The sequence below is a fragment of the Myotis yumanensis genome, unplaced genomic scaffold (genome assembly GCF_028538775.1).
Source record: "Myotis yumanensis isolate MYYU_CA2020_CCGP unplaced genomic scaffold, mMyoYum1.0.hap1 SCAF_6, whole genome shotgun sequence".
NCBI lineage: Eukaryota > Metazoa > Chordata > Mammalia > Chiroptera > Vespertilionidae > Myotis > Myotis yumanensis.
Genome location: NW_027223757.1, coordinates 58,810,186 through 58,951,266, shown reverse-complemented (window position 1 = coordinate 58,951,266; position 141,081 = coordinate 58,810,186). Strand labels below are relative to the sequence as shown.

Below are 141,081 nucleotides of genomic sequence, written 5' to 3'. Positions count from 1 at the left end.
CGAACTCTCGAGGGGACAATTTGCATATAAGCCTTTTATTATATAGAATAGTTTCTGGGGATATTTTTTTGGGGGGTGGGGGGGAGGCGGTGGGGAATGATACAGAGAAGGAGTTATAGTCCCTCCCAGCAGCTGACAGGATTTGTACTTTAGAGATAAGCTCTGTGCAAACTTTAGAAATAAGGTTTTTGTTTGCATGAACTTTGGAACCAAAGCTTGTCAGAAAATTCTACTTCAGTTATTCCTGAAAAGCACATCATTGTGAAGGATCCTTTTAGTGACATTGTTGTGCAGTCCCTGAAGGAATGTGAGTGTGGGCATTAGGTGACATGAAACAAGCAGCTGTGACCAGAGCCTGGCCAGCGGGCAGTGAGAGGGAGAAGCCACACTTGCTGCCCTGAGCACTGAGAAGAGACTACACATAATGCTGTGGCTGACTGATAGTAGGAACTATTGTTTTTTTCTCCATGAACATTTTCTGTCCTCTGCCCCCCCACTTCTCCCCTTCCCAGTTTCATTGCCTCAAAAAAGGCTCAGGGCAAGGGTCTGTAGGCCCTTCTGGGTTTTGTTTTCCAAAATTCAAACCCATGGAAGAGGACAGGGTTTGAGGGAGAAGCAGAGAGAGGCCTGGAGACATCGGAGGGAGAGCAGGCCCAGGCCTAGATTAGAAAGGAGATTTTCCCAGGCCTTTGCCCAGGGAAAGAAAGAGCACTGTGGGCCCTGCTGAGAGCTGTGCAAGAATGGGGGGCTCTATTCTGAAGAGGGCACAGGGCTTCAGGTGGACAGCATGTGTGCCCGACACGTGGCAGAAGCACAATCACACGACTCTGGGCCTGGGGCCACTTGGTGCTGGCACCGAGGTATGGGCTGAATATGGGTGTCCTGCCAATATTTGTACACTGAAATCCTAACCCCACTGTGACAGTATTAGGAGGTGGGGCCTTCAGGAGGTAATTAGGTTTGGGTTATGCCATGATGGGATTAGTGCCCCATAAAAAGAGGAAAAGACACCAGGGTGCTCTCCCAGCATGCACTGAGGAGAGGCTGTGAGCACAGCACGCAGGTGGCCTTCCGGAGCTAGAGGAGAGCACTCATCAGGAAGTGAATCCCCCGCACCTTGATCTCGAACTTCCCAACCTCCAGCACTGTGAGGAATAAACGTCTGTTGTGTAAGCCACCCAGTCTCTGGTATTTTTTATAGCAGTCTGAGCTAACTAGGGCACACAGACACTACATCGAAGACCATTATTTGGAGAACTTTTCATCATTTTTAGCTCTCTGTGAGCCTCCCTCCCAGATTCTGATGCAACCCTGGAAGGGGGAGGAAAGGCCCCCAAACTGACTAAATGGAAGTGCAGGTCTATTCACGTAGAAGCTTGAAGGAAAGATTAAGTTGATGAATAGATAACAGAAGAAACAATATTTCTGGCATATGTACATTTGAACAGAGAGTCGTATCAGCAGGAATAGGTAGCTTTGGAAAGTTGGAAATATTCTATACATCTTGAATTTTAGAGCTGAAAGGGACTTAAAGAGAAGCACTTTCAATCTTTTTGACTATGATCTACAGTAAGATTACATTTACATATGACCCAGTGTGGACACACACACACACACAAACACACACACACACACACACGTGCTACCTAATGTATATATTCTATTTCATATAACTGTTTGTTATTTATTCTATTTCATATTTTAATGTTTGTTTTGACCTGTTAAATTGGTTTCTTGACTCATTAATGGGTCATGACTTGAAGTTTAAAAAATACTGCTATAGAGATAACAGAGCCCAGAATGATGAAGTGACTTGTCTAAAGTCACACAGCAAATAGCTACAAAGAACAGCAAATTCCAAGGCAAGGAGGACAGAAACAGACGCAGTGGAGGTGGGTGGAGAAGAGGGAGTGAAAGGTAGGGAGGTCAGTGAGGCCCAAACATGAAGCTCTCTGTGCCCTAACACACACACGTGCTCACACACGCAAACTCCACGAGCAATGGGAGACAGGGAAGGATTTCGAGTAGGCAGCTAACCAACAAAGTTTATGTTTCCAGCTTTTGGTGGCCAGAGCACTGAAGATGCAGTGGGGATGGAGAGCAGGGGAGAGACGATCTCTCCTTTTCGCATACCTTCTGTCCTTCTTTGTAACAACATCTTCCAATCCTTGCACCTATTCCCCTCTGAAGCGAGGATCTCATCCCTGGATTCCCTGCCTTCCCAGGACATCCCTGGACTTCCCAACACCAACCTTGATCCCTTAAAAACCCACTTGGATGATCCCTCCAACGTGAGACTTCATAGGTCTGTGCTTCCCGGCTCTGATGACCTCCATTCTACCTTTCCCACCTGAAACAAGGCCTTGCCTGAAACCCTCCCTGTGCTGGAATCTTATCCTGTGGAACTGTCCATTTTCATTTCACTTCTCCACCCACCTCCAATTCCAGCAAGCATTTACTAAGTGCTACTATGCGCTAGGTAATCTATGAGGAGTGGAAGTTACCACGTTGTATAATACACAATCCTTGTGTTCAAGAAGATCCAGTCATGGGATAGACAGACAAATAAAGAACTACAATCCATGCTGCTGCTGCTGGGGGGCACTAACATTAGTAATAGTAGCAATAATTAACATCTGTTCGGTGCTTTCTATGACTAGGCACTATGCTAAGTGCCTGATGGGTAGAAACTCAGTTCTCTTAAGGAAAGTTAATTTAGCTGATAGGATTCACAGCCAGACAGACATTCTAGCTCCAGAAGCCATGCTAGTAACCCCCACCCCACACCATCAATGATGAAGAGAGACACGTGCTGCTGTGGGAGCCATCAGGGGACACCGAATGGAAGCCATCCTGGAGAAGAGGACTGCGGACATGAGTTTTGGGAGGTAATTTAGATTTAACCAGTTGGAGATTGTGGGTTGAAAGGAGGTGATCCAGGTAGAAAAAGCAAAGATTTAGAGGTGAGAGTGGTAGTGAACATTGTGGGTAAAGCAAATAAGTTAGCCTGGCTGGTATGTAGAATGCATATGTGGGAAGGGCAAGAGATAAGGTGGGCAAGATATAAATTTTATTTGTTTTTGTCCCCTGGCACATAATGTTTGGGGCTCAAAAATGTTTTAAATGCTATGTCTTTGAACTCTTTATTCCTAACAAACAGAGGCTTCCTTTCTCTCTTTCTTTCTTTTTCTCTGTCTCCCCCACTCTCCCTCTCTCTCACCCAAATAGCCTTTTTGTTTGGTGCTGTTCTCACAGTATTTGCATTGGGCCTCGCACTGTAATCACTTCCACCTGAGTCTGACTTTCTGCTGGATTTTAAGGAGCACTCTCTGAACCTAGAGCAGAGCTTTTCACAGAGTAGACACTCATTTATTTACTGAACTAGTTCCCGGAAGGATTCAGGGGAGCTTATGAGTACGCATTTGGCACATTGTGTACAAAAGCCTCTGATTCAAACGGAGACAAACCCAGAATCAGGTCTGTGGACGGAAAGGAAGTGTGCATTTCCTGGTCATGTGGAGGTCAGTGGCCACAGCAGAGGGGAAGGGTGGTTTTAGGAAGGACTGGGACTGCAACTAGGACAGACAGCAGCCAGGTACATGGAGAAGAGGAGGGCTAAAAGCCACTTTCTGACTTGGTGCGACTCTGGGAGCAGAAACAGAATCATAGTGGTGACTCAAGGCAGCGTGGGAGTTCATTCCCTGGGAAGCCGTTCTGCTCCAAGTAAGCCATGTCTAGGTCCCCTCTCAGGGCTCGGCCCAAGGGCTGCTGGCACAAGGGACTGATATGGACACGGCCAGTCCAGAGGACTCATTATTAGCATCCGCAGTGGCCAGTGGCCTCAGCACCAGCATGAAGACACTCTTGGGTTGGTTGGCCGTGGGGCCCCGAGGTTGCTTTAAGTTCATAAACCCCATTGTGGGGATCACAGCTCCTGGAGTAAGAAGAGTGAGGGCTCCAATGGAGCTGGGGTTTCAGCCAATCAGCCAGTGGGCTGGACGACTTCAAGAGTTTACACATTGACTGTACTCCCTGGTGATCTGGTCAGAAGGACAGCTACCGCCGGTGACCTCTGTGGGGCCACTTCTGCGCAGGATAACTCCACAGCCTGCAGCACCGTATTGGTTAATGGAAGTGCAGGGGCCCAGAGACAAATGTGCCTCTCTGCAGCTGACTAGACAAATCGCCTGGCATGCTCCTCTGTGCAAGGGGAATAGCAGCTCCCTCAAAGAGTTGCTATGATGATGAGTATGGTCACACCTGTAAAGAGCCCAGGGCAGCAACCGACACATACTAAATACTCCACAAGTCGTAGCTATTTATTTTTTCTTCAAGTGCCCCAGGCTCCTCCTGCCTATTGCCCGTAGCACACAATAAACTGTACCTGTTTATCGTCAAATGATTTCCAAGCTTGTATTTTATTAATACCTTGTATTTCTTTCCTAAAAATCTGTTTTAAACCACCCCTGATTTCTTCAGAGTTTTATTTTGTAAGAATGTGCCCTGAAGCCACCTTCTTTTGTCGTGCTCCTGAGGCATGAGGCCCTGAACAGCTGCTAATGTCTGTTCCTTAACACAATGGCACAGCATGGTTACCTTCAGATGTCAGGGCACGGCAGCCACGAGGAGCCCCCTGGTGCTATGGTCCTGCACCTGGCCTTTCTCATGAAAGCCCAAGTGAGGTGGATCTGAAAAGCTGGAGGAAGGAGCAAGATAGAGGGCGGTGAGGAGCTGGAGGCCAGAATAACAAGAACCGACATTCACTGGGATTCTTGGCTATGTGGCAGCTCTGCTCTAGGCTCATTAGACACGTTTTTCTCACTTGGTCCTCAAATTTTGACTGTGTGAGAGATGGCTTATCATCCTGTTAGGGAGATATAGGAAGAAGACATGTCTCAGCAATGGTAAGTGACTTTCCTGAGATCACACAAGGGGCTTTGTATCCATGTCCTCCTGGTGCCAGAGCTCCTTCTCTTACTGGGGAGAACAGAGCCTCAGGAGACGGGTCCTGAATCTGCACCAACAACTGTGTTTAGGGACCAGACCTCATCTTCCTTGTGGTTACATTGAGGGGTTGGACTGATGACCTCCACAGTCCCTTCCACCTCTCACATGTCACTTTGGGAAGTTCTGCTCAGTGATTTAGGGCAAAAGAAAAATGCCTGGAGTATTCATTTATTAAGTTCCAGATGTTGTTTATTTAATCCATTTATAAATTTTCAGCTAACTTTAGATTATGAAAAATATCCAACTTTGATTCAATAATTATTAAAATTTGGTCATATTTGATTCCTTCATATCTACCTATCTATCTATCTATCTATCTATGTACCATCTATCTGAATTTTTGAAATTATTTAGTAGACATCCTGAGGTTTCACTCGTAAATATTCATCCTGAATCTCCTAAGAATTAGGACCTCTTGCATAACCATATACCATTATCACACCAAAGAAAATTAACAATAGTTCCCTATTTATAACCAAGTTTAATTGCCAGTCCAAATTAAAATTTCCTAATCTCCAAAAGCTTTTAGAGCTTTATTTTTTTCAATCAAGATCCAATCAAGCTTCACTCATTGTATTTGGTTAAGCAAATTAAATAAGAATAGTTATTCAAACTTTAGTATATTTGTTTGTTTCATGACATTGACTTTTAGTTGACTGAGGCCAAAGCTTGGTAGAAAAACCTATATTCTGCATTTCTCTGATAGTTTCCTTGTGATATTACTTAAACACGTCCCTTCCACCCTCTGCAATTTTTCTGTAAACTGCAAGTTAATTCTAAGGGCCAGAATGGGAAATTTGAGAGGGACATTTCATAAGTGATTTGTATTTAATATAACCTCAATCAGGAGACAAAGAACGCCACATTGTTCAATAACAGCGACGTTACATACGGTCACCTGGCTAATGTCATGACCCACAGGCCCTTCCAGTGTAAAGCTGGGGGATTCCCTTGAAAATCTGCCTGGCAGGTGCAGATACTCTGTCCCACAGCAACCTCATGCTGAATGATACATGCATCCGTTGACATGTATTCGATTGCATATATAATTTGACAGTTGCAAAATGAGGATTTTTCTAAATTGTTTATTTGCAGGCAGACCTCAGGAAACAAGAGCTTTTCCTTACCTATTGGGGACGAATTACAGTTCCTTTTAAAGGGGCAGGGTAAGAGCCTCTTTCTGTTTGCTAACTTTCAGAGTAAGAAGTTGCTACAGTCACTTTCAATGGTGGCAAATCAGTTTTTTTTCTGTCTCTCCTGTTTGGGAGAGTCCTATGGACTTTTATTGATTCAACTTTTGTTTATTTACTCAGTTTTTATTTTTTTTATTTGTTTGATTTTTATAATTAGTTGCAGTCATTGTTGGTGCCCAATTGCCCCAAATTTGGCCAGCAGTTGCTCCTTCACGCTGGTTGGCTCCTATGTCTTTTGAGATGTCCCATCATTCTCTGTGTTCTTTCCTGTTTGGGGCACATGGAAATGTCCTTGTAACTCCCACCCCCTGACCTGGAACCATTCATTTCTCCAAGGAGCCCTGGGACCTTTTATTGGAGAACAGTATCTAAAAACCAAGATCTCTGAACTCAGTGAGCTCATTGCCATTGGAGTATCATTGCCTCCAAGCTCTTTGGTGGCTAAAGCTAAGAAATGTATTTATTTAAATCACAAATTGATATAATACTTCCAATTCAAATTTAATATTACATGGTTTTCCTTAACTTTTTTATTTTATATTTGTACTTATTTTTTCTGACATGGAAAATCTCAGTTTCTAGTATCAATAACATATTTACTTACTTGCTATAGTCATATATATATATGATAGATTTAAAATTGAAATATCACATATTTTCTTGGTGAATTTTAGATGTTGTGGGATGATTTCTTTTTTATTCTTAGAATATATTTGATTAAAGATGAACAGTAAGAGTACTGTGTTCCAAAGTCACTTGAAAGAATTCTTTTCTATGTATGTCACCCATATGATATATAGTTGGAATAGTTTGTCAGTTTGATTTCAAATTTGATTTGCTTTTATTTTTCTTTGTGATTAAATTTTATTTTTGAACTAGAGGCCCAGTGCACAAATTTGTGCACTGGTGGGGTCCTTCGGCCTGGCCAGCAATCGGGGCTGATTTGGGGGGTGGCGGGGAGCTGGCCTAAGCCGGCAGTCAGACAACCCACCCGCAGTCCAGGACCCCTCACTCTTTACTGCTGCTGCTGCATTCACCAGCTGTGAGCTGGCTTCTGGCTGAGCAGCGCTCCCCCTGTGGGAGCGTGCTGACCACCAGGGGGCAGCTCCTGCATTGAGCATCTGCCCCCTGGTGGTCAGTGCGCATCATTCCGCTGTTTGGTCGATTTGCATATTAGGCTTTTATTATATGGTACTAGAGGCTCGGTGCACAAAAATTTGTGCACTCAGGTGGGTCCCTTAGCCCGGCCTGTGCCCTCTCGCAGTCTGGGGCCCCTTAGGGGGTCCCTTGCCCTGGCTGCTGGCAACAGTTTTCCTCCAGTGCCCGGAACCCAGGCTTTTGCTCTTTGCTGCACACAGGCCCCGGGGGCATGGCAGAGGCCGATGCAGCGGGCTTCCCTCTTTGCTCTTTGCTCGCCACGCTGGCCTTCACTCGCTGCTCCTGCCCGGGGCCAGCCGACTTCGCTCCATTGCTTGGTGCCTACATATGCAAATTAACCACCGTCTTTGTTGGCAGTTAATTTGCATATTGCCCTGATTAGCCAATGGGAAGCATAGCAAAGGTACGGTCAATTACCCTTTTTGTCTTTTATTAGATAGGATATCCCTGAGAATCATAAAAGTAAGTATGTATCATTCTCATTCTTTTTTGTTACTTCATATTTTATTTAGCAGTGCTATATTGTTGTTATTTAGTTCAAAACAAGCAGTTTCCTTTGTAGGCTTTTACTGGTGGCCCTTTTTGCCTTTGTTTATACCCTTCTGGTCCTCTCAGGCATTTGAGGTTTTGACCTCTGCCAAGGGCTGTCCCACAGGGTGGAGGCAGGAATGCGAGGCACTGTTGATTTCCACAGGACTCATCACATCCACCCACTTTCCTGTGATGGAGATACAGGTAAACAGGAATGGAACTGTTGCTATTTTCCCTCAGACCCAGCCCCAGGTACCCTGGGCTTCTTCCTGTTTAGATGGAGAGCTGGGAGTGATAGATGAGGGCAGGGTGTGGCTTTCACACGGTTTGGTTTCAACTTCTGCATCTACACCCTTTCCCTTGTCCAGTAGGAACAAATGGGAGTGATTTTCTTCTTGTGCTAATTTAAAGGCATTTTTTTAAAAAAGGAACATGAGATTTTACTAACATTCAGAAGTCATTCCATTTTGTTGAAGAAAGATTTTATTGCATACTGAAGCTGCGCTTCCATTCTCAAAAATAAGTGTTTCAGATTTCTCAGAACAGCTTTAAATACAGTGCATATGAGTTCTCTTTATGCTGACCCCTCCCCTCCCCCAGCTCATTTTCAAAGCTCATAACACACATTGTCTGGTTTTCTTTTTCTGCTACATACCATTCATCAATTTCACATGAGCCAGGTGCTGTCTTTTATGAGCTGATAAACAAATGGTCTTTCCTGCTGGTAATTCTTTAGCAAGACTATTTGTTCAAAGCTCGTTTCTTAAATTATTTGTCCTATTTCTGCCCTACTCTTTTTCAAAAAGGTGAATAAACCAATTTGGTTAAATTAAAATATTTTTGCCTTTCCCTTACATGATTTTCTTCTGACCTTTATGAGAGTGGTATGGCAAAAAAATAAACTAATGCGATGAGGTGTGCTTATCATCTAATCCACACATGCTAGGTGCGTGACTGTCAGCTGGCTTGTGAATTACGTATGCTTTAGCACATGCAGAATAAATTAAACCAGCGCTGAATATATCACCCATTAGTCCTTGGAGGATAACTGTCTCCAGGAATCTGGAGAGTCCTGTGTGAGGGTTTGCATCCTTGTTAGCCTTCAAGTCAGGAGCAGGGTGAGACAGTGAGAATTTCCTGGCCTGAAAGGAAGGGGAGGGGGCCACCAGACAGAAAAGAAACATATATGGGAAAAGGAGATGGAAGAGAAAAAGTGGGGAGGAGGGAGAGAAGAGAATGAGAACAAAGGAGAGAAATGGGGGTGTTGCAGAGAAAGAATCAAAAGGGTCATCTAAAATGTACCACAGACAGCCCAGCCGGCGTGGCTCAGTGGTTGAGCGTCGACCTATGAACCAGGAGGTCACAGTTCAGTTCCCAGTCACGGCATTTGCCTGGGTTGTGGGCTCAATCCTTAGTGGGGGGCATGCAGGAGACAGCCAATCAATGATTCTCTCTCATCATTGATGTTTCTCTCTCTCTCCTTTCCCCTTCCTCTCTGAAATCAATAAAAATACACTTAAAAAATATACCTCACATAAGTCTGGTATAAAGAACCCTTCTCTGAGGATTGGAAGCATGTTTTCCAGCTCTATAATTTCTGCACAGGGTGCTATTCAGGGAATCTGAGGAATCTGGTTGTAAAGCATGCACTCTGAGAAACACAGTGCCTCTTTTTATTAGCAACTAATATTTATGAGTGTGTAACATGTACCACTAGTTTATTTAAGCATTTGGCATAATTATGTGATTTAATTCTCACCCAAGCCTAGGAATTAGTGTGACAATTTACCCAAGGTCACACTAAGCAAACAACTAGCATCACTGTTGTCACTTACTGCCCCCACTGCCTTCCTTGCTAAGAGAACCCCAGTAGTTTGAGTTGCCAATATGCCCACACTCCACTCTATTCCTGGGGGATGAATGATAACAGACCTAAACCCATCTTGGCTCTTGCACTGTCCTTCCTAATATACATTTTCCAGCCTCCTTTGCTTGGCAGGTGACCCAGTTCTGAGCAATGAGGTTTAGGGAGACGTCTGCTAGGAGGCTTCTGGAAAAGGTTTTCTTCTACGATAATAGGAAAGCATGTTTTCTGCTTGCCCTCCTCTTTCTTCCTACTTGGATGGTAGTGTGAAGACGCCACCCTTGCGCTGCGGTTGCCAGCTTGCAACCACGAGGCAACAGGCCCCAGGAAGAACGTGGTCTCGCTAACGATGGCAAAATGGAAAGTGGAGAGGGCCCTGGGCTTTGAGGACTGCTATGCTCGTCTGGATTCACCTCCCTGCACTCTTCTTGTGAAACAATCCAATGTCACCATTACTGCCAGAAATGTGTCAGGTTTAGCCAAACTTGTAACTGCGTTTATATCCACTGGCATGGGAGCAGGAGTGGATGTTGGACAGGCTGTCCTGGTTTTAAGCTGACAGGTTGCTATTCAGAGCTGCAGAACTGTCTCCTCCAGCACCTGCACCCTCAACCGTGACTCCGGTATACAGTTGTTCCTCTTAACTGAGGAACAAAGACAAGATGGAGCAAATTACAGGAAAACAGACACTGATGAGATGTTAACTACATACAACATTCCGTTTTATACCTAAAACAGAAAGTAGAATACAATTGATACATATTGCAAGTAAATCATACTTTAGATCATACCACAAAGACTCCTTTCAAGGGCCCCATATGCCATGCCTCTGCATTGCTCTCACACAACCACTCACTCACAGAGCTTTGTACTTCCACCCAGGACTTTAGTTTGTGTCTGAAATAGTCTCACCCCACCTCTGCCACACACTCTCTGTTTAATTAATCTTCATATTCCCCACATCTAATAGAATGCCTACTGCCTAACACATTCGATAAATGCTTTTAGTAAGGTATTAAAATAGCATCAGACCCTCCTATTGAACAACTATCAAAGTCACAGGTTTCTTAGGAATTACAAGGACCTAGTAATAATTTTCTGGTCTTGAGATATTATTTCTTAATCATTATTAACGTTTTAAATAAATGCAAATTGCTGAAGAGAGGAAGTTTGCTAAGTTACTGACAGAGAGCAGGTGTTCAACAAATAAAATGAACCAAATGGATTGGGCTTTTATATTATTTTATTTTAAATATGTTTTTATTGATTTTTTACAGAGAGGAAGGGAGAGGTGTAGAGAGTTAGAAACATCGATCAGCTGCCTCCTGCACACCCCCTACTGGGGATGTGCCTGCAACCAAGGTACATGCCCTTGACTGGAATCGAACCTGGGACCCTTCAGTCTGCAGGCCGACGCTCTATCCACTGAGCCAAACCAGTTAGGGCTGGATTGGGCTTTTAAAAACTACATATGCTGGACAAATGTAAACTGTGCTTAAGGTAAAAATAAGGCATTTCACTACACTGTTCCTGGGGCAAGAAGAATTTAATGAATTTTTAAAATATGTCTGGTTTACAACCAGGGAGCAATTAATACTGGATGGATTAGAATTCCACTATTAAGTACTTTATTTGTCATAAACTTAGTGATATCTTGGCCAGTTCATGGCTTCTGAATTCAGTAAGTTGCATTTATAAAGGAGTCTTGCTCCCTGGTATCAGTGTTAAGTGGAATTTCACTTAGTGAAAAAAAAAAAGAAGGGAATTTCTCTTCTCAAAAGATTCCGTTTAAACCCAAAGGCTCTCATTGCAGTGGAGACCCAGGTGCCATGGCGTGATATCCGCAATTGAAGCTGCTCTGAATGAACTAGCAGAGAACTGAGGAAAAGAACCAGGAATCTAAGGTTGAAGTGCTTTACAGTTTTTCTCATCCTTTAATTTCACTTTTAGGAAAGATTTGAGGAATTTAAAGGTAAAAACCTTTACAAAATCGTTATTTTAAAAAGTTAAGGTTCAAGGTATTAAAAAGTACTTAAACACAAATGTTCGTAATTTCCATTCAGTAGGCCCTTCAAAATTATAGGAAAAAAATGTAATAAAAATAATTGCTACAACAACAACATTTTATGTTTGTTTAAACTGACTTCCATTTTCTCTAATTGTAGTTATATATAAACATTTTCTTATATTTCTTTTGTTGTAATTACTCTACATGGCCTTTATGCCTAGCATAATGAGAAATTATAATGAGAAGACTGACTCATAGCAATGTATTCATGAGAAATCAAAATGTTTCAGAATTCAACCATAACCTAATGCAAATGTTTGTTTATTATAATATGGTAATCATTTATAAAGTAGTGACCTAATAACCAAAATATTGTAGCGTATTAGAAGTTTCTCTAACTTATGTTGCCTAGAGCTATTTAAGCAGTATCAACTTGGAACCCTTATTTTGTTATGGCGATGTTATCTCCTGACCTATGATGTAGTCTTGTTGGGGATATATATATATATATTTGATTAGGAAAGTCCTACAAGATTAACAAAAAAGCAAAACAATAAAATCTAGACTTTTCCTTCAAGCACTTAGCATACGCTTGTTCAATTTTCATCTTCCCAATTAGCCATAATCTCCATGAGGGTAGGGACTGTGTTTGCTTTACTGCTGAATCCCCAGCATCTCGCATAGCATCTGGCACAAAGTGAATGAATATAACTGCAAGAAATGAACAGCACACAAGATTTTCAGTTCATCCTGTGGTTACCAGCAAATCTCAAAGCCTCCTTGTTACGAGTTCTAAGATGGTGGCTTGTGCCATTCTCTCGTCTCATACCTTTTATCTAGTGGGAATAAGGCATTGGGGAAATAAGAGTGTTTTCTCCTGTCTGAGAGGATGGGCAACCCTACTGGTTGGGTTGAATGTGAACTGATTCAAGACTTAAGTCCTGAATGTTGGTTTCATGCTTAATTCCTTGCTTTACAATTTGCCTCCAGGTCTTTAACATGAATGTTGAAAGTTCCATCTAATGCAGGGATTACTTAGTATGGTTCCTGTTAATTAATATTTTATTTGATTAAGAATAAACAGAAGGGGGCTGAAGCAGCAATATAAAAGCAGTGGATGAATTCTCTTAGGAAATTCAAGCTACATTATTTGACTTTATTGCTGCTTCATTTCATGACTGCTCCTTTTATCTTAAAAATGGCCTCTAAACTTCATAACATCAAAGAGTTTTTGTTAAGTACTTTAACTGCCCATGACACTGTACAAAGAGGCTTATACAACCAGATCCTTGTTATTTAGAATGTTAAAATCACAGACATGAAACAAATGTTTATAGGATTTGTTTATGCAAATGAAGGCCACCCCTGTTTTACTTTGCATGATTAATAATAGTTCATGCTTACTGAGTCCTAACTATGTCCCAGGCACTGTGGGAGAAGGCATTTTATATGCATCTTCTCCATTAAGCCCCCCAACAATGAGGAAGGTGAATTATCGGCAAGTGAAGTAAACTGCCTAAGGAAGATCATACAGCTGTGACATTAATCCAGGTCCAGCTAGGAATCCTCCTTCCTTAACGACCCTGACCTACCCCTGCCCTTTGGCTTATAACCTTCTCTCCCACAAATCTGTCACCCACGAACAGCCAAATGTGCCGAGTCAGCTTTTGGGGGAGCTACTGCTTGGAGCAAGGCAGGGATTGTGACAGGCATGGTTCCTTGGGGAGCCAGATAGTATTGGATTAAGTGCTGTTAAGAACAGGGCAGCTCTGACAGAACAGAATTACTAATCCGAGTCAATTCCATTCCATAAATAAAATCTGGATAGTTGATACTCCAGAGTGCTTGAAAGAGCTCTTTATTTAATCTGTAGCTAAACCTTAATGAACAATGTTCATGTGCTCTGATCCTCCTTCAAACTTCTGTCTTTGCTTGTCCCCTCACATTACCCCTCAACATCTGATTAGAAAAGGCCCTAACATTGCATCTACAGACTCATTAGCTACTAGTCCTCCAGCCATTGCAATCTGGCTTCTGCCTCCACCCCACTGCTGGGAGTGCTCTTGCAAAGGCCAGCAATGATAATAAGCAATCCTATATAATAAAAGGCTAATATGCAAATAGACCGAATGGCGGAACAACCGAACAACCGGTTGCTATGATGTGTGCTGACCACCAGGGGGCACATGTGGAACATGGCAGGCGTCAGCTACGGTGGGATGGTGGAGCAGGTGAGCGGGGGCTCCAGACCAAGGCTGGGCACCGGTTGCTGTCATCGGGGCGAGCCTCTGGTGGTTACTGAAAATTCTTTGCTTCCGCGCGCCACAGTTCAGCCTGGTGCTCGAACTTGCTGCCAGTGCTGGCCCCGATCGCCCCTGAGGGCTTCTCCACCTCGCCCTGCTCCTGAGGGGTGATCAGGCAGCAGCCACCACTTGCACCTGCTGTTGGCGCTAGCCCCAATCACTGGCAGGGGACAGTGGCCCATGGCGGGAGGGACCGAGCAGGGGCATGGAGGATGGGCTGAGACCTGCCCGTGCCCACCGCAGCGTCACAGTTACTTTCAAGATGCACCAATTCGTGCATTGGGCCCCTAGCCTATATAATAAAAGCCTAAGCGACCATTATGGCGGAACAACCACAACGACCGGTCGCTATGATACGCACTGACCAGCATGGGGCAGGCACTCAACGCAGGAGCTGCCCCCTGGTGGTCAGTGCACTCCCACAGGGGGAGTGCTGATCAGCCGGAAGCCGGGCTCACGGCTGATGAATGCAGCGACAGTGGCGGGAGCCTCTCCTGCCTCTGTGGCAGTGCTAAGGAGCAGCGAGCAGGTGGGAGGTAAGAAGCGAGGGATCCAAGACTGCAAGAAGGATGTCTGCCTGCTGGCTTAGGCCTGATCCTGGGCGGATTGCGGATATCCCCCAAGGGGTCCCAGACTGCGAGAGGGCGCAGGCCGGGCTGAGTGACCACCACTCCCCCCCCCACCCCCAGTGCAAGAATTTTGTGCACCGGGCCTCTAGTCATTATAATAACACCTAGTACTTCTTGTGGACTTACTGGGCACCAAACACTGGGCTCAGTGCTTTGTTTACAGTGGAGAGAGAACCTGGGGAACCATAGGGCTGTCCAGGATTTGCAGATGGTTTTGGCTTAATTGGCTGTTTTTAAAAAATTAAGTCTACATTGAAAAATAAAAATATTTCAGACAAATATCCTAATTTTTGTGATGTGCTGTCCCATTTGCTATCCCCACAGTTGAATATCTCACCTCTCTCATTCATGTCTCCTGCTCGGCCCCTATAGAAATATGACTTACTACCCACGCTTTACGTAGATATTCTGGTAAGGAGTGGATAGGGGCTGGGAAAAGAGACCTGCTTAAACTAGCTCAAGATTAAACACTGGGTTATTACACAGCAACCCAAGGGCAGGAATTGTGGCAGACCTGGATTCATGGGAACTGAGGTTGGAAATAAGACAGCCACCAGCCTCCTGGTTAGTGTCTCTGCTTTTCACTCCTAGTGGCTCCATTCTCCTCTTGTCACTGATCAATTTGCTCTTCTTATTCTTCATTTCAGTTCCCTCATTGTCTCATACTTGCTCAATGCTTCTCATTCCCACCCTCAGGCCCCTCACAATATCTCTCTTTATATTCCCACTGCAAAACTGCCTCAGTCTTTCAATTTTCCAACTGTAAATTCCTGAAAGGGTTAATATGTATTTTCAAGCTTGGTCATCTATGTCATAAACTACTTTAACGCTGTAATAGGTCACACTGGGGGACGTACACAGATGTGTGCAAACATCTGCAACCAGGTGATCTGGGAGTCTTCTTCACAAGGGCTGTGGGTTGATAGATACTATAAGGCCTAACTTAAGAATATCCTAAGCATAATTAATCCTCCTAACATTCTTGAGCAATAGTCATTATTTTTATTCATTTTATAGAATGAAAACTGAGGCTTAGATAGGTGACAAAATTTGCCCAAGGTATTAAGTGGAAAAGCTGGAATATGAACTCAGGCCGCCTAAGTAACAAACTCAAAGCCATCATTTTCATTATCATCTTTCTTAACTTCCAGGCTGAGTAACATTCTTGCTATTCTCTATTTCCTGACTCTTGATTTTGTACTTTTCCAATTGCTCCCCCACTCTTTTAAATTCCTTATTCTCCCAATTCCTAAATGTAGGAATTTTCCAAGGGAATGCATAAATAACAGGAACAAATCGTCATGGCTCCTTCTTGTCTCTTTCTGTACTTTCTTCTTAGGCAAATTCATTGGCTGTTACAGGTTTGGATATAGTCAGACATCACCATTTCTTAACCTAGGGATCTTTAACACACACAAAGTCCCCATCCCACAAGGAACTTGTGGACAGAATTTAGGTAGTTCATGAACTTAAATAAGACAAAAATAACATCTTTATATTTTCACTAAACTCTAACTGAAATTTACCAATCCTTCAATTATGAATGTAGGCAACAAACCACTGTAATATCAGCAAATATCTGTGACTTGGTTACCAATAAAAATCATAGTATTTTAAGACTTTCATGGTGGTTATTTAATCCACTACTAAATCATGATACTTAATAAATAAATATGTATATTACCATATAAAAATTGTTTAATAGTTCGATAACTATTTTGCAATACAAGTGGTTTCCTTTGTAATCTTGTCTCTTTTATTTTCTGTATTTATTTTGATTGATTTTTTTTGGGTGGGGGGAGAGAGAGAAATATCGATTTGTTGTTCCACTTATTTATGCTTTCATTGGTTGCTTCTTGTATGTGCCCTGACCAGGGATAGAACCCACAATCTTGGCATATCCAGATGATGCTCTACCAAACTGAGTTACCCTGCCAGAGCTATTGTCCATATTTAGAAACTATTTTTTTTTTTGAGAAAGGGACCACAGACTTCACCAGACTGCTAAAGGTTGAGAACCTCTGCTTTAAACACTCTGCTTGTTAGCTAACCTTATTATGGTGATTATCCTATATAATAAAAGGGTAATATGCAAATTGACCCTAACAGTGACTATGACGTGCACTGACCACCAGGAGGCAGACACTCAATACAGGAGCTGCCCCTGGTGGTCAGTGTGCTTCCACAGGGGGAGCGACACTCAACCAGAAGCAAACTCATGGCAGGCCAGCACAGTGGCGGTGGCAGGAGCCTCTCCCACATCCACAGCAGTGCTAAGGATGTCTGAGCGGGCCTAAGCCATTAGTCAGAGATCCCCCGAGGGCTCCTGGGCTGCCAGAGGGATGTATGACTGCCAGCTTAGGCCCGTTACCCCAGGGAGTGGGCCTAAGTCAGCAGGTGGACATCCCCCAGGCGGTCCCAGACTGCGAGAGGGCACAGGCTGGGCTGAGGGATGCTTCCCCCTCCCCCACCAAGTGCACAGATTTTTGTGCACTGGCCTCTAGTTTCACTATATATGTATATCAAATCATCATGCTGCACACCTCAAATTTATACAATGTTGTATATCCATTATATCTCAATAAAGCTAAGGGGAAAAGCCACTCTAGCTGGATGGTCTATCATGACTTATAAAGGAGATCAAGTCTTAGCCAATGCAGGAGCAACTTCCCTAACACCTAATGACCTACTCAATTTTCTGCATTCTGTCTTTAAGTTTCAGCTGCCTGCTTTATCTGCAGCCTTTACTTGTCAGATGGGCATCTAATCCTCTCTGTACTATGATACCCTGGTGTTAATCTTGGACCTCTAGCTTGTATCCCAGATTGCTTTCTACTCTTGGTCACTCTTCCACTTTACTAACTCTGAGTTTCAACTCCATACTGGCCTTTGAGGTTTCCTGGACTGCTAACACTCTGTCCTGCACACAAATTCTAGTCAACCCAGGGTGGAAAAAACATAGCTAGTTATTACCAGAGCAATTCTAAAGGATAGCTCTGATCATATTCTTCTCTTTGTCAGAATGCTTACAAATTAAGTACAGACTTCTCAGTTAGGGCAATTTTGGTTACAGAAACCAAAAGTTGAAGTGGCTTAAGTACCAGTAAGATGAGGAATTCATGATATAGATACAGGGATATTACACAGGCCTCAATAGCAGGGATAAAGAAATGGGTTGAACGACAGACAGAGAGTGGCAAACTTTTTTGGTAAAGGGCTAGATAGTAAATGTTTTAGGCTTTTCAGGCCATATGGTTTCTATCATTCTGTGATAGACAATATGAAAAGGAATGTGTTCCAATAAAACTTTATTTATAAAACAGACAACCAGCTGGATCTGACACACAGGTTTTAGAACCCCTGGACTAAAGCATTGTCAAGACACTCTGAAACTCATCTCTGCCACATGTCTGCTTTGCTGCTCTCTTCCTACTGACTATCTTCTGTAGCTTTCCTGGTTCTAGGTTGGAACATGGCTTCTGAAAGCTCTGATCTTCCATGCCACATGTTCAAGTTCAAATTCTCTCTCTCTGTCTGTCTTAATTCCAAATCCTTAGGGTAGGAATGTTGCCTGGCCTTGCTTGGGTCAGGTGCTCACTCCTAGACCAATCTATTGTGGCTAAGGGTCTGGGTCTTGCTGTATGAACAGGGTTTTGGGGCACCATCATCATTATAACCTCTTGGATCAGAATGGAGAAACAGATTCCATAAAAGGGCAAGGAACTAGGCAGACAACTCAGGAGGGTCCCCTGCTGTATTCATTCAAACCTTTTTTTCATCCCTGTTCTCTCTAAGTCCCCTCACTTCCCTTTCTGAAGCAAAATTGACTCTTTGCAATTCTCACATACTCTGCAAATTCTCACCCTGCATTCTCCCCTATCTGCCAGCAGAAATTCTACTCATCTTTAACCTATATATAAAATATGTAAAATATTTTCTACATATATATTATTGATTTCAGAGACGATGGAAGAGGGAGAGAGAGAAACATCAATGATGAGAGAATCACTGATTGGCTGCCTGCTGCATGCTCCCCACTGGGGATGGAGCCCACAACTTGGGCATGTGCCCTGACCAGGAATCAAACCATGAACCTCCTGGTTCATAGGTTGATGCTCAACCACTGAGCCATACCAGCAGGCAATTCTACTCACCTTTAAAGTCTCTTCTAAAGTTTCCCTCTCTTTCTTTTATATCCATACAACACTCCATTGGTATGGCATTTCTTGTTCTGTTGCTATTTCTGTACCTTTTTCTTTTGCAGACAATAGGTGCTCTGCTGACTGAGAAAATGACTTTTTCATCTTTTCATCCATTCTTGTACCTTTCAAAGAGACTCTGAGTTCCTATTGTTGAGTTTAACCATATCTTCAAAGCTATATAACTTCGAACTGAAGAAAAATGCTGACTATTATAAAGTTGCATTTATACAGGAAATTAGTATCTACCTTTAAGATACATTCCCAATGTTGAATGTTTTAAATTTTTATAAACATTTATTTCCACATTTATGGTAGCCAAATTAAAGTATATTTGAACAGAGCTAGTAATTACAGCAAAACTTATATTTAAAATTGTTGAATATTAAGAACAAATAAAGTCCCATTAAGATCGTATCTTGTTATTATACTAAATTAAAAAGGAATCGTACAGAAATGATATAAGGTAAGTAATAGGAAAGGTTATAAACTTAAAATATTCAAAGTCGCTCTAAAAAAACACAAATGGCCCAAACCCATTAGTATTTGTGTAAGAAATTTTCCAAGAGACCTCATTTTCTTTGTTTCTAGAATTATTAATTAACATCGTTCCCAGAACTCTGCTAGGCTCCCCTGCTGAAAGGAAGAAAGTAAATACAGTACTGCAGGGAAAACTGGTCCATTTCCACTAAACTGAGAGAGGCTTGCGCTTTTGTTAACCAGAAGCACTTGCTAACGAACTATTCCTAAACTATTAGCAACTACATAAAGGCTTTTTATTTAAGGGCATCCCCCAGGGAGACTGCGCTGGAATTTGCAGGTCTGAAAAAGGCACAGATTTGGCTCAACTGTAAATATTAGGTGAACAGAGGCAAAGCCATTGTGTAGGGTAGGGGGTGGGGCGGGTGGGGTTCAGATTCCCAATGTTGATAGAAGGATTCTAATTTCGCTTGGTATTTATTTTTTTCTACTACAATTACAGTTTTGCTAAGAAAAATAAAATATCGGTTGTGCTCTCATCTGGGTTTCTAATTTTCCGTGTCTGCATAAAAAGAAAACCTCCCATTGATCTAAAGGAATCATCTTTCTGCAATCTCCAGAGTCACTGGGAAAACAGAGGCGCGCCCAGCCCCGCGCCCCTCTCACCGCACCCCCACTCCCCTTCCACTGCCCTCCACCGCCGCTACCTGTGGAGACCCCGGTCCCCCCACCCCGACCGCCGTAGGTCCCTGAGGCTTGCCCCACGCAGATGAACCTGGGTGGGTTTGCTCCAAACCAGTAAACCACAACACAGAACCTAAGCGTGGACTTTGAACCAATCCCTTTTGCCCAGTTTTATTTTTCCTCGTCTCCCTGGCATCCTCGCCACCCCTTGTCATAGTCTTTTCCCTGCCACGGGCTCTCTTCTAGCCAGCGGCATGCCTCAGGGATTGACGCGCAACAAGGAGGCAACCTGAAGGACCTCCGTCCACCAGTCACCCAGGGAAAGACCGAAACTACAACTCCCATCATGCCCCGCACCGGCCTCCCCCTCTCCCCTCCTCCCCCTCCACTGCCAGGGCAGGAGGCGGAGAGGCGCGGAGCTTTTTATCTGCAGACCAGGAGGGAGGGATCTAGATCCCTGCGATCTCACCCGAAGGGAGCGTTCTGGCCGGTGGCAGCCGCGGTTCTCCGCTGCAGAGTTTTGCGTCCTTCCCGCACCAGCCCAGAGTCCGAGGGGGCAGACGGTGCGTCCCGGCGCGGCGAGAGGATGGTCATCCGTGTATTCATCGCCTCCTCCTCCGGCTTCGTGGCGGTGAGCGCGGCGGGGACCCGTAGCGGGGCCGGGGTCCGGTTGGCCGGGGTAGGGGCACCGGGTGCGCGTCCTGCGGGAGGAACGCGGCAGCGCTGGCCCTTGCGGGTCTCGGCGCGCAGCACGTCCGGCCGCGCCAGCCGGCCCCCGCCAGGTGACCCACTCACACTCGGACAATGAAAAGGGCGGGAGCAAAGGTAGGGTGGGGGACCCCGGGGTCCTACTTCCTTTGGTGTTAATTGCTCCAGATTTTGCACTTTCAGCCTGGTGAAGTTTTGTACGGGAGCTTTCTCGGCTGTTTAGTTTGCTAGCCTAGCTCATGAATGAAATAAGTTTAAGAGGGAATTGCGCTCTACCCACCCTTCCCTACCAAGTCCATTTCTTTAGTTTTATACCTGCGCAAAGAGAATGGTAAACCAGGTTTTTCCCGTTGTGCCAGGAATTTTTGTACTGTGAATATTCTTGCAGCTTTTATGTGAGTGTGTCTTTGGATTCTTCCCCCAGTAATGCTGTCGTCAGTTTCATCTGGGGGATATATAAGTGGTGGTCTCTTTAGTTACCGTAAGCTATTTTGTTTGGTCGATATTCTTGAATATTTTAAGGAAATTTTTTTTTTTAGGAAGAGAAGTTAAATAGCTAGATGTCAGATTTTAAGGGAAATTCAGTAGTATACTTGATAGCCCCCTGAGTGAGACAGGTGGCGATATGATTAAGACTTGGTTTTCTTAGCTAATATTAAACTACAGATTTAAGAGGCTTTTTGGTGAGATATATAATACATATATAAATACATGAAAAAATGTAGTATTGATTGCTTAAACTTTGATCTGGCCAGTTAACTTCCCAGCAACTCTACCCAAAATTTGTTTCTGAAGCAGGTGGGATGGAGGACGGAATAGAATATTGTTTGCAGATCCTTATAAGCAACTGAGGCATTTTATTAAGAGGAAATCAACACTGTAGTATAAAAAGAACTCCCTTTTGCTGTTGGAACAATAGATGGGAAATGCCAACTTATCTTTAAATGCAGGCATGCTCTGGTCCCCAGACTCCTGATAGTTTTGGGGTTTCTAATTATTTGTGGCTGCTTAGTCATACCTGCCTTTTATAGACTTTTCCACTGAAACTACACTGCATGTGTTTGGAAACCCATACTGGTTTGTGGATACTTTTTTTTTTTTTTTCCAAATGCACTCCTTCGTAAGAATGCTACAAAGCTTTTGGTTTCGCCACCAACTTGCATGCTTCAATAATTGTTCCAATAGTATTTTTTTTATTGAACCAGGGATGCTTTAATAGTATTAAGAGGTCTAGGCTATATTGAACAAGTCAAAGGCAGAACTTGAGGCAATTATTTGACTTATCCTGTCAGTACTGTAGATAGTTTGTCAAGATAGTTCTGGAACCCAGTATCAATTCCATTAACAAATATTTATTTCCGGCCTGCTATGTGCCTTTTTAATTTTAAAATTTAATGTTCTGTGCTTTGCTCATGAAGCTAGACTTGAGAGAACCATGTGTTTTATTTATTTATTTTTAAATTCTCACTCGAAAACATGCTTATTGATTTTAGAGAGAGGGGGTTGGGGGGGGGGGGGAGAGAAACATGGATGGGTTGCCTCCCATACAATCACAACCTAGGTATGTGCTCTGATCAGTAATCTAACCTGCACCTTTTGGTGTACGGGATGATGCTCCAACCAACTCAGTTAACCTGGCCAGGGCAAGAGACCTAAGAGGTAATGCAGTCTCTGGCTAGTAGTATAAGCTTGGATAAGGTGTTCCATCTCTGCCTGAGTTAGCCTTCTATAGAATGAAGAATTGTGTGATGAATAGCTCAGAATTACTCTAGCTTTAATGCTTTGACTTCATCAGTTGGGTAAATGTGGATAAACCCTAGTAACAGCTTCTTTTACTTTAGCAATATACATATTGGCCTCAAATTGAATTTATTTTTCCTTTGGTGTTTTACTGTGATGTCTCAGGTCCTCTCACCACCCACCTGGTAGTACGTGTCTTGACACGATTTGATTTGAGCTGGAAGACATGCTCTGTTATCACATATGTACAGCCCATAAACAATTATTCACTTGATGGACCCCATCTTTTCAAGTCTCAGTTAATCCTCAGTCATCAAGTCTCTCCAACTGTAATATCTCCTATATCAATACAAAGTTTTTCTGTAATTATATGATACTAGAGGCCTGGTGCATAACATTTGTGCACTGGAGGGGGAGGGGCCCTCAGCCTGGCCTGCACCCTCTCACAGTCTGGGATCCCTCGGGGGATGTCCGCCTGCCGGCTTAGGCCCAATCCCCCTGGGGATCACGCCTAAGTCAGCAGTCAGATATCCCTCTCACAGTCCAGGATTCTTGCATCCCAGGATCCCTTGCTCCTTACTGCCCACCTGCAGCGGAGGTGGGAGCGGCTGCTGCCACCACTGCTGCCTGGCTTCTGGCTGAGTGGCGCTTCCCGTGTGGGAGCACACTGACCACCAGGGGGCAGCTCCTGCATTGAGCGTCTGCCCCCTGGTGGTCAGTGCATGTCATAGCGACTGGTCGTTCTGCAGTTCAGTCGATTTGCATATTAGGGTTTTATTATATAGGATTGATGGTTTTGGCAATGATAACTTTATACTTATATATAAGAATGATGATTTCCAAGAGATAATGAAGTTGTTTAAGTCAACTTAAACAACTTTATGCAGGAAATATATTAATATGAATTTCTAATTTAAAAGCATTGAAATCAGTTAGTTGGGCTGGGGAGGCGAATGGGGCTTACAGCATTGAACTGTATTAAGCTTTGAAGGCATCGCTGTAATGTTTTCCCCCCAGGAGTGGTGTGTTGACCATTGGGTTGCTGTTTTATTCGATGACCAACAGTGAGCAGCAAGTGCATGGAAGAACAAATAGTTTGATTCCCAAGTCAGTTTGATTTTAGCTGAAGTTTATTAAACCTCAAGGGAAGAATGTGACTAGAATTAGACTTAGCTAAGTAAGTCCCAGGAATTTCTAAAAAGATGCTCTGCCCCAATCAACAGTAGATTCAAACTTTCTATTTAGAGTAAATGCTCATCTTACGTATTCTGATTTCCCTGAACTCTCTGGCTTACAACACATAACAGTGGTAGTTGGAATAATTAATGCAAAAGAGTGATAGCCCTTTTATCCTCCCCAGCTCCAGGTAAGATGTGCTTTTACTAGGAAATAAAAACGATGACACATTATTATGGTATGGATACCTGAAAAACCAGATTTCTTGTGCAGCTGATAAGGTTGCTGTCATTCATATTGTAGTGAAGGACATCTTACTTCAGTCCTAGGAAAATACTGTATTATCTTGGTTGTATACTTAAAAGGGGAGGTCTTAGTAACTTGATGCAGGAAATATATTAATATAAATTTCTGATTTAAAAGCATTGAAATCAGCTAATTATTTCATTCATTCATTTCATTCATTCAATAAGTATTTTCTAAGTGTTTGCTGCTTGCATAGCTCAGTCTTTGGTCTTGTGGGGAACTAGAGGAGAATAGAGGGTGTGGTCTCTGTCCTCAAGGAATTCACGTGGGGACCAGGTGGGGAGATAAGATAGGAAAGGTAAAACCGTCCATAATAAAGTACAGCCCAAGGACACATGCCTCTCTCAGGAACATTCTTACCAGAGATAGAAATAATACAGGCAGCAGAGGGATGCATTGCAGGATGTCAGATAAGGAGGAAATGTGCCAGAAATCATGAAATATGCATGTGGGAGCCTTAGGCAGATGGCAGGGAGAGGGATTGAGTTAGATTTGGAGCCTGGGAGACAGCGCATAAGCCCACCTTGTTCAGACTGGAAAGGAAGGAGCTTTGGGTAAGCGACAGCAGTCAGCAGAGGTCCCCTTGGACCCCTTTTGAGGAGACAATAGACTCTAAGTTCTTGAAAGAAGCCCATGATAACACACAAACTCCATAGTACTGTGTCTCAGAGATGTCTTCAGTGTCTGCAGCTTGCATGCTCTCTGGAGCCTTTTGTCACCAGGGAATGAGGTACTCTGTGACAGGGAGGGACCCCTGGTATGTGATTTCAGAAAAACATCCCTGCCCCCCTTGCGTTGACTAAAATTTCTCAAAAAAGAAATAAAGTCTTGTAATCCTCCGTAAAGTTCATGGGCTCGCTCTGGTCAGTGTGGCTCAATTGAGTGAGCATGTTGTCCCCTGTACCAAAAGATTGTGGGTTTGATTCCCTATCAGGGTCATGGCACATGCCTGAGTTTCAGGTTCATCCCCAGTACGGGGTATACAGAAGCCAGCCTCTTATTTTGGTGTTTCTCTTCCTCTCCCTCTCGCTTTCTTTCTAAGGAAAAAAAAAAAAAAAGGTTCATGGGCTCAGTTAGAGTTGGAAGAAAACATAAAGAGATTTTTAGTTAAGGCAAGAGCTTAATATAATTCAATGCTGTAAGCCCACCTAATTTCACAAAGATGGACATTTGGGCATAGAGATTTAGCGGCTTGCCCTGAGGTCATTTATGTCAGTTCATGCGGAGCTAACCGGTAATAGGAAGCCAGGTCTCCTGACTCCTGAATATATTCATATGTATGTTCATTCAGCGATGCATCCATGCATGCATGGATTGAGTCTTGCATTCATCAATCACTGAAAACCTACTAAATACCAGGCTCTGAGTTAGGTGGTAGGTATGTATGTGATGGTCAGGAGAACAGGTTTACACTGTGCCTTAGTGGCACAAATCAGTGCTGACTTGGGATGCAAATCACTTAATCAAGGAGAAAGAGGGATTCACTGCCTTGGGGGATGTTCCCATGGGCAGGGTGAAATGCGCTAGACTACAGTGTGTCCGTGGATGTTGGAGAGGAACCTTTACCGAGAGCAAAAGTTACAGAGAAATTGAAAGCAATGTCAGAAAACATGGAGCTTTGCCCAGGGCTGCACCTATGTTTTCAAGGAGAGGTGAGAGTGGTGGGAGAACACATAGAAACTATACTCAGAGTTGTCTTGCTCTTTGCAACTGTGGAAGGCATACCCAACTGCTTTACATGACTTGTAACTATTTTAAACATCAGTGATCAGTAAGGCATCTCCACAGAATGTATTCAGTGAGGCTTCATTCTTGTGAGGAAGCCATTGAAAGGAGTTCCAAGGCAGTTAAAGTCAGGATGTGACTGTGTAGAACAGATTGGGCATTAATTCCAAGGTGATTCTAAGGCTGGAAGGAGTTCGTAAGGGTAAGCCTGGGCTCATTAGCATCTTTAACTCATTGATCTTCAGAGTCATACGGCAAGGTAGTTATTTATTCCCATTATACAGCTGAAGAAACTGAAAATGAACTGACCTAATAAGATCATATACAGCAGAAGGTGGGACCCTGAGTCAAACTCTGGTGGGCAGGTGACTGCAAAGCTTCTAGAGCAGAAGTTCTCTGTGTGATCACTGTGGTGTCCTGGGTGAATGAAAGTACTAGGGATACTCGATATCCTGCAGTATGATGGACAGGCCCCCACAAGATCTGCCCCATACAAAATGTCAGTGGCACCCGAGGAGAAACAGTGCCGAAGGCCATTGGCAGGGGAAGGTGTGAAGTCAAGTTCAAGACGAGGTGGGCACAAACCCGAAATGATCAGAAGCAGAAATACGTTGAGACTCAAGGAAAAGGATGGGATTGTAAGAGAAGGTCAGGCTGGGAAAGCATGTCTATTAGTTTCTTAGGGCTACTTTAGTTTCCTTTGGTAAATTAACAAAATACCAAAAACTGGGGGGCTTAAACAACAGAAACTTGTCTCACAGTTCTGGAAGCTGGAAGTCAAGGGCACCATGCCCGCAGGGTTACCTCTTCCTGAGAGCTGTAAGAGACTCTTGTTCCTACCGTTTGATGGTTTGCTGGCAATCTTTGGGTTTCCTCAGCATGTAGATACATCACCATCGTATCTGCTTTCATGTTCACATGGTGTACTTGTGTGCCTGCCTGTCTCTGTGTCTAAATTTCCCCTTTTTATAAGGACACAGCCATATCATTAGAGCCCCTAATGACCTCATCTTAACTTGGTATCTGCAAAGACCCCATTTCCAATAAAGCCACATTCATCATGGCTCAGACTTCAACATCGTTTGGGGACACAATCAGACCCATAACAGCATGTAATATGAGTGTTGAAATAGAAAGACCAACTGGTGGAATTTCCCCCCTTTAATTGGAAAAATTTTTGAGCAGATTTCTTGAATCTTAAAGGCAGCGGTTGGATATATAATTATATGGAATTGTAGTCAATGTATAAGGTCTGTTGCTGGGAAGGGAGATTTCTCAATATTCCAAATGAACACCTCACCTCAGTCATTCTAGTTCATTTTAATATTCCCCCAATTTGATATTTTTCATTCTATAATAAGATTTCAAACTTATAAATATAAATATAATCAAGGTCATGGACTCCTTTATGAAATTAGAGACTTTCCCCCCATTTGTTTTAGGATACTTGCAATAAACATTTCTATCTATTTGAGGAAATGAAATTTTGTCAAATATTTATAATATGAAGTATAAGGTGGTTTCCACATTTCAGAAATGTAAGACTACTTGAGTCTTGGGTTTTTTTTTTCTGTTTTTCAATTTCTTTTAATCAAAAATAGAAAAGGAAAACAACTATAGCCAGTTAACTGCCACAGTATTTTTAATTTAATTAATAAAGGTCTGCCACTTGCATCTATAGATGCTTACTTATGGTTTACAAATGGATAGTGGGGAAGTGGGGGGAGGGGACCTCAATAGTGCAGTAGAAAGCAGTGTAAGATACTAACTCCAAAAAATATTTCTTTAGATTTTTTAATGTTTAATTTATAAAAAGTTCAGAAATAAATTGTGTGGTGTTTTTTTTCCCCCCAGCAAAGTTAGAATTGTGTGACGGATTAAAAAAAGTCTAGTCTTAGTGAATATTCAGTTTTAAAAATAAAAAATAGCATGACGTACTGTTCATTATATATAAAAGTTTAAAACACTTTATTTTGGAATGCAAATTTTAAAAATAGAAAATTATTCTTAAGCTGTTAAATGTCCATTTTTTAAATAGTTACTCTCTAAACTATAAACTCAAAGACCCTTTTAGATTTCAGCAATTTTTCATTACGAATCGCTCTAATCTGTGTGATTGTAGATGTAGAGTTAATAGAAATTAAGTTGTTCTGAATTAAGTTGCATTCCTGTATTCATTATTTTTCTGATTAATTTTTGTTATACTACTTATCCATTATGCAAAAAAGGACCTTAGCTTCCCAAATTAGAAATTTAGTGAATATTTTTCGGTGAAATGGCAAATGCTTATTAATATTTGAGGGAAATTTTTCACTTCTGATTACGTACAATTATCTTTTGGGGTCCTCTTTATAGATGCAGCTTAGAAACATGTCCTTGAACCTTGCTGTTGAGTGGTTTTTAGCCCAGTAGTGATAAGTATGTACTTATGCCTAGTTTTGGGGGGTAGTTGAGGTGGCGGGGAGAAGTGGGGTGGGGAAGAAGAGTGGGAGATTGGTAGCCTGTACCAGCCGCATACAACTGGCCAGTCTAGTTTAAGGCAATGCAATTTCCCTTCTGTCTTCTTCTTGGGCTTATCTGCATTTATCTGCTAATTACTGGCTAATTACTCCGGAACTGGACTGTGGTAATTTAAAGTTAGTGTTGTTATTTCTTTTATGTTTGATTGTTTCTTCCCTAAACTCTAGAGAAGAAACCAACCTAGGAAAAGCACTTAATTGGATGTTTCCCTTTTGGACTCATGACAGCTTTGCTGTAAGATCGAAAGCTGAACTAGATGCTGGCAGACTTCGTCCCCCTCTACCTACAGACCCAGGCACTTTTAGGCTGGTGCAGCCCTTGGGAAACTCCGGAACAATATGGTTGGTCCCCTGGATCTGGTTCCCTCGGTTGCCATTGGCAGCTTATTTATTCCTGAGGGGACCTGAATCCTTGGGTTGGCTCAGTATCTGGCAGAACCCCAAAGAGGGTTTCCTGGAACTGACCCCAGCAAGTGGAAAAGCAGGGTGTTTGCACATCAGGGAGTGTCTGCCTTGCTGTGGGACCTCTGTGGGCTCTCTGCCAATATTGCTGCAGAGCTCCAGGAGCCGGAAATGGAACGCTGGCTGGGACTAAGTGCAGAGGGTTCTAAGTATTTCAGGATGCGTTTTCCATTTCATACTGGTAATGGCCCAGATCAGGAAATGGCTTTTTGACATCTTCAATCTAGTGGCTTTGGGAGTGGAGGGTTGAGTGTTAAGAGAGACCCAATTAGGTGACTTGCTTGACAAGTCAGTTGAGATATTTCGTAAATGCAGATAGAATTAAAGTAAGCAGCTATTGATGTACACCAAACCACTATTATAGTCAAAACAAAGCAAAGCAAAAACCCCAAAGTAACAACAAACACAGTAACTCAATTACTTTTCAGTAATTGGTTTTCCTTCTGTGGGTTGCATAAGGAGTGGGAGTGTAGTGTTCTTCATTCATGACATTCCCGTATGGATGGAAGTTGACTGGTTTTCTGCTTTGGTAATTATAATCATTGGGACAGTTCCTTTGAATGGGAATTGGCCATTTCTCTAAGCCTGGATCCCCCATTGATAGGAGTTTTGGGTTGCGCTGTCCTTTTATAATTTTTTTTTAATCCTCATCTGAGGATATTTTTTCCATTGCTTTTTAGAGAGAGTAGAAGAAAGGAAGAGAAAGGCGGGGAGAGAGAAACATCGATGTGAGAGTGACACATCAATTGGTTGCCTCCTGCGTGAGCCCTAACCAGGGTGGGGATCTAAGCTGCAACCTAAGTACGTGCCCTAGACCAGAACTGACCCTGTGACCCTTACTTGTATGGGCCGACATTCGAACTGCTAAGCCACATTGGCCAGGGTTGCTCTGTCCTTTCATAATAAACTACTTCCTTGCCAAAGTAAGTGTTTGTATTGAATATCTGCTGTTATTTAATCTGGAGTCAGTTTATATTCAACCCACGTGCCTACTTCTGCCCCATGTATGGACTTTTTATCATTGGAGGGCAGGGTTCCCTCATGGGTAAGGCAGGGACTGAGCTCAAATCTTAGTCCCTGATGAGGGATATGGCATTAGGCAAGTAACCTCAGCCTCTTATTTGTAAAACTGGAACAGGTGTGGTACCTTCTGTGTAGGATTGCCATGAGCTTTGAATGAATGAAGTATACCACATAAGGTATTTAGCAGAATGCTCAAGTACTTAGTGTATGTTATCTATTATTTCTATCATATCATCAGCAATAGTAGTAATAGCCGGAATAAAAATAAAAATGATAACCTTGGATCACGTAAGATCTTTAATTATCAAAATATTGTGTACAGTACATAGAACTTACTAAGCTGAGAGTGCATGCCGGTATAGTTTTTGGAGAGTTTTATAAATTTAAATATAAAAAGTTTTCAACTGAAATTTGAATAAATAAACATTACAATTTGAGGTCATTCCCCACACAAACGACTTAGAGTTCTGTAATTTTTGAACATTTTATAGGTATATAGCATGTTGTGCATGAGTCACTAAACCATATGTATTCACTGCCTACAAAGTACTTACTACTATGCAAATGGACGCCATTTTTTGCTGTACATAGGACATGATTTTAGACTTCTGGCTTGATTTAAAGCTTCCTAAACTTGCCAAGTCGATTTCAATCCAATGACGGCTCTGGCTGATGGATGGTGGCTGCCTGGAGAGCTGGGAGAAGGGTTTTGGAGCCTCGTCTGGGAAACAAGCGGTGTGATTGACTGTTGCTGTCTTCTCCGGCACCAGAGGAGTGAGGACCGGGGCTGTGCCAGCCCTGTCTTAGACTCTGTGTAGTTGAACTCTAGCTTTCAGATTTGTGTAACTGAATGTAGACTATGTGGAGTCTGAGAAAAATACGAGACACCAAAATGAATTGATGGGTAATATCCTCTCCAAACACCTCACCCCAAATTTTGGGGTAAGGATGGTGGAGAAGGGCCAGGATTTCTGTGTTTAATGAAGATGAGTGAAACTTCGCGGGAAGGACAGTGATTATCTTGACTGTGAAACTGAACGTTGAATCTTAATGCTTGTGACATGTAGGCGGGGTGCTTTCAAAGCTGGCAGATGGGCGGGTGGATGGTGGTAAGTGAGGTAAAGGGGGCTTCGTGGGAAAAGGTGGTGGAGACAGGAGAGGGAGAAAGACACTGTGATAGGTGGACTCTAGAATGTGACTCTCTACCATGTTGAGCCTTGGGGCACCGAAAGGTGAGGTTCAGGTGAACAATGAGTGTTTACCTGTGCCCAGCAATGTGATAGGACTTTTCCTGCAGGTTACTTAAACTTATAATGACCCTATAAAGTGTAGTTTATTATACCTGTTTTACAGATGAGAATATTGAGGTACAGAGTCATTAAGTAGCTAACATGCCTAGGATCATTCAGCTCAGTGAATCCATATTTGAACGCCTGTCTTCTGATTTTGTGTTCAGTACTTTTTTCATTACCCCACATTGCCCACCAGAAGAGCCTACAATCAGAGACCAATGAGAACCTGGGTCGTGCTGACCCAGAAAGCTGGCGAGGATAACAGTGTGAGCTCAAGCTAAAGAAAGGGGAGGGACAGGACCCCTCTGGGAGAGTTCCAGGGGTTCCCACTCAGCTGTTGAGCAAGTTATTCTAGGCACACTGTCCCCAGGGCATGTGAAAGCAATGGCTTCGCTCTGCAGAGACTGGTAATAGCTATAAAAAATATGGGTTGAAATGGAAAGCAAATCCATTTTGTGATCATCAACATCATCATAACAACTACCATTCACACCATACAAAGGAAGTACTCAGGGCTCTTTTGTTTGTTATTTTTATTTCTCAAAAGTAATTTGGCATGGTAGCCATTCATATTCATATTCTCTCTCTCTCTCTCTCTCTCTCTCTCTCTCTCTCTCTCTCTCCCTCTCTTCCCTCTCTCATAGGGAACTGCTGAAGTTCAGAAACTTTAAATAACCTGCCTTGTTATAGGTTCCAGAAGGTCCAGACACTCAGACCCATGCCATCCTATTTCCAAATGGCCATGTTCCTGAGGAAGGAATCGGAGATTAAAGAGAAATTAGAATAAGCAGTGCTCTGAAGCGACTGTGGAATATTTTGTTGGGTGTCCTGATCCAGATTTGCTTCAAATATGATGCTCTTGCTTTGTGTGATAAAGTTGAGTAGAACCAACTTGATGTGTTGAACTGGAGGGAATAGAGGAAGGAATGGGAGTGTAATAGGGTGATATGGGAGAAGGAAAGGTTAGCTCTGTTTCTGGAACCCGGGGAGGGGGTCAAAGGCAGAGATATTTAATCTCTTGGGACAAACTGTAGTGGTGGGAGTGTGTGCCCTCATTCTATTCATCTTGGATCCTGTGCTCCTGGGTGACATGTTCTCCATGGGCTGGAGTTTGTTTTCTCCCCTGCAGATAAAGCTTATCAGTATATTGCAGCCTACTGTGGGAGTTCAGTACAAGAACGAGTAGAAAGTGGGAGGCCAGAGTCAGGGCTATCCCTGGTTGAAGGGTAGGGAAGGAGGGCCTGTGGGAGTGCAGGCAGCTGCTATGTGTAAAAGGAATAATGTAATGAACACCCACAGGAAGGCAGGAGTGGGTATGCAAAGCCACTGTTCATACACATCACAAAGATCAGCTTCTTTACATGTAATTTACAGAGAGAGCCTCATAAACTTAGTAAATAAAAGAAATTTTCATGATACAAACAAGGTAATAAGTGGAAAGAATGTGGATTTTAGGAGCACAAAGACCTGGGTACAAATTATAACTGGTACCCTAACCAGCAGGTAGCTTAGTAAGTCTTTTAATTTCTCTGGATCTCAGCATCCTCATTTATAAAGTTGTTAGAGTTTAATGAAATGCCAGCCATTAATAATACCATGAGTTTCATTTAAATTTAAGCCAGCAATAATTCTCTTGTCTTTTGTGAATTCTCAATTTTAAATAAGCTATTAAGATTTAATTAGCCCTGCTGGTGTGGCTCACTGGTTCAGTGTAGATTCATGCACCAAGAGGTTGCTGGTTCGATTCCTGGTCATGGCAAATGCCTGGGTTGTGGGCGCGATCCTTGGTGGGGAGTGTGCAGGAGGCAGCCAACTGATGTTTCTATCTCTCCCTCTTCCTTTCTAAGAATCAATAAAAATATTTTTAAAAAAAGATTTAATTAAAGAGCCCTGGTCGGTGGTGCTTAGTGGTTAGAGCATCGGCTCTCATAACAACTACCATTTACACCATGCACAGGAAGTACTCAGGGCTTTTTTGTTTGTTATTTTTATTTCTCAAAGTAATTTGGCCTGGTAGCCATTCATATTCAGTATCCTCCCTTTCTCTCTCTCTCTCTCTCTCTCTGTCTGTCATAGGAAACTGCTGAAGTTCAGAAACTTTAAATAACCTGCCTTGTCATAGATTCCAGAAGGTCCGGACACTCAGACCCATGCCATCCTATTTCCGAATGGCCATGTCCCTGAAGGATTGCAGGTTCGATTCCCGGCCCCGGGGCTTGCGGGAGGCAACCAATCCACGTGTCTCTCTCACATTGATGTTTTTCTCTCTCTCTCTTCCCCTTCCTCCCTCCCTTCCACTCTCTCTAAAAATCAATGGAAAAAATATCCACAAGTGAGGATTAACCAAAAAAGAAAAAAGAAAAAAGATTTAATTAAAGAAAAAAAGTTCTTGTAATCAGACAGTAGGACCTGAGTTTTATGGAAATGCGTTTAGAAGATATGAAACTGACATTGTTTATTAGGGTTAGTGAAGGTTCCTGGCTGGAATCCCTTTGTTTTTAACTTAATACTGTGTTTAATTTTTTTTTTTTTAGCCAAGATTTTTACTAGGAGATTCATTCTCTCTCTCTCTCTCTCTCTCTCTCTCTCTCTCTCTCACTCTCACACACACACACACACACACACACAACACAATATTTCCTATTCTTTTTAATCATCTAAAGATCTCTTAACCCCAGTGCCTCCCTCCATCAGGGAAGGGATCTGCTGGAGCTAATTAGTGGTGACCCCTTCATCCAAGCATGTACCCTTGGGGTGTCCACAGTTCTCCGGCATTCCCACCATCTGCCCTATTTTGAGCTATTTGTTACAGGGCTTGTGAACTTTTTTCTTATAATAGAACGTATTTCCTGGCATTTATGTCTTATCAAAAGTGAGAAACCACAAGATTATATTGAGAGGGTTATGTATATTTCATGAAAAATGGGAGCCAGTGAAAGTTTTTTTTTGGAAGGAAGGAAATAATAGTCCTAAATGATTATTAGGTGTTTGTTGGCTTCATTCCTTCAATGTTAACTGCCTGAGTGCTTTGGGCATTTGAATATGTATTCCACTCTCTGTGGAAGTTGATTATTATGGGGAGTACAAAGTGTCTCTATTTCCTATGTGTGCTTGGTGCTAGCCTCCCAGCCACTCTGTCACCTCAGAATTGCTGTTTGAGGTCATTGTACTCTAGGGCAGAACTTCCTTGAAAAAGTTGGAGGGGAAGCTGATCACACCCTAAACCACAGTTATCACCACGGTCACTATTGACAATTCTTTGTCACGGAGGTTGTCCTGTGCGTTGTAGTCATACAACAGCATGCTGGTCTCTACCTGCTGGGTGCTAGTAGTACCCCTGCTCCCAAAACAACCCAGAACTTCTCCAGATATTCTCAGATGTCCCCTGGGGAGCAAAATCACCCCTGGTTGAGAACCCCTGCTCTGATCTGTGGTAGCAGAGAGAAAGTATGCACAATATGATGAGACTCGGATGGCCTCAGAACTGGAGGAGACTGAAGAGATAGATCATTTAATTCATCTTTCTCTTATGATGAGGTGTGAGCTGTTAAATGACTAGTTCAAGTTCACACTGCTTGTCCTGATACTTCTAGAGCATTGGTTCTCAACCTTCCTAATGCCGCGATCCTTTAATACAGTTCCTCATGTTGTGGTGACCCCCAATTTCCTTGTTACAAATTGAACATAATTAAAGCATAGTGATTAATCACAAAAACAATATGTAATTATATATGTGTTTTCCGATGGTCTTAGGCGACCCCTGTGAAAGGGTCGTTCGGCCCCCGAAGGGGTCGCGACCCATAGGTTGAGAACTTGTTCTAGAGCAGCGCACTGTGAGCCTAAAGTACTGCATTGGGAGTTGGAAGACTTGGCGTCTGGTTCTGGTGATGCCATTTAATTAGCTTTATGTCTCTGGACAAGAAACCTAGCTTCTCTGGGCTTCAGGTTTTTCTTCACGTTGTTTTTGTTGTCTGGTTGACATATGTCATATACCATGAAAGTCACCCTTTTCAATTGTATATTTCAATGGCTTTTAGATTCACTGTGTTGTGCATCCATCACCACAATCTAATTCCAGAATCTTTCATCCCCCTGAAAAGAAACCCCAAGTCCAAGCCCATTAGCTGTCACTCTCCATTCCTTCCTGTCTCCAGCCCCTGGCAACTACTTTCTGTCTCTATAGATTTGCATATTCTGGACATTTCATTTAAGTGGAATCATACAATATGTGCCCTTTGGGTCTGGCTTTTTTCACTTAGCATAATGTGTCTAAGTTCATGCATGTAGAATGTATCAGCACTTCATTTCCTTTATGGCTGAATAGTATTCCGTTGTATGAATATACCATATTCATTCATAAGTCGATGGATATTTGGGTCGTTTCCACTTTTGGGCCATTATAAATAATGTTTCTGTGAATAGTTATGTATAAGTTTTTGTGTGACCATATGTTTTCATTTCGCTTGGGTATATACCAAGGAGTAGAATTGGTGGTTCATATGGTAATATTTAACTATGTGAGGAACTGCCAAATTGTTTTCCAAAGCAATTTTAATTTATATTTTCACTAGTAATTATGAAGGTTCCAGATTATCTACATCCTTACCAATACTTGTTATTGTCTGTCTTTTAGATTATAGCCATTTTAGTGGTTTAGTTTTTGTTGTGTTTTTTTTTAAGAGCTCTTCTAGCTCTGAGGTTTTTATTTTTTTATTCCATACATAAGCCAATATAAGTAACACAGAATACAGTCTTTAAGGATATATATTTTGGAAATTAATTGAGTTAATCAGTTCTCATATTTTTATGAGCCCCGTCTATTGTCCATTGTTTAGTCATGTTCAGGATGCAGAATGAATAAATAGCTTTACTCTACCTCTGCCCCTCTCCCCCTAACTACCTCATAATCTGACTGGGGGAGGGGGGGGGATGAACACGAACACAGAAAGCAGAGGACAACACAGAGTCAGGTGGAATACAGTAGTCAGGTGGAATACCGTGCTAAAGTTATCTCAAGGGCAGGTGTGTTTATTTGGATAAGGGCAAAGAAAGTCATATTCAGAGCTAGACAGAAAAAAGCATTTCTTGATTTGGGAAGGTGGCTGATTTTAAGATTTTGTGCCAAAATATTTTGTATTAGCTTGTGAACTGGAGCAGATGTCATTCTCCCCGTTCTTTTTCTGCAGACATGAATTTGATTTGCATATCCATGCTGCCCTTTGTTTTAGAGGAGATGACTCCCTTTCCATGGCTGTTTCCTGTAGTGTGAGAGGAAGACAAATGGATGCTCTATAGTTCCTTCCACAGTGATATTTTAGTGAGCTTGGCTCAGGAGATACTTAACAGGAACAAGATGATTAGTCATTCACCTTTTGAATTCCTTTTCCATTAAAGTGGGGAGGGAATCCTTATCCTTTTAAAAGATTAAATTTGTGTGTTAGGTTCAGAAAGCTCAGAAAAACCTCCTTGGTCCCTGAGAGCTGATAGCTTCAAGGCCAAATATTTAGTCTAAAATTTGGGGCCCTCTGTGACCTGATTCTGACCTCCCTTTGCAGCATTTTCTCTCACTGTTCTTTGGACTGCTATGCAAATACACCAGGCTTTTTTCTCCCTGCCTGCCGTGCCTTTTCTCATGTCATTTTCTTGCGTTGACGTTGCTCACCCTCCAGCAACATCAGAGTCCCCTCTTTTATTAGAAGCTGATGCCAGTAACATTTCCCAGTGAAGTGCACCCACACCGCCCCCTTCCTCCCTCGCCCTCCAGTCTGGGGAGGACCCTGCTTCCCGAGCCCTTCATGGCTCAGCCTGTGAACTTCTCTCTTGTGGCCTCAATACAGTCTGCCCTTGGTTATAAGTATTTTGTACCCAGATTGTTTGAACTGTAAGCTCTAAGTTCTATGAGGTCAGGGACTATTCCATCTTTTTGGAAGGCAGCCATGCTCACCACTATACCACCAACGCCATTCCATCTTTTTATTCCTCCAAGTTTCCTATTAGAAAACGTGGCACATATAGTATTTATTGAACAAGTGAAAAAAATATTGTTTCTGTAGCTTCTACTATATCAAGAATATAAAGGTATATCAGGAATATAAAGCTATGTCAATAGTACATGACCATATCACAGTAGGGCTGGAGTAGGGCACACAGGTAGACGTGTGCTTTGGCAAATATAAAGGCTATGAGGGTCACAATTTCTTTTACTGCTTTTGAACTAAGTGGCATGAAGAATCTGTGTTATCAGAGATCATTTTGTTTTAGTATTACTTCTCTTATCCAGATATCAGAATTCTAGAACCCCCGTGTGAAATGAGGCTGGAGACCTAGAAGGAAGCAGGCAGGCCATTAAGAGGCGATGGGCTGTTCTCCATTCTGCAGGGTTAAGCGCTGCCCTTCACAGCCTCACCCAGAAAACTGTAAATAAAAGAGGCCACAGTGGTCATGGGCCCCACTGAGAGGAAGCTCCGAGACATGACAACTGCCTTCGGAAGGCAGGAATGGAGAATTCCAAAAGCACGGTTTGGTATAAAGTAACAGCAGGCTTTTACACAGAAGTGGACTCGGAGAATGTCGGTGCACCACATCAAAGTACAAAAATGGATCATAATGGTGATTCTTCATCCAGAACAGATGAAATCAGGTTTGGCTTATTTTGGTTTGATGTACTCTGCTGAACAATGCAGGAACATGGTGTGCATTTTAGAAAGATTCCTAAAGTAAAAATAGTTTAAAATAAAATAATAAGTTTCTGTCTAAAGGGGTGAGCTTCAATTATGCAGAAAACCTCAGTCTCCACTTCCAGGAGAAAATAACATTACTTGCTCCCAATTGTCTCCATGTTGCAACTCTTCTTTTGCCTGCCATTTTCCTTTCTCTCTACCTTCCCATATAGACTCTTTTTCCTCCTCACCGTATGAGCTGTGTATTTATATTCCTTCTTTTTATATTTCTGATGCTGTACTTTTGTTCTTTTTTGACACATCACTGTAGCTTTGTAGCCCTCTCTGTGCACCTTCCCCTCAGAGTACCGCCTTTTGACAGCCCGGGTCCATGTTACTGGTAGTTTCATATGGAAGTTACTTGTTGGCAAGCCCTGTCTCTAACCCCCACCCCCCCACACACATACACACCCCTCCATTAGACTATGCGTTGCATCAATGTAAAGGCCTTGTTTGTCACCTGTGTTACCCTGGTTCTTAGGGCAATGTCTAGCACATGGAAAGGTTCTCACAAGGTCTTGTGAAAACCTGTTGAGTGACCAAAGGCTCCTTGACCTTTAAGAGTCTGATTTTTATTTATTTATTTTTAATTCTCTGGAGGATATTTTTCCATTGATTTTTAGAGAGAGTGGAAGAGAGAGGGAAAGACAGACAGAAATATCGATGTAAGAGAAACACATTGATTGGTTGCCTCCTGCACACACCCCAACCAGGGCCTGGGTTGGGGAGGAGCCTGCAACCAAGGTATGTGCCCTTGACCAGAATCGAACCCGGATCCCTTTGGTCCGCAGGCTGATGCTCTATCCACTGAGCCAAACCGCTAGGGCTGATTTTTCTTTGTGTTGGCCATCTATGCATGTCCTCTCTCTCTCTCTCTCTCTCTCTCTCCTTTCTTAATTTCTCTGCTTACTCTTTGGAGTCAATATGGAATGCAGACTCATATGACTGAAGACATAGAGAAATTTGAGATGCAGGCACCAGAATTTGGAGGCACTCTTCAACACACAACATCTTGTGAGGAATGCAGGAATTAGGCTCATCTGTGGGAAGGGTGAGTTCCTATGGAGATTTGAGGAAGCTATAAAAGCTCCTAGTGGTGTTTGTGCAGGGTTGAAACAGAATTGTGTCCAGCTGAAGTTAGATGGTTGGATTTCAGCAGACAAGGGCTACTAAGTAGCCCAAGGAGGGCAGAGAAAGCTGATGGTATGGCCACCCCAGAGGGGGCGGGTCCATAGAATGCAGGTAAGAGCATCCAGACTTTCTCTTAGAGGTATCATTTGTGCCTACTATGGAAATATGAGCTAATTATACGACCCCCTGTAAAATGTAATTGTGAAAATGACCTGTTGTCCCCCCAGTTATTTTTCAAATGTAAATAGAAGTAGTTTCTAGGTCATCTTATAAGATCATTTTCACGCATTTGAGGATGGACTGATGTAGAAACGGGAATAACATATTCCAGAACCCGCTGTTACAGAGCAGCATCTCTGGCTGTGGATGAAGGCACAGCTTTTGGCTGAAGTCCTGTATTCTTGCCTGTGGAAAATACTATGCCCATCAGGATTTCCTCTTTACTGTAGAGGATTTGACTATTACAGCAAGTTTTGCCAGAGCAGCTTTTCTGCAAAGTACCCTCTAATTAACAGGAAGCATGTGTATGAACAGTCGTATATAATTTTTATGGTGGCATTCTAAACATATTTTGCACTTGGCTGACTTTTTTCGTTAAGGAAGTAAACATGTAATCTTGACAGGGAATGTAAAAACTATAAAATCAAACCACCCACATCTTGCTAATGTTTTTTTATGGCTTCACATTGCTAAGGAATACAAGTGTGTGTGTGTGTGTGTGTGTGTGTGTGTGTTTTTAATGGTGACCAAGAGTAGTTTCATACACGTGTTGATAGAGAAATTAGTTCTAGGCATTTATATTCCACCAAGCATGCGGGGAAGGAGATAGATCAGCCGGCAGGTATGTATGCGATGAGCAGCTCCTCTGAAGCTATCCTACTGGGCCCCTGTGGGATGCAGGTGTGATGCACTCTTGGTCTTCATCCTCCAGAGGAATTTACAGTTAAGTTGGGGAAAGAGACACAGATGAGTTCGGTGAAGGAGATGATCTGGGAGGGAAGTGGTTGGTGTAAGTTGGGGTTTTCCCACATTGCCACTATTAACTTTTGGGGTGAGGTAATCCTTTTTTGTGGGTCATTTTCCTGAATATGATGGGATAGTTAGCAGCATCCTTGGCCCCTGCCTACTAGATGCTAGTAGTATCCCCTAGTTGTGACAACCAGAAATGTCTCCAGATATTGACGAATGTCCCCTGGTGGTAGTAGTGGTGGGACAAAATCACTCCCAATTGAGAACCACTGTATAGACATAATTGAGCACAGTGTGGGCTTGGGTCTGAGCTGTGAAGAGTAAATAGAACTTAGATAGGAAGTGTGAGCAATATTGGGGTGGTTTAGTGGAAATAAACCATTCTGTAAAGACCCAGTCAGTTTCTACGTCAGTCAGTCCTGGAGCAGAGCTATTCAAAGTGTGATCTGTGCACCAAACTTTGTTACTGATATAAGTGCTGTAATTGAGGGTAAACATTTTTTAAATTATTTACTGTTTAAAGTATTACATATGTCTCTTTTTTCCCTCATTGACCTCTCCTCGTGCACCTACCCCCCGCCGCAAACATTTTTATAGTAAGTTTACAGAGCAATTTAATGTGTTTTTTTTATTACTGTAAATGAAAACTTTAGGCTTCTATTTTGTATATCTTTGGTATATCATTTATATGGGCATTCAATTTCTGAAAGTATAAGTTTGTGACAGTTGGAACATTAAAACAACAAGAATTAGCTCTAACTGGTTTGGCTCAGTGGATAGATAGAGCGTCGGCCTGCGGACTGAAAGGTCCCAGGTTCAATTTCGGTCAAGGGCATGTACCTTGGTTGCAGGCATATCCCCAGTGGGAGGTGTGCAGGAGGCAGCTGATCAATGTTTCTCTCTCATCGATGTTTCTAACTCTCTATCCCTCTCCCTTCCTCTCTGTAAAAAAATCAATAAAATATATTTTTAAAAAAACAACAACAAGAATTAGAGAAATCTGGTTCATTACCACTGATACTTTGAGAAACATAGAGGCTGTGACCAGATTGGATTTAGGGTGCATAGAAGGGGTCAAGGGAAAAGATTGGCTAAGTATGGCCCAGAGAGACCATGAACTCAGACTGGTTCCTGAGATCTCAGAGTGCCTGACACATCTTAGGCTTGGTGCTCAAATATTTTTAAGATGAATGAATGAATGAGTGAATGCTTCGAAAGCCGCCAAGAAGAGCTGGGGCACCTAGAGAGAATCCAGTGGATATTTTAGAGATGGGAGTGACTTTTACAAGGGTATGTTAATGTCATTTGATCTACAGAGTATCCCCCAAAAATGTTCACACACATGTAAAGGCAGTGTTTATTCAAATTTTTCTTTTTAAAAATATGTTTTCATTTATTTGTGTGTTTTTTAAGAGAGAGAAAGGGAGAGGGAGAGAGAGAGAAATATCGACGAGAGAGAAACATCAGTGGGCTGCCTCCTGCACACCATCTGTTGGGGAATCGAGACTGCAAACCAGGCATGTGCCCTGACTGGGAATTGAACTGGTGACCTCTTGGTACATGGGACGACACTCAATCCAGTGAGCCACACCAGCCAGGCAAAATACATTTCATTTCCAAAATGTAATAGAATCAAAGTGTGTATTCATTTTTGGGGGTACAGACTGTATTTCTGTGGCTTTAGTCTTTCCATTGTCTGCATATCCCCAGTTATAAACCTTTTCTCATTGCTTGCCCTTGGACTATAATTTTGAACTGAAATTGCCAAGTTAAAACTTTAATTTGTATATTTTAGAACTTGTTCAAATTATGTGTGGCCTTTCCTCTTGGGATTTGTAAACCTGTCAATGTCTTTGGCACAAAGTAACTTTTGTTATTATTTCATGATGCTTATAGCTGTCCCTTAAGGAATAAAGGAGAGTGCATTTTGTTTCATTTGTGTTTCCTGTGAGTGGAAAAAGATCTGTGCCCTAGGCACTGCCTTTATAGTGATGTTGGTGATTTGTGCCTATCTACTCATAATTGAGATTCCTGTTTGGAGAGCATTGATTGGTGTGCGGATATGGAGGTTAACTGCTTAGCCGATGGCCATGGACTTGTGCTCATGTCTTATCTGAAAGCTTTGAAAAACTGTAGTTTGCCGAAATTCCACCTGCTGCTTACTTTTTAACCACCCCTCTTTCCTTTGAACATAGCAAACAAATCTATGTTAAATTTCACATCTGTTTCTTTTTTTTTTTTTAATCCTCACCCGAGGATATTTTCCCACTGATTTTTAGAGAGAGGAAAAGACAGAGAGATATGTCGATGTGAGAGAAACACATTGATTGGTTGCCTCCTGCACTAGCCCCGATCAGGGCCTGGGCCGGGGAGGAGCCTGCCCTTGACTAGAATTGAATCCAGGACCCTTTCGTCCACAGATTGAACCTCTGTCCACTAAGCCAAACCGGCTAGGGCCATATCTGGGTGTGGCTTTATTTTCCACCCTTCTGTGTTTAGAGCCCCGGGTCATAATGCATTGTGTGTTTCCTGAAATGTTTAATTTTTGAACCTTAACTGCTTCCTTGCTAATACCTTGAAACAAGTTGCCTGAAATAATATATGGAGCTGAAGGCATTGCATTTTTCATTTGGAATGATATTATTGCACAAGAGTTCCTCATCTCCTACATGTACAGTATGTGGCTGTTGAGCTGCTTGATAGGAGATGTGAATTCCATTCCCAACTCCTGCTACTTACATAGTGAGTTATTTGGGGTAAGTTACTTAACTAACTAACATCCATACCTCGGTTTTATCATTTTGTCAAACAAATATGTTGACTCATCTACGACAGGACAGCACACCAAACCACAGAAAGGACACACCTGGAGTACCTGGCTCAGGTGACCAGGAAGCCTGCACTACTGGGTCCCCCAGGACACCTACTACATAATGGCGCTCTACCAAGACTGGGAAACATAGAAACTACTCACTGCAGAGAAACAAACGTAGGGAGGCAGTCAACACAAGGAGACAAAGAAATAAGTCCCAAAAATGAAAGAAAAGAAAACAAAGATTCCATTTAAATAAAATGGAGACAAGCAGTCTACCAGATAGAGTTCAAAACACTGGTTTTAAGGATGCTTAGTAAGAACTTCAACAAAGAGATAGGAAACATAAAAAAGAACCAGTCAGAAATGAAAAATACAGTAACTGAAAAGAAGACTACATTCGTGGGAATCAGCAGATTAGATGAAGTAGAGGATTGAATCAGTGATTTGGAAGATAAGATAGTAGAAAACACTTATTCAGAACAGCAAAAACAAAAAAGAATCTCAAAAAATGAAGATAGTTTATGGGCTTCTGGAACAATATCAGATATACCAATGTGTATATCATAGAAGTACCAGAAGGAGAAGAGAGAGAGCAAGGAATTGAAAACCCATTAGAACAGTGATTCTCAACCTGTGGGTCGCGACCCCTTTGGGGGTCGAACTACCCTTTCACAGGGGTCGCCTAAGACCATTGGAAAGCACATATATAATTACATATTGTTTTTGTGATTAATCACTATGCTTTAATTATGTTCAATTTGTAACAATGAAAATACATCCTGCATATCAGATATTTACATTATAATTCATAACAGTAGCAAAATTACAGTTATGAAGTAGCAACAAAAATAATTTTATGGTTGGGGGTCACCACAACATGAGGAACTGTATTAAAGGGTCATGGCATTAGGAAGGTTGAGAACCACTGCATTAGAAGAAGTAATAACAGAAAACTTCTCTAACCTGGTAAAGGAAACAGACATACAAGCCCAGGAAGCACAGAATTCCAAACAAGATAAACCCAAAAAGGCCTACAATAAGACTCATAATTAAAATGCCAAAAGTTAAGACAAAAAGAAAATCTTAAAAGCAACAAGAGAAAAGCAGTTAGTGGCCTACAAGGGAACCTCCATAAGACTGTCAGCTGACACCATACAGAGTTACTATATTGTTGACTACTAGAGGCCTGGTGCATGAAATTCTTGGGGGATCCTTTGGCCTGGCCTGTGCCCTCTCACAGTCTGGGACCCTTTGGGGGATGTCCGCCAGCCGGTTTTCTTCTGACTACTTTTAAGATGTTCTCTGCCTAATGCACCCAGGTATTAACTTTCTTTCTCCTCGCAGTCCGGGACCCCTCAAGGGATGTAACAGTGTGCCAAGCAGCAGGCGGCCAGGAAGGAGCCCAAACCGGGGCTGGGCACCACACTGCTCATGGTCATCATGGCCCGCTGTGCCTGTTGCTGCTGCTCGGTAGTGCTATTGCAGAGTTAGAAGAGGCTCCCACCACCGCAGCTATGCTCACCAGCCGTGAACTCGGCTTCTGGCTGAGCAGCACTCCCCCTATGGGAACGCACTGACCACCAGGGGGCAGCTCCTGCTTTGAGCGTCTGCCCCCTGGTCGTCAGTGCGCATCATAGGGAACACTCGTTCTGGTCGTTCTGCCGTAACGGTTGCTTAGGCTTTTATATATAGAGAGAGATTCCCTATTCTATACTGTACATCCCCATGACTTGTAACTACCAATTTGTACTTCTTAAATCCTTCCTTTTTCACCCATCCCTCCCAACCCCCTCCATCAAAATGTTCTCTGTATATATGAGTTTGCTTCTGATTTGTTTGTTCACTTATTTTGTTTTTCAGATTCTACATGTAAGTGAAATCATATGATATTTGACTTTCTCTGTATGACTTATTTCACTTAGCATAATACCCTCTAGGTTAATTCATATTGTTGCACATGGCAAGATTTTATTTTTTTATGGCTGAGTAATATTCCATTGTGTATATGTACCACTTGTTCTTTATCTAATCATCTATTGAAGGACACTTAGGTTGCATCCTTATCTTGGCTACTGTAGGTAATGCTGCAATGAACATAGGGATGCATATGCCTTTTTCAAATTAGTGTTTTGGGTTTCTTTGGATAAATTCCCAGAAGTGGAAAATGCTGGGTCCTTCTTTGTTTCTTGTTACAGCCTTCATTTTAAAGTCTATTTTGTCTGATATAAGTATTGCTACCCCGTTTTTTTGTTTGTTTTCATTTTCATGAAATATATTTTTCCAACCCTTTACTTTCAGTCTGTGTCTTTCGATTTGAAGTAAGTCTCTTGTAGGCCACATATGTAAGGGTTTGTTTTCTTATCCAGTCAGCCATCTTATGTCTTTTGATTGGAGCATTTAATTCATTTATATTTAAAGTAATTATTGATAAAGATGTAGTTACTATTATTTTATTATTCATAATTTTTATCTTTTTTTCCTTCTCCTTCTTAAAGAAGCCTCTATAACATTTCTTATAATGGTTTGGTGGTGATGAACTCCTTTAGCTTTTTTTTTTTTTGGTCTGGAAACCTCTTTATCTGTCCTTCAATTCTAAATGATTGCTTTGCTGGGTAGAATAATCTTCACTGTAGGTCCTTCCTTGCTTTTCATCACTTTGAATATTTTGTGCCAATCTCTTCTGGCCTGACAACTGTGTGCACTGACCCAGAAGTTCTCCAAATCCTTATGATTTTCTTAATATTATTTTATTTTCTCTAGCTTTATTGTAAGAATACAGTATATAATACATATAACAGAAAACATGTTAATTGACTGTTTATGTTATTTGTAAAGCTTCCAATCAACAGTAGGTTATTAGTAGTTAAGTTTTGGGGGAGTCAAAATTATAAGTGGATTTATTTTACTTAGTGGGGGTTGGCATTGTTCAAGGATCAACTGTATAAGTACTTAAACATTTAAGTGTAGCTTTGAAAAATAATATTAAATTTGAGGTAGCAGATTTTACAAACTCCTTTATCTTTTTTGATTTGGTTCTAATATTGTCTTACTTAGCTATCTATTAACATTCTATCACAAATTAGAAGTAAATATTGTTTCAGTAACCTGTGATCTGGAATGTGAAGGGAGTAGCCTAAACTATTCTGAAAGTATTGGTTCCCAATCAGAAAATACATACAGGTAACATTTTCATTGATGGTGGGCTAGATTAGAGTTCATGGCAAGGGTCCTTCTGCCAGCGGCAGGGCAGTAGTAAGCTCTCTTTGATCTGCTCTGAAATATTTTTTGAACTCAAGAACAGTAGACCATAAACTCTGAAACTGCCCCAGTTTCAGTTTGGAAACTAAGTGAAGTGATTGGTTTTAATTACATGTTAACTTCTTGATCTTAATCTATAATTCTAAAAGCGAGACAAGTGAGTATACTCAAAATAAGCAGGTATTAAATTGATGTTGTGTATCAGTTTAAAGATACAGCAGGATGGACTCTTAAGTCCTTGGTTAGTGCCATGGGGACATTTGTTAATTACTCTTTATGTGGCCAAAATTTCTGGTTCTCCTTGTTCTGCTTTCTGGTTTTATCTTTAGCATTCCTTCCTAGCCCTGTATGCAGCAGAGCTGGGAAAGTCAAAAGGTTACTCTTGTGCACACTCAACAGTAAACAGTGCTTGTTTGTTCCTGGGTTTGGCTAGTCTACATGGAGCAGTTGGACTTCATTTTCCTGATGACAAGACTGCAGGGTGTGTGTAGGGAGACCCTTTTCTTTCCTCATCACTCTTAGTCTGCTTTAGTCTGGCTGGGATGCGGGTATGGCTGGGTCATCCGGAACCTGGGTGGGAAGTAAATCCTCATAGAACATGTTCTGCTGGTGTGACAGCATTATGCTCATATCTGTTGGGAAACTCATTCTTACCAAAGGATATGTTCTCAGAGAGCGAATTATCTCTCTGTTTAAGTCAAGTTTTTTAGTTTGGGCACTGTCAGCGCTTTAACTATTGATGCCTATAATTCACAGCTTTCTTGGGGGTGAGCTGAAGTAAGGCAGAGGCAGGTGTGTACCCCCTTTGCCTAGCACAGTGCCTGGCATTTGCTAGATCCTCAAAATGTGCTTGTGGAATGAGTACGAGTGAACCAGTGAAGGAATGGAGAAAGAGAAGCCAAATTCCCGTGGAGTAGTGGGACCAGGTCTCCGAGTGACTAGCAGTATGTCTGCTAAAGAACAATAGCTGACGAGGTTTATGGCCTTAGAATAAAAGTTACTATAGTAATAATAGTAACTCGTGTGTGTGGAGCTCTTTCGGTGTGCCAGGCACTAAGAGCTCTGTATTACGTCATTTAGTTTTCATCACCACGCTCTGAGCTGAATTATGATGTGCATTTCACCTATGAGGAAATTGAAACTTTGATAGGATAAGTAACTTGCACTAGATATTCCCTTTCTGACTCTCCAGGACTAGGACATAAATCAAAACTAAGTGGCCCAGATGAGGCTCAGTCCACTGCCCATGGCATCATCATCAACATGCTAACCATCATGAACTAGTTGCAGAGATCAGGCCCCTCACAGACCTGTGTCAAGCTTGCAAAGCTTGCAGTGGCCAGGCGTGCCTCCTCACCTACTTTTACCTCATCCCTGTGTTAGTACTACCAAACCAAGTACAATAACATGAGTGTGTGCATTGTGTGTGTACATGCGTGTGCATGTGCACACGTGTGTGTGTGGGGGGGAAGGTTTTCATTTAGGTAGGTTATTTTTGTAACAATTAAGTTTTGGATTTATAGGCAGTTCTGTTGTCAAGCTGAGTCACCAACGAAGTGGTGTATTGTTAATAGAAGCATGAAAGTTAGGAGAAGGAGGTGAATTGTGAATTGATGGGTTGACCTTTTGAAAACAAGGTTTTTGTTATTTCTTTTGTTTTGTTTTACCAATCAAATTTGAGGTGATGGTGACACATTTAAGCATAAATTTTTAGAAAGGCTTTGGAACTATGGGTTTGGCTCTTGTGAAAGAGATCAATTTTCAAATGCAAATTTTGGTTCTATTTTATAAAGGTTAATAGTTGAAGTTCTGGAAGTATATGATATCGTCTAGGGCAGAAGTATTAATATGAAGAGAAAACAGATTAGAATGTATATTGCAAGATGTTATGATGTCTTCAGTTTGCCTGATTCAAGCACAACATTAGTATGTGCTAATATTCCTATCTTTTCTGCCTCTAGATTTATTACCCTGTCTCATTTATGTTAATGAATAGAAAATATATAAGCTGTATAGTATACTTCTATATTTACAGCGAAACCCAGGTTAGTTTTCTAGGATTTCTTTATGAGCCAAGTAATTTTCCCAGTCAGAGGTCTGCTAGAATGCTTTCAGGTAAAGAATATCAAAATATCAGCCATACAGAGCCAAAGCCTAACATTGTTACGAAAACCACCACTACACATATTATTTAAAAAAATATGGTGGGGTTTATTTTTAGCCCTTATTTTTGCAAAATAAGAATTTATAAATTGACTTTTAAAACCTGATTAAAAAAACAACAACACTGAAAAATGAGAATAATAGACTTCAAGATTTCTCAAATGTTTGGAACAGAGATTTGCCTTCTGGCTTGAAAGTTATTTAGACAAACATTATAAAGGAAAAAAATATATAATCTTGTGTGTTTGCACACCCCCATTTCTCCTGGCTCCTACACTTCTCTCATGCAATGGTCTGCAATGTTTTTTGATCACATACCCCAATAATAAAAAAATTATTTGTGAATATATTTCCAATATCTGTATATTGTAAATAAATTAGCTAATATAATAAAAGTGAAACATGCAAATTGACCGTACCTCCGCTACACCCACAAGCCACACCCACAAGCCAATCAGGAGCGAATATGCAAATTAACCCAACTAAAATGGCGGCAGCCATGGAGCTGGAGCAAGCAGGAGACTTGGGTTGCCCCTGGCAATGGAGGAAGCCAAGCTTCCCACCTGCCCTGCCAGCCCTGAGCTCCACTCAAGGCTACAAAGTTTCAATTATAGAAGATAAATAAATCCCAGATACCTGCTTCCAGCCCGTGGCCGTGGCCAGCCTGAAAACAGCCCTCAGCCCCTCACCCAGGCTGACCACACCCCCATGGGATGAGGGTCCCCACTGGGGGCTTGACCAGCCTGCAAACAGCCACCAACCCCTCACCCAGGCTGGCCGCCAGGCACCCCAGTGGGGACCCCCACCGTGAAGGGGGTGTGTCCAGCCTGAAAACGGCCCTCAACCCCTCACCCAGGCTGGCCAGACCTCTATCCTATATAATAAAAGGGTAATATGCAAATTGACCCTAACAGCAGAACCACTGGGAATGACTGGTCACTATGACACACACTGACCACCAGGGGGCAGACGCTCAATGCAGGAGCTGCCCCCTGGTGGTCAGTGCGCTCCCACAGGGGGAGTTCTGCTCAGCCACAAGCCAGGCTGTTGGCTGCCAGTACAGCAGTGGTGGGGGGAGCCTTTCCCACCTCCTCAGCAGCGCTAAGGATGTCCGACTGCAGCTTAGGCCTGCTCCCCACTGGCAAGTGGACATCCCCCGAGGACTGCTGGGCTGACAGAGGGATGTCTGACTGCCAGCTTGGGCCCGATCCCCCAGGGAGCGGGCCTAAGCCAGCAGGTGGACATCCCCCCGAGGGTTCCCAGACTGCGAGAGGGCACAGGCCGGGCTGAGTGACCCCACCCCCCCCGAGTTCACAAATTTTTGTGCACCAGGCCTCTAGTATAAATATATTATTGTACTAATAAAATATGTGCATAATAAAGTGTCCACAAAATAGCAATTAAAATGATGGGATACTGTTGAAACAATATTCTTAATTTTGTTTTTTAATGATAAAAAATTCTTTTTTCTGCCTCCCAAAAATTTCTTTAGTGAGAACAATGTAAGCTAATGATCAAAACTACAGTTTGAAAGTCTGCTTTTAACAGTTTTTAAATTGTTGAAAAGGTACCTTTCTAAAATACATAGATGCATATGGAGAATGAGCATCATTATAGTTGAAGAACAGTGGTACTCATTTTTCAATCCCATTTATCAATCATGTAACAGTGGTAAACATTTTCATAGTTAAAAATCATACTGTCAAACGCCACTTTGCAGGGTCAGGGCCGGCACAAGCTAGTTCCCAGCTCCAGGGAGCCTCCACGCCCAGGGAAAATACAGCGAAGGGGGCTGAGGAGGGGGTGGGGGGCAGGGAAGCGCGAGAGGCAGAAGAGTGGGGAAAAGTGCGAAAAGAAGCAACAGCCGCTCCACCCGAGACCAGAAAGTGAACGCCACGTCCCGGCCGCCTGCCCAGAGCCGGGGATGCGGAGGCGGCGGCTAACGGTCCAGGGAGGCGGCAGCGGCGGCAGGAGCCGCTAGGCGGAGAGAGACCAGATCTGCAGTTACAATTACCGCCACTATTCAATCCTTGGAGTATATGTATTTAAAATATGTTGAGTGGCCCTGGCTAGTGTTGCTCAGTGGTTAAAATGTCCACCCTTGCATCGAAGAGTCGCGGGTTCGATTCCCGATCAAGCACACGTACCTGGGTTGCAGATGGATGCCCAGCTGCCCATGACCTGCCAGAGGGGGCAAGACCAATTCAGTAAGCCATGGGGCTGTTTGGAAAAACCCAAACAGCTGGTGATGAGTGGTCATTGAAGGTAAGAAAGGAAATGAGAGTTGATAGGGAAATAAGAGATATTCAAAGAGAAAAAGAAAAAAAAATGAAATGACCTGTGAAAGATACTGCCAAGAAGGGTCAGAAGAACCTCTGTGTGGTCCTGGCCAAGGAGTTGATTAGGTCAACAAAGGCTGTAAGCAAGCTCTATGCATCCAAAGCTCACATGAACTCATGTGAGTGACTGGTTCCCTGCAGAAGAGCACAGAAGTGATGAAGGTCATGCAGAGTCTTGTGAAGATCCCAGAAATTCAGGCCACCATATGGGAGCTGTCCAAAGAGATGATGAAGGCTGGGATCATAGAAGAGATGTTAGAGGACACCTTTGAATGCATGGGTGACCAGGAAAAAAATGGAAGAAGCAGCAGAAATGGAAATTGACAAAAGTTGTTTGTAATTATAGCAGGGGTCTTTGGGCAAAGCACCTAGTGCAGTGGTCGGCAAACTCATTAGTCAACAGAGCCAAATATCAACAGTACAACGATTGAAATTTCTTTTGAGAGCCAAATTTTTAAAACTATATAGGTAGGTACATTATTATTAACTTAATTAGGGTACTCCTAAGCTGGCCTTTGCTAAGAACGTCCTCAATCTGATTGAGGTACATTCACTGAGGTCGACCCCTTCCAACTCTCCCATCCTCAACAAGTGCATGAATCGCGCCCCCCTCCCACCCCCCGCGCTTGTGTATCCCAAGGTCGGCCCTCCTGCACCTCGTCTCCTGTCGCCCGACCAGCCAACACCCCCCACTTCTTCTAATGCCACTTCTTCAAAATAGACTCGCCCAGGCTGAAAACCGACTTCTGCGCATGGGCCACGAAGTTTCAATCGCACTGTACGTGCGCGCCCCGCACGTGGTATTTTGTGGAAGAGCCACACTCAAGGGGCCAAAGAACCACATGTGGCTCGCAAGCCACTGTTTGCCGACCACTGACCTAGTGAAGTGTCTGGCACCCTTCCAGAGTCTGAACCTCTGGGAGTGACAGCTGCCTCAGAAAAGGAGGAGGCCCTGGAGGCCATGCTCCACAGCTACATGCTGCCCAGCTGGGCCCTCAAGCTCTTCTCATGGCCTATCAGATGTGCATGCACTCCTCTGAAATGGCCGTCATTTATGTATGTATCTCTTGCACTACACCTCTGTGAGAAAGCTTTGCATTCTGGAGGTTTTCTTCACTCTGCAGAGGTTTGGGGATCTCAAAAGATTATTCTTGAGACCTGGTGTAATAAATGCATCATTTTTCAAAAGTAAAAAAATAAAAATAAAAATAAATAAAAATCATACTGTCTTCCCTGATGTCAATTAGTTGTTCCTGATAACCAATTGAAAGATGTTATATTTTTACATTTAAAAAATCTCACTAATGAAGGCCTAGGGAAGGGCCTTCATTAGTAAAAGTTGTACAAGAAAAAGTTGTACAACTTGTAAAAGTTGAACAAGAAAGTTACTTGATTCCTTTAAAAAAAGAAAAAGAAGAAAGAAAGAAAGAATATTACTTGATAAAGTATCATCTTTACCTTAAAGGGACAAATCAAGAAGTAAGAAGGTGTGTGTATCTGTGTGAAAGTCTGTTTTAGTATCTGTTGGGAGGCATATTGATATCATTTGTCATCATGAAAGCACACTCAGAGCAGTTATCCTTTTTATAAAAGAAAAAAGTGTAGAAGGCACTCAAATTTCCACTGGTAGGATAATGTTAGAATAAATACTCAATAGAATTGACGCATTCAATAAGATAACTCTGAAGATTATAAAATATCCTATCAAATAAAAGAGTAATATGCAAATTGACCGTCACTCCAACACAAAGATGGCTGCCCCCATGTGGACACAAGATGCCTGCCACAGATGGCCAGCAGGGGAGGAGAAGTTGGGGGCGACTAGGCCGGCAATGGAGGGCAGTTGGTGGAGACCAGGCCTGCAGGGGAGGGCAGTTGGGGGCAATCGAGCCGGCAGGGGAGCAGTTAGGTGTCGATCAGGCTGGCAGGGGAGTGGTTAGGGGGTGATCAGGCCGGCAAGCAGAAGCGGTTAGGGGCAATCAGGCAGGCAGGCGAGCAGTTGGGAGCCAGCAGTCCTGGATTGTGAGACAGGCAGTCGGACATCCCTCGAGGGGTCCCAGATTGGAGAGGGTGCAGGCTGGGTTGAGGGACATACGGGCCTCTAGTTTATTATAACACCACAACATTCTACTCTAAAACATGTATGTTTTATAGCAATTATATAAAGGTACGTTTCTAAACGATGAATTCTTGGAAGATAATATGAAAATTAATTACTTCAGCATGATGAGATTATGTGTTTTTAATAAAAATTTTAAATTAAAAAGATGACAACATTATAAACATGGAAAAAAGAAATCAGTATAAGTTGATTAAGAAAACAGGACCAAAAATGTTGCCTGGTTAACATGAAAATATGTTTAAAATATTTATTAAAGCTCAATAATGCTTATTTGTTTAATAAAAACATATTGAGTGTCTAATAAGTACCAGGGATAATCTTTTCCATAATTAAAACTGTAATGCCTATTGATTTTTTGATCATAGCCATTCTGACAGGTGTGAGGTGATACCTCATTGTGGTTTTAATTTGCATTTCTCTGATGATTAGTGACGTTGAGCATTTTTTCATTTGACATTGTCCTCTTCGAACAAATGGCTATTCAGGTCTTCTGCCCATTTTTTAATTGGATTGTTGAGTTGTATGAGTACTTTATATATCTTGGATACATTTGCTTATCAGATGTATCATCGGCAAATATGTTCTCCATACAGTGGGCTCCCTTTTCATTTTGATGGTGGTTTCTTTTGCTGCGCAGAAGCTTTTTATTTTGATGTAGTCCATTTTTTAGTTTCCTTTGCCCTAAGGGATATATCTGTAAACATACTGCTACATGAGATGTCTGATATTTTACTGCCTATGTTCTCCTCTAAGATTTTTATGGTTTCTGGAAAATATGTTAAGTAAAATAAGCCAGTCTGAGAAAGACAAATATAACATGATCTCACTTGTGGGATCTAATGAATAGAATGAATTGACCATCAAAATAAGACCCAAAGCCTGGAGGCATGGAACAGACTGACATACCTCGATGTGGGGTTGGGGGAACGAGAAGAGATAAACCAAAGAACTTACATACTTATAGGCATAGCCCATGGACATGGGCAATAGGGTAGTGAAGACCTGGGGGGTGGGGGGGGTGGGGCCTGGGAGTAGAGGGGTAAGGGAGGGGAAATTGGGAGATATCTCTAACACTATCAACAATAAAAAGTATATTTAAAAAAACTATTGCTTAATTTACAAAATATCATAATGGTTCTTTCAAAATTGCTCTGTATTTCATAATCCATCTTTCTGACATTCTGATTCCCTAAAACTCGTCTCAATCTCTTGCATGACAGCATCTCTCGTTGTTATCTTTGGCTTGGTAACCTGGTATTTGCTTTCAAGTAAGATAAACTGAAATGGACACTAGAGACACAGTACTTTACGTGTAATCTCATGTTTAGTTAAGCAGCATTAGGATGTTGACAGTTAGCAGATGGCTTGTTGGTTCTTATTCTACACCACTGCCTTACTCCCCAACAATGAGCCACATCAGAAAGTGTTTTAGTTAAGAATGTGTTCATTTGCAAGTAAGAGAGAACCTGACTGATGTGTTTGGTCTCTCCTGGTAAGTCCAGAGGCCGATTTGTTCAGGGCTTATGTTTCTGGGATTCTCTTGGGTGGCCTTTTCCTGATGCTCATTGCCTTAAGATGGCTGCCTCTGCATCTTATACTTGGGTTTCTCTAGCAGGAAGGAGGAGGAAAGGCAGAGACAAGGGCTCTCCCATCTTAATCCATCTGCTGCATCAGGAGAGCTTGTCCAGAAGCTCCACCCAGCAGACTTGGGGTCACACCTCAAAGGCCAGATCTGGGTCACATGGCCGCCCTAGCTGCAAGGGTGGATGGGAAACCTGGGGCTTGAGTTTCCCAGCCTTCACAGGAGAGGCAGTAAATAGCCACAATACTTTTTGCCATCTGCATCTTCTTTATTACAATAGAATGCCTAATGAGCCCGACAGTGAAGACTTGAAGAACTTGCCAGGAAATTATATATTTTTGAGGTACCCTACTCAATCGCTGGAAAGTTTCTGGGGTCTTTGACCAGGGAAAGATTATCAGTCCTTTCCTCTCTTTTTAGTTGAAAGAAGGAATTATTTTAGGGCCCTCCACCTCTCTTAGTCTAGTTCAACCCTTCTGTAAGTTTTGTCAAGTTATAAGAAAATCTTTTTTTTCTCTTTCTTCTGCCTGTCTTTGACTTTCATGAAATACATGAAAGACCTTAGTCAGCCTTACCTCAAGTCAGAAAAAAAGAAAACTGTATATTTAAAGTGTGCAAGTAGGTGAAATAAAGAGCTGTCGCATCGAATACCTAAAGCCTTTGAAAGTACCAGGAGGTCACTATATTTTTTTCAGAAGGCTACATTTAAGGCGAGAAAGTAAAGCTAATATGTTTGGATGAAACAACTGAGCAAGTGCCTCTTATTGCTTAGTTCTTTTCTTATTTAATCCTCCCAATGAACCAATGAAAAAAGATATTGGGTCCATTTAACAGATTTGGAAACTGAAAATGAGAGAGAAGCTAAGTAATTTCTCCAAAGCTACTCAAGCGACAAGGCCAGAATTAAAAGTAGGACACTCTAACTCTAAAATATGTTTTGTTTTTAATTTTTCTCATTGCCCTCCGTTTGTGCCTTGTTTTGCCTTTAAACTTGCTTTCCCACAATTGCTCATACATGAAATGTCAATTTTTAAAAATCTGTCTTAATTCAAATTGATTATGTCTCTTTATTTACTAGTGACTCCTGAGGTCCCAGGGTGCTGCAGCATCTGTGTACACCCCAGAATTCAAACATGACTAGACATATTGGGAAGCCTATGTAAGGAATCTGTCAGGGGCTGCTTAATTAATGTTAACCGGCAGCCTTCTGGAAAGAACTAATCCTACAAGAAGAGAATGGAGGAGTGCAAATTGACTTAGAAGTCAGTGTCACAGAGTAGGGGTAAGCCTAAGTCAAGTGCTATGTAATTTATTTAGCCCGCCTGCTGATCTAATCCCTAGGGACTCGTGGAGCCAGGAGATTGACAGATTCAAGTATCTTCACAGATTTCCATGGGTCATTGAGTGTTCCTGCCACATCAGCAGATTCTGCAACAGCAGCCCAGACAGCTCATCACCCAGGCGCCTGGGCGGGTGGGTCACCAGGGCTTGGTGCAGGCATTGGGGTCTTCAGCAGATGTGGGTCTTGCCGGGGTCTGGAGTTGAAAGGGTGGAGATTTTTTGTCTTGGTCCAGTCAGGCAGCTCTAACAAACTGGGTGGCTTATACACAACAGAAATTCCCTTATCACAGTTCTGGAGGCCCGAAGTCAAAATCATGGTACCAGTATGGATTCTGGCGAAGGCCCTCTTCAGGTTGCAGACAGCTGACTTCTTGCTATGGTGGAAGGGGCAAGGGAGCTCTTGGGACTCTTTTATAGGGACACCAATCCCATTCATGATGGCTCCACCATCATAACCTGATCACTGCCTTTTCACCCCACCTTCTAACACCATCACTTTGGGGATTAGGTTTCAACAAATGAATTTGGGGGAGATATATTCAGACCAGTAGCACTTAATTGATGCAGTGGCTAAGAAGGCCGCTTCAAAGCACATCAAAGATGCTTGCTTCAGAGCTCCCAGAGATAATTGGGGGAGGTGGTTAAGGGTGATAGAATTCTGTGGTAGCAATCGAAAGCAGAGTCAGGGAAATAGTTGCTTAATTCCCAATGGCCATCAATGTGCAAATACACCAACAATTTAATAAAAATACATTTGGACAAAACAAAATACTATAGTTTGCACTTGCAATTCTTAAAATTAACTGACAATCACATTTTTATTTAAACATACAATCACATACAATCTTCTTCAATATCCATGTCAATGTTAGAAGTAAAGCCTTTTTTTGCATTCGGGGCCTAGAGATTCTTCTGATTATTTAAGCTATTCCCAGTTAGATATAACATGCTAGACACACTGATTTTAAACTCATATAATTTTAGCATTAATTGAGAAATATTAGCATTTGATCTACATTTCTGTTTGACGAAACTTCAGTTACATTTGTTCCTAACTCAAATTAGCAATGAGTGTGATCTCTTGAACATCACCTGGAAATCTTCGATGTTCAGCACTGGAGTGCTAATTCTTTAATCATCCATTCAGTTAATATTTACTGAGGGCCTCCTTGTCAGTCCCTTGCTTACAGAACTGACATTGTGTGGAGAGAGAGATGATCATAAAAATGAGTAACTGATAAATAAAATTTTAATAAATTTAGACAAAACTTCAGCTAAGGTGGCTAGAGAGGGCTCTCCAACGAGGTGATACTGAAGGTATCTCATTTAAAATCATAAGAAAGTCAGCACCGCTGTTACATTCATCCTTCTCCTTGTGAGAATCCTGTCTGTTCATTAACAAATGTTTATTGAGTGTCTGCTATGTGTCAGTCACCATTCTAGGCTCAGGATCCAGCAGTGAACAAACCAGCAGACAAAATCCCTAGCCCTTTGGAATTTATGCTCTAATAGGGGGAGGTGGACACAAGCAAATATTGAACATAAAACACACAATATGTCAGATGCTATGTGCTAAGGTGAAGAAGGAAGCATTGAAGACAAGTGGGAAGTTCTAGGGTGGCTGGTAAAAAATGCAAAATCAGGTGATTAGGGAAGTACTTACTCACTGAGAAAGTGAACTTTGAGCTGGAAATGAAGATCTGGGATCTAGCCCAAGGTTGGCAAACTTTTTCTGTAAAGGGCAGCTGGTAAACACTTTAGGCTTTGGAAACGATATTGCCCCTGTTGCAGCTACTCAGCTCTGCCATTGTGTGGCAAAAGCAGCCTTAGACATTATGTAAATGAATGGGTGTGGCTGTCTACCAATGCAGCTTTACTTATGGACACTGAAATTTGTATTTCATATAATACATGAAATATTGTTTTGTCATGAAATATTTGTTTTGATTTTTTTCAATAATTTAAAAAATATAAAGACTAGATTTGGCCTATGGCCATAGCTTGCCTCCCTGTGAACTAACCTGAGGATGTAGCAGTGTCTGTTCCCTTTAATAGCGTTGGATGATGTGTAAGGGCATATGTTTGGTAAGATGGAATGCACCTTCCGTGCTTTTGTAGATATCTCCCTGTTGTAGGTTCAACAACTTTGTTGTTTTTCGAAGAAAATGAAAATTCATCTGTTTATCCAGTGACAGGTATTCAGTTCACTTATGTTGAATTCATATTTTACAGCTTTTATTTCTAGGCTCTGCTGTGCAGTAAGAGCTTTTACTTTCAGTCCACACCACAATATTTCTGAAGACAGTGTAAGTAGCAGTTAAGGATTTAAGTAGCATTGCATTTAGATTCAGACTATAGAAAACTTGATATGGAGTGGCTGAACTGATTAGGGGTTTGTCTGTCTAGTACACCAGGGTTTCGAGTAGGCTACAGAAGACTGTGTGACACCTGCAAAATGTCATTGAGGACCCAGGCTCCTGTCATTCTCTGTGACCATCCTTGGCCTGTGGTGTTTGTTTTCACATTTTCAAAATGGTTTCTGTACCTCCCAGCACCATTTCTGCAAGGGAGACAGGAAAAGGATAAGGGCAGAATGGACTCTGTCTTTCCATTCATACGTGGAGCCATCCCAAGGAACATCTGCCTTACAGCAGATTGGCCAGAACTGTGTCATGTGATCACCCCAGGCTGCAGAAGAGTGTGGGTAAACACATTTTGTAGCTGAGCACATTACTTTTGCAAATAAAACCAGACTTCTGTATGAAGAAAGAAAGAGAGATGGCTACTGGGTAAATTGCACTGTGTGCCATGGCTTCTAAGTGTGTTTAGAAGAAACAAACCAACCAGGAGTTACAAGTACCTTCCTTCTACTCATGGCTAAATTGACATGGGTGAAGGCAGTGACTATTCTCCAACAATTCTTCTCTTCCATTTGCTCCTCAAATTTATTTTGATACTGACTGTAAGGTACACTTAGCTTTAGAACAGTCATATATCAGGAGAAGAGAGCTCTTTGTGTTAAGGAAATGACTATATAAGTTGCTGTTATTTGAATTCTGGATTTGTGCCCAGCACATGAAGTGCCCTTGATGGCTTCCTGTTGCCACACGGGTAGCCTTTCCATTACCCAGAGCCTGGCCGTCTCCCAAGTGCCTGCCTCCTGAGGTGGGCGGTCCCCTGCCTCTCAAGCCTGGGCTCCCCCAGTTCCAGGCCACAGTCACCTTAAGGCAGATCTTAACAGTGCCTGGCGGCATGACTCATCTTCCTTCCTGATGTTAATGTCACAAACATCCACTTGAAAACCTCCTTCTCTGGGTTGAATTTCTCCTTTTTGTTTACTTGAGTGATTTGCTGTAATATTAGTTAATTTTCTGGCCTTAACCCTTTTCTAAAATTTTATTTTAATCATCTGGCCTGTCTTTTAAGTGTAAAGAAACATGGAAGCCATTGAATAACAAAATGCTCTGAGTCCTGCTTCATGCCCTGGTGGGGACCCTGATTTATGTAAAACACTGCATCTCTCTGGCCTGTACCACTGCTCCCCTTTGTGAAGGCACACATGAAATTCTCTGTCAAAATAGGTTTCTTCTCTTTAGTCTTCTGACTCTTGATACGTTCACACTGTTCAAAAGAGTTTAAAGTTTATACATGTAGAGAGTGAAAAGTCTTGGTCCCACTTTGTTCCCATTACCCTGACTCCCTAAGCAACCATTTTTGTTAATTTCTTTGATAACCTTCAAGAGTTTTTAAAAATGTAAATACAAGCAAATACAAATGTGTTCCTACTTTTCTCCCTTTTTCTTTTCAGAAGAATGTGCTTAGTCTACTTACAATTCTGCTCTTTGTTGTTATTTTCACTTACATATAATATATATCTTGGAAATCTTTTCATAACAGTGTTGATGGTAAAATAATTTCTCCTTTTTTCTTTTTAAGTTGCATAGTATTAAAGTGATCTCTTTGAAACACAAGCCTGGCCATGCCTCCCCTTGCTTCCCCCTTTAAAAATACATTTTACTCCTTACATGACTGTCAGTTATTATCATTGTCAGTGAGGAACATCTTTTGCTTCTTGAGCATTGTCAATGTGTCATGATGCATTTGAAATATTTTTAGAACAAAAACCATTTCTTTTTTCTTTAGTTTTATGGAGATACTAGAGGCACGATGCACGAAAATCGTGCAAGAGTTGGCCTTCCTTTCCCTGGCTGCCGGCACTGGCTTCCCTCTGGCACCCGGGACCCGGGCTTCCCTTGCAGCCCCGGCTTCATCCGGAAGGATGTCTGGTCTAATTAGCATATTACACTTTTATTACTATAGATAATCGACATAATGTTGTGTAAGTTTAAGGTGTACAATGTAATGATTTGATGTATGTATATATTGTGATATGATGAGTATAATAAGTTAACATCCAGTTACTCACATTGTTTGAACTTTAATCTTCTACAGTACAACTTTCAAATATTGCCTATAAGGAGAGAGAGGTGCTGAGACATGGATACTTTCAAATATTGCTAGTGGGAATGTAAATAGAATGTGGCCTTGTATTTTTATTGAGGTATAATTGACATACAACATTATATTAGTTTCAGGTGTACAACATAATTATTCTATATACATGCATATTGCAAAATATCACCACAATGAGTCTAGTTAACATCCATCACCACATCTGTTACAATTTTTTTTTCTTATGATGAAAACTTAAGACCTCTCTTAGCAAATTCCAACTACAGTACAGTATTTTTAACTACAGTTACCATGCTGTTTATATCCCTAGTACTTATTTATTTTATAACTGGAAGGTTGTACTTCTTGACTGATGTTGCCTTATTGTAAAGCAATTTACCCTGTGTCTGCCCTTTCATTCATAGGATTTTGTCCTAAAGTAAAGTGGTATTATGAGAAACAGTAAGAGATTTGTAAATAAAGATGTTCACTATGGTATTATTCCTAGTGGTGAAAGTTACAAGTATGCTACATATCCAACAACAGATAACTAACTGTACATCTACATGATGGAATTGCCAGGGAGACATTAAAATTCATATTCTTGAAAACTCTTTTTTAAAATTGATTTTAGAGAGAGGGATAGAACCATCAACAATGAGAGAGAATCATTGATTGGCCGCCTCCTGCATGCCCCACACTGGGGATTGAGCCTGCAACCCGGGCATGTGCCCTGACTGGGAATCAAACTGTGACCTCCTGTTTCATAGGTAGATGTTCAACCACTGAGCCATGCCGGCCAGGCCTTACTCTTGATAACATTTAATGATGGGACCATATTCATGATACATTGTTGAGTTAAAGGAACAAGGTGCAGCTATTTTTGTTTGTTTTTACTGATATCAGAGAAAGGAAGGGAGAGGGAGAGAAAGATAGAAACATCAGTGATGAGAGAGAACCATCAGTTGACTACCTCCTGCACACCTCCTACTGGGTATCGTGCTCAAAACCCAGGCATGTGCCCTGACTGGGAATCGAATCCTGACTTCCTGGTTTATGGGTCAATGCTCAACCACTGAGCCACATTGGCCAGGCAACATCCAGCTATTTTACCTAGTGTGACCCTGAGAAAGAAAAGACCAATTAAGCTGTAGATGATTATAATCCAGCAATAAATGCTCTGTGTATGTGTGTGTGTGCGCTATCTATTAGTATATGTGCAGGGCAGGGAGGTACGGATGGAAAGAAGCTGTATGAGTGTCTTTGATGTATCCTAGTATTGAGAATTTATGAGTGAATGTAAAATAGTTAATATAGGTTCTTAAATTAAGAAATTGGTAACAATTCGAGGACTACAAATGTGTTTGCAGCTCTTCAAGAACACACCTGACCCCTAGTGACTGAGGAAGGAAACATGAAAGATCAGAAGAATGAAAAGGGTTAAGAAATAGAGTTCATAATAAAATGGTGCTTGCTGTTTACTCTTACTTCAGAAGTGGAGACCACTTTTCTCTCGTGAACTGATGAAAGGATGCTTTCATGCCCATGGCTGCAGCTGAGGAATATCTGAAGGAAGCTTCTGAGGGGAATGAAAATGTTGCTGCTCCCGGGAATCAGTGAAGTGCTGGCATTTCAGATGGGCCATACATGATTTTCAAATGGTTTTGAGCAGAGAGAGCGCTCATGACTATAAATGTCAACTCCTGTGGGTGGGAAGGGAGAGTGGTGTTGGCCCCCTAAGAACTGTGTGAATCTCACCTCATACCTAGTCTTTTCCAGGCAATCTGAGTTGTGCCCCAGAGTTCTGGGGAGTCTAGGTGAAGAAATCCCTTGTCAGGACTTGCTTAGACCTCTGCTGGATATCCACAGAGTGGACAGTGCATGGCGCCTATGTAAATCGCCCTTTTTTTTTTGTATCAGTGACCTCTGACAATGGGAAGTGAAATCTAGTTCAATTTGGAAATATATACATATTGTTTCAGATGAGCATTTCTCCTTATTTGTCTTCTCTTTTTAGATAAAGAAGAAGCAGCAAGATGTGGTTAGGTTTCTGGAAGCCAACAAGATAGAGTTTGAAGAGGTGGATATCACAATGTCAGAAGAACAGAGGCAGTGGATGTACAAAAACGTGCCGCCAGAAAAGAAGCCCGCTCAGGGCAACCCTCTGCCGCCTCAGATATTTAATGGTGACCGATACTGTGGTGTAAGTAGCTAGATTGTTATTACTCTGTTTCTTTGCAATACTCGGATCACGAAGTCACCTAGAGTACAGTGGTTTTTTTTCCATTGGGACTGTAACCTCTTCATACGTTGCCTGTTCAGGTCCACTAGTCTAATGGAGGGTGAAGTTGAGGAGGGGCAATGAGTCTAAGGTCACAGACAGTGTGTGTGAGTCTGAGTACATGTGTGTCTGGGAATTTTCTTGTCTCTGTTTGCTTTAGAAGAGGGGATGGAAGGGAAGCGGTCTGCATGATTTCGTTGTGTTCTAAATTTTAAAGCACATTTTTTATTAATACATTTTGGGGGGCAGACTAGGAGGAGTCATTATTCTTGAGCGTTTTTCCCTTTACAGTATAAAAAAAAGCCAGATGGATCATTATGAACATGTAAAATACATTAGGTGCCTTCCTGCTATGAAGTCCCGTTTGTCTAATTATCTGTTTTCCTTCTTACTCTTAGGTTAAGAAAAAAAATTAAGAAGTTTCTTTTTTTTATTGATTTTAGAGAGAGAGGAAGAGAGAGGGAGAAAGAGATAGAAACATCAAACCCAGGCATGTGCCCTGACCAGGGAATCCAGCCGTTGATCTCTTGGTGCATGGGTTAATGCTCAACCACTGAGCATTAACAGGCTGGGCTCAAGAAGTTTCTTTCTCATGAATAATTAGAATTTGCCTTTTTGCCAGAGCTCTAAGTATATAAGTCAGTGTTTATTTTGGAACCTATATTCCAGTGCTTTAGGATTGCCTGGAGAAGAGCAAGGGACTAGTAAGCTATAGTGCTCAGGTGCTTGAGGTGAAATGAATAGCTAGGTTGTCATTAGGGGGGAGAAAAGGGATAACAGAGTGTGTTTGATGGTTTGCAAGGAAACAGTTTCCTGTGTGCATAAGGAAGAATGAGATATGAAAACATTAAGCCATAAATATCGTGCACAGAGTTCTTACATACATGTCAAGAGGAGACTCCGAACATAGCACTAGAGATAGATTTGAGTTCTATCTACTACTACTTTATGTTGGCTGTGACACCTTTGGAAAGTCACTTACCTCTTTAAGCCTAAATTTCCTCATCATTAAGCAAGGGATGATATTATATGCCTTCATAGGATATTTATGACTGTTTCTAAAATAATAAGAATAAAGGTTATTGTTTGTGGGATTTTTTTATATCATGATCTCATATTTTATTAGGGGAAGAATGTGGTAACCAAGGGTACATCCCATTCACAATTACTGAGTCTAGAAAATGTACTCTTATGCCTGCAGACCAAAATAAGGTAACAGCTGAAAATGTGTGGGAACTATACTTTCAAAATAAAGTAAAGCTATTAGTCAAATAGTGCTAGAAGGCTTAAAACAAAGATCTAGTGATTTTCTGTTTCTCAGACTTTGAAGGTATGAAAATGCCATTATTCTGGGCTTGTAGTTGAGTGCTAGTTTGGCTGGGTATAGATTTCTAGGTTGGGAAGAATTTTGATGGTTTTGCTTCAATATCATTGTTTCCAGTTCTGCAATTGAGCAGTCTAATGCCATTTTCCTTGAACTATTGTATGTTTTTGTTAATTTCTTCTATGCAAGTTTTTAAGATCTCTTTCTTATATATATAAGATTCCTAAAATTTTTTGGTGAATTATTATAATACTAGAGGCCTGGTGCATGAAATTCATGCACAGGTAGGGTCCCTGGGCCTGGCCGGTGATCAGGGCCGATCGGGGGCTTCCTTCATTCCGCTCCACCCCTTGGTGGTCAGTGCACATCATAGTGAGTGGTCGAACTCCTGGTCAGTCAAACTCCTGAGGGGACAATTTGCATATTAGCTTTTTCTTAGATAGGATAAGCTAGCATTAATTCACTGGGATAAGTGCTCAATAGATCCTTATATCTAAGAATTATATAATTGAGTCATTAAATACGTCATTGCTCTTTCTATAATTAACTAGGACTCTGCTTATTATGCTCCTCCCCATTCCCAGCAAACCTGTGCCTCATTATTGCTATTACTAGAGGCCTGGTGCACAAAATTCGTGCACAGGGCAGGGGGGGTCCCCTCAGCCCAGCCTGCATCCTCTCCAATCTGGGATCCTTCGGGGGACATCCCTCTCACAATCTGGGACCACTGGCTCCTAACCACTAGCCTGCCTGCCTGCCTGATCGCCCCCTAACCCCGCTGCCTGCCGGCCTGATTGCCCTTAACTTGCCACCCCTACCTTGCTCCCCTGATCACCCCTACCTTGCTCCCCTGCTGGCCTGATCGACCCTAACTTGTCCCCCTGCTGGCCTGATCGACCCTAACTTGCTCTGCTGACAGCCTGATCACCCCTAACCACCTCTGCCTCGGCCCCAGCCTAAGCCGCAGTCTGGCCTCCCTCTGTGGGAGGCAATCTGGTGGATCAGGGGAAGGTGCCGCCCCCATTATCCCGCTGCTGCTGCCACTGCCGGCCTGAGCCTGGACCCTTCACAGCCACTGCGGCTTTGTCCGGAAGGACGTCCAGAAGGTCGTCTGGAAGACATCTGCTCTAATTAGCATATTACCCTTTTATTAGTATAGATGACATTTATCTCATAGAATTTTTTTTCTTTTCACGTCTTTGCCTTTAATTGGTTTCTGAGTTCCTTGTGTCACTCTCTGTAGGCTCCATAGCATGTTTATCTTAGTATCTGGTACCTATCAGAATGCTAGGAACATAGACCGCATTTAAAAAAATTGGTTCTATGAATGGGTGAATAGTTCCACTGATGTTTTCAGCTTAGCAGGGAACTACCCCATTCTATTGGGTGTTACCTTGTCAAGGTTCTGAGCATTTGTATTCTCATTTTATTAATAAAAGTCAAAGCCAAATGTCTCAAAAACAAGCTTATTAAAACTTCTAAATTTTGCCATGAAATCTATTTCAGAAATCTATTTCAGAGCTCTGTTAGAAGCTCACATATCCCACAGGTAGAATTTCCTTAGGAAACTTTTTATCTGAATTAGAAAATCTGTATTCCAAGGCCTCCTTTCTATAAAATCACTTATCAAGGAGAATCTTCTTCTTTAGATATTTTACTGTAAATAATTGTATCTGGCATCATCCCAGCTACTAGGAAAGGAAAGTTGGGTGTTGGTGAAGGGGTGATATAGTCTTCTTTATCACTGATTGCTGATCAGGTGTATGCCCCAAAGGATAACATTTTAGATAATTCTCTGCAGTTTTATCTCTTCTGTATAACCCCAGTTTTTATTCTTCTGTCTATAAATGTTTAATCTCCCATTTTCACCTTACTGAGATGTTTGCTTCAATATTCTACAGTGATGAGTCAGTCCCTAAGACATATTTTTCATAAAAACGACTTGTGCTGTGAATATTGAAAACCTTCAACCAGACAGTTTCAGGCCACCCCAATTGCATGTTTAGCACTCTATTTTAACTAATATCCAAACTGCAGTTTTCTTTCTTTTCCTTCCTTTCCTTCCTTCCTCCCTCCCTCCCTCCCTCCCTCCCTTCCTTCCTTCCTTCTTTCTTTCTTTCTTCCTTTCTTTCTTTCTTTCAGAGGAAGGGAGAGGGAGAGAGAGAGAGAAGCATCATTGATCAGCTGCCTTCTGCATGCCCCCTACTGGGGATCAAGCCCCAAACCCCAGCATGTGCCCTGACCAAGAATTGAACCGAGATCTCCTGGTTCAACACTGACAACACTGGCTGGACAAACTGGCAGTTTTATTTTTGTTAAATTTTTTTCTCTTTCTGAGCCCATGTAGATAAAATTAATGAAAAGAAAACAAAACCGTTAAGGCCATGTTAATATCAACGTTAAGACAATAAAGCCTGTTGACAGGAAGGGTCAAAGCAAGGAGTCAGTTTTCCTCTGTCCTTTATACTTGCCCTCCCCCAGATTCCCTTTTACAAGGTTCTTAAGTTATTACCACTCTGCTTCATATACTAATGTATATATTCCTTGACTTTAACTGTAGACAGTGTTTACTTTTTTTTTTTAAAGATGAAGGGAGATTTGCATTCTTATAACTTCTCTTATTTCTCCTCTGTTTTGATTTAAACACACACACGCGCACACACACTTTAGCATTGCTAAAATTTATAACAGTCAAATTCTTTTCTGCAACTATAGTAACTATTATAATATGTAAACATATATTATATTTATAGTTTTAAACATAGAAATACTATTCTCTACAGAACTGTTTAGTTCTGTGAGCAGTCACAGAGGGCAGTATATAATCCTGTTTTACTAACCCCTGTGGTGTAAAAGGGAGTGACAAAAATGTCAATATCCAAGAGAGTCTCTTAACTAATTTTAGCCTTTTCACTTACTCTGTGGGGTAGTTATTAAAATTTTATTGCCGGTTCCTTTTCCTATGTTTAGCACAAAAATATTTTCCATCCAATTTCCATTGGTGCTTGGGTACATGTTTTTGCTTGCCTTGCCATCTTGTACTAGTATGGTTGGAAACGTTTAACATGAATTAGGAATTTAAAATCCTCAGTTTGGGGCTTACTCATATTTTTAGTATTTGGCATAAAAATTGCTGAATGAAGCTGTTTTAGACAACTGCATCTTACATATCCATCCAGGATTGGAACTGCCAACTATTTTTTTCCTTCTCTACCAAGATTTCATAAAATAGAATATAGTACTGTCTTCAACCACTAAGTCAAGAATTCTGCTCAGAGGATACCCTCAGGCTTACCTGAAAGGAGGAGGCGCTTGGCCCAATTTAAACAGCAGCAGTAACTCTTATCATCTTAAAATGAATATTTTAAAAAGATTTTCATCTTTTGGAGAAACTAAATTTTCTTTGGCTCATTTAGAATTGATTGCTGCCACCATTTCCTTGTAGGCCACGTGTTGTTTTGTTCCCTGCAACCTCCTGTTTGGATATGCCCTCGGCATGTGGAAATAATGTGGGCCTGTCCACTAATTGTCATTGACTTAGCGTGGGAAGCGGCACCACTTCTCAGAGTGGCTGTTTGGGTTTTCCCCACTGCTCTCTTAGGGAACATTAAAAGGGCAAAGAACTTTAAGGTCTTTGTCTCAAATGCTTGTCTAGTGCACAATAGTCTAACCGTAGTGTGCGGCTTATGTCCTTAAGGAAGCTCTCTGGAAGAATGAGACCATTGTGAACTCTACCTGTTTAGATTTTATCATGCACTTATAAATGTCTCTAACATTGGTTTTCACTTGAGACAAACAGAAGTATAGGTGATGGAAGTTATTTTTTTTTCTTCTTAACAGCCATTTAGCTTGTTTTATTATTCTTAAAATTGCAGCATTCAGATAAATATTCCATTAATAATTGTGCTCAGTTAGGCTGATATCTATATAGTCCAGAAATATTTCTTTTCATAAGCAGTCGACACTGTAGACAAAGGGAATTTCTCATCCTTTTTCTTTAATGTAATAAAAATGTACCAGCTTCTGAAACTAGGCAGTTTTATCCTGAATATGCTCTGTATGTTTGTACCCTTCTACAAAGGTTCTGTTAACTGATCATTAACAGAAGGTTGATTCTCCTGAAATGTGTCATTTGCGGACATTTATTTACAAACACTTCTGAGTGTCTGACTATAAGGAATTCAGCAAGCCTATTTAGCAACTTGAGAGTGAGTTTTTACAAATGGTGATTTTAACGTTTGCAGTATAAACCGTAATATAGTTTTAAAAATATAAACCTTGATAGGTGAAATGAATTTGATAAGAAAGCAGATCTTTCTCTTTTATTGGGGAATGCCTAAGGCCATAATAACTTATACTAATAATCAGTAAGATGTGATTTTACATTTTCTAATGCTATTTAACGCTGAAATTATTTCACATCATGCTGTTTATTATATCTGGAAGGAGGTATTAACTATTCAAAAATCCTAGATTTTAAATTATCAATCACATACTCTTTGCCTAAACATGACAAGGAAAGTAATTTAACTTTTTACACTTTGAGATTCATCAGACCACTCAAAAGCTTTTGAATGTCAGAAAGTAAATTGTGTACATAATTCTTTAAAACCTGTAATTAATAGAGTAGAAATAGTATTTATTCAAATTATGTTACTAGCATGAGATTATCTAAAACATGGCACATCAGCCATTAATTAGCAGATAGCTAATTCATCCACTTGACAAGTATTATTGGTAACCTAGTGTTAGGTACTTTTCTAACATTGACTTTTTAAAATTATTTCATTAAATTATTCTGCTTTTAAAGTTAATTACCAAATTTTACATTTGTCACTTGGAAGGAGTTAATTACCTTAAGTGGCAATTTCTAAACTCTTGGGAGGATCCAATTCAGTATTCAGGTAAGAAGCCCGCCCCCTAGCTATAGTTATGTAGTAGTGCGTTAAAAGTTCTTAAAATAAAAATAATGCTTATAATATTAATGACAGAGATACAGTTAAAGAGGATTATTTAAAAATCTAAATGAGAAATGTTGCCCTTCTGAGATTTCTAAATTGAAATTTCTAAATACTTTTGTTGGTAACTAAAATTTATAGTTTTGTAGAGAATAGTTTTTTTAAAAATATATTTTATTAATTTTTTACAGAGAGGAAGGGAGAGGGATAGAGAGTTAGAAACATCGATGAGAGAGAGAAACATCTATCGGCTGCCTCCTGCACACTCCCCACTGGGGATGTGCCCGCAACCAAGGTACATGCCCTTGACTGGAATCCAACCTGGAACCCTTGAGTCCGCAGGCCGATGCTCTATCCCTGAGCCAAACCGGCCAGGGCGAGAATAGTTTTGATTGAATGTTAAATGGATTCTTTATAAAGTTACATATTTTCTCTACATGTATAGATTTTACATGTCCTGTTTTATGTATGAAGAGTGTTTGTGAGAGTTGACCTTATTTCCAGTTTTATGGTTTGAAGAACTGTAACTATTTTTAAATTAAGATTTTTAACATAAACAATGAAACCTGAATTATACACATTTTCATGGTAACTTGCCTTTTGATCTGTTGCACGCAAGATATTTTCATATTAGCATTTCAGTCTTTTAAAGTAAAATTCACACTACATTTATAGAGATTGAGTCAGGCATTGTTTCTCATTTTTTATTTCTTACATTATTCGTTTTTTCATTCCTGCATTTCACACTGACCATCAGAGATTATTAATCAAGTAGAAGGGTAAAAAGGCCTTTCAAAATTCAGAACAGGGATAGCATTTTGACGACTGAGTCACTAGTCCTAATGTTTTCTCTCCCACTATTGTCTCTTCCTTTTCCTGTTCAGTTAAATCAGAGAGAGGTAAAATTTTCAAATAGGTATCTTTGGTAACTAGAATATTTGGGTGACTTTACCTAGACACAACTAACAGCCCATTTAAGAGCAACTCCGCTGAATGCTCCATCATTTCATAGAATCCTGAGGCTTTAAGGGACTTCGCTAGTATCTGATGCAGAAAGGAAGTAATAGTGTGAGGAGGTTAAATGAGTTGATCAAGATCATATAACTCCGGAGACTGCAGGACACCACATATATAGTTCCCTGAGCATATATACCATACAGAATCTGTGAACTAGATAGTTGTTGGTACATGGAAATACAAGACCTCTGTTCTCCTCAGTCTTGACTAAGTCAGGGCTGGGCCACATACTGCCTTTTAAGCCATGGTAAGAATTTAAATCTGGCCGAAACCGGTTTGGCTCAGTGGATAGAGCGTCGGCCTGTGGACTGAGGGGTCCCGGGTTCGATTCCGGTCAAGGGCATGTACCTTGGTTGCGGGCACATACCCAGTAGGGACTGTGCAGGAGGTGGCTGGTTGATGTTTCTCTCTCATCGATGTTTCTAACTCTCTATCTCTCTCCCTTCCTCTCTGTAAAAAAATCAATAAAATTTATTTAAAAAAAAAAAGAATTTAAATCTGTATTGTAAGGACAATGAGAAGCTTTGAGGGAAAGAATTTAAGAAGAGGGCAATATGATCATCATCTCATTTTTAAAAGAGCAGTCTATCTTCACCTGAGAATGATGGGGTAGAAATAGGTTATATTGGAGAAGGGTTGATAAATTGAGGTGCTACTGCAGAAATCTAGCTTCGATTAGGGCGATGAGATGGATGTGGAAATGGAGAGGCTGAAGGAACATGTAAGATAGTTGTTAGCTGAGGAAAGGGAGGGGTCCTGTGGCACCTTGATTTCTGATGTGGTAGAGCCCATTAGATGGTGGTGCCATTTTCTTAGCGGCCCATCTTGTGGTGTGGCAGGAAGATCATGAATTGTGATGTAAATCCCTTATGTTTAAGAGTCTGTGAAGAATTAGTTATTATATAGAACCAGAATTGAGAGGAGAAATCAGAGCTAAAGATGTGACTTTAATTAGGGCCATGGCTCTAAATGATATTCTCTAGGGAAAGAATTTAGACTGAATAGTGGCCGAATATGGTAGGGGGAGGAGCAAATACTAGTACACCAGTTTTTGTGTGGAGGCTATCTAAGAGGATGAGATAAATCTGGCTGTAGTTTAGCCATCTTCCTCCTGTTACCACATTAAATATGCAATAAATGATCAGCTAGAGAATATACAGGGTGTCCCAAAAACATGTATACACACTTCAACAACTGATAGCTCAATTGATGTTTCTTTCTTTTCAGCCAGACTAGGCTTTGAAAAAAGGAAATTCATCCTAAAATGCTACTGGAAGTTTGAAAACACAGTTCAAATTCGAACACTGCCTTTATAATTATTCAAAGGGTGTCCCCCCAAAAAAGTATACTCACTTAAACAGTGGATAACTCAGTTTTCACTCCTTTTCAGGTTTAACTGATTTGAAATAATGGGTAAAGCCAGGCTAAGCTTTGAACAAAGAAAATTTATCCACTAGACTTTTTTTATGGGGATACATAATAGATAAAGTTTATGGTACAAAACCAGCAGCAGTTGACAGATGGAGGGCACACAAATACTGAATGAAATGATTCTTGATGTTTGTGATTCCATTGCTTCGAATTATCAGCAGTGCCTGGACCAGAAGGTCATCAGTTTGAAAACAGGCATTGACAAAAAATGTTATTCATTTCTGTAGAAGTGTGTATATATTTTGGGGGGACACCCTATACATACCGAACAGGATTATTTCTTGAACCCAGTGAAGTGTCACTCAACTGTCTGGAAATATCTTTGTTATAAAGAATATTTGTAACACTTTCAGTTCATGGTATTTTGCCTAAATTCCACATCAAATGTAGACTTGCATTATTTGTGACATAGTTTTCTTATAAAAATTGTAAAATTTTTCATAAAATTCTACAAAATCTGTAATTCTGTAGAGTCACTGCTCTGTTAATAATCTTCATTTTGGTATCTCGTATAATTTCTCAAACTTCATATTTTGAAACTCAACTCCAACCTCACCCTGCTGAAACATTTGTACAAGAGAGTCTCTACATGGAGTCAAATAATTCAGATTTTCCATCAACTGAGGCATGCTTTGCAAGAAGCACATCTCCACAAGTCACTGACTCTCGTTTAGATTCCTGGATATCGCCGAAACCGGTTTGGCTCAGTGGATAGAGCGTCGGCCTGCGGACTGAAAGGTCCCAGGTTCGATTCCGGTTAAGGGCATGTACCTGGGTTGCGGGCACATCCCCAATGGGGGGTGTGCAGGAGGCAGCTGATCGATGTTTCTCTCTCATTGATGTTTCTAATTCTCTATCTCTCTCCCTTCTTCTCTGTAAAAAATCAATAAAATATATTTTAAAAAAAAAAAGATTCCTGGATAGGTTTCAACAGTATCTGTGATGCCACTTGTCCAGCACAGCAGTGGAGCATTAGGGTTCAGTGACTCATTTGCAGAGTGCCCCACACTTGGTTCCCTCTTGGGTAAGAAGCTTCATAGAGTACAAAAAACATCAGTTGCAACATCAATGGAATTGGGCCCAAATCTCAGCTCTCTCATCTATTAGCTGTCAAACTTGGGCAACGTTTTTTTTTTCTTTCTCTGAGCCAGTCTCCAACCTGGTGGGCCTTGGTAGAGATTAAATGATGGACTGATCGTAAGGCGCCTCCCACAAAGGGAATGCCTAAAAATGATTCTGATCCTTGTCTGCTTACAGTATTTACTCTCAGGATAGTTAATCAAAAGGGACTTCTACCAAATTTTAAAGCTGCTTTATATCAACTTAGAAACTGTGTAGTATTACATATGCAAACTTTTGAAAAGAATCAATTGAAGAACTTATTGACCAGAATTCCTTAATGGTTTCTTTTGTGAAAGTAGGAAGAGAAAAATGATTCTGCTTCTGAGGCAAAGGTAAATGTCATAGAGAATATAGTTTTCTCTAGCTTTTATTTGATCTTTTTATTCTCTATGAAGACACATTCTTTAAGAATGTGGACTTCAAAGGCAGGATAGAATCACTCACATTGACACATGAAGACCTTTACTAGTACAGGTTTCTGTTCACCCAGTGATATATTTTTTTAAAAGCCCTAGATAACAGCCTATCAAGAGTAGAATTGGGAGGCAGCCTTCCATATTGAAGTGCTAGAATAAAATCTTAGGTCACAGTGGTTTCATACAAATAAATGTTAGTTTGGCCCACAAAGGAAAGGGAGTGTGTTCCGATTTCATTTCTGTTGTCATTGTTTTATGATTTAATCCTGTCACGGGCTTTGGATTAAAAACTTGTTACATTTATCATCATACTCAAAGAAATTTTTAGGCTTAAGCAGGACAAATTAGTAGATTTATATAGCTCTTCCCTGACCTGGATGGAGCAATGGTACATTTTTTATTTTCATGAAGAATTTGTGTGCCTGGCTGGGCTGGTGTGGCTCAGCAGTTGAGCATCGATCCAGGAATCAAGAGGTCACTGGTTAGATTCCCGATTCCCAATCAGAGCACATGCCTGGGTTATAGACTTGATCCCCAGCAGAGGGAGTGCAGGAGACAGCTGATCAATGATGTTTTTCTCTCATCTATGTTTCTATCCCTCTATCCCTTTCCATTCCTCTTTCTCTAAAAATCAATAAAGGAAAAAAATTATTTTTAATTACAAAGAATTTGTCAAGCCCTGGCCAGTGCGGCTTAGTTGGTCAATTGAGCATTTTCCTGTGCACTGAAAGGTCACCAGTTCAATGCCAGTCAGGGCACATGTCCAGGTTGTGGGCTCAATCCCCAGTCAGCAGCTAATTGATGTTTTTCTATCTCTCCCTTCCTTTCTCTCTAAAATAAATAAAAACATTTAAAAAAAAAAAAAAGGAAGAAAGCAGTCTCTCTAAAAAAAATTTGCCCAAAGCACCAAATACAAAGATAATTGTTTGCTTTTGTTTATTTCCTCCTCTCCCCTCCCCCCTTTTTTTCTAGGATTATGACAGTTTCTTTGAATCAAAGGAAAGCAACACAGTCTTTTCATTCTTAGGCCTGAAATCACGGTTGGCATCAAAGGTAGGTAAATCTTTGCATTTTAAAATTTGTTTTTCTTCAATTGTTCTTAATTGTTCTCAATTGAAGTTAAATGTGTTAGAGGAATGCATATATACCCTAAATATTTAGCTTTCGCTTGTTCAAATGCATAATTAGAGACTGCCCAGTGTAAAAACACAAAAAGAAGCCTAGTATTTTTTTTTCAGTGTTCAATTGCTTCTGTATATTAGTTTGTTTTTTATTTATAATTTAATTTATTTATAATTTATTTCCCCTTCTTCCAAGAAGAATTTGATAGCAAAAAGTAGTAGGTACTTTCTATTTTAAAGTGCAAGCTTACAATACTTTGTTTTTTTAAATTGCAGCATCAAAGCCATATTTTTAAGGTTGTTTGCATGTTTAATTCATTTAATTTAAAAGAGAGATGATCTGCATTAACAAGTAGCCAACGTTGAAAAAAACCCTACAATTCTTAATCAAAATGTTTTTAAAGCTGCTTTATTGTGTCATAAGTCTTTTAGATAACAAACGGCTCAAGGTTTTTAAATATTTAGGTGTAAAAATGATGTATATTATCACAACTTTGTGAAGCACATGGGTTCACTTTCAAAATAAAAAATAGCATTTCCTCATTCAATAAGGTGATATTTTTATTATTTCCCCTTTTAAAGACAATGTTTTTTAATTTAATTTTATTGATATTTAGAGAGAGGGAGAGAGAGAAGAGAGGGAAACACTGACATTAGAGAGAAACATCAATCTGTTGCCTCCCATACAAGGCCTGACCAGGGATTGAACCTGCAACCTGGATATATGCCCTGACAGAGAATTGAACCCACAGCCTTTTTGGTGTATGGGATGGTGTTCCAAAGAAATGAGCCACACTAGCCAGGGTGACACTGGTTTTATTCTGATTATGAAAGTAGCTTAGGCTCATTTAGAAAAATTGGGAACGTACAAAAATGTGTTGGATAGAAAATAAAACTCAACTGTTAGCCCACCACCTAGAGATAACCACTTAACATTTTGGTGTATTTCCTTGAAATCTTTATATACCTAGCAATTGAAGTTTTTACTGTATTTCAATGAGACTGAGTTCTAAAGTGTCATTTTTAACACTGAATTGAAATAGAAGTGCATTATTGGCAACTTTGATGTCTGTAAGTAACACGTCTTTTGAGGCTGCCTAGGATTGCACCATTTCTGGAACACCTGTGGGAGGAAGGCAGTGACTATCAATAATATAAATTATACACCAGCACTTGTAGTTTATAGCTGATGGGAAATCTTCTTTTGTTTTTGCATCAGCAAGTCCACAGATGGTAGTGGGTGGTTTCCATGCGCATATTTTAAACAGAGGCAAAACCCACACGTATAATATTAAAAGGTTCTTAAGACTATTTTTATAAAGGTGGAACACTGGAATACTTGTTAGAAAAACTAGTATTTTATAACCTGTTTTATCCAAAGGTTATTAAACAATCCAGATGTATCTTCAAAGAATTGGAAAAAACTAGGGTAGGAGTGATCTAATGGATGCATAAATCCAATGGACATCACTGTCTATGCAAAAGCCTTTTTTTAAAAAAAAAATACCGTGTGCTTGCCTTCTTTGCTCTTATTTTCCCCGAAGATTTGGATTCCTTAGGCACTCTTTAGGCTGACTGTTCTACTCTTTAAAAATATTTATTCTCTCAGAAATTTCTCAAGAAACCTGTGATAAAAGAAGCATTCTCACGTGACTTACGGTCATAGTATTAAAGTTGGTCTTGATGCCATTGACCTTTACTTGATTTCAGCAGACCATCCCAAAGGCAGTGAGGGCTCTGGGCGTCCCCACCCATTCAGTCCACCATTTTCAGGTGCCTGAGCAGGAGCATATGCAACCAGAGTGGAAGCCCATGGTGCAGAGTTTGGTATTTAGCGAGAGGGAGAAAGAAAAGAGAGGGAAACACTGATAGAAGAGAGAAACATCAATCTGTTGCCTCCCATACAAGCCCTGAACAGGCATTGAACCTGCAACCTGGATATGTGCCCTGACAGAGAATTGAACCCACAACCTTTTTGGTGATGTTCCAACGAACTGAGCCACAGTGACCAGGGTGACATGAACCATTTGGGGCTAGAAGGGTTTAAACGATTCATACTCCATTCATCTTCGTGGGAAAGAAATAGGAGTATCTTTAAGAGCAGTTCAGCATTTCCCTCCTTTCTAGTTACTTATATTTTACCTTGGTGGTAATTCATTATACAGTCTATAAGGCCTGAGAGCATTCACAGGTGTCATGTAGTAAAAGATGGTAGCCCCCTTTTCTCATCTCCTTCCCTACCCTCTCTACAGTATACACACATAAAACACAGGCCTAGAAAGCCTGCCAGGGAATACAGAAAGGCACCATTAGCATCTGTAATTGCTCGTACGCAGTGAGGAGACAGAAGAGAGATGGTAGGAAAGGAACATTTATGGCTCAACAGTCACAGGTGCAGTGTGGACTCCGGCAGTTCTCAAAAGTAGACAAGGTGGGAGGCAGAGGAAGGTGGAGGTCCCCGCAGTGGTGGCCTTTAGGATGTGTTTGTCTGCATAAGACTTTTAAAAGAATTTAAATGAGTTGTTAGTATTTAAAATAACAGATTCCCACTCTTCTGGAGAAGTTGAAAGGCATGGAAACCCTGGGGAAACCCACTTTCTTCTCTGACCTGCTGGAGCCAGCAGTGTTTGGCCCATCAAGTTTGTTATTTTAATAGACTCACAGCAGGGACTGGAGAAGTTTCTGCTTTCAGAGATCGCTGCCTTTCAGGGGTTGATAACAACTGGTAGACCCTGGGCACTGACCCACCAGAGCAGGAGCAGGGCGGAGGCCCTCCATGCCAGGTATCTGTTTGGTGGTTGAAGCATGGAGCCCTCCTGGGGATTGAGGCAGCAAGAGGCATGGCCATACAGTGCTGTTCTTCACCATGGGCCACTCTCCACAGGCCCCCGAGGCGGGTGAGCCACACACACCCTGCTCACCCAGGTGTGAATGGAACAGTACCTCTGAGAGGGGTCTTGGCAGTTGTTGCAACATGGCTTTCTTTTCACTTTTATATTTGGCAGGTCAGGTGTATGAGATTTAAATCTGGCCTCTTATCCTAAACCAGTGGTTCTCAACCGTGGCTGCACATTAGAATCACCTGGGAATCTTTTTAAAATCCTGTTTTCTGGGCCTCATCCTCCAGAAATTGTTTCTTTGTTACTAATATTGTGGCCTCACCCCATAACAAAGAAACAGAATTTCCGGAGGATGAGGCCCAGAAATCAGGATTTTAAAAAGATTCCCAGGTGATTCTAATGTGCAGCCAAGGTTGAGAACCACTGTTCAGGATTTGTTCTTATCAATCACGTGGGGGTGATTTATTGTGATTCCCAACTTCTCTGTTCCTGATATTTAAAATATTACTGTCAGGATGAATTTTGTTGTCAACACCATGCAATAACTGACTGTTTTTAATTATTATTAATAAATAGGCAGAACCTTAGAGAAGACAAGTGGAAGATGATGGAGATGCATTTTGGAGCGCCCCCGGTACTCAGCGCACACCTGCTTACCTAATGCATCACTGTGACAAAAGCCACATGCATCATCAGTAACTTTGCTTGCATTTGGAAAAGGTGTTCTTGGAAGACATGGGTATAATGGGATTGCATGATCACTTTAAACCAAATCAGAACTGTGGTGGGTTTTTTCTTATTTTCAGAATTGCCTGCAGTTGCTTCACTCACCTGGAGGTACTATCACCTGTTACAGGTGTGCTTCCTTAATGACTGAAAGATAAGTGAGTGGCACCATCAGAGAGAAAATGTTGGATCTGTCCTAGGTTGTAGTTGATGCCACTATTGCTCAGACCTTCTTCTCTTTAAGCTGCCTGGGTTGTATCCTTAGATTAGTCTGCCAGGATATAAGAGTCTTCTGATCAGAAAGAAAAAAAAAAGAAATGTTGGTTGACAAGGAATTAAGATTTTCGCTGCAAAATCACAAATGTCACTTTCAGTGCTTTGTAATAACACCTACAGAAAAACTTGGATGTTCTAGGCTCCTTTTGGTAATGTAAACTCTTACCCCCATAAATCCTCTAAGCACCCACAGATGTTTCCAAAAATCACTGTTGCAACTTTGTGTGATCAGAATCAAATTACATGGATGAAAATAATCGCTATTTTGGAAAATAGATGCTTCTTTATCTCTTGCAAGAGAAAATTTTCACCTAAATGCACGAAACTGTTTAAAAGTATATTTTAAGAGGTGCACTAATTAGATAGTAAATTTATAGGAAAAGTACTTGACTCATATCTGAAGGCATTTTCAGCTCTAGCAACTTATACATAAGTGCACATATATTTTTAAATGGAGCTACCCTGACTAACAGCTGCTTATTCTATTTTGTGAAGGGATTATATTTTTTTGAGAAAGGAAGATCTTGGTTAGATATATTTTGTGAACCCTTGATAAGGCATATTAAAAGATGCTAATATTGCTGCACAATTCTTTTTTTTTCCTGCCTTACTTTCCCTTGGTTCTTTAACTTTACTAGTTCATATTTCTGGCCAATGCACAGTCTCGGATTTTTCAGAGTAATGTACATACATATTCTCATTCCATATATGAGCTCAGTGAGTTTCCAGAGCAGCATATATGAGAAAGGGGCTGCTGGGGATAAATCTGAATTGTACTTGGCATGCAAAATCTTTACTCCCTTGGAGTGCATGCTGATAAACACTAAACATGTCTATTTTATTAGGGCAGAGGCTACTTTTTTACATCCTTGTCCCTGCTTACATTTTTTAGAGTTTTTAGTCGCCAAACATGAGAAGAGTCTTGAATAGGACGTTATTACCAGCAGGCTACCTAAAATATTCCGCTATTCTCAGCATCCTGATGCTGGACCTTCCGTTTAGATTCTGAGCAGGGCATTTATAAGAAATTGAAAGAACAGAAGAATTAAAGCCCTATCACATATGTTCTCTCACCCTCCAACTTGCTAAATGTGGACTCATTGAATGCAAAAGCTAAAATCCTAGACAGATTTGTAGCCCAGGATTGCAATCAGAAGAAAAGCATGCCACAGATTTCTGCTAGACTGGAACACATACACGACACACAGTTTTCTCTCCAAGGAAAGCTGTTGTGAAATCATGGGTATTACTGCTTAGTTGGCATTAAAGAAGATCTAGGTCAAATCCATTTGATAAATCCCAGGGACTATCCAGGATTTTTTTTTTTTTAACTGGATATTGTGTTTGAGTATGTGAGTCTTCTGATAAGACTTAGAATTTCTTTTTAAGCTACAGCAATTTAAAAAATTTTAATGTTGCAATGATCTAATTTATATTGTCTACTCTTGCCAGTGAGCACCAAAAACCAACTTGTTAAGATTGAAACTTTGTAAGTTAAATTCTGGGGTTATAGGTTCAATACAATCATTGCTAGATAGGGAAAGCTACTCAGATTTGTCTTAAAATTTTTTAATTATTATGGCTATTGTAGGCCCAGTGCAGTTCTTCTAAACAGACTAGATGAATAGTAGTGCTAAATTACTGTCACAGTTACACATCTACTCCTCACCCTACCTTTTTTTTTTCCTTCTTTTTTGGTCAGTGCAAAGAAATAAGAGAGACCAGCCTCGGCTGTACTTGTTATGTGTGAGCTAGAAGCACATTGTGTGGCGTTGACGCAGCACCACAGTACCCAGGCTCTGCAGAGTACTGAGGGATTGCCCTGTGGAACCACACTGTCTTCAGAGAATATTGGGTCCTTACTTGTACTATTTTACCAGCTGAATTTCAAACATGTAATGGTTTACATGTTCCCTTCTTGAACTAGCTGTCTTTAGATTTAGATAAGCACAGTCTTAAAAGCCTAGGAAAGGAATGGGTGGGGATTGCAGGCTTAGAGGTAATGTCAAGGACATTTCAAGACAGGATTTTTATATCCTGTAGTAGTCTTGTTGGGACAAAGGAAATGTGCTGCCAGAAATCAAAGTATGCCATTTTAAAATTAGATAAAATTCACAGTGCCATCCTGCTAGGTATATGCGGTATATGCAGACCAGAAGGAAATTTTGTTGGGGAAAAATTTGTGTGTTGTTTTTTTTTCCCTCCAAATTCTGGTGTTCTCTTAAAAATCAAAGAGCAGAAAAGGAAGATTTCTTTTTCTCAGACTTTAATATATTTTAGATTTGTTTCTGTTTTATAGATTTATTCAACATTCCCACATAGATGTTTTTGTATTACATGGATTTATATGAACTAAACCTATTTTTTCCTGTTATTGAGAGGTACCAAAGTCTCTTTTTTGTTTGTTTGTTTTGATTTTTTAAAATTTGATTTTGCTACAGAGGGTTTTGCTTTTCCTAGAAATGCTTTTCATTTAGCAGCTTTTCTTAAGTGTCAGGGCCACTTTGATCTGCATAATTGTTATTTTTAGATTTCAATTTGTATGCATTTGTCCCTAAAGGCATTGGTGAAATCTCAGATTTTATATTCAACATTAAAAAGGAATAAATTCCACAAAACACATATTCTGAAAATTGAGTGTTTGTTCCCTTTCTTACACCTTTTCTAATGTTAGTTTCGTGTTTGGTTGAAACCTTCCTGTTTATTTAGGATGCTGGGTTCCCACTCTCATCCATGAGCCCCATATCTGCAGATTAGTTATAAAAATGTAGACGTATCGTTTGACCATTTGAGGAGATGCACATGCTGGGATGTGTGTGTGTGTGTGTGTGTGTGTGTGTGTGATGGGAGGTGACCATCTAAGTCTTATCAGAATCATCTCAGACAGCAACTGGGACCAAGGATGGCGTTAAATCACTTGGTCCCTTCGTTGGCTCAATAGAGGATTGGTTTCCTGAGTACACTGAAGCCCCTGGCTGGTGGATTTGTTCCTCTAATTGGAGGTAGAAAACAAGTACAGTGTAGCTGCCACCTTTAATAGAGGGACCCCCTATGATGCAGCCACCTCTGAAAGCAGAAGAAAGCATTTCTGAAGGCAGTGTCTAAAGCTGATCTCATCACCAAACTATTTCAAACCTTAAACACTGAGACAGAGGGAGGGGGAAGGAGGAGATAATAGAGAACAGGCTGTAAGTTTGCAGAAATGTGCTAAATCATGAAGCCAAATAAGCCACCCTCTTTGTAACCCTGACTTTCAAAGTTTTCCTAGTTCTTCTAGAAATGCAGGTCAGGTTAGTTTAGTCATCCTTTCGATCAGCAGGTGTGGAGGCCTCAGAATGTTATGGGTGCTGTCTGAGCAGGGCAAGTCTCCACCCCCAAGAATGAGAGAAACAGGGGAACAAAAGTTGCAGCGACAGCCCAGTGGTGAATGACAGAGTTGAGGTGAGGGAGTTGCACTCCAGGCGATGGGCATCATCTGAAACATGATGTATAATCCTTGCCTGTGTTTGTTACAGCCACTCCAATGTAAAATTATTTCATACATGCAGTGGAACATATATGCCTCCACACACATAGGAAATACATATGTACTCACTAAAATGTAAAGTGTAACAAAGAAACCCCTATATGCCTGTGACCAGCTATTGCCTTTCCTTTCAAGCACCGGGAACTCTTCTCCGACCCTATCCTGTCCCAGTTTGATGGCGGAGCCCTTCTCCTGAACTCTGTTATCATAGTCTTTCTGTCCTTTATCATTTTAGCTCCATGTATGTATCCTTAAGTAATAATAAATGAAATGAAATTCTTCTTTTCTCACTTCCTTTTTTGATCATTGCAATTGGGCATTATCATTTTGAAACAAGTACCCTAGTTTGCTTCTTTCACTGTTGGGTTTCATTTCATTGTAAAATTGTATCACAGTTTTTCTCTTCTGTTACTGGATCTGAACTTTTTTAATCAGAAAAAGGAAATGTTGTTATGAACATTTTTATGTGATTTCTGGTACACATACATAAGAGTGGATGTATACCTTGAGTAGGATTGCTGTCATATAATACTGCACATCATCAACTTTAATAGATAAGGCCAAATTGTTTTTCAAAGCAATGGTATGAATTTACATTTCCACTGGTATGCTAGAATTTCCAGTTATCTAGATCCACACCAACTTTTGGTATCATCAGACTCAAATTTTTGCCAAGTTGAGTGCAAAATGGTATCTCATTGTGATTTTATTTTGCATATATTTGATTACTAGTAAGTTGAACATTTTTATTATGGGAATTCTTATTTCATCTCGGAAATCCCTCTTCCAAGTATTTCACCTTTTTCCTATTGTCTTATGTTGTTAAGTATTAATTTTTAAAAGCTCTTTATACTTAAATCTCTTATCAGTTATACTTATTTAACTATTAAAGAGAACCTATATTCAGAGTAGAAAAATTTTCTGAAGCCATTTCCAGAAGTATGAAAAGCATATGAAACTTTATTCTATTTGGAGAAAATAAAGTTAAATGCATATATTGTGTGTGGAATTGTTTGCTAATTTTCAGCTTGTCAGCATTATCAGCCAGGAGATGTACTTTGGAAACCTCTCTACACTCCAGAAGTTTTTCTTCTTTGAAGCTATTTTAAGGCTCATCAATTTCAGTTATTCAGAAGGACATGAATGTCATAATTTGGTTTTCTGCTCCAGAATTTCACCAGAAGGAAATCTTTATATAGATTGCCTGTTTACATATGCACATTTTCTTAGTATTTCAACACATAATAGGCTTACATCAGTAGGCCAAAATGATATTATAGGTAAAAGAACATTTTAAAAACTACTTGTTTAAGTCATAGGAAATTATACTGGACCTATACTCATCATTAAATAATGGTTAAGCAGAATAAGAAAGACCCGCATCATGTGAATATAAGCCAGTGCGTTGTGGCAGTAGCAGGTTTTCGGATTGGTAAACAGATTGGTTAGTATAAGAACAAGAAAATACAATGCAGTCTTATCTTCTGAGACTCCTGCTAAACAGAGGACAGCATTTTTAATAGACCAAAGACCCTGGCATTTGAAAGTGTATCAACTAAAAATCTGGCACTGCTTATAATGAATTACACAAAGATGTAGACCTTTTTATATAAAACAGCACTCCACACTCAAAATATACATCATTTTTGGTTGTATAATAAGATTCACTGTAACTAAACTTCCCACTGAAAAAAAACTCTAGTGCAAATATTTATGATTAATGTTATGGAAATGAAAGCTGTAGTATATAGCACAGTGCTACCCAGCATGGTCTCAACAAGCCACATAGAACTATTAAGCACTTGACATTACCTAGTTGAATTTGGGATGTGCTGTGAGTGTAAAAATATATTCCAGATTTTGAAGAGTTAGTATGGAAAAAAAAAGTAAAATAGCTCACTAATAATTTTTATATTGATTACATTTTTAATGATAGTTTTAGGGATATGTTGGGTTACGTTAAATACTAAACTTTGAATGTGGCCACTAGAAAAATGTTTTAATTACATCTATGGCTTGCATTATAGTACTACTAGACAGTACTGGTCTGGACCAGCCTCGTTACCTAAATTTACAACAAAGGAATTAATACCTTCAAAAGGTTTGTAGGGTTTGGCAAAATATCCTTCCTTCATTTGTAATTACCAAAGGAAATGTGAACATCTTTCAGAATATAATTTTCTAATACTGTTTGCCAAGGTAATTGCTTTTCTCATTTTGCTTTTTCATCCCTCTAGATTGAAGCATTTTTATCGTGGGGGAGGGTTCTTTCTTTCCCTGGACTAAAGAGTAACATTTGTGTATTGTATGTAATATGGGCCATCTCTATGCGTCCAGCCTCATTCCTTTATTGTTTACGAAGTTGATGTCCCTGTTGAATTGACCCACATCTGTGAACTAAGTCATGGTGGCATTTTTGTGTTTTTTCTTTCGTTCAAGAGGAAATTTAATGAACCACACAGATACCATCTATAATCTGCAGAACAGTGATGAATATTAATGGGATTTTGTCCTAGATTTCCTAAGATGCTAATTCTCTATGTCTGTAAAACCCATTTGAGCTCATAAGAATATATGGATAATCTGCTTTTTAAAAGTTTCTTTCTGATCTCACCGCCACAGATGGAAACAGAAAGTGAGTATTAAGGAAAAATGCCTTTCTTTCCAAACGGCCAGGGTGTTTAACCATTTTCTTTTTGCGACTCTTCTTAGCAAAACAGTTTTTGGGGAAAACCTGTGTTTGTCTTGTCATTAAAATAATTGATGGTAACTACTGGGTTGAGTGGAAGACTATTTGGGGGGGACTGTTTTGTTCGAGACCCTTCCCTGATATAAGAGACTGATTGTGCTTCAGCCTTGCAAGCCCAGGGAAGCCAGCCATCTGTTTCTGTAGCTACTTTGCATGTTGCTTTGGGGCTCATTATTTGTCATTCTAATGAGCTACCACACCTATGTAGGATTTTGCCTTTGGGGATGGGTGGAACAACTTGTCTGAGACACATTATAGACAGACATTTTCCACATTAATTTGATTTTGTTTAGTGATCTTATTATCCCATCTGTTAAGTTGGGATAATATTTGCATCTTATTTTTCTCCCTGTCAATCCATTTCTTGTCATGTACTAATAACATCACTAGGTTGAAATTCAGATTCTGGGTTCTCAGACAGCCCATGGTTAGGCTCAAAGATGACTTTGAAATCGATAGCTGGGCCAAAAGAACCCAGCAATTTGGCACTGATTGTGTTATCCTAGACCAGACTTAAGCCTTTTCTTTCTCTCTTCCTGACTTTAGTGGTAAACCACTCTTAAGTAATCCGCTGCTAGCCACATCCTAACCAACTAGTACAGCGGGTAGCAAAAGTGTTGACAATCATGATATTTTTCCTCCCCAGATTGGCAACCAGAAGGAGTCACCCTGACTGCAGCTCCCCTGCTGTACTGTTTTCCATGCCTAAAAGGTACTTGTGATTATACTGTCCCTGTCATAGATGAGAAACGGGGTGCTGGCAGGTTTTCCGTCCTAGTCACAAGGTGATCGGGCAAGCAGACTTTTAGCAGTTACTTCCACAGGTGAAATGACCACAGCATTCTGGGTTGTGGACAGTTTCTGAGCGACACAGGAAACCACTTCCTTGCCAGGGACTCATTTAGGGACCAGCGGGGCTTGAAGTGAGACCATTCCAGGGTTCCGGGGTGACCCAGTTCTCTAGGGACAGCTTTACAGGAACCCCAAAACTAAACAGTTACGTCCACAGTGAGGATGGGCAGAGGTACTACTGGAATCACACAGATGAGCAGGCAAAATGATAGGGGAATTGGGGAGGTAGTGGTTTCTACCAAAAGAGAGCATTTCCTGAAAATGGGCCATTTTAGTAGAGAATGGATTTGCAGTGTTGGAGAAGATCTGTTTTCGCCAATGTTTTCATCATTACCGAAACTGTTTGTTAGTCGTTCTTGTTGAAGATGGCCTTTCATTGGGTAGTATTTTCAATATACATGTTGTGTTAATTTACATTCTGATTTTTTGCTGATCAGAACAGCATCCTTCCTTTGTGTGGCTTGTGGTAAACACAGACGTCACCAGATAAGCTGTCCAACCAAAGCCAAGAATTCTGTGCTATTAAGTCATTTTCCGTGTACCCCGGCTTGTATCTTTTACCTGGTGAACTGTAAGCCCTTTCTTACCTGAGCTGGTATTAAGACAATTCTGTTTGTTGATACCAGGTGTTGATATTTACATTTGCATGATGTTGATGAAAGAGTAGTGCTCTTTGTGAACCTAAATTTACTATTCAGTATCTCGGAAGCTGCTTTTGTGTGTGTGTGTGTGTGTGTGTGTGTGTGTGTGTGCGCGCGCGCTTTTTATTTTATACTATTTGGTCTGGGTCAGCTTTGTATTAAGAAAGAAATTACTGCCGTAACCGGTTTGGCTCAGTGGATAGAGCGTCGGCCTGTGGACTGAAGGGTCCCAGGTTCGATTCCGGTCAAGGGCATGTACCTTGGTTGTGGGCACATCCCCAGTAGGGAGTGTGCAGGAGGCAGCTGATCGATGTTTCTCTCTCATCGATGTTTCTAACTCTCTATCCCTCTCCCTTCCTCTCTGTAAAAAAATCAATAAAATATATTTTTTTTTAAAAAGAAAGAAATTACTTATATGTTCTCTTTTCAACAACAGATTTGTTATATAAAAGCAGACCCTAACTAAGCTGGTGAAGTGTCTTATCACAAATATAAATGTCACAGACAAATGACATACATGGTCTATTAGTATGTGTTCAATAGTCTATTCGATAATTAACTACATGGCCATGTACTGAACGTTTGTTTTTTTATTGTATCACTAGTAACTTGGAATCTTTATGTCTTTTCTGCTGGCAGTTACCAGTTGCTAAGTGTGAAATGTGTTGTATTAGTCTGTGACTAAACTGGGAAAGGAACACACAAACAGGAAGTTAAATATAAAGACTCATTAAGCTCTGATAAGAGATGGTGAGATGGACGAAAACTGTATTTTACCCTGGAATGGAGGAAGAATTCCCAAGGAAGGGGGGCGAGGCTCCGTGGAGAAGTGGTAGTTGCAGTCCACTGTGTGGCAGAGACATCTGCTGGCATCCTGGGCGGGGCTGGTTTAGTCACTGGTGACAGGAAGCAACCCTCTGGATGCCGGCAGTGGCAGGCCAGCGTGGGCTCAGGGTGTGTGCTTACGGAGGGAGTCGGGGTGCCAGTGCAGACAGGACACCTAGAACCAAGAGGCTATCCCCAGGGCAGGCCACAGCTGCGGGGGCCCTGAGGAGCCACGTATTCTGGGACCCTGAGTTGAGGCAGCACCATCAGACCCACCAGGAAGACCCACTGGGCAGCAGAGCCCCCTTCCTCCTACACTGCTCCTCCAGCGCCCTCTACTGTCAAGGAGAGATGCCTAAAGGAATTCTGCGAGTTATTACAGAGCCCGTGTTAGAGGGTGAATTTGGAGCTACCACATGATGAATTGATAACTAGCATGGAGCATGTCTTAGTGACTTCTCATCTGGAATTAGCCATGCTCATTAAGAGCAAAAGGATTATCAGTGTTTTGTGGAGTATAGGTAATTTAAATGAAAATTTGCTTTGCAAACAATGCTGATTGCCTTGTTTTCAAGTATCCAAAACTTCATTATGGGAGCTGGCAACTCAGTTGTTAACTAAGCTGATGAAGTGTCTTGTCACAAATGTAAACGTCACAGGAAGATGCAAAGCTCATTCTAGTCATCTCTGTGGTTCTCAGTTTTATGAAGCTGTTGAAATGTTATTTAAAGGAAAAAGCATGATGTTAAAATATATATTTAAAGCTTCCAGAACTGACTCCATGTAATCAGTTATTCAGAGGCTATGTGCCAAACTATTTTTAGAGCATTGGTCTTATCCTAGCAGTAGAACTTCTGTTTAATTCCAAAACAATAAATACCAAGAACCCAATACTTTTATAAAGGACTTAACTATTGGTTCTTTATCTTTTTTATTTTTAACAAATAGAAACTTGAAAAACCAATCTCTGTAAAGTCTGATCTATTCACTCACCTTGTAAGATCTTACCTGTAATGGAAGACAAGGCAGAAGGTTGTTAGGAGATGGGAGGTTCCAGATCCAATTAGATCCAATGATTCTCTGCATCCCAGACTCTCGGTCTGTGGCGGCTAGTGATTAAGCGGCAGGTAGATGGAGAGATAGATGGTCCTGCCGGATATCCTTCCTTTACTAACATTTTAGTGAGCCTGAAGTGAAAGAAAAATTAATTTTACTGAGAAAGTAATTAGCTTCGAAAGATGGCTAGTCCAGGACACTGCAGTGCCCTCTCGGCTTGTGGCTGCTGGGTTTGCCAGTTTTCTTTTTCCATGTTCTCATCAGTATTTGAGGGTTTTGTGTGCCATTAAGACATGTTTACAAAATCAAGAGTAACACATGGAGACTCAGAGCACCCGCATCGTTCTGAACTTCCTTGGGAATATAAGAGGAACTTCAGCGTGGCTCTGACATGGGAGTTTGCAGTGTTGGTGGCACCACAGCGACGTGCAGAAAAGATTCCTGTGGCGCTGAGGACCTAAGCTAGGCAGCCTCCGCACCCTTTTCACTCTTAGGTTCCATGGTATGGGTTTCACAGGTGTCTATAAATCAGTAGTGACATTGGTGTTAGTTCCTGGAATTAATTACCCTTAACCCACAAGCCCAGGCTTGTTCACCTGTGAGTAGATATGCCAGGGAAGTTTGGGTCTATTTATTATTTTACAAAAGTATTGGTTCACTAAACATTCTAATTTCTTCAGGAGCCCAATGGAAGCGTCACTGTTGGCTTATAATGAAAGCAGACCAAAATGTGATACTCACTTTTATTATGTAACCACTCACTTTTTCAATTTGATTCTTATTCTGTTATGTACATAATTTAAAAAACAAACAAAAAATGCCTTAACTAACACGTCCAATTTAGTCACTGATATAACTGTGGGATTGCTTCTCTGTTCAAGAGAAAATCCTGGCTTCCTGGTTCCCTAATTAATTTTAGCTCCAAAGTCAGAAATCAATACAAATTGCTTTTAGAAGCTTGACAAAATTCTGCCAGTTTAGCAGTAACTAGATAGAGCCTTTAATATGAGCTAACTGCTGTTCAGTATTTTTCTTGGGTAGAGCAAGTGGGTGGATATAAACACAGCATGTTCTCATGTCTCACAATAACCTTGATTGTAGTCAAAGTTCCTTGCCTAACAATAGCTTTGGTTCTATTCAGAGCTGTCAGAAAATTGATGTATACATATGAAATGTAAGATTCAGAAAGCTTTCGTTTTTGCATGTGTGTGTACACATATATACATATATCTTAATGGAGACTTGCCTCAATTTTTAATTCTACTAAATCGTGGTTTTAAAAAAAAAGAGGCAAAGGGTGTCCTTAAAGAGAATGTTATTTCCAATTATGCCATTTAAGTTTTGCTCTAGCCCAGCCGTGGGCAAACTACGGCCCTCGGGCATCCGGCCCGTTTGAAATGAATAAAACTAAAAAAAAAAAAGACCGTACCCTTTTATGTAATGATGTTTACTTTGAATTTATATTAGTTCACACAAACACTCCATCCATGCTTTTGTTCCGGCCCTCCGGTCCAGTTTAAGAACCCATTGTGGCCCTTGAGTCAAAAAGTTTGCCCACCCCTGCACTAGCCTATGAAATGTGACCTAATGCAGCCATCAGAAGTAAAATGTAATAATTACAAAGTTGGCAACAAGAAGAATCTCAGGAAAGGGTGACATGTGGACCACAGAAGTGGTTGCCACAGTATAAATAAGGACATGTGAACAAAGGAGGCGATTCTAGCATAAAGAAGAAGAAGAAGAACTGAACTGGTGATTTTTAAAAAATATGTTTTTATTGATTTGAGAGAGGATGGGAGAGGGGAAGAAAGAGAGAAACATGGATTGGCTGCCTCATGCACACCCCATAAGGGCTTCCCTGACTGGGAATCTAACCAACCACCTCTCAGTACATGGGGTGATGCCCAACCAACTGAGCCACCCTGGCCAGGGCTGAACTGATGCTTTTTGTAAAAGTTTGTCATATGTTTTGAAATCAAGGCAATTTAACAGTATAGAGAACTTTATAAAATCAGAAAAGAGCAGTACTGGAGAGCAGGGTTTCAACCTTTCTGAACCCTTCTAAATATTCCCATTTGGCATTCTTATTTCAGATTCAATATACCATATGTTTACATTTGTAAGTTGTCAAGTTTCCGAATGGGGAAGAATCTAATGTTATTGACTGGTAAACTTGAGAATGTTTCCAGAACTCTAAAGGCACTCTTCGATGTTTGCTGCCTTCCTCCTGCTTTGAAATCCAAATAAACTCACAGTAGCCTCCAAAAAATATACAAATCTAGAAGAAGGGAAAACACTGGAACAGTGTTGTACAAGGAAAATTATTTGCTTGTGTGTCAATGGAACTGGGTGCATCTTAATGAATATTCTGATAGTCAAACAAAATCCAGGATGGTCCAGTGCTTTTATGAAAATGCAACAAAAAAATTTTAAATTATTTAGGTACATAATTTAGTTTGAATTTTGCACAGAAAACGAGTTAGAATGGAGCAGAGGGAAATGTCAATGTTCTGTGATTATTATACACACACAAATGAATATATGTTGTATATATAACGAGTGAAAATATATATTATATATAATCTATATTATATATATATAATCTATATATATATATATATATATATATATATATATATATAGAGAGAGAGAGAGAGAGAGAGAGATTTCCTAGATAATCTTTAAAAAAAAAATACTAAACACTTAGCATGTGTTTATAGAGCCAGGAACCCTTTGATATCAGGACTTGGGTGGTGGCGACACCTAGAGGCCTAACAGTTGAGTACAAATTACAGAGCGGATTTAGTGTTGGATTTTAACTGTAAAGCATCACAGTTATAGCGACCTGTGAAATTATCTGTGTAAAGGAAATCTTCCTCTTAAAAAAAAAGTCTTTTTCAGTATGTATTTACATAGGTTAAATTGGAAGTGAAGGCCTACGGGGGGGGAATCTTTGAAGCATTTTTTTGAAAGTTACCTAAGAGGGTCAGGAAACATGGGTTCTCAATGGAGATAGGTGGTCCTGTCTTCTTGGGGGAGGCAGAAACAGTGGGGAGATGTGGAGAGCAGGAGCTGATTGCAAGAGGTGTTAGGTTTGAATTTACCTTATTGCGGTACTCATTCTCAAGGAGTTCTGGAGAATTTTATAGTAAACTATAGACCAAATAAAATTTCCCACAGTATCAACCAATAGTTGACAGAAAATATTTAATTAAGCATGACTTTGCATTTTGCTGGAGTGATATAGTAGGTAGCCCTTCCCAGCCCTGACCCAGCTGGGCCAGCAGAACGCAGGGGGCAAAACACCTGTGGGTATAAAAGGTACCTTGAACAGGTCTTAGAGCATCACCTGCAGCTTCCCCTGCAGGTCAAGGAGAAAGAGGAGAATGAAAAAATACATGGACAGAGAAAATGAGCCCAGAGGCACTTTCTGTTCATGGATTCTGTAAAAGAACATTAATTGAGCGCTGTGTCGGTTTCCTTTTGCTGCTGTAATGAATTGTCTGAACTCAGTGGCTTAAAATAACACGAATATATCTTGGAATTCAGAAGGCCAGAAGTCCAAAATGGGGCCCTGGCTGGGTAGCTCAGCTGGTTAGAGCATCATCCTGATATGCCAAGGCTGCAAGTTCGATCTCCTGTCAGAGCACCTACCAGAATCAACCAACAAATGCATACATAAGCAGAACAACAAATCAATGTTTTTCTCTCTCTCTCTAAAAAGAAGTCCAGAATGGGTCTTAGGCTAAAATCAAGTTGTTGGCAGGGATGCATTCCTTTCTGTTAGTTTTAGGAAAAAATCCATCTCCTTGCCTTTTCCATCTGAGGCTGCCTGCATGCCTTAGCATCTCAAGGCTGCATCACTCAGCCTCTGGTTTCAACTCACATCTCCTCTGACTCTGACACCTCTACCTTCCTCTTAAAAGGATTCTTGTGGTTACATTGGGCCCAGCCTGAGAATGAGCTAGGACGGTGGTCAGCAAACTGCGACTCGCGAGCCACATGCGGCTCTTTGGCCCTTTGAGTGTGGCTCTTCCACAAAATACCAACTTCTGCGCATGGGCCAAGAAGTTTCAATCGCACTGTACTTGTGCGCCCACACGTGGTATTTTGTGGAAGACCCACAGTCAAGGGGCCAAAGAGCCGCATGTGGCTCGCGAGCCACAGTTTGCCAACCACTGATCTAGGATAAACTCTCCATGTAAACATTCTATCTGCGAAGTCCCTTTTGCCAATGTAAAACTACACAGTCACAGGTTCAGGGGCTTAGGTCATGGTCATCTTTGGGAGGAGGAGGGCATTCCGCCTGCCAGAAGCACCTTATAAGTCAACTGCGTGTCAGCCAGGCACAGGAGGTATAAGGTTCCTGCCTCTGAGTGGGTGGGGATGGGGTCCTGCACATAAATAAGATTTTCAAGCAATACAAATGGTGGCAACTGCAGGGAACAGTAAGAAGCCAGCCCAGCTGAGGCAATCAATTTAGGCTTCCTCATCCAGGTAACATTTGACCTGAATTTGAACGATGAGGAGGAGTTAGCTACAGGAGTGAGAAAAGGAGTTTTAAGCAGAGTACATAGAATATGCAAAAGTACAGAAATATGTAAAATAGCTCAGCAGTTTCCATGATTAATAAGATGTTGGATTGTCTTGCTGGAAGTGGTAGGAGATGAGCCTGAACCTAATGGCTCAACTACATTATGAGATTGTTCTTCCTATGATATTATCTATTCTGGGCTCTAAAAAAAAGAGGGGGGGTTGATCTCTCACATAAACACTGCTTCCCAGTGGTGTAGGAAATTATGTTCAACCCTGGTCAAACAGCCAAATGCATTTTAATCTACCTCTTTATTAGTTACTCCTAATGATAAAAGAAAAACGAGCTATAAAGCTAGAATGAAGATATTAAAAGACAATATCTAGAGAAAGATACATATATTTTTCATAAGGCTCTTAATATAGTTCTGCTCTCTCACCACTGGCCTCATAAAAATTTTAGTGAGATTTTCATTAAGCAAAAAAGATTACCATGGTAAAGACTCAAAGGTGAATTGTTAAGAAATGTGAAACAAATGTGATATTATTGAACCATTTCACACAAAGAGCTTGTAACACATGTATTTCCCTGCTATTATGGAAATTTTATTTGATTTTTATCTTTTGAATATGGACTAATCCCCAGCTGGTGCTCATTTTACTGACTGACAAAAGCTATGAGACATGTGGCTGGAACACTGTGAGGGTCTCTAAATGAAGGTGAGTGAAGGTTTGGAGTGACAGGTATCACAGGAGTTCTTCGGGCAATGTCAGGAACGGCAGCTGTAATGTTAAGCAGGAAGCAGGCTGTAAGGGGGTCTCTGTTTAATATTTGGACGTGAAATTGGAACTCCTGATACTCAGAGTGTGATGCAAGGAATAGCAGCAAAATCATGTTTAATAACCTCCCAGGTGACTCAGTGTCAGGTTGAGGTTTGAGAAGCACTGCTGTAGAAATTAGAAGGCATCAAAGGATTTAAAGCAAAAGTGTCAAAGAATCATATTTGCCCGTTTAGAAAATCACAGAGTTGGCAGTGAGAGAAGATGGGGTGTAGGGAAGGATGATGTGGGAAAGAATTGAGGCTGAGAGACCGATTAGAAAGTTAATTCAGAGATGAGAGAACTTGAACTAGGGTCACGACCATGGAGATGTCTTTTTAGCGGGTGGGGAAAGGGAAGAGTAAAGGGTGACACCCACATTTTCTGGCTTGATTGATGGATGTAGGTGGCAAAAATGGGGGAGACAATGAGGCTGCCAGTGTACACTACAAGTTTGAGGTGCAGATGAAATACCCAGGTAGTTAAATTTACCACTGAGCAGCACAGTAGCTGTGATAAGACAGTTCAGGAAGTCCCAGAGAACAGAAAATGAAGGATTACCCTGAGAAGTAGGGAAAGCATTGTATGGAAAGATGAGAGGGAGAAGCGTCTCAAAGAAAGGTCTGATCCAACAAACACTAGATGCTTTCTTTAGACTTGACGTCCTGGAGGTCTGGGGTGAGCTCCTTAATTATTTACATGCCAAAAAATATATGAGAAAGAATTGCTGAAATTAGGAGATCATGAATAGAAATGAAATAGGACCAGAAGATGCATATAGAAAGTTACTAAAGAAAAAAGAACTAAGTTGGGGCAAGTGGACTTGTAGTAGCAGGTGCGGTTTTAAGGACTCTTGTGGGAGCAGGCAAGCCACTTGAAAAGAAGAGTGCTTCAGCAGAAATCTTATAACAGCCAACTGCAGTAAGGGGAGCTCAGAAATGAGAAGAAAAAATGAGAAATGGAGATCAGAGGTGTTAGAGGCTCTGTGAAGGTTTTTACAGAAGGAAAACAGAGAAGCAAGTTGGACATAAGTGGTGGAGACAAGAATGACTCTCTCTCTCAACTGTGGCTATTAAAAGAGCCTTCAAGTTTGTGCTATCTCATTAAGAGCAGGTCTATGGGGTTCATCCTGCCTATTGTCTTACATGACTAATCATTTCTCAGTTGGCTGTTCATGCTGCACAAAGGGTTGGAAGCTCTCCAAGCACAAGGCCTCCTGTCACCTCTCCACATTTCACTCCTAGGTACACTAGAAACTGGGTGGGTTTCATCAAGTTCTTGTACTTTCTTAATCCCTTACAGTCTGTGACCTACAGAGAGATGGTTTATAGTGACTTCAAAAAAATGTATGCTTCCAGGGATCTGTTCTATTCAGGAAGCTAAGGCCACAGGAAGGCTTCGTGCAGGTGAATGGCAAAACCTCACAGAGGCTTGGTGACTGGCTTTGTCTAATTTTGTCTCCTAATTATAAAATAACTCACTGGAACTTGATTTGAAGCTATCCTTTTGTTCCCATAATTTTGTGTCTTTTTAAGAAGTAATTAAAACTAAAAATGTGAGACTACTGTATTTGTAGTAGTCTTATTCTTACTCAATCATTATATATAATAATTTACTCTTTGAACAAAACATCATAAACCTGAAAGATTTTTAAATTGCCTGCTAATTGGTTTAATTCAGTTGTTGGCCCTACAGGGAGACCTCCCATACATGGTTTTCCTTCATGTAACACTATTTGTTTACTGTCGCTTTCCCCAGTTTATATGTCTTTTTTTCTGGTACTGAATCCAACTTCCATTGTCTTTTCTTAAACCTACCTCATTTACCTTATCAGTGCTCCTCACTGAGGAACCTAGTGTCCATTATCAGCTCAAATAACCCGCACTTCTGGCCTACTAGATAGCCCAAGGATAACTCTGGATGGAAGGCAAGTGGCACCAACCTGATTTGTTAAATTCAAGCAAAGACAACAGAATACTGATCTGAGAACTGAAGTTAACACCTTAGGCATGGCTGCACCTTGGGTCTCCAGCCACATCGCCAGGGGTCTTTCTCTCCAACTTTCTGCTTGAGGCTTGTCTATTCCACACAGAGGGTCTTTCATGCTGAAGGAAAAACAGCCCCAGGTTCTCATGGACCCTGTGTCAGTTACCAGGAACACTTTGGCCAGTCTAGATCACATGCCCATCCTAAAATAAAGTCCACAAGAACCTCCTGGAGTAGGAAGAAGTAGTCTCCTCCCCAAAGTCGGGGGGCTATTGCCAAATGACAGGAGTGATAGCAAATGTCTACTACATCCCAAATAATGAGTGAAGTTATCCATTTGTAGATGTTCTGAAAATGATCAGAAGCCACACAAATCAAGAAGCAATAAGACCTTATGAAAAGCAGAACTTGATTTAAGGCAGAGCCACCGGCATGACAGTGTAAAAGAAAATCATAGCCTAACTGATCACAATATGATATCTGAAATTATGTGAAAAGAAGTCCTCATAGAGCCCCGACAGATGATGCAAGTATCGCTTAGCAAACACATTGAGCACCTACTATGTTCTAAATCAGTGGCTTTCCAACTTTTTGGCATTGAGCCACATTGAGAAATACATTACATATCAAGAACCAATACACATATAAACACACATATGCATCATATAATAATAGAACTATATTATTTACTCTTTCAATGTACAGAGCTCCCTGACATTTTTAATTCAGTGTATTTCATTTCTAAAATTCCCGTGTATTAGTTTGTCAGAGCTTTCATAACAAAATATCACAGATTGCATGGCTAAAACAGCACAAATTTTCTCACAGGCTAAAACTCAATGATATTATTAGTAGATATTTGGGAACACTTTGTCTACCAATTCCTCTGTGAAGTATTGATCACCATCTTTTCTGTCTCCAGTAAATAGTCAGAATCAATTTCTTAATCATACTTATCAGTAGGAATTATATTTTACACTTGTATGATGATTGCATGTTACAATCATCATACAATTATATTTTACACTTGTATGATGATTGCAAGTAGGAATTATATTTTACACTTGTATGATGATTGCATATATATATATGGCATTTAAACCTCAAAATAACCCTATGAGTTATAAAAAAAACAAGTGATGTTGAACTGATCTTCAGAAAGGTTAGATGATGTATTGCCTTGAGTCATACAGTTTTCAGTTTATCTGCCCAGTTTCCTGCCATCATCATCAATAAAAAGTTTAGCAGTGTACATTTGATGTAGAGGGTTTTTTTCCTGTTAAGAAATTCTCTACTCCTCCCATCATCTCTAATCTTCTAAAACCTGTTTTGTTCTGGTTCCCCATGAAGCAGCTGTGCTTTAGTGCAACCCATTCCTGGCCTCTGTTTTGTGATATCCGGTATGCAGACCCCTTTTCTCACTCTTGATGATATAGCACCGGGGTTGGCAAACTTTTCCTATCAAGGGCCAGACTGTAAATATGTAAAGCGTTGCAGGCCTGGTGGTCTCTGTCACAACCACTCAACTCTGCCACTGTAGCATGAAATCAGCAATAGACAATACGTAAACAAGTGGGGTGGCCATTCCACCAAGCTTCTTATGAACACTGAGATTTGAACAGCCTATTATTTTCATGTGTCATGAAATATGCTTTTGATTTCTTTTTAAAAGTCTTTTTTAAAAGTCTAAAACCTATTTTTAACATACAAACTGTATAAGTACAGGTGGTATGCCAGAAGTGGCCTGCAGACTCCTGATACAGGACAGTAAAGTGCAGCTTAGAGAACAGTCAAGGTACTTTCATTCGAGCTAAAACTGGCTTGAACCTGGTTCCCTAGCGTGTGGAATTTCAAAGCTGTTCCTAAGGTTCCTATTTGTTCTTGGTGGATATATGTTATCATGAGCTTCTCAGTTCTTGATTCCTCATTCCCTATGTCTGGCCTCTCTTCTATGCCCTCCTATGAAATACAGTCATGCACTGCTTAATATGGGCATAGCTTCTGAGAAATGTATCATTAGGTGATTTTGTGTCATTGTGCGAACAAGGTTATGACATCACTAGGTGGTAGGAATTTCTCAGCTCCATTATAATCTTACTAGGGGCCCAGTGCACGAAATTCGTGCACAGGGAATGAGGGGGTCCCTCAGCCCGATCTGCACCCTCTCCAATCTGGGAGCCCTCAGGGGATGTCCTACTGACGGCTTAGACCTGCTCCCCATGGCCCTCTGCTCTCTGCGGACCTGCCTGCTTGAGGCCACCGTAGGCCTGGTGTCTGCTCTCTGTAGGGGCTTGCCTGTCCTTGGCCTCTGGGGCCAGGGGCAAGCAGCGCCCTGCTGTCTTCTCTCTGGCTCGCCACTGCAGGGGCAAGCAGGGCCCTGATGTCTGCTCACTTGCTGCAGGGGACATTCCCGCCGCGTTCCTGGCCGCTTGGGTGTGCGCCAGCTTGGAGTGCCTGGGTCCTAGGGATGTTCCCACCCCAACCCCAGCCGCTTGGCACCTGCAAGCTTAGGCCAGACATTCCGGACTTCGGCCGCTCAGGGCCTATGCACAGGCCTACAGGCTCAGAGTGGCCTGGCTCCAGAGGACGCCTGTCCCTGTGACAGGGCTGTGGCCAGTTTCCCCTCCTGCTCCCAGCCACTCCTGCTGGGTTTCCCCTCAGCTCCCAGGCTCTGTGGCGGGTTTCCCCTCCTGCTCCCAGCCACTCCTGCTAGGTTTCCCCTCAGCTCCCAGCCACTCCTGCTGGGTTTCCCCTCCCGCTCCCGGGCGCTCAGGCGGGTTTCCCCTCCCAATCCCGGGCGCTCAGGCGGGTTTCCCCTCCCGCTCCCGGGCGCTCAGGCGGGTTTCCCCTCCCGCTCCCGGGCGCTCAGGCGGGTTTCCCCTCCCGCTCCCGGGCGCTCAGGCGGGTTTCCCCTCCTGCTCCCGGGCGCTCAGGCGGGTTTCCCCTGCTGCTCCCGGGCGCCTTGGCGGGTTTCCCCTCCCGCTCCCAGGCACTCAGGCGGGTTTCCCCTCCCGCTCCCGGGCGCTGTGGCCGGTTTCCCCTCCCAGTCCCGGGCGCTGTGGCCGGTTTCCCTTCCCGCTCCCGGGCGCTGTGGCGGGTTTCCCCTCCCGCTCCCGGGCGCTGTGGCGGGTTTCCCCTCCCGCTCCCGGGCGCTCATGACGGGTTTCCCCTCCCGCTCCCAGGCGCCTTGGCGGGTTTCCCCTCCCGCTCCCAGGAGCTGTCCATTCCCCTTCCACTCCCAGGCGCTGCCCATTCCCCTCCGAGCCACTGCCCCTCCTTGCAGCCGCTGTGGCTGGGCTTGCCCTCCCACCTCCCACCTCCCACCTCCCACCTCCCACCTCTGCAGCCTTGGCTCCGTTTCTGTCCTCGAGGCCTCTACTTAGCTCGTTTCTGTACCTCTTGGCCTCCATGTTGTCCTCAGTCTTCCCTCACAACTGGTATATGCAAATTAACCGCCATTTTTAGCTTCTATAATTGAAACATTGTATCTTTTGGAGCTGTTGCTTCAGGAGCTCAGAGCCAGGCGGCAGGAGGCCTGGGAACCTTGGCTTCCTCCGTCACTGGAGCAAGCAAGCCTCCTGTTCCGCTTCCAGCTGCCTGGCTGCCAGCCGCCATCTTGGCTGACAGTTAATTTGCATAGGATACGCTGATTAGCCAATGGGAAGGGTAGCGGTCGTACGCCAATTACCATGTTTCTCTTTTATTAGTGTAGATGGGATCACTGTTGTATGTGGGGTTTGTCATTGACAGAAATGTTACATGGCACAACCATTTCACTGAGCTCCAGTCACAAAAGTCCTTTTGAAGAAAATAGACATTATTAAAGATTTCAGAGGAGGAGTTTATCACAGAAATCTAAACCCTGCCCAATGGAAGCATGACATTACACTTCCTTAAAGATCATTCTATTACATCACCATGGGGGGGGTGTTTTTTCCAAATATCGTCTTCTTTAAGAGGACTAGTTCAACTTTTTACAAAAGCAGTACATCCCCCCTCCCATTTAAATGTTGGGCAGTCATGCATTCATTTAACATCTGTTTAACGAATATCTAATACAGTATTGTTCAAAGAAACTTTCTGAAATGATGCAATTATTCTATATCTGTGCTGTCCCAGACAGTGGCCACTAGCCATATGTGACTACTAAGCACTTAAAAAGCACCACGGAAACCAAGAAACTGAATTTCAAACCATTTAACTTAAATTTAAGTAGCCACAAATGGCTCGTGCTACCACCATGGACAGCACAGATCTAATACTAGTATGTACAGGCCATGTCGATATTCTAAGTGGCTCTATTAATACTCAATTTCTAAAACTTGTACAAAGTTGGGACTGGGCCCCACTGCCAATGTGCAGGATTTAATTAAAACTCCATGGTTTATCATGGCTCCTTGTAATCACAATGTTCAAAATTTTCACTGTTCACTTCTCCCATGTAACTGAAGATGTTCCCTGACTTTCAAGGATCTCCCCTATTTTCCACTTCAGTGGTACACAAATGAGAAGGTTCTTTTTCTCCCACAGGCAAATTCCTCACAAAAAGCACATCTTCAGCCATGCTCCAAATAGTATATAGATTCCAGCTGTTTCTTTACCAAGTCTATGGACACCACAGCTGGTCTTTGTTTTTAACACCTCTCCACTTAGGCTAAGTATTTCATCTTAAATACTGTCTTAATATGTTAATATGAGGATGGTCCATATGGAAACTATCCTGTAAAAATATTAATGATTTGTATATAAGGAGATTGATCTAGCCAGATTAGGAAGGTTTTAAAATAGTGCTAGGGCGTTTCTCAGAAATGTCTCTGGAAATGTCTGCAGATCAACATAGTCCCTTGGGCAATGAAGGCAAACTTTTGGCATTTTCAAAGAATATAATTAACCCGTGTATCAGTGTGTCATAGCAAAGCTGAAATCATGGCTACAGGCCACTTGAAACATTCTGCCAGATAATGTAATATTCAAATACAAGTGGATCTTTGAGAAGCTGGGATCTACAACCTCAGAGGCTAAATTAGTGTTGAAATTCACTCCAAAACAAGTTGGTATCTAAAAGGGTCAGCATATTCAGGAGGCCAGTTGTCTCTAGACTTTCCTAGTTGTTTGAGTCATTTACCAAATGGTGGGAGTGTAGGGTTCAAGATATGAGATCTTGATAACTAGCTTGCAGATTAGAAGAGAGATCAGGTATAAAACACCCAGGTTGGACCGTGTCATATAATAATCACCTGACCAAAGTCAGTTCCCCTTTTTCCGACTTTGCTCCCTGGCCCTGGACTGCGGTCCCTAGGGAGGTGCCACATCTAAAGCAGCCCTCCTTCAGGGATGCTGCAACCAGATGATCTACCTCTATGGACGGTGCCTGGAGGGATTGTGAGACAGGACAGAGGTGGGGACTATTTCAGGCCAAGCTGCTCCAAATAAGGTCACAAGCAGTAGGAAATGGAATTCTTTGCTACTATAACACACACACACACACACAGACACACACACACACACAAACATACAAAAAATGTTCCAGAGAATGCTTGAGGAAACATGTTCCAGGAAATGTTCCAGAAAACATGAACTCAGATTAAAAACCACTAAATGCAAGAGGAAGTAAACCACCATATTAGTAACTAAGAGTTAGCAAAAATGACAAACTGCAGAAGTAGAGGTTAGATATTGGAAACATTTTATTAGTAGTACTGATGTTAATCTCTTACTGTACCTAATTTATAAATAAAACTTTATCATAGGTATGTACGTATAGGAAAAAAATAGTTTAATAGGGGTTGGTACTACCCGCAGTTTGAGGAATTCACTGGAGGTCTTGGTATCCTATGCGAACAGGGACTACTGCATTATAAACCTGGTGTCAGTTTACGATGGAAGATAGTTGCTGGTAATGCAGTGGTGAAGGGAGAGGTTTCTAATCCCACCCCACAAGTAATAGCTCATGTCCAAGTCCCCCAGGGCCTGTAAGTAACTGAGGAAGCATAGGATAAGGGGTGCTGCTTTGCTGGGAAAATAAAAGAGAGGATTTTTAAGAGATGATTTTGGCATGAGCTCAAAGCAGGTTTGAAAGAATAATGGATAGAATGGTGAAAAAATACAGCCTGGGCAATCAGGAGAACTAGCTTCTAGCTGGGGTTCTCTATGAATTCACTCGGGCACTGAGCACTTGGACACTGAGCCTTAATTTTTCACACATGAACCATGGATCTTGAACTAGGTGCTCTCAAGGGGGGCTGACACCTTTGTCGTCGTCCTATACTATATTACTCTAAGAATGATTTTGTAATAGCTTTATTGTCCCTGTTAACAAAACAGCTGGAGCAATATCTTTAGTTGTGTTCTCAGAAAAGCTCTCACTGGAGTTCCTTGACTCTCACTGTGGCCTGAGTCTACCTTAGAGCTGACTTAGCCTTTATACACAGTAGGGTCCATGATACTTTTAGGAGGCCAGGAAAATGTTTTAATTTTAATTCCTTTTAAAATCAGAAGAAAAGATGAACACACTAGTGATGAAAATATAGCAAATGCAACCTTGACCACATTTGGCTTTTTTCCAACTCACTCATAAATTACAATTTTAACATTATTTTCATGGAGGAAAGGACCCACAAGTCATAATGCAGCCCTATCCACTCTGTGGCCTTATCCACTCTGTCATGATTTACAGGAATTTATAAAACTTCCAATCAGATGACACCTAAGAGAGATTTCAGGATCTCTGCAGTCTAGGTCCAGTAGTTGGTACTTGGTGATGACACTTAAAAAATAAAGTTACATTTGAGTGTTAAACTCAACATAATAACTGAGACCAATAATTTACAAAAGCTATTTAAAATGCAGGAAGAGCAAAGTTGGGAGACCTGTGATAGTGATTATAATCATCAAACATTTATGATGTACCAGATGCTGTGCTGAGTAATGTGCACTATCTCATTTATCTATATATATAAAAGCCTAAGTGACCATTATGACAGAACGACCAGTCACTATGATGTGCACTGACCACCAGGGGGGTGGACACTCAACACAGGAGCTTCCCCCAGCCCGCAGGCTCTATTGCTGATGGAGCCTGCTGGCCTACCTCCTGGTCCCTCCCCCCGGCTGGCAGGCCCTGATCACATCAGGGCTGGGCCCCTGGGCTGGGATGGGGAACCAGGGTGGGTGGCAGTGGACGTGGACAGCAAGGGAAGGAGGTGGGGAGGCAAGGAACCTGATCAGCCCTGATCGCCAGCCAGGCCTAGGGACCACACTCGTGAATGAATTTCATGCACCAGGCCTCTAGTTCCTTATAACAACCTTATGTAGCGAGTATTTTTTTAAAAAATATGTTTTTATTTATTTTTAGAGAGATGGGAAAGGAGAGGGAGAAAGAGAGAAAAACACATACTGATGTGAAAAAGAAACATCAATCAGTTGCCTCTCACACCTGCCCTGACAGGGAATTGAATCTATAACCTTACAGTGCACAGGACAATGATCAACCAACTGAGTCACATTGATCAGGGCTGTAGTGAGTATTATTATGAACCACATTTTATAGAGGAAGGAAAGGAAACTTATAGATATTAGTAAGTTTAATATAAACATGTTTAAATTGACTTTTGTGCAAAATTTAGACTGCAGAAATTGCCCCCATACTTTAGCTAGTTAGACTTTCCAGCATATAGGCCTTGGGATACATGCTTCTCAGTTGAAAAGAGTATAAGTAGAAGCTTTAAAATGTTTCTTGAACCCAGCTGGCATGGCTCAATGGATGAGCATCGACCTATGGACCAGGAGGTCATGGTTCGATTCCCGGTCAGGGCACATGCCAAGGGCTGCAGGGTCCATCCCCAGGGTGGGGCATTCAGGAGGCAGCCGATCAATGATTCTCTCTCATCATTGATGTTTCTTTCTCTCTCTCTCTTCTTCTTCCTTCCTCTCTGAAATCAATAAAAAATATATTATAAAAAATGTTTGTTAAATAAAATTAAATAATTATAATGTAATATTAAAGTGAAGTATAAATTGTAAGAAAATATAGTCAAGATAGATAAAGGCCACTTGTCATTAAGAAGCTAGAGAACATTTTAGACACTTATTTGAAATATCCTAAGGCCTCCAAAATGCATTGTACTTATATTTTTTAAATTTAAGTATTGTTGATATATAATATTATATTAGTTATACTAGTCTTAGGTGCACAATATAGTTATTTGACATTTTTATACCTTACAATGTGATCAACCTACTAATTACAGTAATCATCTGTCACCAAGCAAAATTATCACACTATTATTGACTATATCCCCCTTCACCTTTTTCACCCATCCCCTCACCCCCTCCGTTCTGGTAACCATCCCTTTGATCTCTGTTTCTATTACTCTGTTTTTGTTTTATTTGTTTGTTTATTTTAGATTTCATATGTTATATGGTATTTGTCTTTCCCTGACTTATTTAGTTGCTTCCATATATTGGCTATTATAAATAATGCTGCAGTGTACATAGGGGTGCATATATCTTTTCAAGTTAGTGTTTTCATTTTTGGGGGATAAATACCCAGAAGTGGAATTGCTGGATCATATAATAGGGTGAGAGACCCTTCTTTTTTACAGCTGCATAGTATTCCATTGTGTAAATGTACCACAGTTTTTAAATCCATTCATTTACTGATGGGCACTTGGGTTGTTTCCAGATCTATTTGTGACTTTTTTTATAACAGCCACTCTGACTGGTGTGAGGTGGTAACTCACTGTGGTTTTGATTTACAATTCTGTGATGATTAGTGATGTTGAGTGTCTTTTCATATGTCTGTTGGCCATCTGTATGTCCTCTTTGCAGAAAAGTCTTTCAGGTTCTCTGTCCATTTTTTTTTAATTGGATCATTTATTTTTTTATTGGTGGGGGTTTTATGAATTCCTTATATATTTTGAATATCAACCCCTTATTGAATATATATTTGTGAATATATTCTTCCATTTAGTGGGTTGTCTTTTTTGTTTCATTGATGGTTTCCTTCACTGTGCAGAAGCTTTTTCATTTGATGAACTCCCATTTGTTTATTTTTGCTTTTGTTTCCCATACTACCCAAAGCAATCTACAGATTCAATGCAATCCCTACCAAAATACCAATGACATTCTTCTCAGAACTAGAACAAATAATCCTAAAATTTATATGGAAGCACAAAAGACTCCAAATCCCCAAATAGTCAAAGCAATCTTGAGAAAGAAGAACAACGTTGGAGGTATCATGTTCCTTGATTTCAAACTATACTGCAAAACTTTTATTTTTTAAATATGTGTTTTTATTGATTGCAGAGAGAGAGAGAAACATCAATGTGAAAGAGAAACATCAATCCATTGCCTCCCGTACACACCCCGACTGGGGATGGTACCTGCAACCTGGGTATGTGTCCTGGCCAGAAATCCAACCAGTGACCCTTCAGAGCTCAGACTGAGGCTCAACCAACTGAGCCACACCGGCCAGGACTACACTGCAAAGCTTTAATAATCAGACACTATGGTACAGGCACAAAGACAGGCAAATAGATCAGTGCGTCAGAAGAGAGAGCTGAGAAATATATATTCAAGTCTAAATGGTCAATTAACCTATTACAAAGGAGGCAAGAATATACAATGGAATAATGACAGTCTTCTCAACAAGTGGCATTGGGGAAACTGGATAGATACATGCAAAAAAAGAAAACAGACCATCCTTTTACCCCATATACAAAAATAAACTCAAAATAGATTAAAGACCTAAATGTAAGACCTGAAACCATAAAACTCCTAGAGGAAAACATAGGTAGCAAACTATTTGACATCAGCCTGAATAATAACTTCTTAGATATGTTCTCTCAAGCATTGTACTTATAGTTGCTAATGTTTCCTCCAACCTCTCTGGTTCTCATGTTTGACATGTTAAGTGAATATGTTAACCCATTTGCATGCAGTTGCTCTGAAAGCTCACAAATGCAGAATCCCACAAAAGGTAAATTGCCTCCCTCCCCCATTTCCATTTAGCCTAGGAGCTTATGGATTCACATCTATTTTCATGGTTATGTTAGGGTAAAAGCTGAAAAGACTTTATAAGGAACTGATACCTAATGTTGATATCTTGTCTTCCTGATGATGAAGTAGAATTCAGTATTTATTTATTTTATTTTATTTTTTAGAATTCAGTTTTAATGGACATGTCTCAAAGAGATTTCTAAAATGGCCTGGGAGAATACCAGATTAATAAAACACCTTAGGAAATAAGTAAATTGCTGAATTTGAATATATAAATAAACAAAACACCCTAACTCTTACTCTCTGCTGAAATAGATACTAATGCTCAGCCACTTGAAGAAGTCATTTCCTAAACAACATTTCTATAGCCCAAAAGATGCTAAATGCCTCCCAAAGTAAACATCTCCATAATAACATAGTAATAATGGAATCCAGTGCGATATAGAATTCTCTGGATTCTGTGGGAAAATGTGTTCCTGCAAGAACCAGATGCTCTGCATATAAGCATAACTAATGGACATAAGACACTGGGGGGTAAGGGAGGGTAGGGGTTTGTCAAGGGCGGGGGGGGGGGGGGAAAGGACACTTATGTAATACCCTTTGTAATACTTTAAGCGAAAAATAAAAAATAAATAAATAAATAAAAAGAACCAGATGCTCTTCATTATAACCTCCAACTACAATCAAATTGATAATGGCAAAGTGAAAAAAAATTATCTTTATTGTTGAAAGTATTACAGATGTCCCCCCCCCCACCCCCCCCACCCCCCCCCCCGCCTCTTGGCCCCCTCCACCCTGCTTCGGCCCCTTCCACCCTGCTTCTACCCCCTCCCCAGGCCTTCCCCACTGTGGCAAAGTGAATTTTTAACCAAATAAGGACACCGGAGCTCAGGTGTGACCTGTTCCCTTTGTATTCTCAACATAGCCTAGCAAGATCCTTATTAATATCTGTTGAATGGAGAAGGGAGGAAAACTACCACAAACAAGCACATGACTGAATTTTCTGTCTCTGTAATAGTGCCTTCCCCTGCAGTTCTTAAATCCCTCTTCTAATCTGGCATGGTGTACTTGAGCCAGATGTAAAAACAGTGCTTTTATGTTTTTCTCTCCTTGAATATTTGCTTGTATTTTTCCTTCCTTGCCTGCTTGGGAAGCCAGCGGAGACGTGATTTTCTCTAGTCTGGCTCTGACAACGTAATGGAATGCCCGGCTCCCATTGCTCCTTTCTTAACGCTCATCAAGCTGCCCTGTTCCTTGCTTCCCTCTGGAGCAGCCATCCTGTTATTTATGGTTTGGCTATCTTTCGGTGCTGCCCTTATTCTGAGTATTTTCTCTTGCACTTGACTGAAATTGTATCGATGCAGTAAAATCACTGAACTGAGGAAGATCTGCCTGCCTGCCTGCTGCTCCCGCAGGGCCAACGGCATCCTGAGGAGCAACTCATCACGGATGCCGTGATATTCCAGTCACACTGTGGCTGCGCGTGCGGCTTTCATCCACTCCGCCGCAGATGTGGTTCACGGTGGATCCCTTTTGTTTCACTTATCATCAGAATGAATGCACACGGGAAGCTTATTGAGCCCCACCATTTGTCATCACGGCCATATTAAACATTGATTTTATTTTCCCAGGTCAGTAATGATGAAATCAATATCTAACAGGGCAAGTTATATTTGCTCATACCTTTTCATTCAGATTCCCTGACACCTTTTAAACATTTCACATTGCATTTACTTTAAGGATTAAGTTTGTGAGCTTATAGATTTAAATGTCAGGGAAGGTTAAGAGTTAATTGCAACCTCACTGAATTTTAAAGTGAGAGTAGTTATGAAACACACATGGAAGTATTCCATATTTTTATTTTTATGATCCACTAACTCATTCATGAGTTAACTTGTTCATTATTCATTTGACATAAGTTAATGCAGCATTTAGTATTTTTGAGAGTTTGATCTTGACATATAAAAATGTTTTCAAACTGTAATACTTCATAAAAATGTTATTTGTAAAAATACTTTTTGTGTTTCAATTTATTCATTCATGACACTCATTGTGTATGGCCCATATCCCGTGCTAAGAACTGTGGATTCACACACAAGAAAGAACTACACCCAGTTTCTAGGCGCTAATAGTTTAGCAGGAAAGAAGCAGGCACAGAAAGGAAAGAATTGGTAAGGAAGTCATAGATGAGGTCATGTCACCTATAGTAACCTCATAGGTGTTCCTGCTCCATGGGCTCCACAGAGGGGCAGAGGAGGTAAAAACCAGAGAGAGGAGAAATATCAGCTCTACAGTGGCTTGAGGGGTTTAAAAATGTTTAAAATGTTAGTGTCTGGAACAGGGATACTAAAGAAAGTGGCTAGAGATATGTAAAAAGAGCCAAGATGTGAAAGGTTATGGTACCTATACTTTATCCTTCAGTCATGGGAAACTACCAGTTATATTTATGTTAAATAACTGCATGTCAAATCAAAACTTTTCACCCTGTACCAACGTTTATTGTGTTACTTAATGCAGCTTATTTAATGGTAAAGTTAATCATCGCAATGACAGATCAGAGGTGGTTTAACAGACCTTACTGATGCCCAAAGGTCTTCCTTTGGTTTTGCACCTTACTGTACACATTACTAGTTCTTTGAGAGTGTCATGAGCACTTTTAGATTCAGAAGACATTGGTCCAATTGTCACGCAATCGCTTTGTAACCTTGAGTAAGCCACTGTTTTTTCCTGAGATCTGGTCTGCTTATTTATCAAGTGGAGAGTAACAATACCATCCTCCCAAACTGCCTCACAGGATTGTGGTGAGAATCAGTTAAATGATGTACATGAACCGTGTTTAACACAGTAGAGTACGACCCATGAGAAAGGGTATCATTATTTAGGAAGCTGAGATCAACCTGAATTACTTGGCAATTGGTCCTGAAACAGTCCTCTTTCCCAGAGCACCAGATATGGAATGGCTAATTTACAAATATATAGTAGAAATGTCTTTATTTAAACATCAATTCTTTGATTGAGATTTGACCAAAAAATGTCTCTAGGTAAATTGGTTGAAAATAAGGGTGTGAATGGCCCCGTAGAGTTGTGAAGGGCATCACCCACACAACCACACACATACACTGCCTTTGCCAAAATAGGAGTCTGATGAGGGGAAAGAAGGGAATAGTGGAAAAGCAGTGTTTGAAGAATTTTGCAGAGTTGAAGGACATGATTTATGGACCCAAATGCACACACAGAGTACTGACACAATAAAGATAAATACAACTTCCAGCTCCACCACTAATTGCCTATGGATTAAGATCAAGATACTTCAACTCTAAGCTCTCTTTATCGATACCAAGAAATTGTGTAGCATAAGTGAGTTAATATTTGTGCTTAGCACATTGGTACAGAGCAGGCACTCAAAAAATGTTAGCTATTATTACAAAGAAATGAAAATTAAACCAACAGCATATTTGTCACTGGCAACAATAAATGACAGAGGACAATACACTAATAAAGGGACAATAACTATCCACGTGGAATTATATTAAGCCTAGATAATACATTATTTAAGATTGAGATAAAAAAGATAATTTCAAACCAAACTAAGAAAGTATACAACTTTTAAACCCTCACTAAAGAATTATTAAAGCATGAACCATGCAGAAAGAAATGAATTCATAAAACCTGAATTACAAAAAACAAAATTTATCATAAAAGGTATTAAAATAAGTTTCAATTAACTATTGTATATGCTACTACTGTTTTTTATATTGAAAACAAAATCTAATTGAAATTAATTAGGAAGGAGGTGTGCAACAAATAGCTAACATGTTAAGAACTGTGCCCTACATAGGAATAAGACTGAAATGCTGAAAAATTTTAAGTATTATTAGAAAATACATAAATATTTACTTTAAAAATAAAGGTAATTTGCCATGCATAAAATACAAAATATAGCTCAAATTGGCAGCAGGAAAATTAAAGAAAATAAAAATAGGGGTAAACAAAAAAATGAAATAAGTGAGTAGGAACAAGACATCATTACTTGTAATAGCACAAGTCAGGAAAACAAGATTACCAAGAGAATGTGTAAATCAATGTTTTCATCATTGTTCAATGGTTGACAATAAAGTAGGTCATCATGAATGAACTGGAACTGCAGGTATCAACAAGCTAAACTGAAGGAAAAGGCGAGTTGCAAAGTCTATGCCAAGTATGATAACATTTATCTAAACTTCTAAGTATAAAAACATGGGCGGGAAAGGGGAGAGTAGGACTAAAATTCAACAAATTAATATGATGTTAATATTTTCGTGTATTAATAATTTTTGTCACAATTTTTCAGTATTTTATGATTCTTTTAGGAAAGCTTAGATAGTGTAGTGCCTATATGATATTCTTTTGTTTTTCATATATTTATTTATTTAATCTTTAGTGTTGAGACTATTACAGATGTCCCTTCTATATATATTTTTAAAATTTCAAATCCTTTTTAGCCAAATATGTCAGCTCCGCTTTGTACATTGAAAAGTTTTTAATTTCTCTTTTCCCGGAGCTCTTGAGCAAGAGAATTTGGGGGTTTGGGGGGTGGGAATGGCTGCATTTAACATATGATGACTACCTCTGCTTTCCAAGGAATCCTGTCCCTATCCAATCTTCTGAAATCTGTCCACAACTTACAGCCTCACTACAAATCCAATACTGATATGTCAATGCAATCAAAAACTCAGAATTATACTGGTTTTGCTCTTAACTGTAGATTGTGCATTTCTCAAATTATCATCTAGTTTGAATGGTCACTAACTCTTAAAAAATATCAGATTAATTACTCAGTGATTGTTGCCTCTTTAAAAAACAGAATGGTACTGATTGTCTACCTTTTGAGTAGGTTCAATGTTATGACTGATAGAGATTTCCTAACTCCCTTTTGGGTCTCACATTTGGCACAGTCTATGTTAAATATCTCTTATAAATTCATAGAATGTCAGACCTTGGAAAAGAAAGGTTTTAGAGACCTGATGTTCAATGAGCCCATTAAACAAATGAGGAAATTAAGTTCAAGAAGTTAAGTAAATTATCGAAGGTCATACAACCAGTCAATGGGAGCATTAGGACTAAAGTTCAGCTCTCTTGATTTACATATTGAAAATTTAGAGTATAATCCATGGTGTAGTTTTAAGAGACTGCAGGAACATAGATGATGGTAAAGCAGGGTGTGCAAACACAATTAGGTTCTCCTGCCTTTTTTTTTCTGGTGTGTTCTTTCATATCTTTCATATACTAGCATTTTCTTCTGGAAACTTCTAACCATTTTCTAGCATCCAAAGCAAACATAAAAAGAAAATAAATATTTCTCAGGTTATATGTGCAATTACTAAGGGTCAGTATGAGACCCAAATTTGAATAGAACATAGGAACAGACTTAATGGGATATCATATGCAAAATAATTAGGGAAAGAAGACATAAAAATAAGTGAAAGGGGAAAATATTACATAGCAATTTCTATAATAATTTAAGAGGTATGAGGACTAGCCTTAAAAATAAGCAATGTGAACTTCCAATGTTGCCAAAATTGCATAAACTCACTACAGTCTGTCTCTCCCTGATTATAATTAAAACTCTGAACAGAATATAAATGGTACCTGCTTGAGGACTTTGAAAGTACATATAACAGGCTGATTGGGGAAGGAAATCAAAACCTGCAGCACAGGCCACCAGTCCAATGGTGACCCTCCTGTATTTCCTTCCTTTCTTTACCTGCCAGCTTGGCCTAATGATGAGCCATGCCTGAAAACTGTGCAGTGAATGTGGACAGGGAAAACTCTCAGAGTAACCACCTTTGTCTAGCAGCCAGAGGACTGGGGAAAGTATCCAGGTGGATAGGTTAGGCAGTGGTTCTCAACCTTCTGGCCCTTTAAATACAGTTCCTCATGTTGTGACCCAACCATAAAATTATTTTCGTTGCTACTTTATAACTGTAATGTTGCTACTATTATGAATCGTAATGTAAATATCTGATATGCAGGATGGTCTTAGGTGACCCCTGTGGAAGGGTCGTTGAACCACCTAAGGGGTCGCGACCCACAGGTTGAGAACAGCTGGGTTAGAGCAAGCATGTCAAACTCGCGGCCCATGGGCCACATGCCTTGATTATTTGGCCCATGTTAGCTTTGAGTTTGACATGCTTGGGCTAGGGGCTCCTCCCCACCCCCATTTTTTCCTCTGTCTTGCACTAGCTCCTACTGTGAAGCTGCTTGCTGTAGCACCTGTGGCAGGCATGGCATAAGCATCAGCATGTCAAACTCGTGGTCGGCAGGCCCCATACAAGGCATGTGGCCCACTGGCTGTGAGTTTGACATGCTTGAGGGGTGTCTCTCTCTCTCTCTCTCTCTCTCTCTCTCTCTCCCTCTCTCTCTTTTCTTAATTTTTTATTTATTGATTTGAGAAAGAATAAGAGAGAGAGAGAGAGAGAGAGAGAGAGAGAGAGAAACATCGATTTGTTGTTCCACTTATTGATTGGTTGCTTCTTATATGTGCTTTGACTGAAGATAGAACCTGTAACCTTAGTATATTGGACAATGTTCTATTCAACTGAGCTACCTGGCCAGAATTCTCTCTCTCTCTCTTTCTCTCTCCTCTCTTTCTCTCTCTTCCTCTCCCGCTCTCTATCACATTCTCCATCTCTCTCTCTTAGCAATTCACCCCAAGGGCAACCTCAGATGCATAGGATTTCCTGATAGTATCAGGAGTTATACCCTGAGAGAAGGGGATCCCTTAATTTTCTGTATGTACAAGACTCAGGCTGACTCCCAAGCTTTGTATGTGCAGAACAGACTCAAAGAAGCTTGGTGAAAGATTTTAGAATAAAACCATGATCTATCCTTACTGCCCAAGTCTCAGGCTGACCCCTCAGTTGTTCATGAACATAGACTTTGAAAACCTACAGTTGGAACTACTGCCCACAAATGATAAGACAGAATTTGCCATCTGATTCTCTCTTGGTTGTCTGTCTGCTAAAACAAACAAGCAAATTCAATATCGTATGGAGGATTTTTAACAGAACACAATATAGTATTTAAAATATTAAGAATACTATAGAAAATTACTCAACATATTAAAAGATAAGAAAACCTGAATAATCTCAAGTGAAATAATAATCAATAGAGAGCAACTCCAAGATGACACACCTGTAGTAATTATCGAGATAGAGTTAAAAGCAGCTGTTATAATCATTGTGTACTATAAGGTAAAAATGAACATTTTTGAAATAAAAAAGTATAAATTATCAGCAGAGAACTAGAAACAATAAAAGAGAAACAAATGGAAATTTTAGAACTGAAAACTACAATATCTGAAATTAAAAATATACTAGATGGGCTCAGTAGCAGAATAATCAGAACTGAGAAAGAAAAAGATTTTAAAACAGACCCTCATGGATGTGTAGAACGACATCAATAGTCTAGTTTTTGCCACTGGAGTACCTGAAGGAGAGAAAAAACAAATGTGTGCAAAAAATATATTTGAAAAAATAATGACTGGAACTATTCCAAATTTGGATGAAAGACATAAATTTACAGATTCAAAAAGGTCAGTGAATTCCTAACCAAATAAACCCACAGAAAACAACACTCAAACATGTCATAATCAAACTACTGAAAACCCAAAGATAAAGAAAAAATTCTTGAAAGGAGCCAGAAAAAAATGACAGCGTTTTTATAGAAGAACTAGAGGTCCGGTGCACAAATTCATGCACAAGTGGGGTCCCTCGGGGTGGCCTGCGGAGATTGGGCTGAAACCTGCAGTCCAACACCGCCTGCAGCTCCTACCTGCCACTCCCACTCGTGCCAGCCACACTGTGCCTGCCGCAGGCTCACACCCAATGAGTCTCGATTGGGAAAGGCTTGTGCCACTGCAGCGGCACTCGCCAGCTGTAAGCCCTGCCTCTGACACCCTACGGAGGGGAGTGGCCTGTGGGATTGGGCCGAAACCGGCTCTCCGACATCCCCCGAGGGGTCCCAGATTGCAAGAGGGCACAGGCCAGGCTGAGGGACCCCACTGGTGCATGATCAGGGCTGGAGAGGGACTGCAGGAGGGCTCAGGGCATGTCCGGCCCTGTCTCATTCAGTCCCGATTAGGGCTGATTGGGGCCAGCCGGCCTGGGAGGAATACGGGAAGTTGGCCAGCCAGGGAGGGACTGTGGGAGGACTCCAGGGTGTGTCTGGCCCATCTCCCTCAATCCCAATCGGCCAGACCCAGCAGCAAGCTAACCTACCAGTTGGAGCATCTGCCCCCTGGTGGTCAGTGCACATTATAGTGACTGGTCAACCAGTCGACTATCTGCCCCTGGTGGTCAGTGCACATCATAGAGAGCAGTTGAGCGGCGTTTGCATATCATTAGCATATTACGTTTTGATTGGCTGAACAGTTGACCGGTCACTGGACAACCGGACACTTAGCATATTAGGCTTTTATTATATAAGATAAGGATCCAAATAACTGTCTCATAAAAATGCCAAAGATATAACTGTCAACCCATAATTCTATGTCCTATGAAATTTTTCTTAATTATTTAAAGAATACTCCAGTCAATAACAACAGAATACACCTTCTTCTTAAATGCATGTGAAACCTTCACCAAGATAGAGCATGTCCTTGGCCAAAAAAAATCAATCAATACAACAAATTGAAAAGAATTGAAATCATACAGAATATGTTCTCTGACAATATGGAATCAATAAGAAGAAAATATCTGGATAATCCTCAAATATTTAGAAATTTAAAAAAGTACTTCTAAATAATATATGGGTCAAAGAAGAAGTTTGAAAGGAAGTTAGGTAATATTTTGAACTGAATTAAAAATACCACGTGTCAAATTTTTTTTACTGCAGCTAAAGCAATGCTATAAATGGTATTTATAGCATTAAATCTTATGTTAGAAAAGAAGTCTCAAGTCAATGCTCTATACTTCCTGTTGAAGAAACTAAACACACACACACACACACACACACACACACGTATCAAATTAAATGCAAAGCAAGAATAAGTACAGAAATAATAAAGGGTTGATATCAGTGACATTAGAAAGAAGAAAAACAATGAGAAGACATCAATGCAGTGAAAAGCCAGAGTTTTGAAAAAAATGAATAAAATGGATAAACCTCTAGCCAGACTGGCCAAGAAAAAAAAAGATTGTCAGTATAACAATGAAAAAGGTTTATTACTACAGACCCTAAGAGATATTAAAAAGATAACAATGGAATATGACAACTTTATTCCCATAAATTCTGTAACTTAGATGAAATGGACCAAATTGCTTGAAAGGTATAAGCTATAAAAAAATCATTAAAAATTAGTTGCATATTTTTTGGAAGATGAATTTGTGTTCCATACTTTCCAACAAAAACAATTCCAGGCCCAAAAGGTTTCATTGGAGAAGTTTCATTAAAGAAGAAATTATACCCTTTCTATGAATTCTCTTTCAGAAAATAAAAAAGGCTGCAGTTCCCAACTCATTTTATGAGGCCAATATTATGTTAATGCCAAAACCAGACAAAGATAATGCAAGCAAATAAAACTACAAAATTATTATGTTTCATGACCAATGATGCAAAAATCTTCAACAAATACTTAGCAAATAGTATCCAACAATATATAAAAAGGATAATGTACTATGACACAAAGTTGGTTCAACATCAGAAAATCAATCAATGTAATTAACTACATTAATAGATGATTCATAATAAAACTCCCATCAATAGAGGAAACTTCCTCAACCTGGTAAAGAGCATCTACAAAAAACCCTACAGCTAATGTTATGCTCAATGGTGAGACACTGGACACTTTCTCCCAAATACTGGGAGCAATGCAAAGAGATGCCTTCTCACTACATTTATTTTTAACTACATTTACCCTATTCCGGGGGTGGACAACCCCTGGCACGCGTGCTAAACATGGCACACCAGGAACTTTTGCTGGTACGCGAAACCTTCTCTTATAATCTTCCATTTACAATTTTTTTCTTACTATCGACTTTTTTATTTTTCAGATAAATTCGGTGTAGGTGCATCTTAGATAAATAAATAATTTTGCATAACAAGTTATCTTAAAGACCATAGACATGGATTGACGAGAGAGGGGAAGAGCAATTTCTATGCCTCTGCCTTAACTCTCCCTGCCTTCCTAGATCCGACCAGTGTTTTGGTTTCATCCACATACGCTTGTGAATCTTTGTTCTCAGTGATGAATTTTGTTAAGTCTCGTAATAGGAGTAGCCTGACGGATGAAAGTAGTAGCTCGTGCATATCTCTGAAGGTCACGAAATATAAACCTGATGTAAAATCTCTGTCATCAGTGATGCAGCCGCAAAAGTCCCACTGATAATATCAAACGGAGTCATAAAGTTTTCTGTCGGACTATCAGAGTACATGTATACATTAAAAAATAAATGTATTTTTCATCATCATATACTGTGTTTTTGTTGCTCAAATGAATTTTATTATTTCTTCAAGGTTCTTCACATACATACACCTTAAGAGATATCAAGTAGGCGTAACATGTTCTCAAAAAATTAGGGTTGGCACGCAGAAGAATTCTGAGTCAGAGATTTTGCTGGTTTTGGCACGCACTCACAAAAAGGTTGCCCACCTCTGCCCTATACAGTATAATATTGTAAGTTTTAAACAGTGCAAGAAAGCAAATAAATGTATAAGAGGCATAAAGACTAGAAGTAATAAAACTGTCTTTATTCAGTGATAACATGGTAGTTTTATGGAACATTCCAGGAAAGCTACAAAGGAGCTCTTAAAAATAATAAGTGAGTGTACAATGTTATAGGATGCAAAGTTAATATGCAAAAATTAATTGTATATCTATATACAAGTAATGAAAAATTAAAAATTAAAATTATCCTTTCCCCAAAAAACTAAACTTAAGTATAAATCTAACAAAATATATGCAGGTTCTCTATGCGGAAAACTATAAAACGCTGCTGAAAAAAATCAAAGCAGACCTAAATAGAGATGTGCCATGTTAATGGAAGACTCAATACTGTTAAGAAGTTCATTCTCCACCAAATGATCTACGGGTTTAACAAAATCCTAAACAAAACTTTGACAGGATTTTTTTTTTTTTTTAGATAGCAAAACAATGATTCTAAAATTTATATAGAAAGGCAAAATGCCTAGACTAGCCAAAACAATTTTGTACAAAAAGTTGGGGGATACATACTACTTGATTTCAAGATTTCCTCTTACACTACAGTAATCAGGACAGTGAGATATTAGCAAAGGACAGACATGTAGATCCAGGAAACAAAATAGAGAGCCCAGATATAGACCCACTGAAATATAGTCAATTGAATTTTGGCAATGATGCAAAGGCAATTCAACAGAGAAAGAACAATCACAGAGCATATGCAAAGAAAAAACCTTGAAATGATACACTCCATACAAAGATGTACCCCAAATAGATTACAAATGTAAAATATGACACTGTAATACTTTCAGAAGAAGACATAGGAGAAAATTTTTATGACCTTGAATGAGGGAAAGATGTCTTTGTTATGATTCTAAATGCATGCCTACAAAAGAAAAAAATATTCAACCAGACTTCATAAAAATGTAAAGCTTTTGCTCTGCGAAAAACAATGTGAATAGACTGAACAGACAAGCCACAGAGAAAATATTTATAAATCACACATATGACAAACAACTTGCATCAAAATATATAAAGAATCTTAATACTTGGCAAAAAAGAAAACAAAAAACTTCCTGCAAAATAAGCAAAAGATTTGAAAAACACTTACCAAAGAAGATAGATGATAGATAGATAGACAGATAGATAGATAGATAGATAGGCAGGCACCTGGGAAGATATTCCGCATCATTATTCATTAGCAAGATACCATCACACTCCTATTGGAATGGCAATAAAAAAACTAACACTATCAAGTTCTGGTAAAGATGAGGAGAGTACAATAGTCATATATTGCTGGTGGGCATGCAGAAATGGTGTGTCACTCTAGAAAGTAGTTGGGCAGTTTTTTATAAAACTACACATGCAACAGCCATTCAGCCCCACAATTCCACTCCTTGATATTTTATCCAAAAGAATGAAACTTAAGTTCACACAAAAACCTGTACACAAATGTTGGTAACAGTTTTATTTATAATTGCCAACAACCCGGCTGCTCTTCAACTGTTGAATGGACAAATACACTTTGGTACATCCAAACAATTTTGTCCAAACAATTTGTTTGGTAATACTCAGCAACCAAAAGAAACAAACTATTGTTAATACAGGCAACAAGAAGGATGAGCCTCAAATGCACCACTCTATGTCAGGGGTCAGGAAACTAATCTGCAGGCCAAATCCTGCCACACCTATTCATTTCTGTATTGTGTCTGCTTTCACTCTACAATGGCAGAGTTGAATAGTTACAACAAAGACCATATGGCCCACAAAGCTAAAAAAAATTCACTACTTGGGCCTTTACAGAAAATGTTTGTCAATCCCTGTGTGTTCCGATGAGCTGTTCTTTGATCTCAAATAAATACTTCTTGCCTCTCACTTTGAAAGGCCTTTTCAATTTTAGGTTAACACGTGTGTTGAGTGAAGGAAGCTGACATAAAAGATGAAGTGTCATGTGGTTTCATTTATATAACATTCTGGAAAAGGCAGAACTATTGGAATGAAGAACAGATCACAGGTTCCTAGGGGCTGGGCTCAGGCACAGGGATTGGCTAATAAAAGGTCAGCATTTGGAGGTGCGATGGAACTGTTCCGCATCTTGTTATGGTGATTGTACATGACTCTATGCACTTGCTAAAGCTAACATAATTGATATAACTGCTGATCCAAAAAAATGTGAATCTTCCTACATGTCAATTAAAACTAAATTTAAAAACAAGTCAAAAATAAGTGCTGTAAAATGGTGCATATAATTACCTGGACTTTTTGGTTGCAAGTTAAAGTCACTCAAATGATTATTAAACACAGAGAAAAAAAGAGATGATCGTTGCTCAGCTAGCTGCAAGAACTAATTGGGTAGATGATAAACCTGAAGGCAATGAGGGCTAAGAGGTGATCCATAGAGATCACTGAGGCCAGGATTATTTATCTGTCCCCCTAACCCCAATCCCCGCCCAGCTGCTCTCAAGTCTTATACTCATGGTCTCTCTCTCCTGGTGATCTTCTTGTATCAGGAAGCCTGTCCCCTTAACCCAGCTAAAAAGAGCGAACCCCCCCCCCCCCCCGCCCCCCGCTTTGTTTATTTATCAACTTCAGGGGAAGATGATGACCTGCATTGTTACAGGCTCACACTTTGATCAATCACTGTTGCCAAGAGGAAAAAGCAATAGGATTGGCTAATCCCAGCCCTGTGGCCAGAGGACTAGGGTCTGTTTGAGAACAGTGAAATTGAAAAATTTTTTGGGCAGACAAAATCCAGTCACAGGCTCAGTTGACTCCATCAGCCGTATATTAAAAAAAGTAATACAACTTGTATTTTATTTCTACTCAACATTTATTTGTAGTTTCACAGTTTTGGAAAACACTGATTTGGAAGGCAGGCAGGTTAAAGGCATTTAAAAAAAAACAGTTTGAGGTACTCAACCCAAGAGGTTTGTGACTTGTATGACTGCGAACCAATCTTAAATAAGTGTGAAAATATTTATTTCAGGTTCCAGTGTATTTCACTCAAACATTGATATTTCAAAAGGTGATAAAAAAGGAAATGGCCCAATGCTGGTGGTGCAGCCCAAATTTAAAAACTTTATTTACATCTGTATTAAGATTGTACTGGCCCTGGCCGGTTTGGCTCAGTGGATAAAGCATCAGCTTGTGGACTGAAGGGTCCCGGGTTCAGTTCCAGTCAAGAGCACATGCGTGGGTTGTGGGCTTGATCCCCAGTGTAGGGTATGCAGAAGGCAATCAATGATTCTCTCTCATCATTGATGTTTCTATCTCTCTCTCCCTCTCCCTTCCTCTCTGAAATCAATAAAAATATGTAAAAAATTTTAAAAAAACCGTACTGGATTTATCATCTTTATAATTAAGCTTTTTTCTTTCAAGAATCAGTCTTTAAACATTTTGGAATTCTTTTAAAAAATCAAATTTAGATAGTGTTTCTTATTATAAGATAAAAGATGCAGAATTTTAAAGATTTTCTCAGGAAGCCATCAATCATAATTGAACTCAGCTTCCTCATTTTCCTGACTCTGTGTCAGTGAACTAAAACCAATATTCTCTTTAAATGGACAACAGACATACAAAGGCCCCAATTTTCTCTTCCCATGCCGTGTAAGTTATAAAGAAATCGTTAGACAACGTATAAAGCCTCTTCCAAAGCCAAAGACACATAAGCTTCATTATCTTGTTTTTCTCTCTCTCATTCTGCAATGTTATTTCCTGGACTCCACCTGAAGGGATTAGCTTACACAGAGAAAATCAAATATACACTGATGTCAAGTCCATACATTACCAACCAGTAACAGGATAAAACGAAAAACAAAAGCTGCCTTTCATTTGCCCAGCCTTCTGGCTCATCGACCAAGAAACAGCCTCGGCTGCTCATTTGCAGTCCTGCATCGATGACTTGCTTCTTCCCAGGAGGGAACCACAAAGAGAATCATTCACCCTGGAACTCTCATACTTCTAGCCTGGGGGAGCACAGACAGATGAAGAAGCTGGAATATGACTTGCCTGAGAGCAACACTGAACGATTTCAGAGAGGATTTATGTCAGGCAGCCTCAAGTTTTTAAACCTAATTTAATAAGTATAAATCTTCGCAAAACAACACTGTGCATATCAGACCAATTTTTATCTTTTTCAGCTGGAAATGCAAGCAAAGTTTCCCATTACTGGAATATCCTGTTGATCTTGCAGCAGCTGCAAAGAAGTTAATTCATCCTGTTTTTTCTCTTGTGCATTAAAGTTACATTATGACTTATTTTAAATTTCTCTACGTTTCTACTTTAAAACTGCATGTTTAAAAGATAGACAATAGTTAAGTTAAAGCTGAGAATTGTAAAAAAAATTGTTTTTAGGGAAAGTCTCAAAATTATCCCATTAACCTAAAATAATTTATATTCATATCAAACATCAAGTCCAACAGAAGTGATTCAAGAACTGATCTCTTACTTGTTCTAAAATGTGTGGAGGTGTGAGGGCCTGATCAAAATCTTTCTGGTTTTCCAGAACTGAAGACAAAGGCCAATTCTGAGAACATATGGTACCAAGCGCTCCCATCCCCCTGATATTCTAGTTCAAATAATAATTAGAAGTGTGTCTAAGGGTCTGTAGATTGACATTATAGGTACAAAGCCTCCACTTCAACCTCAGCCTCCCTGATTGAAATGAGGTGGCCCAGAGGGAAGAGGGAGAAGCTGGGAGGGGAGGGGTGGGGTGGTTGAAGCCCTGGTGAATTTAGAGGCTCACCTAAGGTATGTGACACCCAGAATAGTTTTCCTGTATACCCCTCCTCTCTGTAACAAAATTATTGCAGTAATGATCACAAACTGAAACAATAATAATAAACAGAAAAGAAATGCAAACAGTAAAAAAGGCTTTATTTATTTTTTGTATATATAATCAGGTCAGTAAAAAACAATAAAAAATCAACAAAATACTGCAGGAAATAGAAAAAGTAATGGGTTAATATATTTTAATGAGGCTAATGCATTTTTTTTGGCGGGGGGGAATATTTATTTCTTCATATTGGTCTGGCACAGTAGTGAATAACATTACATTCTGTTTTCAAACCTTAATGACAAAACAGATCTTCACATATTCATGTTTTGCTGAATTGGTCAATCTATCCTCCCTCATGGTTGGTTAAAAACTACTTTTTATTAATTTTAATTTCAAATGCTTTTATCACACGAAGCTATACTTATAGTAGTAAAAAGTCTTAAGTATAAGTTCAGCAGAGACGCGTAAAAATCCAATTTCACAATAAATTACAGAAATCACAGTACTGAGCATGGTTTCTTTGGGATTTATTCTAGCAGCTTTCAAATGCCTCTAATCAGAAAAATTTTACTGAAATGTCTCTACTAGTAAATTCAACCTAAATTTATATCATTTTCCGTAAAAATGTTCAAAGTTTTTCTTCTGCAAAAACCAGACACTATTTGACCCATTGCTTCAAACAAATGTCCAGTTCTTGGTAAGAACAGTGAGGGGTTCAGTCCTAGCTGCTTTTTTTTGTTTGTTTTTTAGTCCTCACTGTTTTTATATCTCCTGCCAGTGTGAGATCAGCATCTCTGGTTATTTCTCCTGTTATTCTTTAATATTTGATTGTTTTCCCATTTAAATATTAATTTTCCTTTTAAAAATATATTTTTTCTTGATTTCAGAGAGGAAGGGAGAGGGAGAGAGAGAATCATTGATTGGCTGCCTCCTGCATGGCCCCTACTGGGGATCGAGCCCACAATCCAGGCATGTGCTCCTACCAGGAATCGAACTGTGACCTCCTGATTCATAGGTCAATGCTCAACCCCAGAGCCACCGTAGCCTGGCAATACTAATTTTCTTTATGTTGTTGGGAGAGAAAAATTTTAATCTACCAACTTAAGTCCAAATGGTCAGGGACCTCTAAATTACTTGACAATAGACATACAGCAGGACAAGAATGGATTACGCATGTGAGAGTACTCTATAGAGACATGCAGGAATAAAGGTTTATACACCAACTTAGTAAGGGAGAGGGCACTGAGTTAGAGCTTCAAAGGGTGGAAGGTTCTGATAAAACTGTTACACAATTTTTTGGAATATCCCAGCGCCCAAGGACAGTTGCCTCAGTGACAGCTGATTCTCATAAGGCTCTGCGTTAGTCAGATAGGGAACTTCAGATAAGATTTCTTTCTGCATGTCCTGTAGCTCAGCTATTTTCACATTGATACAGTTTTGGTCCTTTCATTGTTACACGGCATAATTACAGCCTTCTTCAGAATTTCTGTGTGATCTTCAAGCACCAATTTTAAAGCTTGCTGTTTCACTCTACGTTGTTCAAGCCTGATTTTGGCTGTTTGCAATTATTTCGGGGTCTGATTAACCTCACCTAAAACTTCACATCAGAAGAAAACACAACTCAGAAAAGAAAAACTGCATACAACAGGGAGAAATTTTAAGTTAATGCTCTGAGGTCCACATTTTCTTTTGGATTGCATAGCACTTTGAAGATTAAAATTAACCTTTCAAATTTGTTTTGACCATACAGTTCCATAATGAGCACACCACCAATCTTGGGAGGTCTTTTCACTGTTACACACACATTCTGCAATGCTTTCCATCAATGAGGAGAGAATTAAATGAATGAATAAATTTTTCCCAAAGTTCCTAGAGAGCCATAGGTAAAGCAACATTTCCAAAAAGAAGTGAACTCTGGGAAGGTTCAAAGTGTGCTTTTCACAGGACGTATATCAGGATTGGGAGTAATTTCTTTGACTTGTGCCTGACACCACTGTGAGTATCTGTCATCGTTTCAGCTTTGTCATATCACTGACCATGACAGATGATTATGCCCATCCATCATCATTCAGTTGTTTCAACATCTCTTCTGTGGGCTTAGCAACGTTTTTCCAGAAATACTGGAGAAGTTCAAGAATGACTCTTTCACTTCAATTTTCCCAGCTTTGATATAGATGTATCTGACCACCTTGCCTCTTTGGTCAGTATGTGAAACATGGGGGGTACCAGCAAAACCAATTCCTAAGTATTACGTTTCTTAAATATCTGTTGCTACTGAGTGGTATCATTGATTTAATGTTTTATTTTCTTGATTCATTCTTTAGTTAGCAATTTTATAAGGAAGAATATGTGTCAACTCCTTTACCATAGTATTCAAATTCAGTAAAATAGTGCCTGTTTAGACTGAAATTTGCACATATTGACCAAATGAAGCATATCTGATGGTTTGCAGTTTCACTTTTTTACATTTTCAACACAAATAAAAACTCCAAGTGGCCGTTTAGACTAACAGAATTGAAGTTCTCTAATTCGATTTCCTTTTCTTTGTAATGGCTGTGCTATTGTTATTTAACTTTGAATCACTGTTTAAGAATAGGACTTTTGCTCTGACTGGTTGGCTCAGTTGTTTTGAGTATCCTCCTGTACACCAAAAGGTTTTGGGTTCAATTAACAGTCCAGATGTGTATAGGAGGCAACCGATCTATGTTTCTCTCTCTGTCTCTCTCTCTCTCTCCCCCTCTCTAAAATCAATAAAAACATATCTTTGGGTAAGGAATTTTTTAAAAAAAGGAATATGGAGCACCTTGGTGGTTGTGTCCAAATTGAACCTTTATGAGCTTACTTTTTAAAAAATATATTTTATTGATTTTTTTACAGAGAGGGAGAGGGATAGAAAGTCAGAAACATCGATGAGAGAGAAACATCGCTCAGCTGCCACCTGCACAGCCCCTACTGGGGATGTGCCCACAACCAAGGTACATGCCCCTGACCGGAATCGAACCCAGGACCCTTCAGTCAGCAGGCCGACACTCTATCCACTGAGCCAAACCAGTCAGGGCTATGAGTTTACTTTTGAAAGAAATGAGGGTTACAGAATCCCTGTGTGTTGGGAACCAGCTGATTAATGAAGAGTTCTCCAAATTAACTTCCAAACAGAATAACTATTTATTAAAGGATAAGAAATAAAACTGTATTGATTTGAAGCTTTCTCTCCCACTCTCTTCCCTCTCTGACCAATAATTGTTTAGAACTTAGACCAACAAAAACTATTTACAGAGGGGAAGTATTTTATCTCTGATTTTGCTTAGAATTGTCAGTATCTGATAATAATAAAAAAGCATACTGACTTTGAGTTGATTTTATTATTGTATTTAAATTTTCTGCAGATAATGCACTGCCTCTACACTGGGGTAGACCCCTCCACCACCCCATCCTTGGTACAATACTGGTCTCTAATGATTCCCCAGCCAAGAGAGTACGTTTTAAGGCCTATGGTCTTGTTTGAAAAAGGAAAACTAGTTTCTTGTTTCCTGATTGTTTGCTTGGCCATCAGGCTTGATGAAATGCTTTGGTGTTTTCAAATGGAAGCAAGCTGACATAGCGGCATAATCTGGTGAAGAAGGACAAGACAGTCCCTAAAGTTCTAAGTGTGTGCCTGTGACGAAGGTCCCAGTGTTGGGTTATGGTGCCTAGGGAAATTGTTTGGGATAAAGTCTAGATAATGAAACTATATTGGCAAAAGAATAGGAACAGCAATCTTATTACCATGGACAAAGGGCTGCCCCCTTGATAGCAAAAAAGAAAAAGAAACCAACTTACTTTGTGTAGCTTCATAAAGACACACTTTTTTCCATTTCCACCTGTCCTGCTCCCAAACCCTTCCCCTGTCCTCCTATCCAAGCCTCCTCTGCAAGCCTCTGGAGTCTATGTTAGGTAACAGGGGGGGAAAGGAGGGTGGGAAGAGACCTTGAATGTAAGAGATAGAAAGTTTAAGTGGGAGGATTAACTTTTAACAACAACAAAATGACCCTGTCTTAATATCCAAGCATGTTTGACAAGTTAGGTATCAGTCTAAGATGTCTTTGAGGGAGTCTGTTAGCTACTGGGGAAAAATGCATTCAAGGGAGGTGTCAGTAGGGCTAAATTAATAGAACTTTTTGAGAAAAAATAGAAACTTTCATTTTTGTACTTGGGTAAGATTCCTCACTGAGCCATTTAATATCAGTTGTATTCCAGTTGGTACAAGACGGGTGATGCCCTGCTGTCCCTGTACTGCTGCTCAGTAGGAACCTAGAGACTTTTTTTCATCTGGTTCCTATTCTCCTTGTCTTTTGTTTCTAGGACTTGCGCTAGTCTGGCCATGCCTTTCTTTCAGAGATTTGCTCCCTTTGACATTAGCCTTTGGGCTTTGAGTTTATCCCCACATCAAGTAAGGTTTCAAGAATCACAAGGGAGAACTGTTTAGTTCCGGAGCTATTTCCAAAGATGTATGCACACGTCCAACATGCAGAAAATTCTCTCTCAAAAAGTAGTCAAAAGCTATTGCATGAATCATGGCAAGTCTACTTCTTTATCTTTCCATTTGTTCTGCTCTGTATTTTCCAGAGGAGTGTCCTATAATTTTCTTGTAGACTGGATAATTATAAAGTGTAAATGACTTCTTTCAATGTAAATGTCTCCAAAATTGTTAACATACTCAAGTCTCTCATTTAAATAATGAATAACTAGAAATTGTTAAATTTGAGTTATGTATGCATAAAGCATTTCATCAGTGGAACACTGAAAATCTTTCGAGGCTCTTGGTTGTATTGGGCTAAGAAATTGCTTTTCTTGCCTGTGTGTATAGAAACAAAGAGCCATGCTATTTCAAAAGTGTTTTTATCTTTGGGCTTATTTTTTTCTAAATGTGTAGCTATTGAGCACTGTATATTTTGTGACAGAGATTGTAAGGATATAAAAAATATATTAGGCAAATTTTATTATAGCCATTATTAGCTTGGAAGATTTTGAAAGTGTTTTTCTTTTGGACTTCAGATACTCATGACAACATATTTTCTAGATTATCAATAAAGAGAAGGACCCAAGGAAGACAGAAATCACACTTCCTTATTTGCCATCTTAAGCCAAACTCCATAAGGGCTTTTAAGATTCTGGGTGTGTGTGTGTGTGTGTGTGTGTGTGTGTGTGTGTGTTTCTTGATTTAAAAGCCCATCTGATGTCCCCTCCTGGATTTTTTCACAATTATTTTTCCCTCAATGTCCCAGACCACTGCTGAACTAGGTCACATAATACACCCTTGAGGAATGAGAGTCCTTCTCACAAGTAAGTAAGAGACAAGGCAGCTGTCCACAGATGGGACTTGAGGTAAATAGGGCCAATTGGGCTTGTGGCACCTTTTCACGAGCCCAGGGAATAAAACAATTTCTAGGAAATATATTACCTATATCTTCTAGAACACCAAATAATATAATACTAAAAGCCTCATACTTGTAAAGTCCTTTATAGTTTATAGATCCATGTTTTAAAATTTATTCTTCTTCAGGGTAATCCCGTGAAGTAGGTATTATTATTCCAATTTTATATGATACTATTACTTTCTAATATCATAGGCTTCAAAATCTAACCCTGGTCAGGCAGTGCTTTTCTGCTAATCCTCAGCTTTGGCTCTACTTCTGGTGGAAGATCCCTCATTGAAAAGCCTGAGGACGACCCCCGCCCCCCCACCCCCCCACCCGCCCCGGAACAGCCCTCTGCCCCAGCACGCAAAGACCTCTGCGTGACTCATGGCAACACTACAGTAACCACATGGAAGGGGAGATTTCTGCCCCCAAAGTGACTCTAGCTCCTGTACAACCCAGTGTAACAGTGTATGCAGTCAGCCCTTTTAAAGTTCATATGCTTAAAAACTTGGAGGGAATTGCAAAATGTACACTATTAAGATATAGAATAGCCTCATTTAACTTGACTCAAGTTAAAAGAATCAGATATCCTCTTCTATTCACTCACCGGTACAGTCCTTTTATGGTTCCCTCTACAGTCCTGGCTGTGGTTCTTCTAGTTCATCCTGCAGCTCCTCAGTGGAAGCCAAGTTCCCCAACTCCCACAAAAAGTAGAGACCTTTTCTGTTTGGGTCCCAGACTCCTGCTAAGACCCTTGGAGTAACTGTTCTGTTCTGTCACCTGGCCTCTGACTTAGCACCATCGAGTCTGTCCCGGGAACTACCAGAACTTGCAGACCTCCTGGGTGGCACTCTGCCTATTTCTAGCTTTTAGAGGCTACCAGCCGTAGGCAAACTACGGCTCGAGGGCCGGATCCGGCCCATTTGAAATGAATAAAACTAAAAAAAAAAAGGACCGTACCCTTTTATGTAATGATGTTTACTTTGAATTTATATTAGTTCACACAAACACTCCATCCATGCGTTTGTTCCGGCCCTCCGGTCCAGTTTAAGAACCCATTGTGGCCCTCGAGTCAAAAAGTTTGCCCACCCCTGGGCTAGACTCTGAGAATGTCAACAAGCTTCTAGGATGACATAGGAATTCTATGAGGAAGGAGACGCCTTCCTGTTCACCCTTAGATTTCCAGTACCTAATACAGTGCCTGGCACCTACTAGAGATTCCACAAACATTTACAGAATGAATGAGTGAGAAATCTGTATCTTCTCATATTATGGTGGGAAAAAACTAAAGTGAGAGGTATGTGATTGTTGGTGGCAGCACCGGGATCTGAAGTCAGCGGTATTCACTCCCACTCCATTGTGTTTTCCTTGTACACAAAACACGTGGCCCTTTCAGTCATTTCTGTTCCAATTCAATGCACTCCTAGCAGGCAGATGTTCTTCAGTTTCCTAAACTAAATGAGCTGAGAGATCTCTGTATAATCTCTTGGCCCCCCCAACACCCTAAAACCTGTAACTTCTCTACAAATTCTACTGCTTTCATCTTAACGCACAATGTCACCTAAAGTCTCGTTTCACATAGTGTATAAACTGAGGAAAAAATTATGTAACCCATTTAACCTGCCACATGAACAGGATAGAAACTTTATCTGTTTAAACTATTTTTATCAGAAAGCTAACAACTATAGCAAAACTTCAAACACTTTAGTAGGTGTAAAATGAAAAGCAAAAGTCCTATCTCGCCCCATTGAACACTTCCTCTGGCGAGTTTCTTTCTAGATGTGAATACTATTAGCAATGTCATATGTGTGCCACCAGGAAGCCATGGCGCAAAAATCAAACACATACACATATCCTTTAACAAAACCACACACTTGGCATTCACAGTCAAAACAACGTCAAATGAAAACAAGCTTCAGTGATGGCAGAATGAGAAAGCAGGTTGAAGAGGTTATAATATGTAGGCAAATTTGAAAAGGCACACAAATACTGTATTCACGCTACTTCTATTTGTCTGAAAAAAATAGATGAATAAAAACAGATGAATCAGATGCACATTAAACTCATGTGATTCTCAAAAGTTGAATTAGCTGCAAGGGGTAGAGGATAAAGGACAAATGGACTTCAAATTTATCTGGAATTTTCTTTCTTTACATACGTACATATACATATTGTCGGAAATGTGACCAATTTTGGGAACTGCCAGTTTCAGCTCTATTTTCCTTAAGCAGGAAAACAAAGGATGACTGTTACATATTCAGGAAAAACGGTTTTTCCAGTTCCATAGCTTTGGTCACTCTGGCCACTCCTAGAAATATTGGGGCACCTTGTCATTAAACATCGGCATCAGTTCTCTCAGCTACACGGTCGCCCTCTGCCTTCTGGATGGTCGATGAGGTTTGTGACTGATGCTCAGAGGCAAGGAGGCTCGGGGTGTGCACGTGCATGGCTGGCTGTGTTCAGAGCTGGCCCACAGGGGCAGCGTGTGGAAAACTATTGATCGGTTCCCCTCCACCAAGGAGCCGCACGTTGCCTCTCATCTGTGTCCCTTTCCCCTTGCAGAGCAAGCCTGAGTAGAAGGTCTGTTGGAAATGGCCTTAATAATCAAGGATGCCAAAGTGTTCTCGTGCCGTGATGAATGGGAAATGTAGACTTCAGAAAGCCAGCTCTTCCTGTTTGAAAACGTGAGGCAGACACAAGACAAATAGGTCACTGGGAACAGAAGTGGCTCAGTGTAAAGGTCCGGCGCTGTCTGTCTCACAGCCACGCTCTCCACCCGGACCACCAGCTCATGTTCAGCTAGTGATCGTCCAGGTGCATCCGACCTGCTGTTCACCATTTCTCCACCCCAGTCGGGTGTCCTCCAGGACGATAGCGGTGTCCCAGGGCCCCGTCTTCAGCATGTGTGGAAACCTCAGGGTGGACATTTCTTTAAAGGATCTGTGGGGATGACTTTCTTCTGTTGTTTAAAGAGGGTACTGCTCTGTAAGCTTTGGACCTCATGTCTTCCATAGTAAAAAGGGCTTGGTTTTGTTGTTTTTTTGTTTTTGTTGTTGTCTGGCCTTTCCTTTCTTTGTCTTTTCATGTAGACCAGATATTTGAAAAGGCAGATGATGGCTAACGGTGTAATGTGCAGCTTGTTTATACATTACTTTGGCAAAGCTTTTACCTTTGAAGGGAAATGGAATCATGGATTCACCTGGCTATTGTGGCACACTCACCCTTTGCCCTTCCCCTCTGGTTTAATAACTGTTGTTTCTCCTTTCAAATGTGTAATTGCATCAGCTCTTTCCATATGAAAGAATTCTCCTTATTTAAATATAAAAAGTTTTAAAAAACTGGGAGCGGGGGGAGAATTGCCAGTTTTGAGAATAAATTCATGGGTGATAAATTATTCTCTCTACATTACTTATTTTTAAATGTATTGCAAATAAAAAGCAAAGTAGATTCATTTGATATATACTGTTATGCTTTTTCCATTCAACAATATGTCTTGGAGAGTTTATATCATTTTAGCATACATAGAACAACCTTATTCTTAAGTGACTGTATATTATAGAACTACACACTTAAAATGGTTAAGATCGCCCTGGCTAGTCTGCTCAGTTGGTTAGAGCTTCATCCCATGCACTGAAGGGTCACAGGTTCGATTCCCAGTCAGGGCACATACCCAGGTTGCAGATTCAATTCCCAGTCTGGCACATCCAGGAGGCAACGGATCTAGGTATCTCACCCACATCAATCAATCTCTCTCTCTCTCTCTCTCTCTCTCTCTCTCTCTCTCTGTCTCTCTCTCTCTCCAATGAAAGACTATATATATATATATATATATATATATACACACACACACACACACATATATGATAAATAAATTAAATGGTTAAGATCGTAAAATATTATGTCCTGTATATTTTTTCACAATTTTTTAAATCGACAAAGATGGAGAGGGCGGGGTGACAGGCCTCATGGTATTTCATTGTATTTCAATCAGTTTGCCACTCCCCTATGGATGGATATTTATGCTGTTTGCAGGTTTTTGTGTGATCGTAAACACTGCTGTAGTGGACCTAAACACACGTTTGCATTTTATCATATGCATCCCACTGCGGACAAAGATTTTTCTAAAATGGCTTTTGGTTCACCATAGAAGTTTGACAGAATTTTAAAACGATTATAGATTATCCTTATGTAACCTCATTCTAGACTTACAATGAGGTTACATAAGGATAAACCCATCATAAGTTGAAAGTAACAAAAATGCATTTAAGACACCTAACCTACTGAATATCATAGCTTAGCATAACCTCCCTTAAACATGCTCAGAATACAATATCCAAGACAGACTGGCAACACAGTACTCTGCACAGCATCAGTTGTTTACCCTGTGATGGCACTTGAGGGGCGGGTGGGGGGCTGAGGCTCACTGCTCTGCCCAACATCATGAGATAGTATCACACCACACATCACTAGCCCGGGAAATGACCAATTTTCAAAGCACAATTTCCACTGAATGCTCTTAACTTTCACACCATCGTAAAGTGGAAAAATTATAAGTCAAACCATTTTATTTTATTTTATTTTAAGTGGTTTGGAATTTTATTTTATTTTATTTTTTTAAATTGTTTTATTGCTTAAAGTATTACAAAGAGTATTACATATGTCTCCCTTTTTTCCCGCCCTTGACAGTCCCCTGGCCTCCCCTACCCCCCAGTGTCTTATGTCTATTGGTTATGCTTATATGCATGCATACAAGTCCTTCGGTTGATCTCTTACCTCCCCTCCTGCCCCACAACCCTCTCCGGCCTTCCCGCTGTAGTTTGACAGTCTGTTCGAGGCTGCTCTGCCTCTGTATCTATTTTTGTTCATAAGTTTATAATGGTCTTTATCATAAAAATATGGAACGCTTCACGAATTTGCGTGTCATCCTTGCGCAGGGGCCATGCAAATCTTCTCTGTATCGTTCCAATTTTAGTATATGTGCAGCCGAAGCGAGCACTGAGTCAAACCATTTTAAATCACATCGTCTGTAGCCCAAGCAAAATTTTAGATATATTCATTTGTAAATATGAAATTTAGCCAAGGTAGTTTACTCATGGAAATTATTTATGCTTTGGGGCAAAACCACCAGTCTCTAATATTTTTAAGTTTAAAATATGATTGCTAACATGATTTGGGTTAAAATTCCACTATTAGAATTTTTTAGCTTAAGGCTTAACCCCTGGGAGACAATTTCCAGTGGCTTATACCTCAGCGTGATTGGATTTGTTAGCTCCTTTTCAAATATTAGATTTTTGTAAGTAAGTAAATAAAACGTGAGAACAGAAAACATTACAGGGGTGCAGAAAAAATTCCCCTAAAGCAGAGGCAAAATTTCCCACAAGGCAAAATTACCTACTACTAAATTTTTTGTAGGGCAGACTCATCTATTTCACATATGCTTTTAGTAAATTGATACCGATATATCACTTTCAACTCTCACAGAAAATTTAAAAAATTATAACAGACTTTAAAGTCTGTGTCAGCTGAGTCTGGCACTTTGAGATTTCTGGTGTTGCTAAAATTGCCCTATACATTTTGCTCAAAAATTTTCCGGAGCTCTCTCATTAGAAGCAATACATTAAATATTTCTATTCACTCTTATTTTTAGGCTTTTGTGTTTCACAGCTATTGTAAGTTACAGGAATAATTATTTTCTGGAAATTTGGGTGGATGCTCTGTATTTGGTGAGGCCATTCATGTGGCAAAGCCTATAAAGGAAGGGTGTGGGGGACATGTCATTGTATGGACGTTTCTCTATACACATAACCCTTGAGGAAACACTGGTCATCACATCCCCTCTATATTTGTAGGCATTTTTATATTATTTTTTAAAATGAGGGCGTTATATGCATTTTTTTTTAAAATGGAGTTGAATAGAAACCAAGCTACAAACAAAAACAAATCATCGTTCTTGAAACGCCTAAATCTTCCTGTTTGGGGGAACTGTGATCTTAATGTCAGTGTGCTCGCTGATCCAAGTTTTCCTGTGGAGAGAGCTAGTCTTTGCTTCAAGAAAACCCCTTCCTCACCCACAGAAATTGTAGCCTACTTGTTCTATTTATGCTTTTGTCTTGGTCCTACCCCTGGGGAGTCTACAAATCCTGTCATGTGGCTGTGCTCAGTAGTCCTAATAGCTGTGATGGAAGCTGGATGCTGGGGCTGATGAAGAGAGAAAATGGAAAAAGAATCAAATGTGTTAATACACTTTGGAGGGGTGGGTTGAGGGGGAGGGGAAGGGATAGAGGCTTGGCGTTCTCTTGCTATTTGGGGATGTGTAAGCTTGGGATCAGAAATGTAGGTATGATTTAATTAACAGTCATGTTATTTTTTTGCACCGCATATCCCTTCAAACATTTGCATGCTATTGTCACTTGGTGATCGATGAAATAGCTTTAAATTTAGGCTCTGATAAAATATAAAAAAGTGCAAGGCAGATTTTTAAGTCTGTAGCAAATGAATTGCTTTTAGAAAAACTAGATATATGTACTATTTGCATTTAAATAAAGCACCCCTCATGCAGGTATGTGTGCATCCATGTATAATTTTAAATGACAGGCACCAATTTAATGCAGAAGCTAAGGCTCATTAGTTCCCTGAGAAGGATTGATTCTCCATAGCTGGAATGGCGTGTACAGCTTCTGGATAATTTGTAATGAATTGAGTTTTCCTTCAGCATACCTAATTAGTGACTCTTTCTATTGCTACTCAAAAAGATATAGACATTTAAATAGATAAATATTTGGAAATTCTATTAAAATGCCAAAACAGCATTAAGCCTTTATTATGCATGGGCTCTGTGGGAAAAAAGACATGGAAAAAGAGAACACAATTCTGGGGAAAATTAGGTTGGTCAGGGGTTTGCTTTAAGAGCACCATACGGTTTTGTTTTGTTTTATTTTTGGCGATTTGCAGAATTGCTTTGCAAATTAATTCTATGTACTGCATTTTAGCATTGTCTTTTAGCATTGCCTTCTGGCTGCCTTTTGGCCTTGTGCCTGGATGACTGGCTCTTTAGTGCCCCTAGTGGTAAATCCTGGGGTCACTAGGAGGCATTTCTGAAGAGTTTGCGCAGTTTTGCTTTTCCCTACAGTGACATATAGATGAGATCACTCCAAAGAGAGATGCTGGCTCATGCACTGGGAACTGGACTTACAGAGATATATTAATAAGTTTCTACTCTTCATAAATGTGCTACACTCATTAAGCCAAGAACCAAAATACTAGTCATTTCTGGCATTTTTCTTGGAATTATTGATCACTTTAAAACCCCACATGCCGTAGATTAGACATTTTAAAATAGTCTAATAATAGTTCATTACATTCCATCTTGAGGTAAATTCTAACTCTGCTCCATTCCTATCACCAGCAGCACCATATGTACCATTTATGCCTAACATTAGCAAATAATAAGTCACTGTCCAGGAAATGTGGAGGAAGCCCAGAAAATAGAGATAATTTGTTAGGCTGTTGATGTCAGTGAATAGATGAAAGTTTAGTGTCTATTGCCCTTCAGAGGATAATGAATCCGATTGCATATTATCATGTCAGATGGAGATTAAATGCTGTGGCCAAAGATGAGGAGCTTGAGGACCATTCATCAAGTGGTAACAGAAGGAACCTGTCTTTTCACATTAAAATGATTTGTATCAGTAAAAAGCAAGTTTTCCAGCACTGGGATAGAATAAGGATTGACCACCACTGAAGTCAGGATATTTAAGGAAAGAAATTTTATGATGTGAACTAAGATGACATTGGCTTTGTTCTGGTTTTTCCAAGATACCATTTCAAGAAAAAAAAAAATAAAGTTAGTATTTCTGTATGTGATATACAGGATTATACATAGCCTATAAATTAACTCAGAATAGCAACAAAAGATGTATAGTCTTTACTTATATCTTTCTTTTGATAGTTTAGTAAAAAAAAATTCTTTATTTTTCTTTTTTTAAAATATATTTTTATTGATTTGAGAGAGGAAGAAAGAAGGAGAGAGATGGATAGAAACATCAATGATGGGAGAAGATCATTGACCAGCTACCTCCCACACGCCCCACACTGGGGATTGAGCCTGCAGCCTGGGCATCTGCCCTGACTGGGAATCAAACCATGACCTCATGATTCATAGGTTGATGCTCAACCATTGAGCCATGCCAGCTGGGCAAAACATCCTTTCTTAGATGTTTTCTATGTCATAGTCTCTGTTTTCAAATTTGCAAGACTTAAAAGATCATCTATAATTATTGTTGATAGAACTGTCTAATTATTAAGTGATAAAGGATTCTAGCAAATATAAGTTCCCCAAAAGATGAAACTTATCAATAGGAATAAATCTGTGTGGATAAAAGTGAAATAGAGGTGAACTCCATGACCAGACTGACCCAGAGCATACCTCACTCTGTGGGATGGTGCCATGTTGGAGGTCATGGTGCACTAATCCTCCTCACCACACCTCTGCAAAGTCAGCAATGGCACTCCATTTCACTGACAGCAAATGACACAGTGGAATATTTGGCGAAGTTTACCAAAGAGTTAGCATCAGAGTTTGGAACAGGCCCGGGTTAGGGTGGTAACAAGTAGCATTCCAAAAGAAAAGTCTTGATTTGAGGTATTTACCAGTTTTCATAGAATAAATATTCCCACAATAGTTGAATTCAAGCTACATATGCAACAGGACTGAACATGGATTTAGGAAATGATTATAAGAGTCAACTCTGGTGAGTTGGTATAAGCAGATTTCAGCAGGCCCTTCCTAAGCCTTGAAGCTTTTCTGTAATTAATGTGTATAGAAACACTATAAAGTTTGGTCATTTTTCTAATCTTGTGCTGAGCGAGGCATAGCAATGGAACTGTGCAGATGATATGATTTTCTTAAATGCTTACAAAGATACCTTTATACATTGGTGCTATTTTTCTGGATTATTTGGAATAGAATAAAATTCTAGAAAAAAAATGAATAAAGGAGACATCATATTCTGTTGAACTGATGGCTTTTTTTTTTTTTTTTTTGAGCTGAATGTTTTCCTTTGTGGGATTTTTTTTTCCTGTGAGGCTGAGAAAATTTCTATTCTCAAACCATAGATATCATATTTAAACAAGTTCTGCTCACCCAGATTTCCTGTCCTTTGCTGACCATAATCTGGGACTAGTTGTAGTCCCAGTTACCCTCAGTCTGGTAGTTCTTAACCCTGGCTGCTCTTTGAAATCACTGGGCTGGAGTGGTGGCGGAGGGGAGAGGGTTCTTACAAATTCTGATTTATGGGCCACATGGCAGATCATTTGAATCATATTTTCTGAGGTAAGGTACAGGAACTGGTGTTTTTTAAAGTACAGTAGGTGATTCTGATGCTCAGTCAGGGCTGAGAAACTTTCATCTATAATCTAGTTGGCTGCAGCTCCTTCTTGAGCAATATCTTTTTTATATTTAACTAGAGGCCCAGTGCACAAAAATTTGTGCACTGGCGGGGGCGGGGGGGTGTCCCTCAGCCCAACCTGTGCCCTCTCACAGTCTGGGACTCCTCAGGAGATAACCACCTGCTGGCTTAGGCCCGCTCCCTGGGTGGCAGATGGCAGGCCCGGATCTCGCGCTGTGCCGCCCGCCTGCAGTATGCAAATTTAATGGCCATCTTTGTTGGGTTAATTTGCATACTATTCTGATTGGATGATGGGCGTAGCGAAGGTGCGGTCAATTAACATCTTTGTCTTTTATTAGTGTAGACAAGAAATATATGAAGGAAGCCAGATGCTGAATTAGCCTGTCCATATCAGTTTCACCCCTGAATCTCTGAAATTACCTCTAGGACTCTGAATAGTGGCCTCTTTCTTCCCTTCTCAGCTCTGTCCTCCCTGTTCCCAGACCTTTCACCCACTTGTGAGCACTGTAGACTGGGTCAAGTCACAGAGGCCAGCACAGGGAGTCCAGACAGATTTGTGAGCAGAGAGAAACCATGGAGCTGATTATGTCCAAGAGTATCAATCAAGGACAGTCACAAGAGGATGTCAAGAACACTTAGAATTGCGAGGTCAATTCGGGGTAAAAGAAAAAAATGGCATACGAAGGGCAAACTGAGGTTGAAGACGAAATGAAGATTCAGAATTTGCATCCAGGCAGGGCAAAGGTTGACTGCTCAACATTATTAGTCATTAGGGAAATGCAAAGCAAAGTCACAGTGAGATACCATGTCACATCCTCTAGTTTGACTATTATTTTTTACAAATGGAAAATAACTATTGGTGAAGATGTGGAGAATTCGGAACCCTTTTACAGTGCTGGTTGCTGAAGGGGCTGAAGTGCAGGCCTTGGAAGTTTTGAAGGGACCTAATACAAGGCCATACACAGTAAGTATAAACCATCATTGAAGAGAACTAGCTTTTACTGAACATGTATTCTGTGCCAGGCTCTGTGGTAAGAGCTTTATATGGGCATCTCACCTCATGCTTACAAGAGCCATGTGGCGTGGGGACTCAGGGATTAGCAACCAGATTAGAATGCATTTCGCACCTCTTTTCTTCCCCTTCCAAATCCTGTTAGTTTGTTCAGTTTGGTTGAGATTCTGATCCTTTTAATTGATTCTGATGAGCATTTGTGTCCTGGAAGAGTATCTACAAATTTATACTTAAATGGAGATAGAGATCTATGTCTCTATCTCTCTATATGCATAACTCTAAACCTAAGTATATAGAAATGCATATTTTACATATCCCAGAGGTTAACACAGAGCCTATCATATAACATAAACTTCACTGGTAAACAAAATGTTATATATGAGCATACATACTAATATATTATTCTCAGGTATTTTTAAAAATTAGGCTGTTCAGGGAATGTACCCTATTTTGCTTTCCAACTAGATTCCCTTCATTAATATTATACACTAGAGGCCTGGTGCACGAAAATTCATGCACTCAGTGAGGGGTTGTCTCTCAGCCCAACCTGCATGCTCTCACAATCCGAGACCCCTCGGGTAGGGTCCAGTCCCAATGCAGCACGGCTCTGGTTCCTGCAACCAAGGCCATGAGATTAGATGAAATCCTCTAGGAAAAGAGGAAAGATGCAAATGAGGGAAGGTCTGATCTGAGGGCAGGGGTCAATAAAGAAGATTCTATAGGCAGGAGATTCTATAGGCAGGAGCATGTGTGTAGCATCACTGGAGAGAAGAAATGGATGACTCAGGAAAAGGGAAACGACAAGCCTGGAGTAGAGGTGAGGGGAGATGCTGCGGGCACTGGGCAGGAGCAAACACTGCAGGCCTCGTGGCTGCAGGGACACAGGCCTGTAGGCAGTTTCATGTATTGATATGTAAGAAGATTAACAAGAGACAGGTTAAGATCCAAAGCAATGTTGGGATGTTTGAGGAAAGAGGTAAAAATATGGGTAAGTAATTTAGTGAAGAAATGTGAGGTATCATCTGTGTTTTATAGACTTTTAATAATGGAATCAATGTTATGAATGACACATCGCCTGTTATTCTCCCAGCATATGTGCTGACTTTTTTCAATTAACTTTTATAATAACCTTATTTTCTATCTAAACAAATGTAAAAGGTGTTTTCCTCATTTTAATTTTGTACAAATTCCTATTCAAAGGATAAAATCATCATGCTTTTTTATAAATCTCCAATTTTTAAGGAAACTTTTTATTTTGACATTATTTCAGATTTACAGAAAAGTTGCATGAAGGCTAAAGGGGTGCATAGTGAGTGGGAAAGGAAATAGTGACAAGAGGTTGGAGAGTAGGTAGGAATCATTATTAAATTCCAAAAATTTTACCACATTTAAAAAAATCACTTTCTTCACTTTCTCTCCTGCTACACACACACACACACTCACACACACACACACTTTTAAAAAACTATTTGAAAGTAAATTACAGACATGATCATCCCTTTAACACTAAATACTTCAGTGTGTATTTCCTAAAAAGAGGGATCTTCTATTATATAAACACAGTATAATGATCAAAATCAGGAAATTAACATCAATACGGTACTATTAGCTAATCTACCAACCATATTCAAATTTCACCATTGTCCTAAAAATGTCTTTTACAGAAATGAAAATCCCAGATCATGTGTTATGTCAAAGGCCATTTTTTAAATGCTCCGGATATCAAATGCCATTAGGGAATTATTTGTTTCTTTCTTTCTCTGTAGGCAAAATAATGATACAGTGGTTATGTAAGAACACATCCTCATTCAAGCAGTTGTAGTGCCCATACATCTCTAGACATGAGTTTACAGTGAAGCCAGAAGCCAGTTTGTGTGATCTTTCTCCCATAGTATTCAGCTGCTCACATGCAGGCAGAGAAGTCAGCCAACTGGTTTAAACCAGGGCTGGAGTTTGCAACGTGAATAAGACAAGCGGTAAGACCTGGGAATGATACCATGGAACATAGAATCCAAGCTGGGTAAGGCAGGAAGTGAAGATGAAACGGAATTGTGGATGCTCAAAAACGTGGGTCAGCATTGGAGGTCAAGGTATACTTGGAGAACTGCTGCAAGAGCCAGTCAGCTGGAAGAACTGGAGGTGGGATCAAAGGGGTGGGTACATGAAATCATACTTCAGAAATGATGAGAACAGAGTATGGAGTAAGACCCAGATAATGATGTGCTGAGGGGTGGGGCAGAAAGGTTGGCTAAGACAAGGCGGAAGAGTGTAAGAGGTGAGGAATCAACGAACTGAGAGGCGGCACAAGGCGGGAGCCAGCCGGCAGTAAAGATGCCAATAGTGGGTTGCCGAGTCAGAGGTTGAAAGGGCATAAAAGTGAGGATTTCAAAGAGGGCACAACATTGTTGGGAATTTTGAAGCAGGAAAGAGTAAATGATTTAGAAATAGCAGTGCGGAATTAACAGTGAGAGCTTCCTCATTCCCTGGGAAATGAGAAGGCTAAAAACATCCAAAGAGTTCGCATATGGAAAAAGCACAGGCCGGTGTTTTTAAACCTTTGTTTCATAAGCACCTGCCTATGGAACCTTTTAAGATACAATGGTTTGCATTTATCTGGGCGGGGGGGTGGGGGGGGTGGGGACTCATTCCAAGACCCCTCGTGGATGCCTGAAACCTCACGTGGCACCAAATAGTATAGACACTACTTTTCCCTATACATACATGACAAAGTGTCACTTGTAAATTAGGCACAGCAAGTGATTAACAGTTACTACTAATAAGATAAAACAATTATAACAATATAATGCAATAAACGTTATGTAAATGTTCTCTCTCTCTCTCTCTCTCTCTCTCTCTCTCTCTCTCAAAATGTCTTGCACTGTACTCACCCTTCTCGCCGTGCGGTGAGATGATACAATGCCCTGTGCGGAGATGCGCCTGCAGTGTGAGCTTCGACAGCAACACCAGCACGAAATTCAGACCATAGCGACCCCAGCGAAGGATTTTTTTTCTTTCCTTATTAAGTCTAGGAACTTGCACCTTTTCGCTTAAAGGCAGCACTTCAGAACTTCTCTGTGGCATATCCAAATTCCCAGCATCACTGCTCTGGGGCTTTGGAGCCATTATTCAGTAAAATAAGAGTAACTTGAACACAAACACTGCGATCGACACAGTTGATCTAACAACGAAGATGGCTACTCCGAGACTAACAGGCGAGGCGAGCACAGCAGACGCGGGACACGGGTCGATGCACATCACCTGCGTGAGGGCGGGAGCGTTCAGGACGGCGCGGGATTTCATCGCGCTACTCAGAATGGCCCACAGTTTAAAACTTACGAGTTGTTATTTTTTTCTATTTAATATTTTTAGGCCACAGTTGATCTTGGTAACTGAAACTGCAGAAAACAAAACTACAGATAAGCTGGAGATGGGGGTGGAGGGTGCTACTGTCTTTTTATCCTAATTGCCCCACCCCTGTGATGAAATCTTAACACTATGTATCGATTATACATCTGTTTATGTACTATATGTATATCTGTGCTTGATACACGAAAGGAGTGATTTTATTGCCTCCCCCAAGAATTAATCTTTGTCCCTTGGGGGCTATATGGCCCCACTGAGAGAATGAAGGGACAGACCGAGGCAATTACGGTGGCTCTGTCAACTGAAATCAAATCCAGACTCAGTGAGGAGGGACTATTCAAAGGGACCATGTAAGGGGAGATGGACTGTTTTCTGTTCTAAGTCAGAATTGTCTGAGTTGATATTCCTTGGTACTGGGTTTATTCAAGCAGAGATGCGTCCAGGTAAACCAGGTGTCACACGATTGGCTCAGGGTGAACTGAAAGGCCTGTGTGAACCTGGGATGTTATGGCTTTAAAAGCATAAGACCCTGAGCCCTAGCCAGTTTGGCTCAATGGATAGAGTCTTGGCCTTCAGACCAAAGGGTCCCAGGTTTGATTCCGATCAAGGCTTCTCCAGGGCCCAGGCCCTGGTTGGGGCTCGTGCAATCGATGTGTTTATCTCACGTCGATGTTTCTCTCTGCTTTCCCTTTCTCTTCCATTCTTCCTAAAAATCAATGGGAAAATATCCTCGAGTGAGGATTAACAACAGCAAAAAAAAAAAAAAAAAAAAAAGCATAAGACCTTGAGAACATAGCCATCCACTTTGGAAAATATCTTGAGCATTACCTTACAAATAGACTTCCTCACCAAGTTTAATCTCAAATACGAGACACAGCCCTGTGTTTGAACTTCTTGCTCCTTGTGCCCTGTGAGGTCTGGCTCTGCCCACAGGTTCCAGGGAGGAAGCAGAGAATTCTCATCCAAAGCAGTCAAGGACCCTAAAAACTGAAAGAAAAAACAGAGCTGAAATGTAAGCAGGTAAGTCTCTGTAGGGCTGGGGTGGGTCTGGGAATCTGAGAGAGGAGAGTAGGGAAAAAGAGTGAATGCAAATGAGTTCAGAGCAGGTAGGTGGGGTGAGAAGCTGTGGACACCTTCCAACAACACCTTCTCCCCATAGGAGCCACCCTCGGTGGGCTCACAGGGCATGACTGAAAGGCACACATTCATACTTCCTAAGTAGCTCTCTCCCTCCATGACCTTGTTCAGCAAACTTGATTTACCCTCCTGGGCCTCTAGGTCTTATCTGCCAACTGCCCTAGCCTAGAAGGAACCAGATAATCTAAAGGTCCCTTTCCCATTCTAAAGTGCTAGAGGTTTTGGATTCTCTCAAGTCTGCCTAATGTCTTCAGATTCTTATTCTCATAGAATATCAGTTCCTACTGAGTTTTAAAAGAAGCCTTGTAAATTCAATAGGATTTACATGCCCCATTGCTCACTTCTTTTGTGAGGTGCTTTGCCACGTGGATTACCCAAATCTTAAATAATTGTAGTTTTCTTTTACTTTTCTTGATTGAAGACATTTTGTGCACTACATAGAATTTGTTTTGCAATTTAATTACTTTTGTATATAATGTCGGCAAAAGAGTTAAGTACTGAAAAACCCATATTTAATTGTTGTCACTAAGTAAATTTAAACATGTTCGATTTAGCTTCCAAAGAAAGGACTCATTAAAAAAATGCCTCCTATACTCTCATAAAGATATTGAATTTTAATTAAATATGGAATTTGGCTTCATATCATGCATAAAGGGATAAAGCCACATTGTAGGAAATTAAAAGGGCAAGCCCAGAAAAAAACAACAACAACAACCTGGCTTGAAATACTTTACTTAAAATCTTCAGCTCTGAACCAAACAACTGCTTAATTTAGAAAACCAAAGAACACTTAAAAAATTTAAGAAAATTGTTTAAGAAGTTCGAAGTTTAAGGAACCTATTAAGTGGATTTCATTGATCTTCCTTTGAGTATACATGGAATATTTTAAATCTTACACTTTAGTTAATTTAA

General features: G+C 40.6%; 1 protein-coding gene, 1 non-coding gene and 1 pseudogene across 2 annotated transcripts; 2 read left to right on the top strand and 1 right to left on the bottom strand.

Annotated features, from left to right (window-relative positions):
• Positions 1-20,294: 20,294 nt before the first annotated feature.
• Positions 20,295-81,216, top strand: SH3BGRL2 (SH3 domain binding glutamate rich protein like 2). The gene is made up of 4 exons (XM_070418194.1): positions 20,295-20,687; positions 61,916-62,101; positions 73,420-73,500; positions 76,985-81,216. Exons 1-4 carry the CDS (start codon positions 20,403-20,405, stop codon positions 76,994-76,996), a joined length of 564 nt encoding a protein of 187 aa, XP_070274295.1. The 5' UTR covers positions 20,295-20,402; the 3' UTR covers positions 76,997-81,216.
• On the top strand, positions 49,898-52,589 carry LOC139012785 (charged multivesicular body protein 3 pseudogene; annotated as a pseudogene).
• A 48,923-nt stretch (positions 81,217-130,139) lies between the features above and the next one.
• Positions 130,140-130,246, bottom strand: LOC139013426 (U6 spliceosomal RNA). Its single transcript, XR_011472059.1, has one exon. It is a non-coding gene; the product is annotated as a U6 spliceosomal RNA (small nuclear RNA).
• Between the last annotated feature and the right edge of the window lie 10,835 nt (positions 130,247-141,081).

What these genes read in the sequence shown, in the direction of transcription:
- SH3BGRL2 (XM_070418194.1), top strand. Translation starts at nt 20,403, where the DNA reads ATGCCCCGCACCGGCCTCCCCCTCTCCCCTCCTCCCCCTCCACTGCCA. An exon ending in CCTCCTCCGGCTTCGTGGCG is followed by an intron (nt 20,688 to 61,915) that starts GTGAGCGCGGCG and finishes TTCTCTTTTTAG; the next exon opens with ATAAAGAAGAAGCAGCAAGA. An exon ending in ATGGTGACCGATACTGTGGT is followed by an intron (nt 62,102 to 73,419) that starts GTAAGTAGCTAG and finishes CTTTTTTTCTAG; the next exon opens with GATTATGACAGTTTCTTTGA.